Source organism: Pseudorca crassidens, chromosome 10 (assembly GCF_039906515.1).
Source record: "Pseudorca crassidens isolate mPseCra1 chromosome 10, mPseCra1.hap1, whole genome shotgun sequence".
NCBI lineage: Eukaryota > Metazoa > Chordata > Mammalia > Artiodactyla > Delphinidae > Pseudorca > Pseudorca crassidens.
Genome location: NC_090305.1, coordinates 20,565,217 through 20,709,395, shown reverse-complemented (window position 1 = coordinate 20,709,395; position 144,179 = coordinate 20,565,217). Strand labels below are relative to the sequence as shown.

The following is a 144,179-nucleotide window of genomic DNA, read 5'->3' as shown; positions in this document are numbered from 1 at the left end:
GCTCAAATTAAATGTACACCTCCCTATGGGGACTACCAAGACTTATCCCATCAGATTAAGTCTTTCTGTCCTCTGTGATGCTTACTGATAATTTCTTTTCTAGGCTGTGTTGGCATGTAATTATTTATTTCCCCTTCTCCCTCTCCACTAGATTATGAAATGACTGAGGCAAGAAATTCATTCCATATTTTTTTTATCACTTTGGTACTATCATAGTGCCTGACTTATAGCTTTATAAATAAAAGAATGGATAAATCCAGTAATTAGAGGAAATTTAAAGAACATTAGTCCACAGAGTCTTTTAACATAGAACCTCTTCAGGTGACAAATCTCAGCAATGAGACAAGTTTCTATTCTCAATATGGTTCCAGCTAGGATGGCTTTCTCATTAATGATGCTAATCCCAGGTCATTTTTGTCCACACATGTTGATCAGGTACTGTCAAGAAATATTTTTCTGGAAATCCATAATGGATGTATTGTTTGAATACAAATAACACTGTCTTTTGCAAATGTGTTGGAAAATTTTCCTTGCCACACTCATTTTATGGCAGGTTGTTTTGTATATGGATGAATACTTTTCTCTTCAATCCTGACTATTCAGATCTTCTAAAATAAGACAGTAATGTGTGTATTAAGAAGTTGTTGCTAATGACACACCACGATATATCCACTGGAGTCTGAAGAGTAACTAATCAGCTATACAGTGGTATGTTCATGCTTCTGCTCTGTTGAGAGGGCTCTGACATTGACAAATGGCACTCTACGTTTAGTCAAAAGGAGATTTGTAGATGAGTTGAGATGAAGAAGTGGGAAACTTTAGGTCATGATGGTGGAACAACCATGAATTGATATGTGTGTCTTGGGGTGATGTGTGCTACTTCAGAGGAAACTCCCTTCCCCTAGCACACAAATCTACCTGAAAACTAATTGGATCCCAGCTTCCCAGGTAGCATTGGCTGTGTCTGCTGTCTCCTGTGGTTCATGGTGATTTATGATGACCCCATGCATCACCCATGCATAAGCGTCAGGGAAAAGGACCACATCGTGTCTTCACTGGCTCAACAGGTACAGTGCAGCCCTTCTACCTGTGGGCCATGCAGAGATCTCCAGGGTAGGGTGTGGGGTTCTCAGGAGAGGCATCCTCTGTCCTGTTCTAATACCCATACTGATTAGATATTTCCTTTCAGTCCAGTTCTCCTAGACGATCTGTCCCCATAAAGGCTATGGTCAGATGCCTGCCACTTTGGGCCATTTTCACGGGTTTTTTCAGCCATTTCTGGTTATGCACCATAATCATAACTTATCTACCAACGTACATCAGTTCTGTGCTCCATGTCAACATCAGAGATGTGAGTATGCTTCCTGTACTTCTATGAACATGATAATGGCAATAAGAAGAAACAGTTCTGTGCTGCCTACTACATTCTGACTTTACACATAACCACTCATTTAACCCTCACAATGATTGAGAGACATTGTAATGATTTCCATTGCACAGGTGTAGAAATGGGGACACAGAGGGGAGATGACTTGCCCTGGATTACACAATTACTGAGTGGTAGAGCTGCTGCAGTATCTGTGTTCTTAACCACTATGCAATGCTGCCATACTAGCTGATGCTTCAATTTCCCTTAGAAATGAGTAATGCTTTTCTCTGGAGACCAGTGTAATGCAAGTTCTGGCTCTCTTACCTGAGAAAGTGTTCTCCTCATGTGGAAAAGGATGCTAATTTCCTTAAAGCAACTCCAAGTGTCAGGAGGGTGGGCTAATGGTTGCTCTGTGTAACTGATAAGTTCTGGTACCATATGCGCCTCTGTAACTACTTACTGTATACATTTCCTCCCTTCAGAGTGGTGTTCTGTCCTCCCTGCCTTTTATTGCTGCCTCAAGTTGTACGATTCTAGGAGGTCAGTTGGCAGATTTCCTGCTGTCCAGGAATCTTCTCAGATTAATCACCGTCCGAAAACTCTTTTCATCCCTAGGTAAGGATGCGGGGACTCGGTTAACCAATCCCTTTATCCACACATGGTCAGAGAAGTTTCCTGATGGTGTGTCCCCATTGCCCAGGGCTCCTCCTTCCATCACTGTGTGCTGTCGCCCTGCCTTTTGTGGCTTCCAGTTACACAACAACTATTATTTTGCTGATACTTATTCCTGGGACCAGCAACCTGTGTGATTCAGGATTCATCATCAACACCTTAGATGTCGCTCCCCGGTAAGATTTGACCTGTTTGTTCCCCTCCCCCAGGCCCTTCCGGAGGCTTAGGCCTCAGTCTTCTTGCAACTGCTTCCTGTTGTTGACATGCACAAAATGATGGCAGAGTAATAAAAAATAACTAGAAATGTCAGTATGTGGCCATGACCTAAGGTGTTTTTAGAAAAACAGTGCCAATCTTGGCCAGTAACAAGTAAATGAAACTTCCTTAGCTTCTCCACTAGAGATTAGACTGTGTGTTCTGGGAAAGGACCCACACACGTGTTTTGGAAAAGCTTCCAGAGTGTTGATGATATTAGCTACCACATATGTATACACCTGTCCTGAGCCAGATCCTATTCAAAGGACTTCTCATGTATCAACACATCTGGTCTGCATAACTACATGTCCTATTGTTATTCTTACTGGGAGATGATTGAGGCACAAGAAGTTTAAGTGACATGCCTGAGGTCACACAAAGGCAGAGCCAGGATTTGGACCCAGGCCGTCTGTCCAGTGTATGTTTGTCCAGTGTATGTTGTCTCATCCACTGCGCAAACTGCCTGCCATGCTGAGATGCTGGGGTGGGAACCTGAGCTCCTGAGAGACAGAATTGTTTCCTAGTTGTTGAGTCGGTGGATAGGTGATTTCAGGTTTGGCAAACAGACATTGCCCTAACTATTTTGAAGTGAACAGAAAAAACCTGCGTTAGGCTAAATGACTTTGCTATTAAAGCTGAACTGCATTAAAATTGAGTTGCTGAAGAGTGATAGGCAGCTTTCTATATAAAATCATCTCCCCGCAGGTATGCAAGTTTCCTCATGGGAATCTCAAGGGGATTTGGGCTCATCGCAGGAATCATCTCTTCCACTGCCACCGGATTCCTTATCAGTCAGGTTGGGCCAGTTTATTGAACATCTGCAAGTGGCAGGTATTGTTTTAGGCACTGGGGATTCACAACAGGGCCTCTGTTCGCGAGGATTGTATGGTCTGATGGGGAAAATAAGCCCGGATGCCAGCACAATTACTCTATTCTTAGGGGACTCTAATCAGAGTCTGGTAGTTCACATTTCCCAGGGAAAGAGAAGTAAAAGCTGAATTTCTAAAAATGAATAGGTATTAGATTAATGAAAATGAGCAGTTCAGGCAGAGAAAATAGCACATATGACTTCCTAGAGGAACAAAAGTATGAAACAGCTCTTAGTTATGACCAGAGTGAATGATACATGTCAAGGATAAGAGATGAAGACACAGGATCAGAAGGGGAAGGTTATGAACAGTCTGTTCAGATTAATTCCAATTTCTAAAAAAAAAATCACAAAATGGAAACCCAAAGGGTCCCAAAGCCAGCTTGAAGGGAGGTTAAATTTTGGGTGGAAAGAGAAAGGCTGTGACACAAAGCACGGAGCATAGCCCGTGAGGCTTGCTCAGTACCAAGTGTGGTCTGGTAGGGAGGATGGAAAGGCAGAACCAGGCTGGGATGGCAGGATGACATGAGCCAACTTACAGAAAAAGATTTGTTTTGTTTTCAATACATCTCTAGGTGATCTATTTTCAGGTTGATTTTGACCAAATTGCTAGGAATCCACTTTGACTATAATGCCAGAAATGAACTGTGACTTACAAGGGCTGGATGAGGGAAATCATACAGTCAGACCAAATGTAACTCACATCATATTGAGATGTCCATCCAGGGGGTTGGTGTGATGGATGTCAAGAGTCAAAAACAAAACAAATCAGAGAGAGCACAAGAGTGAAAATCTTAAAGCTGTTGTTTTAAGCATAATTTAAAATGAGTAATAATGATATTTTCAAGAATGTTGAGATCCAAATTTCTAGAAAAACATTAGTGTAGGTTAATTTACTTGGGTTTAAAGAAAAGCTCATCCAAGCCAGAACCCAGTGTTCATTTTAGCATCCTCTTGTTTCCATCAGTTTCATAAAACCTTCTTTGAGAATTCAAGGTGCTCAGTGGTTATTGCATATTGTTCCCTAGATTCTTTGTGATCAGTGTTGCAATATACAAAATGGAGGATTTCTAGAACTAGTGGAGAAGGAACTGTGAGGCTGAATTCTGTGTATTTTTTTTTTTTTCCTCCAGGATTCTGTGTCTGGATGGAGGAATGTCTTTTTCCTTGCTGCTGCTGTCAACATGTTTGGCCTGGTTTTTTACCTCACATTTGGACAAGCAGAAATCCAGCACTGGGCCAAAGAGAGGACTCTTAGCCGTCTCTGAGGATATAGTTGCAGACTTAAATGTAGTACTGACCATTAACTTTTTCAACATTTTTTACTTATCATCATTCTTTTTTCATATTCTTGGCCATAGGCTCAGCAGTTCTCAATTTCGGTTACATGTTAGATTTCCCTGGGGAGTTTCTAAAACATACAGATGAATGGGCTCTACTCAAGAGATTCTGAATGAATTGGTCTGGGATAAAGCCCAGATATCACTAATTTTTAGACACTCCCCAGGATTTCTAACATGCAGCCAGGGTTGACAAACTGCTAGACAAACTTGAAACATCAATTCCTGTTGCCTTTGAATTTTCCTTTTTGTAAGAAACTAGATAAAAAGCTGTGTGAAAGTAATCACTGATAAGTACCTTCACGAGGGCGATTATAGACACAGAGAAGATCTACTAGAACCAGAGTTGTATGTTCTATTTTAAGGCTGTAATCCACAGCATTAACATTTTTATACATTGAGAAACATGGATGTTTATTTATGTGGTTACATTCTATTAAAATTCACATGCTAAAATTAAATGGGCCATTTAAAAATTATTTACATTAGGATTATTTCCATCAGGCAAGATAGATATTTATTTATACTAGCTGATTTCCAGGAGATTAACAACCAGGAAATGACAAGGAGAAGATTAAATTAGGCTAATTGAAAATCATGGGAGAGAGAAGATAGAATTGCAAAGCTTACAATGTAAAAAGAATGGATGTGAAGGGAAGCAATATGGGCAGTTCTAGAAGAGACATTGAGATAGTTTGGTCCGTAGAATGAAAATTAGAGGAAGATGACAGAGGCATTTTCAAATGAAATGAAGACTTAAATGGAGAAGAATACTGAAGGTATAACAAGATGGAAGAAATCATGGAACAATATCACACACCAGAGAAATTCCTTTTTAGGATTGAAAAAGATCATTTGACCTTCTTCAGATTTTCCTTATTTGCCCAAGATTCTCAGATAGTCATCATCAACCCCAACAGGAATTAATTCTGTCTCCTAACCCTTAAAACACATCCTCTATGTTGTCTCTACACAGAGAGCTGATGTCAGTTTTGCTGCAACTATTCCAGAGGAGAAATTCTTAGCATGTTTAGAAGCCAAGTAGAACCACAGAGACTAAAGCCTTGAACTAATTTAGCGGATAAAGAGAATCTCCTAATGCAAATCAACAGGTATTTTTGAGCAGGTGCTTTAAGGAAAACAGATTGACAGGCTATGAGGGTGATACTGAGATAAGAACACTCTGGCTCTGTTTTCTGGGTATTCACAATTTAGAGAGGAAGGAGAGTTTGTAGTAAACAAAATGAAGAAAAAACGAGAGGAGTAGTAAAATGAATGAAATTAAATATAGGCAAATTAAATACAGGCAAAAAAAAACCCCCAACAGTCAACACAATAGGCAAATATTTTGAACAAAGACTTCATAATAGAGAAATTCTAAGTGGCCTATAAACATATAAATCGGTGCTCAACTTCCTTAGACATTAGATAAATGAACATCAAAACCACAGTGAGGGCTTCCCTGGTGGCGCAGTGGTTGAGAGTCCGCCTGCCGATGTAGGGGACACGAGTTCATGCCCCCGTCCGGGAAGATCCCGCATAACGCGGAGCGGCTGGGCCCGTGAGCCATGGCCGCTGAGCCTGCGCGTCCGGAGCCTGTGTTCCACAACGGGAGAGGCCACAACAGTGAGAGGCCCGTATACCACACACAAAAAAAACCCCACAGTGAGATACCACTACATGCTTAACAGAAAGGACAAAATAAAAGAAGATGGAAAACAGCAAACGTTGGCAAGGTGTGGAGCAACTGGAATTCTCACACCCTATGACTGTAAGTATAAATCAGAACTCGGGGATATCTTCTTAGCAATATCTCCTAAAGCTAAATTTAGACATTCCAATGACTTGGACATTTCACTTAGAAATGTACATAGATATTTGGAAAAAGATGTACAACAATGTTCATAGGAGCACTACTTATAGTAACCCAACAGCAAACAAATTGTCAAGAGAACAATGAATAAAAAGAAATTATGGTGTATTCATACAGCAATGAGAATAAATAGACCACAATACACAACACCATGGATGGATCTCATAAACACAATTTTAAATGAAAGAAGACCAAAAAACTTATTTAAGAAGTTTAAATAGTTTAAAAAAAAAACAAAAACAGACAAAACTAATCTATCCTATTAAAAATCAAGTTAGGAATTCCCCTTGAATAGGAGTGGAAGGGGCACTTCAAGGCTCCTGAGGTGCTGGTAATGACCTATTACTTGGGTGCTAGTCACATGGGTGTTTTTACTTTGTGAAAAGTGTATATTTATGATTCGTACGTTTTTGTGTATATAAACAGTAAAACATTTCCTTAAATTCAGTGTTTCATCCACTTCAAAGTTTCTCCTCTCTTTTCAGCTTAGGTCTGACAAATGGAGCAGTTGGGAAGGAGGCGTGGTCTCTACTTTCACGTGCTCCCTGATCGTCTCTCGCCTCCTCCTTTGCCCGACCCTCCAGCATCAGAGCAGGAAGGAAGGCAGCAGGACAGTCTGTGTTGCCAGCTTTTGGATTAAAGTGTAAGTTCCCAAACAGCAAAATGAATGAGCTTGGGCTTCCTAAGAAACCCAGTCCCTGGAAGCATTGGTTGTCATCGGTGGTAAAGGTAAGAATGATGACTCAGCACTTCTAGGCTTTCTGAGCACCTGCTATGATCGATTCCTGACAAATAACATGTGTGTCAGAGACGCTTCAGTTACCTTTCTCCATTTGATGGTTTGAAAAAGTTACCATTCACATTTCCTAATGGCTTCAGAATAGATGCATTCTGAGTTGATAGGAAGCATCTCTAACCCATCTCCCCCATTCTAAAGAGTTGTTTCTGATTTAACAATTCTTTTCTAACATTTATTTCTAACATTAATGTGAGTTAGTTCGCTTTTCTTGAATAGCTTATTGACATCTATTGAACAATGAGATGATCTGCTTTTTCTCTTTTGAATGTTAAATATTATGAGTTATATTAATATAGTTCTTAATGTTGAGCAGACTCTTCCTTGAGTATCCTTTCGATAAGCCAGAGGATTTGATTCACTGATAGTTTATTTAGGACTTTGGCTGCTGTATTGGTATATGACACTGGCTCTGTATGTGTGCGTGTCTAGATATCTAGATATGGGGCTTATGCTGATTTCAAAAAAAGAAAGGGAAACTTTCCTTATTCCCCAGTACTCTGAAAAAATTAACTAGAACAGAAATTTTATCATTGTTATTATTATCTGAAGGATTGAAAGCATTGGTTTGTAAAATTATGCAGGCTTAAAGCTACTTTGAGGAAAGTTCTTTGATAAGGTTCTTAATTTACTCATTGGTATGGGCCTGTTAAGGGGTTCTATATTTTCTTCCATCAGTTCTGACAACTTAAGGTATCTTGGAAGACCATCCATTTTATACACAATTTAAATTATATTTGCAAAATATAATTATCAATTATGTTTTATCAATTATCTTTTTATATATTCATTTTTTCTGTAGCTGAGGTTTGAGCTTCTTTTGTACCTCTAACATGATTCATGTGCTTTTTTTCTGCTTCTTCATTAGACCACTTATGATTTATTTATTTCTAAGAGATCTTGTCTTTTATTTTCTAATATATTAGCTTTATCTTTTGTCATTCTTACTTCCTATTTCCCTTTGTTTTACTTCCTGTAAATTTTGTTTTGAATATTGAGTTCATTTATTTTTATTTAATTATGAAAGAATTTAAAGCGTAGAGGAAGAGTTCTGCTCCAAGTCCTCTTGTGTGGGAAGATTACATTTTACTGTTTTGTGACCCCAAATTTATTGTTTTCTAAACGCATTATTTCTTAAGTTAATAACCTGTGGAGTAAAAGAGCAATTGTTGACTCCTACCTTACATACAATGAGGAAACTGGTTCACTGAGACACCCGAATATCTCACCTAAGTACAGTCCCTTGTTTTCATAGTTGTTCTCTGAAATTTTGCTCTAACTTGTTGCAGTTAATGTATTAGTGTTGCATTAAGTACTTTGCATACAAGAACTGCATTCTATCGAGCATCGTAATTGTCACTGTTACTTGGATATAATTCAAGGGTCAGTAGGGTGAGGCAAGCCAGGTGCCCAGGGAGGCACTCTTCCTCAGGCTCATTTCGTGCAAGCACAAGATTGGCACATGAGAGTGAGTATCTCCTTAATTTTGCACCATGGACACCTCTCGCTTACCTTAGCCTAGCCCTAGCCACTGACACTTCTTTTCATGAACCCCCCCTCCCACTTCTCAAAATATTTCAGTGGAGATTATTTTGGAACTTGGTACTTGGATGAATCCCATAATAGTGGAGAATTTCTTTTTTCATATGCCATATTATCATTATGGGGCCTTAATACATTAAAATATTAACTTAGCCAGTATTGACTTCCTGCAAGTCTTTTCTGGTGTCTAACATAATAAGGAAGTCTGGTTAGCCAGCTAACTTTTGTAGGAGAGATATATTTAGGCTCAGTGGTACAGGATTCGCTCTTTAACCTGGAATTCCATACTTTCCCCAAAATGTTGTAAAGTGTAAATTACTTTCAACCAATGTTGCCTTGAACATTATGAATAATTTGCTTTTCAGCTAGTGGTCTTAAGAGTTTCTTTCCTTGTATCTTTTTTTCTTTTACTTTGCTTTCTTCATGGACTTCTCAGTGCTGAAAGCACATGAACACATTTCCCAAGGTCTTCCCCAACTTCCATAAGTTCCAACTTATTTCCTAAAATTGCCTGAAAATATGCCTATGTTCGCACTATCCCTCTTTCCATTGAAAAAGAAAAAGGCATCCACACTTTATTGTGGAACAGTACCTAGAATGTAAACAAATGGTTTCCAAATATTGGTTTGGGGATTACCTATTAATGATTAATATTCATCTGGCTTTTGGTTTTCCTGCCTTTCCTTGTTTGCTGTGTGTGCTCTTATTAGAGATTGGCCAGAGTTGGAATGTTCTGAGTTCAGAACAACTGAAACAAGGCAGGTTAGGTAACTGGTTTTTTCAAATGAAGTTGGAATCTTTTCCTAAAGTACAAAGTTTCAAGATATATTCGATAAAATCTTCAGACAAAAAAGTTATGTGATTTCTTCTAGATTTGCTATAAATTATACAATAAGATGGTTAAAACTTTTTTATTAAAACCAAATCATGTCATGAAATATTTATTCTAATTGTAGTCATTCCTCATTTTATGTTTCATATTTTCTTTTATTTACAAAGCAAGTCATTTCTATTTTTGATGAAAAGTTTTAGATGTCAAGTTTAAAATATTCAAGGGAGTACCTGAAGTTTTCAAAATTCTTTTATGTGGTACACAATCAAAAGAGTTTGAAAACCACTTCTCTGTACAAATTGTCTATTTTTAAGCAGTAATCATTCTGATATTTACTATTTCCAGTTTGCTTTAAAAATTTGCCATAGCATTATTTGTTAATTAAAATCTTTCTTCAATACTATCAGTTTCTTTTTCCTCTCAGCGAGTATCATATTTTAATTTTTATAACTTGCCTCAGACAGTACATATTTGTTCTGAGTTCTTTAAAAAAGTTTTAGGAATTTCCTCTTACTTCCTTGAGAAAATCTCAAGAAAAATGTGCCCATCATCTATACCCCATGATGGTGATTTCCTTTTTCTCATATTGAGAATTTTTAAGAAATGTTTTCATCAATGAGGCTGGACTGTTTAAGCCATAGTGGATTTACTCAAAGAAATTGAAGGAGGGGCTGCTCCAAGAAACCTGAAGCGAAACCTCAAGAAGCAGGCAGCCTCAAAAGGTCTGAGCTACAGCAGCTCACTCCATTGCTAAAATATATGGTTTACCCTATGTTCTCCATTCTCCTGTCCCTCTCCTCAATAGTTAAGGTCTCAGGAGAGAATTTAATGGGTGGAATTTAGGTAAAGTGCTCACTCCTTGGCTTTAACAGAGCCTGGAAAGCTGATGAGCAGAGTCTCAACTGACCCTTTCAGCTTCCAGAAGGAGATCAGAGCACCATGATTCACTATCACAATATGGTTACACACAACGGGCAAGAGATAGTTCCCCCAAACAAAGTTGTGATGCAAGTAAGAAGGAGTAAGAAATATTGGAAATAGATTTATATAAAATCTAATTTTTTTCCTTTTTATTATTGTGGAATAGAACTAGTTCTACCTAAGCCAGCTGTTTGCCCAGCTAAAGTGGGGATGGTTTCTCCTTGGGAACCCCCCTTGCTGCTCTGACCGCCACTACGATTCTTAAGACCTGAGCTCTTTGCCAAGTGATATCAGTTTATATGATGAACAATTCATTTAAATGACTCAGTTGTGCCAAGAGAGCAGAGGCGTGGACATCCCCAGCAGGTGAATGTAACGGCTTCCCTTAGTTTGTGTTGAGACCACTTTCAGAGTGGTCATGTCCTGTTGTTTTTCTTAAACCAGGGGAGTGCCCACTCCCTGTTTATATGTGATTGTTTGGTTCCAGAAAGCACTCCCTAGTTTTAAGGGTGAATTATCCCCAATGGTCCAGCCCTACATACGCATCTCCACCTCTAACCCTGGCCCCTAGGGAACCAGAAGAGAAATTGGGTACCCTAGACATAGTCTCAGTAAAGCAGAGAGGCTGAACATTACTGAGATTAGTGGACAGTAGCCATACTTACAACTCTGTTATCACCCAGGAGCTTGAGAATTCCAGCCATTTTGGCAACTGGAGCTATAAATTTTGTTGAGGTTCTTGGAACCAATCCTGAGGATGAGCTGTTTAGCTATTTCAGGGTATGGTGTATGTTGATGCTGCCATCCAGAAGTTGTATGTAAAGGGGTCTTTGGCCTCACATACAGGTATAGGGAAGAACCAAAATGTGTCAAACACGTTCAGATTGGTGGCCTAGAATATTATTTACATGTGAGGTACAATGAAATTGAGGAACTCTTTCTTTTCATGCAGGTATCATCATTATTCATATATTTCTTCAAAGTCAATTTTTATCAGTCTTTATGAGTTCTTTAACTCTTTCAGTAATTCAACAGTTTCTTCTCAAGATTAGTCTTTAGTCTTAAGGTTGAACCTCTCCATGTTAGTTCATAAAACGATTGGTTGCTCATGATGTATCCTGGCCTCCAGATGAGATTCTCCTCTTTTGTTGTTCATTTATCTATGCTTTGAGCCACTTCTGGGTGACTGGAGGTGAGGTGCTGGAGGTACAGTGATAAGTGATGCCATTGTTGTTCTCACCACAGAAGTCAACATCCTAAATGAGGGCTTATACCCCAGTTCCAAAAATACACGTCACATGCCTGCCATGTAACCTACTTGGGTGAAAGTAGTGACAGGGACAGACACACAGTCCCTATCCATGTGAAATGGAGGAAGACATTAAATAAACTGCATATTGTATACAAGTGATAAATGCTAAGGAGGAAAACTTAAACAGGGAAGCAGGACTCATTAAAAAGGTGACATTTGGGTAAAGTCCTAAAGAGGGGAAGGGAAGGAGGGGAATTGGCTTTGGGGGAAGAGCACTCCAGGCAGAAGGTTAAACAGTGGATTCTAAATCAATCACATATTACAGTTAGGGTGAGAACTAAGGGAATGTGATGAAGAAGAATTAAAAAGATTGGAGGGAGAAGAGGGTGGCCAAGGAAGACCTCACTGAGAAAGTGATCGTTGAGTTGAGCTGAGCTCTGAAAGTTAGTGAGAATTACTAGATAAAGGAAAATGGTAAGTACGTTCCAGGTAAAAGAACCAGCATGAATAAGAAGAAAAATGATAAAAATAATAGTATAATAGCCAGCATTTTTGGAGTGCTTATTATGTGCCAGTTAATTCTTACAACAATCCAACAGGTAGGTAGGATTTTTACCCTCATTTTATAATGAGGCAACAGAGGCAAATAAGATATTACATAACGGGATTTAGAATCCTGGCAGTCAGGTTGGATCTTAATGATCAAGAAAATTTGGAAGATATGAAATGGTTCTTTTCAGAAACTGAGGATAGCAATGATTTTGAATAAGTTGACACCCTTCTGGAGGTTACTGGTTTATGATACTATGCAGGGTGCTGAGAGCCTTCTTAGTGTGTAACCAGTGTCTTAAGAGACCTTGTAGAGAAATAGCAAACAGTTGGGAGAAAATTTAATCCAACTTTAAGCCTTGCTTTAGTTAAAATGGCTCCACTTAACAAGACAGAAGGTTATTATCTGGCATTTGACTTCCAGTGAAGGCTAATAAGACTAATTAACGAAAAGCTTTCAGAACACGACAGAGCACAAAGAAACCAGAACTTTTATGGTGTGCATAATAGTTCTGCACCCCACAGTGTGCAGAACTCCACGTGTTCATGCGTGGTGTGCACAGAGGCAGCCTGAGGTTAACACCTGCTTATCTTGTAGGTTGCCCATTTCTTTCCTAAAATCAATGTTCCCAGCTGATCAGCTTATCAAGAGCCCTAACTAAACACAGCAGCAACAGTGGGAAGGGGTTGCTTTTGGTAGGCAGTTGCCTGACTATGCTGTGTGGTGAACATGCTCTACCTGGATCCATCATGTCCAGGTCTCCTGGTTCTCCAGTGTTCCTGGTGCCTGGAAGGGACCCCGGTACCCTCATAAGCTGAGTGGGTTCTCCTGTCTGCTTTACTATTGAAAACTCTTCTCTAGGTCTGGGCTTTTGTCCATTTCTATTTGATTTGTTTTCCAGCACATGATTTGGCACTGGATATGTCACTGCTGCTAGCTCAGCAATTCCAGGGTCATTGCCCCATTGCCCCATAAAAGGATTTCATAGCATCTGCCAGCCTCCTCCTTCTTTATACTTAGATTTCAGCATTGCCATTTCTCCCCTCAGGTGTTACAGCTCTCTTTTCCCCCTCCCCACGTGTTATTGGCTTTCCACTAACTCCTCCTTTCCCTAGATTTGTGTTTTCCTTGCTCGTAATCATCTCACCTATCCAGAAGCACCTGCAAACCTTAATTCTTTGGAGACATCAAACCCTAAGACTCTCCACTAGTCATAATATAGACTTCCCAATTCCCAAGCCAGCACAGTCTTTTATATATATTCTCCATTGTACATGTTTTCCCACCTGGAAAACTCTTATGCCAACACTCCTTCCCCTAGGAAGACTTTTAAAATATTCCCAAGCAGTCAGTCACCCTATTTGGTCCTTTTCATGTCTCATTTTAAAGCTCTGCACTTTTATTTGTTCTATTTGAATGAAATCTGGAGGGTGGTAATCATCTTTTTCTTTTCAGCTTTTAACAAATAGCCTGATACAAAATGGATGTGTGATAATAACATTTTGAATGGTAGGTACGTAATTGAATGAATATTTCAAGATTCCCTGGTGCTCTCAATGTTTTGTAATATAACAGAAAAAGAAACATCTTGAAGTACTCGCCTTAAATTTTATCTACACTGTGATTTCCAACCAAATGAAAAAATAAGTAGAGGTAAAAAAAAACAACAAGGAAAATACATATAACTGAAATTTAGGGGTAGGCGTGAGGAGGATGAATCTTGGGCAATTTTCCTTTTCCCAAATTTATTTGAAATAGTATTAAAGTTTTTTTAATGTATACTAACTTATTTTAAAAGAGGTAACCTGTCATCCTTTCTGTTAACAAGAAAAAAATATGTTAAAAAATTGTCTCTGGAAGGATACGAGGAAACATTACTCTGGTTTTTTTCAAGAGGGAAATGAAGGATTGGAAAACATCGCTAAGCAGAGTTTTTTAATTTGTTTTAATTTTGTTTGCTTGTTTTTTATTATCTTATTTTATAGGTTTGAATTTCAAACCACATGAATGTGTTACATGTTCAAAATAATGTTATGTTTCAGATAGAACTTTTGAGAGTTCCCTGGTGGCCTAGTGGTTGGGATTCAAAGCTTTCACTGCCGAGGCCCAGGTTCAATCCTTGGGTAGGGAACTAAGATCCTGCAAGGCACATGGTGCGGCCAAAAAAAAAAAAAAAAAACACTTTTGTTTCAAAATACGCAATATTTAGTACTAAATAATTCTGAATTTTAGAGTTAAAAGTACTTAGGGGACAGTTAATAACAATGATCTCATTTTAAATGATTTTTACTGAAGGATCATTTATAACAGGAAAGTTACACATATCAACAAGCTAAATTTTCACAAAGGACAGGCTCATATAATTAGTTCCCAGATTAAGAAGAAAACCACTACTACCATCTAATAAGACCCTTCAGGCTCCATTCCAGTCCCTAGGCCTCTCAAGGTGACCCTTATCCTGACTTAAATTAGCATACATTTTTTTATTTTGGAAATTTTAATTTTCAGAAAAGTTGCAAAGATAGTACAGAGAGTTCCCATATACTTCTCACCCAGTTTCCCCCCTCGTTAGCATTTTACACTATTGTGGTACATTTGTCAAAAATAAGAAACTAACACTAATACATTAACATTCACTAAACTCCAGAGTTTATTTAGATTTTACCACATTTTCATCAATATTTTCTTTCTGTCCCAGGGTCCAATCTAGAGTACCACATTGCATTTAGTTGTCATATTTTTTTAGCCTGTCTTGTTTTTCAGAATCTTAGCAATACTGAAGAGTCCTAGCTAGGTACCTTGTAGAATGTTCCCCAATCTGGGTTTGTTTGTTTTTCTTATGATTGGAAACAAGTTATGGATTTTTTGAAATAATACCAGGGAAGTGAAGTGCCCTTCTCATTTCATGATATCAGAGAGTAGATAATATTCACATGACATCATTGTGATGTCAACCTTCATCACCTGGTTGAGGTGATATTTGCCAGGTTTCTCCTCTGTAAAGTTATTATCTTCCTTTTCCTCACTCTATTCTTTGAAAGTGAGTCACTAAATCTAGCCCAGCCTCAGCTTATCAATTTTTTCCCCCATGGATCATGCTTTTGGTATTATAGCTAAAACTGTGTGCCAAATCTCAAACTATAGCTAAAACTGTATGCCAAATCTCAAACCATACATATTTTCTCCTATATTTTACTTTAAAAGTGTGATGTTATGTATTACATTTAAGTCTATGATCTATTTTTAGTTAGTTTTTGTGTAAAGTGTGAGGAATGTCTCTAGGTTCTTTTATTGGCATATGCACATCCAACTGTTCCAGCACCATTTGTTGGAAAGATTATCCTCTCTCCATGTCATTCCCTATGATCCTTTGTCAAAAATCAGTTGATAATATTTGTGGGGGATTATTGACTCCAAATTGCCAAAGCAGTCTTGATTTAAAAACACAAAACTGGAGGTATCATGCTCCCTGACTTCAGACTATACTACAAAGCTATAGTAATCAAAACAGCATGGCACTGGCACAAAAACAGACACATAGATCAATGGAACAGAATAGAGCGCCCAGAAATAAAGCCACGCACCTATGGTCAATTAATTTATGACAAAGGAGGCAAGAATATACAATGGAGAAAAGACAGTCTCTTCAACAAGTGGTGCTGGGAAAACTGGACAGCTACATATAAAAGAATGAGATTAGAACATTTCCTCACACCATATACAAAAATAAACTCAAAATGAATTAAAGACCTAAATGTAAGACCTAAGACCATAAAACTCGTACAAGAGAATATAGGCAGGATGCTCTTTGACATAAATCATAGCAATATTATTTTGGATCTCTATCCTAAGGCAAAAGAGATAAAAGCAAAATAAACAAATGGGACCTAATTAAACTTAAAAGCTTTTGAACAGCAAAGGAAAAGACAACCTAAGGAAAGGGGGAAAATACTTGCACATGATAAGACTGAAAAAGAGTTAATTTTCTAAGTATATTCACAACTTATACAACTCAATATTTAAAAAAAAATCAGAAAATGGGCAGAAGACCTGAACAGACATTTTTCCAAGGAAGATATACAGATGGCCAACAGGCACATGAAATTATGCTCAACATTGCTAATCATCAAAGCAATGCAAATCAAAACCAAAATGAGATATCACCTCACACTTGTCAGAATGTCTATCATCAAAAAATCTACAAATAACAAATGCAGGCAAAGATGTGGAGAAAAGGGAAACCTATTACACTGGTGGTGGGAGTATAAATTGGTGCAGCCACTATGGAAAATTGTATGGCAGTTCCTCAAAAATCTATCAACCATATGATAGAATTCAGCTAGATGGCCAAATACAATATTACAGCACAAATTATCAGTAGCGTTCCAACACAGAAAAGCAATGAAAAATATAATGGAAAAATTCTTTATTATATTTCCACCCAGATAAGTTAATTTTATATCAGATAAGGTAATAGATATTTTAAATAGAAAGGATACGAGTTTACAAAGAATGTCAACTTTACAGGACCCTGGACAATTCACAAAGAGGTAACACAGATATTTATATTAGAAATATAAATTTATTGTGATAACTATTAAATGAAAATGTTGATGGCTCTGAAAAGAGCTTTTGTCTTATGCTGTTTAAATTCTCCTAACAGCAGCTTATTTGGGTAGAACTGGTGTACTTGATGATGGCCTTGATATCATCAGATACAGCATGCTTAGTCAATTCCCTGGGCAGAAGCAGGCTCACAGACAATCGGATCTCCCTGGATGGTCCAGAACCTGTAACAAGGAGCCAGGTAGGAAGCACCTCCTACTAAGTGCTTGAAGGTATCTTTGGCAAAATACTTCTCAATACACTTGGATGAAATGCTCATGTTGGGGTATACCTGTTTCAAAAGGTTAATAAGGTAGATGGACATCTACTTGTCTCTAAGCCATCTCTCCTGCAAATCTGAGTTTTGGTAAAAGTTTTCTTAGATTCATTTTTAGAGACAGCAATTTTTCTTAGAATCATCTATGGAGATAGCAAAATCCTTAAGGGAAGACCCAGGTATAATATATCCAACCTTCCACTACTTCAAGGTAAAGAAAATGGCAGTTGGGACAAAGTGGGACCTATTTACAATTGCTGTAGTCAAATGAGGTGTTGGGGCAACCCAATCTTTGATTGGATGAAAAGTAGAAAAAAGAATACATGTAAATGAGCTGCTTGAAGTTCACCCTGATTGGATAGTATTAATACTTGGCATCAACCACTCAGGAAGCAAAGTCAACCAGACAGCCTAGTAGCTGACTGTGGCCTCTACCAAGAGCACTTTGAAATGATTCTCTCTACAGCACCTACATTTTGTAGATTTCAGTTTCAACCACTTGAGAGAGACTGACCCCCTTAATCTAAATCCATGAGGAATAATGTTGGCCTACTTTGGGTCATATATCCACCCACCCACAATCAACTGTTGTTAGACTGGACAACCCCTAGCTTTAGCAAGAACTATTTGACCTGGGGGAGGAGAATGATCTTAGAAAACATGGCACCTGGGCTGAGGCCACAGTGTCTCCAGGACTGACTGAAAACCTCAGTAAGTTGGAAATATACTAAACAATTTATAGAGAAGGAGTTGCATTAGCATATTAGGTAACATTAAATCAAGGCACCATCAAAGATTGAGAACATTATGAAGATGGTATTTAAACACTGAAGAAAAGCTTTAAACATGGCATGAAATGACATTTAAAGCCTCTAATCAAAAAGTAAAAGATAGAGGATATCATTTCATAACTGGTACATCAGAGCACATGCACACAGTACTATACCACCTTGGAAACAAGAAACTGCAAAAGACCTATTTTATTCATAAGGAAAGGTGTCAATGCTGAGAGAAAGATTAAACTGCCTTTTTTCCCTGCCGTGTTAACTTACTAGTTGACTGGGTGATTCACAACCAATGAATTATTAGCAAAAACACACGCTAACTAGAACTTTAATGTTAAAAACTAAGCTGGCTCTTAATGTCTTTGGTTTATGATATTCAAGTCTGGTTAAAAACAACTCGCCGCTGGTGTAATTGTTGATGGCTTTGGCCCCTCAGACACAGTGTGCTTGACCACTTCTCCAGACAGTAGGATTCATAAATGTCTGCACATGTGGTAGAAGTTAGTCTAAAACTTGCTTTTATTAAACCTAACGCTAGACTACCTTAAGCTTCCTTAACAACTGCCATTGTCTGACAACCAGAACGTAAGGTCAGTTCCCAGACTGGACTGTGGAATAGAGTCTGATCTGGAGTGAAGAATGAGGCACACCTGCAAACCTTTGACCTTGGAGTTCAGAGGAGAAATGGGTGTATATTGCCATTAATCTCTGTAGAGTAATGAAAAGTGATTATGTGATTAAGCAATCATTTTCTTTTCTTTTCTTTTCTTTTGGAACATCAAAAGCACAAATTGTAATTTATTATCCTAATTGTAATAGAATTTCCTGTGTTTTGGTCTTTTCTTTCCTATGACTGCTATCTTCAATAGCATAAGATTTTGCAGTTTGAGTTAGGCATTCCTATTACTGTAGTTGCAGAAGTAAGGGGCATTGAAACTAGAAAGTAGAGTAAAAGAAAGCCATATCTAAGGACAAAAGCAAAGAGTATTTGCAGTATGGCAATCTAGCACATACTTGAATGTGTTGTGTAGATAACAAAAGACATACCATTCTGATCAGCTGATGAAAGTCAGAATAATAGAGATGGTCTTCCAATATGAACTTGATGACCGGATTGACCCCATTTGTTCATAGCGATGGTGAGGCAAACAGGAGTTTGACTTGAACTTGGAGAAAAAAGGATTTGCCAGTACCATGATGTGGACTTTAGGTTCTGAGCAGACATGACACATCATTTGGGTTCATGGTTTCCGACCTTTCGAGTGTGTGTGAAAAAGCAGCCAAGCTCCAGAGAGTGACTGTTACCATTTAGTCAAGTCTTTCATTTCAGGATTCAGATTCATCCGATGTGATTTCTCGACAGCTGCCCCTGAATCGCTGCTAGACATTATGAGGGTTGGGGCAGAGTGTGCACATGAGAGGTGCTTCCTCTGCCGGAGCCTCCTAGACTAGGAACAGCAGGCTCTCTGTGATTACAACAGGACTGTACACTGGTGCCCTCTGAAACAGCAGCCAGAATCAGAGCCCACATCGTACCGAGCTGTCAAGTCTAATCATTTTTTATACCTTATTTTTTTAAAATAAATTTATTTGTTTATTTATTTTTGGCTGCATCGGGTCTTCGTTGCTGCACGTGGGCTTTCTCTAGCTGCAGTGAGCAGGGGCTACTCTTTGTTGCGGTGCATGGTCTTATTGCAGTGGCTTCTTTTGTTGCGGAGCACGGGCTTTAGGTGCACGGGCTTCAGTAGTTGTGGCACTCAGGCTCAGTAGTTGTGGTTCATGGGCTCTAGAGTGCAGGCTCAGTAGTTGTGGTGCATGGGCTTAGTTGCTCTGCAGCATGTGGGATCTTCCCGGACCAGGGCTCGAACCCACGTCCCCTGCATTGGCAGGTGCATTCTTTTTTTTTTTTTTTTTTGTGGTACGCAGGCCTCTCACTGTTGTGGCCTCTCCCGTTGCGGAGCACAGGCTCCGGACGCACAGGCTCAGCGGCCATGGCTCACGGGCCTAGCCGCTCCGTGGCATGTGGGATCCTCCCAGACCGGGGCACAAACCTGTGTCCCCTGCATCGGCAGGTGGACTCTCAACCACTGCACCACCAGGGAAGCCCGGCAGGTGCATTCTTAACCACTGTGCCACCAGGGAAGTCCCTGTGTGTCTAATTATTAATGACAGTTGTTCACAGTCTTATGAAACCAGCTCTGAGGGTAACTTCAACAGTTACCACAGGAGAAATGTGCACCCTATCCTTTCTAATAATTCTAGTGACTAAAAGAAAGCAATTTAAAAACCAACCCTTTTCAAAAGGAAAACATATAAAAATTTTAAAAGGTAGATATCACAATCTAAGTCAAGATAATATTTCTATCTGTATTCAAGTGTTTGAAAATTAATTATAGAAATGAAGCAAAGTTGGATTTTTTCCCACACAGAGACAACTTAGGTCTATTTCTACCAAATCAAAGCAAGTTGAATGCAAGAATGCTCCAAGTTGACCATTTTAAGATGAAGTTAAAAATTAAATTGCAAAACCAAGTCACATTTTCTGACTTGGATAATAATTCAGGGTTAGATGTATTTGAATTCTAATGTTGTTGATTATTTATCGCAGGGTCCAGAGTCCTTCAAAAAATGACTCAGGGAAAAATCTTTTACACAGGAAGGTGTAATTTTCATCCCTTTCTTCTATATAATGGACTTAGATTATCCATGCTTAAATTCCCAAAGTGCAGACGGAACAGATTGGTTTTTTTCTCTTCTTATCTCATAATGAATATAATAAAACTTACCTGAAAGAATTGTGAGGAGGACATATAATAAACGCTTGAAAAATAGTAGCTTGGAGGACTTCCCTGGTGGTGCAGTAGTTAAGAACCCACCTGCCAATGCAGGGGACACGGGCTTGATCCCTGGTTTAAGAAGAACCCACAGGCCACGGAGCAACTAAGCCCGTGGGCCACAACTACTGAACCCGTGTGCCACAACTACTGAAGCCCGCACATCTAGAGCCCATGCTCTGCAACAAGAGAAGCCACCACAATGAGAGGTCCAAGCACCACAACGAAGAGTAGCCCCTGCTCGCCACAACTAGAGAAAGCCCACACACAGCAATGAAGACCCAACGCAGCCAAAAAAGAAAAGAAAAATAGTAGCTTGGACTCCCCAAGACCCAGCCACCTCCTTCAGAATCCTTGATCTCAGTAATAGACTTTGCCAGGGTCCCACTCCTCCACCAGAATGCTGGGAGGGGATTTACTCTCCCATGATATAGTCCAAGTAGGTATAAAGAGTCAAACTCAAAATCAAAAGGAGATCTCCTCAGGGGCCATAAACTAAGAACTAAGAAGGAACTTAAAATCAAAGTGATGAGCCAGAGCTTAAGCCAGGAGAGCTCAAAGAAATGCAGAACCAGGTTTAATTCTCCATGGCTGGAGACTGACTCTCATGCTCACATAGGGAAAGGTGTCTGGGTTGCAAGCACAGAGCGTGCAGGGAGCTGGAAATGAACTATCTACATAAAGCTGGAGATCTGAAGACATTGCTTCATCTCTGAGACAAAGACAAGCAGAACCATGTGCAAACTTGGAAAGCAGTGAGGATGTTTTCAACTGCATAGGCACATAGTTAAAAAGAAGTCAACATAAACTGAGAGAGGTTGGCTTCCACTGTGCCCGTGTGGGTGTTCCAAATACATGTTGCTTATTCTCCAAAGTGAGTTATAGTGTGGCCCATACCGCATGATAGCATGTACACAAATTTAGAAATGATACAAAGCATTATTTTATATAGTTTGTGAACATACCTATAGATAGTAAAAATAGAAAAATGTGGAGAAACCTCACTAAATTTATGTGAGACATATTATTGTTCGTGTGTGTGTGTGTGTGTGTGTAAAAGAGAAAGGATCAGGGAAAGCAATAGAGTGAAGTTCAACTTTATCTGTTATAGTTCAATATTTCAAAGAAAAAATTAAAATTTCAAAGAGAAAAAACAACAAAGAAGGGGAAAAAGTACTAAACTGCATTTAATTATAATATTCTCTTTCTTTTTTTAACCTTTTCAAAAGAGAACTAAAGTCATCGAAGACACAGTAAAGTAAAGTAAAAACCACACGCAAATGTCTGAACTAGAGGACGCATCTGAGGTTTTGAGGAGATACACCTGAGGAGAAAGGTCGAGAATCACAGGTTGGCAGAGAAGCAGGCAGAACTGCAGAGGGGGTTCAGATTCCGAGTACTCAAGTCACACTTTTCTGAAAATTTCCCCAAAGGCCACTTGGCAAGAAGCCTTCTCATTCAACTTCTAGTTTGATGAATCTCATTAATGATTACCGAATCAAGCCCCAGGTGGCAAAGCATCTTCAGCTGCCTGCTGGCAAAGCTGTGGAGGGAGAGAGCGTGAAGGAAGAGCAGGTTCTAAGTCGAAGTCCTTCCTCAGACACTAAGTAAGTCACTTACCTTGGTGTTGCTACGAAAGCTCTCCAAGTGTCCTTTCTGTGTAACAATTGGCAATTTTTGTATACCTCCCAAGTCGCAGGTTTTCTCATATTGACTTTTTAAAAAAAGTGAATGAAGATGTTAAAGCCTTATCTCCGTAACAAGGCAGAGAGAAGAGAGGTAGAAGCAGGAAGCTGAAGTATTGTCCCCGATGAGCCATAAGCTTTGAGAAAATGCCAACTGTGGAAGACATTTCCAAGAAACAGGCGCTCTAGGGAAATGTTTAAAGGCTGAGTTTTGGGAGTTTAATTTTGGGGCTTGTGCGCAAACATCAACTCTTTCATTTGCCAACGGGATGGGCTAGCTGAAAAGGGTCAGTAATAGCTCCATCTGGGGTTGATGTAAACTGCCTGGGTTAGTAGTTAATAACAGTAGCTATCATAATTTCTGTTGCAGCAACAGCTGGTGGGAGAAGAGCTGCAGAGTGGTTGTGAAGGAACACTTCAGATAAGAAAGCCTTGGCAGTCGCAGCGCCATCTCTTACATGAAGGTTCATTGCCCCCGCGAAGGTTGTGCAGGGCTTTTCCCCTGGGCAGATTGACAGCAGCAACAGGACTAGTGCCAGTGTCCTGAGGGACTCCATCCTTTTGTAATCAAGTTCGTGGCCTTAGTTTCCCACCCGGATCAATTAGGGTCCAGGGCTTTGACACAAGACAGGGCTGGGTGTGACTCTAGTCTAAGACAGCATCTAGAAGAATGCTGAGTAGGAACCAGTGAGATGGTGTGAAATTTAACCAAACTAAAATGGCTGGGTATAGAAGAAGAAATGTCGAGATGAGGCAATGGAACAGTCACCAGGGCCACCAGAAAACGGTAGGTGGGCTGAAGACAGTTGGAAGGAGGTGATCAGGGAGAGTCCTCAAGGCAGAGATGTAGAAGTTACAACTTTTTGATGACACTTGTGCCCTCACAGATGTATATGTATTGGTTGCACACCCCCAGCCTTTAAACCCAGTGGTCTCTGCAGGAAGGTAAACCTCAGTATAATTCCTTGTGAACACTGCTTTGAACCAGAAACATCTCAGGATGCCATATAGTCTCTGACTCAGGCAACCAGCAGTGTTTTCTGGACCAATAATGGAAAATAAGGTAGCTGTTAAAAAATATGTGTGCGTGTGTGTGTGTATACACACACATATACAAAACATATATAATATATAAATATATGTATGTAGTTTCTTTTGTATAGTCCTATGCCTTGGAGGCTAGCGGGAGTGGAATTGTATTACCCTTGCAACCTCACTGCCGGGGCATCCAGCCAGAAAACTTTCTTGAGGTCACCAACCTTCCCTGGAATTCAGATGTTCCCTGGGCAGCCACCTGCTCTCTGAACTTTCCCTTATGTGGATCCCTGTTTGTTGCCTATACTCACCCACCTGTTCAGCTGTGCGAGCGAATGCTTGTAAAACCTCCTGGGAGAATGATCTCTGTGTATTGAATATATGGTCACATCTGCTGGGACTGGGCACTCAGGTTTCCGAGACAAGGCATGCCTTGTTGTCTAGAACAGAGATAATAGAAAACTGGACGTAATCTAACATTCAGAATGTTCCAGTCCAAACAGTCCCACAGCAGGGGGATGGCAAAGTCTCACAGCCACAGAGTTACATTGACTGACATCATAACAGAACGTGGAAGTGAGAATAAATATCACTCATAGGGAAAAGGTGTTAATAAAAACAACATATTCCTGTTCAGCATTGCCAGGTTGTGCAAGACAACGCAGGTGGCCACATCTTTGTCTTTAGTAAAGTATCTCCCAAGCAACCTTTGCAATTAAAATCAGGGCAATTTCCCTGGGTACAAAAGGCCTAGTTGTTTCAATTGAAGTATACTTGATTTACAATGTTGTGTTAGTTTCACATTTAAAAGGCCTATTTTTGAAATGTTCTGGCCACACCAGGGAATTAGAATGCCCAGTGCCAAGATCTGAAGAGACACCTCTCCAAAGAAGATATATTGATAGCAAATAAACACATGGAAAGATGCTCAACCTCATTAGAGAAATGCAAATTAAAACCATGATGAGATATTACTACGCATCTTTTAGAATGTCTAAAACTAAAAAGACTGACCACATCAAATTGTTGAGTATGCAGAGGATCTGGAACTCTCTCATACACTGTTAGTGAGAGTGTAAAATGGTACAACCACTTTGGAAAACAATTCATCATTTTCTCAAAAAGTTAAACATATACTTACCATATGGTATGTATCCACTCCTAGGTACCACTCGTAAGTATTTATCTAAGAGAAATGAAAGCACGTGTCTAAACAAAGACCTGTACATGAATGTTCAGAGCATCTTTATTTGTAATGGCCATGAACGGCAAACAATACAATTTTCATCAAAAGATGAATGGATAAACAAATTGTGGTATAACCGTGCAATGAAATATTACTCAGCAATAAAAAGGAATGAAGTATTAACGTACACAACATAGATGAATTTCCTAATAATTATGCTGAGTGAAATAAGCCAGAAAAAAGTGAGGACATACTATATGATTCCATTTCTATCAAATTGCTAGAAAATGCAAGCTAATCTCTTGTTTCCAGGGGTAGAAGAGCAGGATGAATGGGCAGGAGCTGGGAAATGCTTCCGAGAAGTATTACAAAAGGACAGGATGAAACTTACAGGGGATAATGTATAAGTTACTATTCTGATTGCATTGATTGTCTCATGGGTATACATCCTTCAAAACTTATGGAATTGTACACTTTAAATAAGCATAGTTCATTGTCAGTTATACCTCAATGAAGCTGTTTAAGAAAAACAATGAATAAAAATAGAGAGGAGACATCCAAAGGCCACACTCTGAACTTGACCTGCACCCAAGTAGGATAATTATAACATGAAAAGAAAATAGAATTACATAGAAATGGAATCGTTTTAAAACCATGATTCCATAATAACTCTCTAAAAAGAAGGTATTAATGTAAGAAATGCTCATATAATAGTTATAACACAAAGAAGGATAGCATTATTAGGGATATTTTAAAAGTAAAATTTCAATATGTAGAGGGGAATAGACAGAAGTTTGCCCCATTTTTTAAAGGACATATGTCTTCCTACAAGGTTCGTTTATAGAAAGGATGGTTGGATTTGGGTCCTGAAAGTAGGGCAAGCAGTTGAGGGAAAGTGGGGTCAGGAATAGGAAAGACCAATCAACCCTGGTAACCCCACACTCTCACAAAGTGAGACAGAGAAGCAACATTGCTGGCCGTGTGCCACCAGAGAGGGTCTAACTTTATATCCTAAGGGGGCAGCCTATGGCATGTGCAGTAATGAAACTTTTACTGCACTAATGAAACTTTTAATTTTTATAAATGCTAAGAAGCCATGCCTTAGTTTGCAACACTGGTTTTAGACCGAGTCTAGTTAAGTGCCAGTGTTTAAATGTTTAAGAGGATATTATTTATTGAACCAACAACTTTGATTTATTAGTGGCATAAATAGTTACATGTTTTGAAACTTTTCCTTTAAGAGGTTTAACATTAATAAATTGAGCACTAAACATAGCACAAATATTGTAATTCTACACACAGTACCATACAAGAATCCCCTGGGGTATTAAAGATCTTAATATTGTATGTAGGAAAGATGTTTTACTTCTCTTATAAGCAGAAAGGTCAAGATCTCGGTGTTAGTTTTTTTTATAACACTGTAGACCTATCATCAACTTGTGGCCAAAAATGATCAGGGTTAGAATTGTATCATCCTGTATATATACACAATGGCATATTATTCAGCTATGAGAAAAAAGGATATCCTGCCTTTTGCAACAGCATGGATGGATACTGAACACATTATGCTGAATCAGATAAGCCAGACAGAGACAGACTAATACAGCATGATATCACTTATACGTGGAATCTTTAAAATGAAACATGTAAAAAAAACACAGAGAGTAAAACAGTGGTTACCAGGGGATGGAGGGTAGGGAGTAACATTGATGGTATTTAAGGGTACAAATTTGTACCAAGTACTAAAATAGCCATAGAGATTTAATGTACAGTTTATTGAACATAGGTAATAATATTGTACTAAGTATATAATGTGATAAATATCATCACAATGGCAACCGTTTTACAATATATAAATGTATCAAAGTAACACGAGATGTACACCTTAAATTTACACATTACATGTCAAATTTATCCAATTAAAACTTGTATCATCTCATTATACAAATTTGGTCTCCAATTATCGATGACACATGTTAGCGACACTCACAGTGGGTCAAACGGGGAAGCAGTGTGGGAGTCATCAGGGGTACCAGAAGCCAGGTTCTCAGGTGCAGTAGTGGATGCCAGAAGGAGACAGCTCCGCAGTGACCCACATCTGTAGTAGCTCCAACAACGATGGCAATAAACCACATAGCAACCACTTGCTGAGCGCCCGGCACGTGCAGTCTATTGAATCCTTACAGTCCTTGATGAAGGTGCTGCTGCCGCGCTGTTGTTGTCATTGTTCTTATTAAGAGCAGATGGGAAACTGAAACACACAAATTTGTTCCTGGTAGCACTCAGCACATTAGGTAAATCACAAGCCTGGATTTCAACTTAGAAATGCCTAGCTCCAAATCCAGCGCTCTCAAATTGGCACACAGTGAGTACTCCAGATCCTACATAATAAATGGTTCCACGCCTTAGGCACGGTACACCTGTTGTATTGAGCCAGGACTAGGTAATGATCCTCCTTATACCCCATCCAGATGGAACGGCACAGCTTCTGTTTGCCTGTTGCCCACTTTTTAAATGTTTCAAAGAAGTCTCATTTCTCGTGGCTGACACCTTGGATAACATATCACCCTGTAGGTGAAAAACAGTCATCAGGAGAGAAGAACGCAACGGCCACCATGACAGAATTGAGTCCCACGGCAGGGAAGTACTCCCAAGATGTACAAGGGGATGAGAAGCTCAGTCCTGGGAAAGGTAAACTCAACCTTCACTATGTGGTTTTAGGATTTTATGGTGGATTTTTACAATATCGTAATACAAAGAAATGAATTCATGTCTTTTAAGGTGTTTAATTGTTTTTTAAAAATCAAGTGCTATTAATGTACATTTCTAAAAAAGTATTTTATTTTTGATGATTACCTCCTAATCTTAGTCCATATGCACTTGCGTTCTTGATAAATGCTACCAAATCGTCTACACATAGTATTGTGTATTCTGCTTGTTATTGCATGTAATATTGTAAGCATAATTGTATTGCTTAAGTAAAGTATAAAAAATTATTTACAGAAACCTCAAAAAATCAAGATATGAAAAAAGATGTTACTAAGCTTAATGTAACCACTGTAATTTGTTTTTATTGCCTTCGTTTACATGTATATTTTATATAGTTCTGTGCTGTATATATTATGTTGTATGTTTTGGACCACACATACTTTTCAATTTGCTTTATAATGCAATCATTATTCTTAAAGGATACATATTATTATTCAAATATATCCAATAGATAAAGTATTATTTACCTGAAAAATCCCTGTGGTTGGATATTTAAGTTGTGGAGTTTTGGGGGTTTTTGCTTACCTATCATACAGATAGATTAATTGATAGATATAGTTATATAGATATAACATATCTATCTATCTATCTATATATCTCATGATATCCTGTAACATAACACTTGTCTACAGTTGGAATTATTACTTCCTCAGGGCTTTTTCCTAAGAAAAAAATTTTAAGCAATGGTTATAAATACTTCATTTCCATTGGTCACTAAAGAGACCTTAGTTTTTAATCTGAAAAATAGTGTGGCCACATAGAGAATTTTGAGCAGAAAATGGCGTGATCAAATTTATGGTATGACTAGAGCACTCCAAATGCTGTAATGAGAGTAGACTGGAAGCAGGAAGTCAAGTTGAAGGCTATTGCAAAAATCTAGGCAAGAGATGTTGGTAGCTAGAACCACATGGAAGAGCCTTTAAACAAAAAGATAACAGTGGCCCTGGTGAGAAGTGGTTGAATTCTACATACATTTTGAGTGTAAAGAAAGCAGTATGTTCTAGATAGACTGGATGTAGACTGTGAAAGAAAGAAATCAAGGATAAATTGCAAAGTGTTTGGAAGGATGGAATTTCTATCACCTGAGTTGGGAAGGAATTTGGGTGGAGCAAGATTGGGAGGGGGAGTTTAGTTTTGGATCTATTAAGTTTGATTTGTTGATTAGTTGATCAATTGATTTTTAGTTGAGCAAAAAATGATGCATCTTAAATCAATGACAACTTCAATTTGACAAAAGGCAGTATTATTGTATTATATACTGAGCTTTTAAATTTTAAGACATGAGATGTTGTACCAACATTATTTTTCATATATTTGAACTAGACACGGGAAACAAATAACTTTTAAGAACACATGTAGTAGCCTGTAGGGAACGCTTAATATGCAGCAAGCACCAGACTAAGCCTTTTAAATACAGCCTCTAGTGGATCTTTCAGCGATCTCATGAGGCAGGTGTTCACCCCACCCATTTGTGAGCCATTAGTCTCCTGGTTTGCTGATACTTGCTTTCTGTAGCCTTTGGCCTCTAGGATCCCAAAGCAAGCTGGGGAGATCAGAGGCCAAAGAACTGATAAATTATTAGTTGATTTGATTGACATAGGAAGTCATCACCCAGCTCCAAAAAAGAAAGGAAAACCTTTACAAAGATATTATTTTTTAGCTCCTCGCTCTAATTACAGTACACTTACAAGTTTCTTCCAAATTCTTCCCTCCCCACTACATTCACTGCAAAGATCTGTGTTCTACTTAAGAAGAGAGTATGGTCTTGAGGGAAAGGCTCTTTTGTAAACCTCAAGGCACCTCTTTTCTTGAAGCTTTGAAGACTTCTTGATGATGCATGGTGTTGTTCTCCTCTCCTACACCATAGAGCCATACAAACCCCACAGATGAGTGCACTCGGATTGTGGCAAAGGTATTCTCATGGAATCATCTGGGACAAAATAAAAGCCACTGTACACATGCAGTGTTTAAGAGCATAGACACTTGAGCTATACTATTAGCTGACCTCTCTGCACCTGTAAAATTGGAATAGTAGTAGTAGCTGCTTCATAGGATTATTGTGAGGATTAAATGAGTTAATTCTCAGTCATCATGTTACATAACCTATCAGAAACATCTGACACACCTACTGACTCCCTCCTCCCTGTAGCCCTTTTCCCCTTGACTTCCAGGACACCACACTTTCCTGGTTTTCTTCCCAGTTTCCATTGACAGTTTCTTCCCATTTATCCAACCTCTAAGCATTGGAGAGCCCTAGAGTCAGTCCTTGGTTATCTTCCCTATTTATTCTCATTTCCTAAATACCATGGCTTCAAGTATCATCTTGAATGTTATTAACTCCCAACGTTTTGCCTCAGCCTCTATTCTAAACTCTAGAGTTTTATATGCAACAATATTCTCAACATCTCTTGTGTCCTTAAAAGGCATCTTTGTCTTAACTGTCCAATAATAAGCTCTTTATCATCCCACTGCCCCCAAACCTGCTTTTTCTGCAGAACTCTCTTCCTCATTGAACAGCAACTCCATTCTTCCAGCTGTTTAGAACAAGAACCTCTCTAATGCCCTTCCCTCACCCATCTGTAAAATTGAAACCAAGATTCAGTTATTCCCCTACTGCAATCTATCTGGGATCTTATCACATCTTAGTTCCTCTACTGCTACCACCCTAGTTCACGGTTCTTCACTTCTTTTCTGGATTGTTGCAATAGTTTCTTCCTGGCAATAGCCGTCTTTCCTGGAAGTACAAAAACAGATTATTTTAATTTTGTGCTCATTTCTTTTTCTGTTATTTTTTCACTTTCACTATATTTTTTCATAGTTTGTCAGTGTCAATTTTTCTCTAATGAGAAAATCTTTCTAGAGGTTTAATTTCAAAATTTAAATGAAAGTTTGCCCTCACTGACTGAGACATATGAGAAGAATAAGAAATCTATACCAATGAACAACTCCTTCAATGTTTAAAATTTACATTATATATGTATATAATATAGTACATATAATATAAATTATATAATTTAAATATGTATACTATACATATTTCATTTATACGTATATATTTACTTTTACTATATATATTCTATATATCCATATCTATATATATTTAAATATGAGTAATTTCATCAACCATAGAATACAGTAACCTAGGGATGGGAGAGACAAAATTGCAGGAAGAACAGAACACCCCAGAACAAGTCAGGGTCTATAAAGCTGTGGTATAAAACACGCTTTGACTCAACTCAGTCATTTTCTGCTTTTGGAATCTTTCTTTCCCAAAGCCGATAGAAGCGCCACTTAAATCATCAGGTGATGCCTTTCTGTATTATAACCTGTGAAAAATAAATGATGGTTCAATAAAGAAAGCACTAATATAATGTCATAATATTTCTAGCTCCAAGCTTATGTTCCACTCGCTATGGAATAGCCTTCATCACACGTCTCTGCAACTTCATAATAATGGCACAAAATATTATCATGAACATCACCATGGTAACCATGGCCAACAGCACAAACCATCAGTCCCAGTTTAACAGCTCCACTGAGGGGCTGCCTGTTGACTCATTTGATGACCCAAATAATTCCCCAAAAAGTCTTCCTGCCTTTGACCCAAATAAGTCCCCAAAAAGTCTTCCTGCCTTTGACCCAAATAAGTCCCCAAAAAGTCTTCATGTCCTTTGTGACATGACTTTTAGTTATTTTCCCCAAGTTGTCATGTGTGATTTGACTTTGCTTATAATGCTTTTTGCCATTTTTTAAAAATACATTTTTATGTAGTCAAATTGATCATTCTTTTCTTTTATGGTTTCTGGGTTTGAGTCATAGTTAGAAATGTTACAAAAGCATCCAACCTGGCTTTTAATGAATATGTATGGTTTCATTTTTTATATTTAAATTTTTGACATATTGGAGTTTATACTAGTGTTCAGTGTGAGGCATGAATCCAACTTAATTTTCTTTGGAATTGCTCTCAGTTGTCCTGAGAACTGCTTTCTGATAATGATCTGTCTGGACAGTGTACTTGGAATGAATATTCTGGAGGAAGAAAGCTTCAGTTACATTGAGTCAAAATGAAAAATGGAAAGAGTAGGGCTGACCAACTGGAAATTGCCAAAGTATGGGTGCTGGGTAAGGAGAGAAGGGTAGGAGAGCCAGGGATTCTTCAAGGCCAGAAAACGAGTCACGTGCATACACATACACACCCTGCCTGACCTTATGCCTCTCTAGAGCCCTTCACAACCCTGGACGATTAGTCTTTGTCATCTGAGCTCATATCCTCTGATAGGGGAATGGAGGCCCCAGTTTGGACTAAGGAAACTCACTTTGGTTATCAGAGCTGACTAAGGGATACCCTCAAATATAAATAAGGATTGGCTAGGCTTCCCTGGTGGCGCAGCGGTTGAGAGTCCGCCTGCCGAGGCAAGGGACACAGGTTCATGCCCCGGTCTGGGAAGATCCCACATGCCGCGGAGCGGCTGGGCCCATGAGCCATGGACGCTGAGGCTGGGCGTCCGGAGCCTGTGTTCCGCAATGGGAGAGACCACAGCAGTGAGAGGCCCGTGTACCGCAAAAAAAAAAAAAAAAGATTGGCTTTTCCAAATCGTCAAACATTTGAAGGAAATCAAGGGCATGAAAGAGAGAAACCAAACTCAAAAACTGCAAGAACTAACCCCAATGAAAAAGGAATTGAAAGCAGATTTTAAATAATTAACAAATAACATCAGAGAGATCCACGGGAATATGTGTAGATGATATTCATTTTAAAAGAACACACTGCTATAAAAAACAGTTGCTGAGACTTCCCTGGTGGCACAGTGGTTAAGAATCCACCTGCCAATGCAGGGGACACGGGTCCAAGCCCTGGTCTGATTTTTTTTTTTTTAACTGTGAGATCAGGAAAGCCCTTCTAAGCAAAGGAGTAAATCTAGAAGTCATTACAGAGGAAACTTACAGATCTGACCCCATGAAAACTCACAACTGCTAGGTTACAAAAGACACCATAAACAAAGTTTAAATCGGGAGAATAGAATTGCAGCCAGCATGACAGACAGAGGGTTATTATTCACAACACATAAAGATTCTATAAATTGAGACAAAGTTAAACAAGTGAAAGAAACAAAAAAAAAAAGATTATGAACAGTTCACAAAAGAAATAAAAATGAAAAAAATGTTCAACTGCACTATAAAAAGAAAAACTTATATACTGTTTTGCATTCATATTTGGAAAACTGGGAGCTTTGAGGATGTCCAATGTTGTCAAGAGATGAGGAAAACAATCTTTGTTGGCAGTTTAATTTAGTATGGCCTTTTAGCAGCATACTTCAGCTGTTCTGTCAAAAAAATGCACAGTCTTTGGTTTAGCAAGCCTACGTCTGTTATTTTACTGTACAGAAATAAATTATGTTTAAGTTCAGAAGTGATAATTAAGTTTATGTTCATAAGTAACAACTAGGTAGCATCTGCAGTGACATGGAAATATTTACAAGCCCAATTGTTAAATAAAAAATAAATGTCACAGGACAATAGGTACATTATGGTCCTGCTTATTTAAAATTAATAATAACTCACATACATATATATAAAAGTTGACAAGTTGATGTTAATGTTCATCTGGAAAATTTAAAAAAACATAATAGTCTAGTTTTGAAGAAGTTGTAAAAGGGATATGTGCCTCACTATATATGAGAATACTCGGTAAAGCCATGGAAATTAAAACAGTGCTATTAGCACATTAATAGACAAATCTATCTAACTTTCTGTCTACATATTACATAAATGCATTTACCAAGAGATGCATGTATGTATAGATATACATTATGTATGTGTGCAGAGAGGAAACTGTATGTGATTATACATCATATAATAAATTGTAGCTGTTGGTTAACATTCGAGTGGGGATGGATTGGGGGGCACGTGAGGGGAACCTTGGTTCTTTGCAGTAATTTACTTTTACAATAGCATATGTTATATGAATTGTGTAATTAAAAATTAAAATAACATAAAAGGAAGCATGGTTGTCATCTGCAATGTTACTAGGGAACTGCCAGAAAAATGGGTCCTCAGGAGAACATATGAACTCAATCACAAGTTTGAAGTCCATATATTCTACTATGCTTATCTCTTTATGGTGATACTGCTCTGTAACATGTCATCTGTCATTCTGTAGGCATCTATCAGGTGGCAGTCCAGAGCCCCACAGCTTATTCTCTCTTTGCAGGAATGATGCTGGGAAGCTGCATTGCCATCTTCCTGGGTGGCATCATCAGTCAAGCCCTTGGGTGGCCTTTTGTCTTCTATATCTTTGGTAAGCTGCTGTCTCCCCACTCCTAGGTTTTCATATTCAGGGAGATTCTTCTGAGTATCTATCTGTGTGTACTTTTCTGGAGGAAATGAATCGAGACAGAAAGATCCTAGTAAAAGAAAATGTCTTAATATAATAGTAGGGAAGAATTAACTTGTACCATCAAAGGATTTGGAAGTCCTCCTGCCTATGATGCTGTTAACCTGCCATGATGCATTATTAACACCAAGTGATTTGGCAGAATCTGCTGCCCTAGCAGGCAGTAGGGGACAGACTTGCAGAGGGGTGGTTTGTGAGAGACAGAAGTATCAGAGTTGAGGAGATGGAGGTAAGAGCCCTGAGAAAGTAAGGCAGGTAGAGCTCACAGGAAAGAGTGCCTAACAGGAGACAACTGCACACAGAGAAAACCCTGGCTATCTGCAGAGTCCCCCTTGATACTCACCAGAGCACTGATTAGAATACCTGTGTGGAGACATCATCTGAGGCCGGTGGGGGGCGGGGGTGTGTGTGTGCCGGAAATCATTGGAAAAATTTAAAGAATAGTGCCCAGTACTTATAGAGAATCAGGGATAGTGCCTGTTTTCACAAGACAGAATGAAAAACTGTATAATTCTTGGGCCATTGGGCAGAATCCTAATAAATGTCTTTCCTCAATAGTGAGAAATAATTAGCTCTAGAGGACACACTATTGTGCATCCCTCTAACAAATGATGATGACCAGACCCAAAGGGTCAGTGTTTCCATGTAATTTAACTGTACCCCAAACAAAGCTCAAAAATACTTATAGGAACACAAAAATATTCAGCACCCAACAAGATATAATTCGTGATGTCTGGCTCAAGGCATAGGTTACCAGGTATGGACAAAGGCAGGAAAACACAATCCATAATAGGGAGAATAATCAATCAATCAAAACCAGCCCAGAACTGACACAGATGTTAGAATTAGCACACAAGGATAGTTACTATAACTATAACTTTATTTGTTCAAAATTTAAGTAGAGACATGCAAAATATATTTTTAAAGACCCTAAGTCAAACTTCTAGAGATAAAAACTACAATATAAGGATTGAATTAATGACAGATGATACAACAGAAGGAAAGATTAATGACATTAAAAGTAGCAATAGAAACCATCCAGAATGACCTACACAGAGAAAAAAGTAATAATAAAATGAGAACATAAGTAAGGTGTGTAGTATCCAAAGGAGAGGAGTGGGATGGGGGAGCAGAAAGAAACCTTTGAAGAAATGATGGCTGAAAGTTTTCCAAGTTTGTTGGAAACTATAAACTCACAGATCCAAAAAAGTCAATGAATCTCAAGCAAAGGAAATATGAAGAAACCTGTACCAAGTTATACCATAATAAAATGGCTCAAAACCAGTGATAAAGATGAAATCTTAAAAGCAGCCAAAGTTTAAAATTAGAGAGAGAAGAACAAAGATACGATGACTGCAGCTTTCCCATCAGAAGCAATAAAAGCAAGAAGGCAGTGGAACAACATCTTTCAAATACTGCAAGAAAAAAGAAAATAAATCTGTTAACATAGAATTCTAGAGACAAAAACAACTTTTCAAAAACAAAGGCAAAATAAGGACATTTTTAGACATACAAAAGTTGAAAGAATCAGAAATTTAAATTAAAGAGAACAGTACCATTTTCAATAGCATCAAAAAATAGATAACAGTGCTAAATTTGACAAGAGATGTGAAACATGCACTGAAAACTAAATTATCATGAAAATAAAAAGATCCTAGAATAGCCAATTTTGGAAATTAATGACAACGTTGTAAGACTAACACAGCCTGATGTCAAGGTATATTATAAGATTACAGTCATCAAGACATTGTGGTATTGGCATAGAGACAAACAGATCACTGAAACAGAATACAGTCATAAATAGACTTACACATTAATGATAAACTGATTTTTGACAAAGATGCAAAAACAATTCAATGGAGAAAGGATAGTCTTTTTAACAGATGGTGCTCAAAAAAAAAAAAAGAATTTTGATCCATATCTTGCACTCTATACAAAAACTCAAAACGAATGTTGGAGGTAATTGTAAGATCTGAAATTATCATTCTTTTAAAAGAAAACATATGAGAAAATCTTTGCTCTTTATTTAGGCAAAGATTTCTTAGCTATGACACCAAAGAAAATACTTGCAAAACACATATACAATAAGGACTTTTATCCAGAGTGTGTAAATAATTCTCAAAACTCAATAACAAAGCAAAAACCCAATTTAAAAATGGGCAAAGACACCTCACTAAAGAGGATAGGGAGAGGGAAAATAAGTATGTGAAAAGGTGGTCAACTCAACATCCTTAGTCATTAGGGAAATGCAAATAAAAACAATGAGCTACCTCTGCACACCTATTAGAATGGCTAATTGTGACATAATAAGAAATATATAGATATGGTTTCTGCCACCAGTTCCTGACACAGAGCTAAAACTCTTGTAATTTTGTGGTGAGTGGTAGGGATGATAGGAGCATCTAAGCAGAGTTCCTAAATCCCTTGGAATTTCTTGAGTTATAGGAACATCTTTTGTCTAATGAGGCGACTCTTGGTATCCTCCTGGATAGCTTCAGGCTAGAGGCCACCAGAAAGACCAAGCGGTGATTAGAAGCTTGGAACTTTTAGCCCCAACTTCCATCCTCCCAGGAGGAGAGGGTGCATCAGATTGTGTTAATAATCAATTATGGCGACATGATACAGCCTCCATAAAAATCCCTAAACTATGGGGTTCTAAGAGCCTCCAGGTTGGTGAACACATCCACATGCTGGGACGGTAGCATATCCCCAACTCCACAGGGTCAGAAACTCCTGCACTCAGGACCGATCCAGACTTCACCCTATGTATCTCTTCATCTGGGTGTTCATCAGTATCCTTTATCATATTTTTGATAATAAACCAGTAAACATAAATGAATATTTCCCTGACTTTTGTGAGCTATTCCAGCAAATTAGCAGACTAAGAGGGAGTTGTGGGAACCTCTGAATTTGTAGTAGAGTTGAACAGAAGTGTGGGTAATTTGAGGACTCACTACTTGCAATTAGTATCTGAAGTAGGGGGCAGCCTGTGTGACTGAGCCCTTACTCTGTAGGGTCTGTGCTAAGGCCAGATAGTGTCAGAACTGAGCTAAACTGTAGGATGTCAGGTTGGTGTCTGTAGAGAATTAGAGAATTTCTTAGTGTGAAAACCCCACACATTTGATGTCAGAAGGGTTGTGAGCAGAGAAATCGTTTTCCTTTATTAGTATTAAAAAGGTTGAGATATCAAGTGTAGTACCATTTTTGTGTACACAAATAATCAAGAAATCTAAAGGAATGGGTTCTAGAAAGCTGTGATATTCATGTGAGTATTTTGAGAAATGGGAAGAAGATATTAAGAGCAAGAGCTTTTCCCAGGAACCACACCAGAAAATAACCCAATGTAAAAATATTCACACAGAAGTTTACCAATTTTACCTCTGCTGGCAGGAGGTGTTGGCTGTGTCTCCTGCCTTCTCTGGTTTGTTTTGATTTATGATGACCCTGTCACTCACCCATGGATAAACATCACAGAAAAAGAATACATCATATCCTCCTTGGCCCAACAGGTACACATAAAGACTCTGACCTTCTCCAGAGATCTTGTATCAGCATCTGGATTTATCAGGGTGACTAAGGACCTGTGAGCATGTCTCAGATCTTACTATTCTAATCAGTAAATTTGTTTTCAAGTCAGCTCTTCTAAGCAGCCTCTTCCCATCAAAGCTATGGTCAGATCTCTACCCCTCTGGTCCTTGTGTTTTTGCTGTTTCAGCCATCAATGGTTAATTAACATAATGGTTGTATACACACCAACTTACATCAGCTCTGTGTTCAATGTTGATATCAGAGATGTGAGTATATTTCCCTCCACCCGTTTCTCCTGTTTGCATGACTCTCGAATTACTCTGCCTTCACAAATCATCTCATCTAGAAAAATTTATCTTTTATTACCAAGAGATAATGTAACAGTCATGTGCGTAGCTTTTCTGAGGGTATGATGGAAGAGGCTGCTGATTTTCTTAGCAAAGTATGATTTCAGAGTTGTCGGTATGATTATTAGTGCTTTATCAATACAAGGTGTGATCTCACAGCCTTTATTATGATGGTTTACTCAAGTTTTTCCCCTCAGAGTGGCTTCCTGTCTGCCCTTCCTTTTATTTTTGCCTGGGTCGTTGGCATCCTGGGAGGTTACCTGGCAGATTTCCTTCTGACCAAGAATTTTAGGCTTGTTACAGTGAGGAAAATTGCCACAGTTCTAGTTAAGAATAGGACCAAAAGCTCTGATAATTCATAAGGGATACAACAGCCAAAGATGTATCTTGGTAAATTCATCTGTTCCTCGTTCCATAGGATGTCTCCCCTCTTCAGCATCCCTTGTGGTTCTGCCATACGTTGCCTCCAGCTATATCACAGCAGTGAGCCTTCTGACGCTCTCCTGTGGACTAAGCTTGTTTAGTCAGCCAGGGATCTATATCAATGCCTTAGATATTGCTCCAAGGTAGGACTATAATTTCCACTCTCATTATCATATTTCCTGAAAAAGATTTAGCCTGCAGCCTTCCGGGAGCCCCAAACTTTGTGAAATTATAAATCATGGGCAAGGACCACTGATAGCCTGTGGCCATTTTTTCAAGTATGTGGGAGGAGGGTGTTGTTGATTTGTCTCAGTACCTTTCATTGAATATACACAGAGAGAGTCCTTTTTGACATAATTACTATATGATGGATTCATATGCTAAGCAGGGCTGAAGTGTCTATGGATCTAGCCTGAAACATTCCTGTCACCTACAGGCATTCCAGCTTTCTCATGGGAGCCTCGAGGGGAGCACAGGTAACTGCTATCCTGGCACCCACTGTCAGTGGATTTCTTCTCAGTCAGGTAAAGTTTTCTTGTTAAGGATTCTTAAAACACTCTGCTGAATCCATTCATAAAGGTAATAGCATAAAAAAAAGTTTTCACATTTTGGATAATAAAATTAAATTGTGGGTAACTTTGTCATGAAGATCAACTTGGCAAAGAAAAATATAAAAGGATTTCCTTCATGACCTCAGTCTTTACTTATTCTGAAACCAAAGCACTCACTAGTGATCCACTGGTAATATCCAGTCTTTGAAATCACACAGCCACATAGATGTCCTGTGAGAAGATGATGAATCCATGCATATATGCAACTTGCCATGTCTTCTGCAACACTTGGAAATTTTCATTTGCATAACCATGCAAAAGCAAAGAGATAATAAAATCAAATATGTTTAAGTGCCTGATACATGCAGGTATTATTATAGGTATTTCATATGCAGTAATCTCATTTAATTATTGATTCTCCCACCAATTATGAAAATGAAACATTATTGTCCTCATTTCCTGATGATTAAAATCTGATAGAATATGTCTTTCCACTAAGAGGGTGTAGAATTGGAATTCTCCTAACTTAGACCTATCTAGCTCCAAAGCCCTCAATCTTCTTCTTGCAAGATTCTTCTTGCACTGCAAGAAGAAATATTATCAGCATATGTATAGTCATGATTCGCACAAAAGAGAAAATGTATGGCACTTTGATAAATAGGGACAAATACAATTCTGGAGGTTAATTGCAACGGTCCTTAAGTCCATTTTATGAAGAACATTCTGAATCCATTTTGAAATTCTTTCCATCAAACTATTAAGCTGTGTTCAGGAAATGAATTTCTACATGAAAACCCACTGGTGAACATTGTCTTCTAAACTATTAATGAGTTTCATAGAAAAAGGGATGAAAGGGGTAATATTTACTTGAAGTTTTGTCTCCTCAGGACCCTGAATTTGGGTGGAGGAATGTCTTCTCCTTGTCATTTGCCGTTAACACATTAGGACTGATCCTCTACCTTATATTTGGAAAAGCAGATGTCCAAGACCGGGCTAAAGAGAGGAAACTCACTCGTTTATGAAGGTAAAGAAAAATGATTTCATCTATGGTTATAACCAGAGAAGCACTATTTAATTTTTTTTAATTTTTATTTTATATTGGAGAATAGTTGATTTACAATTTTTTTATTTTTATTTTATGGTGGAGTATTAAATTTTTAATTCTATGCCATTTTTCCTTCTTAGTTACCCCACCTTGGATGGAAAATCATTAGGCACCTTATTTCATAAACGAGAAGCCTTCAGTGATGAAAATACCAACAGAAAAAGTTTTCTTTGCTGTAGCTCTTTTCAAATCTGAGATCAGTTCTTTATTTTACTCAGATTTCATTTTGAGAAAAATATAAGATGAATGAAAATTCAAATAAAATGATAGCCAAGAACATGTCATCTTCATAGAGTTAACAATGAATTCAGAGGAGCTGCTCTATGGGAGCCAGCAGGCTAGATTCACAGTTTTTGAATCTCTAAACAGGAAACTATGTTTTGAAACTCTTAATCGAGGGCAGTAACCTCCCTAGGGCAATGATTCCTCCTACTTGTGAAAATGAATATTAATTTATATATTTGTTGGGCTGGATATTGTCCATGTGTTCCTCCCTTTGTGTGCTCCACTCTCCTGCATCCTGCTCGGGCCCCAGGAGGCTGACCTGAGTGGTTTGCATCCCACACTTTCTTGTCCACTGCCTCCTGCTGGATTTTCAGTGGAGACAGACGAGTGAGGATAGGGAGCATTTATCTCTAAAGTTCCTCCTCGTGGGGACTGCAGGTGGCTGATCCTTCCTGTATAGTTCACAGCTCCTAGCAGACAGCCCTCTCCACATAGTCTGGTAATTTCTCTCTTCCCATGTCCCATCAAACCTTTTTTGGCCTTTATGTTGCAAGTTCTGGGATTCTCAAGAATTATCTTGTGGTTTCCTTCCCACCTTCCCAATCCTGTGTAAATTGTCTCATTTAACACTCCTCAAATTACCCAGTATGAGTCTCTTATGTTTCTCCTTCTAGGATCAAACCTAATTTCAGTAGTTAAGTCATATATAAAGCTCAAAACATGAAATGGTTCAGTATTTCTTTAAATTATAATTTGTAGGTGTCAGTGGGTCATAGCATGTTCAGAGGGGCCAAAACTATGTTCTAGGTTGCTCCCCATGGTGATCTCTACTGTGTTGAATAGAGATTATAGCCATCAAGTTATTTTGTATAGAAGTGATGTGATGGACGCTAGTTCTGAGTGTAAAATTAGGGCAAGGATATAGAAGGTCAAATTTGAATAAGCAACAACAATTACTGAGATTTTGCATAGTCTAGAATCTAGGCCCTTGGAACACTAGAGTAAATTAGACACAGTCACTATTGTCCATTCAGATGTGGAAGACACACATAATAATACATGGCAAGTGCATTGTCTTAGGTACAATAGCAGGGGGACATGCAGGTCATTACAGGAGACCAGATGAGGGGTTCCAATCCTAAGCTGAAGAGCACAGGGGAGATCTCCTTCTGCAAGTAATTCCTGAGCTAAATGTTAAAAGAGGAGTGTTATGGTAGAATTTTCCACACTGGAGCCCAACTTGTACAAAAGCATGAAAAAAAAAAAACCATTTCTGAAGGGAATCACTTGCCTACATGGTCAGTTAGGGAAGGGCAGAAGATTAAGTTAGGGAGGTGGGTGTGACCAGAACATGGAGGTCTTGTTCGCCATGTCAGTGAGCTACAAGCAATAGTGACATGGGCAGATTTTCTCTCTAGATAGGACACTCTGGCCCAATTCCAGAATCAGGAAGACTAGTTAGTGGTCCACACAGCAGCGGTGAGGACTGGACTAGGGCTGGAAGAGCTGGGATGGAAAGAAGAGAGATATGAGTAATTTAGGAGGCAGAAGTGAAAGATCATGGCATTTGGTTAGATAGATGCAGGAGAAGAGAGGAGTTAGGAGTCCTGGGCCTCTAACCTGAGATACTGAATAGAGAGTGGTATGAATAACTAAGCCAGAGAATGCAGGAAGAGTCCTTTTCAGAGGGAAGATAATGAGTTGACTTTGGACATGTGTTAGCAGTAATACTGGGATAAACAAGTGGGTGTGTGTATTAGTTTCATGGGCTGCCATAACAAAATACCATGAGCTTGTGGCTTAAGCAATAGTAATTTATTGTCTCACAATTCGAGAAGTCCAAAATCAAAATGCCAGCAGAGTTGGTTCCTTCTGGGGTTTGTGAGGGAGAATCTGTCCCATGCCTCTCTGCTGGTAGCCTCAGGCATTCTTTGGCTTATAGATAGCTTTCTCTCTGTGTCTTCGTCTCTTCTTCCCTCTCTACATATCTGTCTCTGTGTCAGAATTTCCCTGTTTTATAAAGACACAAGTCATATTTGATTAGGGCCCACCTTAATGACTTCATCTTAACTTGATCATCTGCAAAGACCATATTTCCAAGTGAGGTGACATTTGGTACTGTGGGTTAGGACTTCCGCATCTTTTTGGGAGACACAGTTCAATGCATAACAGCAAGCCCAAAAACAGCCAGACCATAAATCTGAAACTTGTAAAAAGACCTGGGATGGAGACAAAGATATAAAAGTACAGACGTTCAGTACTAAAGACATGAATAAGTAATGCTCAGGAGGAGCCTGTGAATGAAAAAATACCAAGCCAAAGACAGAATGCCAACGTTCAAGGAGTGGGCAGAATAAGAAATGCCCACACATAACAGAGCCAAAGGGTCAGGCTTGTACATGTGAGGAACAATGGGAGGACACAACGCTTATAGAAACGCATGAACATGGCCTTTAAGAAAGATGACAGATCAGCAATAAGTACACTGCAATTCAATTAGATGAGGTCAGGAAAGGAACATGGTCAACTTGTGATTAGAAGTTCACTGGTGGCTTTTTCATGACACATTTAGCAGAGATATGGGTGTGCAGGTCACTTTGCAGTTTGTTGGTGAGTGAATGAGAATGAGAGAGTAGAGAAAGCAAGAAAAATATTTTCAGGAAGGGATGGGAATATAGCCAGAGGAGAATAGAGGGAAAGGAAGAGTGACCTAAGTGGGAAAAGGACTGGCCCAGGGGATGCTTTGGGGAAGAAATAGTGGAGCGGGAGTGAAGATATGGAAGGACAGGGTGAAGAGATGGAGCAAGGTCTTTGAAGACACAATAAGGATTCAGGTACAGGTTTGCCTTGAACATATAGAAAGAAAATATGAAATCAAAAACATGAATTTTCTCTTTAAGAAAGGGAGTCCAGGAAACCAGCAACAAACGAAAAAGCAACCTACTTAATGGGAGAGAATGTTTGAAAATCATATATTTGATAAGGGGTTAATATTGAAAATACATAAAGAACTCATACAACTCAATAATAAAAAAAAAGCCAATCTGATTTAAAAATGGACAGAAGAACTGAGTAGACATTTTCCAAGAGAAGACACACAAACGGCCAACAAGTACATAAAAAGGTGCTCAACATCATTCATCATCAGCGAAATGCAAATCAAAACCACGAGATATCATTTCATACCAATTAGAATGGCCATTATCAAAAAGACAAGAGATAACAAGTGTTTAGAAGGATATGGAGAAAAGGGACTCGTACAATGTTGATGAGAAGGTAGATTGGTGCAGTCACTATGGAAAACAGTATGGCGGGTCCTCAAAAAATTAAAAATAGAACTACCTCATGATCCAGCAATCCCAGTTCTGAGAATACATCTGAAGGAAATGAAAACAGTATCTCAAAGAGATATCTACACTCCTATGTTCACTGCAGCATTATTCACAATAGCCAAGATATGGAAGCAACCCATCAATGGTAAATGAATAAAGAAGATATATATATATATACACACACACACACACACACACATACATATACATATGTTTCAGCCATGAGAATGAAAGACATTCTGCACATGGATGGACTTTGAAGGCATTATGCAAAGTGAAATAAGTCAGATAAAGACAAATACATATTACTTATATGGGAAATCTGAGAAAACCAAACTCATAGAAACAGAGATTAGAATGGGGGTTACTAGGGGGTGGAGGATAGGGGGGAAAGGGGACATGTTTGTCAAAGAGTATAAACTTGCAGTTATAAGACAGATAACTTCTGGGGATCTAATGTACAGCATAGTGATTATAGTTAATAATACTGTCTTATACACTTGAATGTTGCTAAGAGGGCAACATTTTAAATCTTAAACTTTTAAATCTTAAAAGTTCTCAACACAAAAAAGGAAATGGTAATTATGTGATGTGATGGAGGTGTTAGCTAACACTGTGGTGGTAATCATTTTGCAATATAAGTGTTTCTAATCAACACAATGTGTACCTTAAACTTATACAATGTTAAATGTCAATTATATCTCAATGAAGCCGGGGGGAAAAAAAGAAAAAGAGTCCATTTTTTTTCTCAGTAAAATGCCTGCTGACTATACAGTTGAACTAAATTAAGGAGTTCCAAAGTAGATACATTTTTGTTTGATGAACCCTCTTTGTTCCCTATAATGTTGATGTCCCCAAAGAAAAAGAAAATCCAGTTGGTGCTAATGAAACCTCTAAGCTCTCCCTGTTGGGCAGTATAACCTAAAGGCTCCACATGCTTGCATCAGCTGCAAGATCTTGATTATTAAATATATTATTAAAACATTTACCTTGAAAATGAAAGATGACTTAAAATTGAATCAGTTGATTAAAATGATTCTACCTTTAGGTGTATTATTTTTTTTAAAGTTACAGACTACACAGTGAAAGTTCCTAAAGTTTAGGATGGCTATTTTACTCTTCCTATTGCAAACAAGTTTTTAAGAGTGATTTCTGCTGTCTTTTCTGAAATCCAGAACACATACAAAAATGTTTTCCCCATCCCGTTGTTGTTTTGTTTTTTGACTCTAATCTTCCCTAAATAGAGGAAGCACACCTGTATTGCTTGACAATAAAGAAGAAGAGGTAAAAATGGGTGCAATGATGATTATGAGAGAGGGAAGACATTGGATGGGATTATGGTGCCGCTTTGCCTTTGTGAGTGAAAGGTTGATCTGGGCACATAGCAGTTCATTCATGCAAGTCCACATGTCAGTGTCGTGGTGGGTTAGATGGGAGTCCATACGACAATATATTGGGTTATACAGGCCTGAATCACAGTACAACAAGGGTTGGTAACTCCATATGAGATGATACTGGGTATTAAAAGGTCCATGAGGGAGCTTACTGATGGGTTTGTAGGTCTAGGTGACTATACATGGGGTGTTGTGTGATATTGTGATTTATAATAAGAATTTTATATTTGGTCTTTGTCCCTTCCTAGGTTCCTAGCTCCTAAAAACCTCGGAATGTCCCAAGTGGAGAGGTATCTTCTGTTATGTTAATGTGGTTACTTTTGGAATGTACCAAAAGATGGGGGCTGCTTGCCAAGGGAATCCAATCTGGATTAGGGGGTGGAATTTTCAGTCACACTCCTGTGACCTTTGGGGAGGGGAGAGGGGCTGGAAGTTGAATCAATTGCCAACGGCCAATGTTTTAACCAATCATATTTACATAACGACGCCTCCATAAAAGCTCAAAGGAGTTGAGTTCAGAGAGCTTTCGGGTTGTTGAACCAGAGCATGTCCAGAGAATTGCTTAGCAGTGTGTGAAAAAAGCCCACGTTGTACCTTGTGCATATGACAGCGTGCGAGAGGAAGTAAGCCCACTTGGAAGCATATCATGTGTTGATTTATTCATTTGTCAACACATCGGGTGTTGGTTGCATATGACAGCACATTATTTGACAGGACATTATTTCAGCACAGCCATTGTAGAATTCGTGATTTCATGAGAACTGTTCATCCTCTTCCTTGGCTCTAGATGAACCCAGAGGTGTGAGGAAAATAGTGCAAATGGGTGTGTGTGTGCTCATCTCCAGTACAGCCCAGTATTTGCGGCAGCCTCTCGGAGTCAGAGTTTTTCAAGAAAAGGGAATTGATTTTTCTTGAGTAATAACAGTAGTGGACATTTTCTAAAAGTTGCAGAATGGTTAAGTTGCTTGTCCAGGGTCACAGCAGTGAGTAGCAGAACTGAGATCCAATCTCAGGCAGTCTGACTGAAGAGTGTGTGCCTGAAACTTCTATGCTAAACTGCCCCTTAAAAGTATATTTTGGGCTTCCCTGGTGGCGCAGTGGTTGAGAGTCCGCCTGCTGATGCAGCGGACGTGGGTTCATGCCCCAGTCTGGGAGGATCCCGCATGCCGCGGAGCGGCTGGGCCCGTGAGCCATGGCCGCTGGGCCTGCGCGTCCGGAGCCTGTGCTCCGCAACGGGAGAGGCCACAACAGTGAGAGGCCCGCGTACCGCAAAAAAAAAAAAAAAAGTATATTTTACTTGGATCAGGAATAGCTACCAGCTATCAAAAAATTATAAAATTTAATATAAACTATTTTATTAAATCTTCACAACCTCATGGATTAAGAAATTATTTCCATTTCCTCACAGGGAAGAGATTGAAGGGCCGGAAGGTTAAATGGCTTCCTCAAATGCTATTTGCGTTAGGAGCAAGAATTTTACAGCGGCCAAAATTCCACTGTATAGATTGATATAAATGTTAATCAAGACTGATATTTCTGTTGCTCTTCAAATACATTGTTGAGGTTGCACTGAGCACTTCATCATTTTATCCTGCTGGGTTGCTATCAAAGACCGTTTACCATGAGCTATAAGTTTCATCTGCTGGTCCCCATTAGCTCAAGTCTCATCCCAGAACTAAGTGCCCATCCATCAACCTGCTGGTCCTTCTGCACACACATTCCATTAGTTGCTATTTCACCACCAGAGTAAACTCTGAATCAGAAAGCAGGAAGGCCACCTAAGGGTAGGTCAGCCATCGAGGTCTGACTCAACCTCACGGAGGAGGTCTCTTCTCAGACACTAGGTCTTAGAATTGTTCCAATCAAGGGCAAGAGAGTCTTACCCTTCTGCTCTTCGTATGCGCTCACCTTTATCATTTCTGAATTCTTCAATTTGGGTCATTTGGGCAGAAGTGACCAGTGTCCTCCATAAAGGCTTCAGCCATCTGGCCCCCCCATTTGAGCACAGATGTGACCAGAGATGTGCTGACTGAGGATGGATTTTTGTTTGTATTCTGTATCCTTGCCTTCAGCCTATATACTCTGATCTCCCTTCTCATCACTCTGTGTGCAAACAATTCATTACCAGGCATACACACAGCCTCTAGTACAACATCCTTCTTATAGTACTTTTAACATGAGGTTTTTTTAACATGAATTTTTAAGTAGGCATAATTTACATGATACAAGGAGCGAGCTTTTAAGTGTAAAACTACTGAGCTACTTTATTAAGATCAGAAGTTTACAGGTGATATTCAAAAAATAATGACGTGTATTGTGAAACTTTTGTTTCCCCAGGCAACACCAACCTGGGGCAGAAGTAGGGGGAAATGATTTACACTTACAGGGGAAAGATTGCACTGATCTGACTCCAGCCACAACCTGCTCCTACCAAGACTTCACCCTCCAATAAAGCTCAAATCTTTCTGAGAATCCCAATGAGGGACTTATTATCATGAGTTTTGTATTATCATTGCTATGTCAATATTTGGTGTCAAACCAACAAGAAATTTAAAACCATTTCCAATATGTTCTTTTGATTCACTCCTTTTCATTATCTGTAAATTCCATTACACACATGAGTAGTCATCGTGGACGATATACGTATCCCAGGAAGCTGTTCCTATACCAGATTAGCTAGCAGTAATTTAACTCTATCCATTTTTGACCCAAACCACACAAATGTAGCCTAATTTTTAGCCCAAATTAAGTATATTCCCACTTAAGCTTTGCCGTAGCAATATTAAACCATTCCCTCCATTACTTCATCACCCATCACTAGGGGGAGTCCAACAGAATGGTGATGGATAGTGGCCTTACACAATTGTGGTTAAAACTGGTTAAAATTTTCAAACACCTAAGACTATGTGAACACATTTCTAGTGCCCTGTCCCCCTCCACCGGAAGCTTGGAAACAGCCCATGCAAATGACAGGTTCTTAATCTTGTCACTGAGAGTACTATATGGATATGACTGACTGCTGAAGGCCCTGACATGGCTGTACCATGCTTCTTTGAGTCTTCAAAGTAAGCACATAATGAATATCCAGTGAACAGAACTGAAGCACCAGTGTACGGTCGGGCCACTCCGGATGGCTGTTCTCTTGCTCTCTGTACATCTCCTGCTTCACCTACGCCCTACTCACAGGAACGTGCTTTCCCCCTGCCCCTTAGGCCAGAATGGCTTCACCTGCTAGTTTATGAAAGGGAAACAGCTGTCCTCAAGATGGTCGTTACCCTGAGGGGCTGTGAGGGACGTGCCCCAGCTGCTGGTTTCCCTGGTAACTGATGAGCCAACCTGACGTCATTCCCCCTATAAATGGCAGCCTCTCCACGCCCGCCCCCTCCACGGCGAAGGCTGCTGCCGCGTCCTGAAGGCTGGCTGCCGCACACGGTGGGGTGCTGCTCCGGGACCTGGTTTCAGACATGTAAGATCCCCTGTCCAATAAGCCATTGACGTCTCTGTCGCTGTCTCCAAGCTATTTCTTCGGTCTTGAGGCTGGGCAACTACAAGGCTTGCAGGCCTGCGGGGTGCAGACTGGTGAGTCAGCCAGAAGGCCAGGGAAACTCCTGTGAGCGCCACGGTGTTGGGAAAAAAGGACAAGGAATGGAAAGTTGCGGGGAAAGACGTGGCTGTCCACTCGCATGTGGGGGCCTGTAGCAGCTGTCTGCCATGAGAGGTAGCTTGCTCTTTCCATTATATTGATGATATCCTGTTAACCTCCGAGTCCCTTTCTAGTTTAAAAGTAGCAGCCCTGTGCTAGTGACTCATCTGATTGCACGGAGATGGCTGGTGAATAAGCCACTGTTTGGGGTCTAGAAGAGCTATGTGTGAACTCTAGGACCCCCATGGACATCAGTAGTGACCAAGGGATCTGCTTTGTCGGCCATGAAGTTCAGGAATGGGCCGATAAGAATGGCACACACCGGCATCTCCCCCCGCCTCACAACCCCACTGCTGCTGGGCGGTGAACGAGCTGCTTCAACAACAGCTGAGACGGGAAACCCGCTCCTTCAACGTGTGGACACATCCCAGGAGCTGACGCCATGTTAACCCAGAGGCCGCTAGTCAACGCCGTTCAGGTTCAACTGTTGACCACTGAAGGACCGTTGCCAACTGCTGGCCAGGACGATAACTCACTTTTGCCCTCGCCACAGGCTCTACCCCCAGGGGAACACATAACATGGCCCTGGGACTGGCAGGTAAGTGTGGTTTGGGTTTGCTGCCTCATGGAGAAGAGGATTAGAAAGAGACTTAAGAGGTTTCACCTGTCTCCTACCCAGCCCCACCTAAGAGCACTAAGGTAATCAATCCGCGCCCCCTACTGGAGAAGGGCACCATTACACTAACCCTGCAGTCTGTTACATGGCCTCTCCAGTATTCGGCACTGGCTGTGGGGACTGAGGGTAGACAGGCCGTGGGGTCCTGCAGGCCAGGACAGAAACCATGGGCAGGGGTGGTGGTATCTCAGTGCTGTTACTGCTTGTATTTTGCTCAATGGTCGTCATCTTCCCTGTATTGTGCCTGTTAAACACCTTACATTTCACCCCTCGTCTGAGTAGAGGGAATCTGTTCACAGACTGGGCGACAACAGTGGCCTCACTGTGAAATGAGTTTGATGGCTGGGTCTACAAGGAGACGCCGTCATGGTCCTCCTCTGGCCCCTCCATGACCCGATAAGCTCCTGACTCCATAAGTTTGCCCACCTCTTGGCCTCCTGATTCTCTTTCGCTGCTGTTGTCTGTATTGCATTTGTGGTAGCTGGTTGCAGTTTGCCTCTGTGTACCTGACCCCTCGGACCCCTCACTCCTCACAGTGTGAAGGGACAATGCGGAAGGTGGGGGGGCAAGATTGTAAGGGTCATGCGGGGTGTGTAGGGGTGGAGTATATGGAGGCTGCCCAAGATGGCTGTTCTCTTGCTCTCTGCCCATCCCCTGCTCTACCACTGCCTGCTTCACCGACACCCTACTCACATGACTGACCTTCCTACGTACTTGCCCCGGCCTCAGCTAATGATTGCTCTAGCTTTAAATCAGGACGTCTCCATCGTAATAAGTTATCAAAGGGGCTGTGAGGGACATGCCCCTTTGCTGGTTCTCCTGGTAACCGATGAGCCAACCTGACATCAATTCCCCACAGGAACGTGCTTTCCCCCTGCCCCTTAGGCCAGAATGGCTCCACCTGCTAGTTTATTAAAGGGAAACATCTGCCCTCGTGATGCTGTTAACCTGAGGGGCTGTGAGGAAAGTGCCCCCACTCCTGGTTTCCCTCGGTAGCTGATGAGCCAACGTGACGTCAAATCCCCCTATAAATGGTCGCCTCCCCCTCCCCGCCCCCCCCCCCGCCCCCAGCGAAGACTGCTGTCATGTCCTGCCTGCCTTCCGCCCCACATGGTGCCACTGCAGGACCTTGCTTCGAACATGTAAGATTCCCTGTCCATTACACCATTGATGTCTCTGTCACTGACTCCAGGCTCTTTCCTCGGTCTCGAGGATGGGCAAGTACAGGGCTTGCAGGCCTGAGGGGTGCAGCCCAACCGGTGTCTTCCAAATGTCCTGTTCCACTTCATCATATGAGTTTCCAAGCAGAACTACCTTGTCCACTATGTCTTAAAGAAATTTTGGTAAAATTGCTCCTTTAGTTTTTAGCTGCAAACCCCTCGGAACCCTCTTCCCTCAAAGTCTGAGGGGCTGAACCACACTCACTTTTTCTCTCCCAGTAATCGCCTCTCTTTATTTCCTATGCAATTGTTACTGAATCAGCAATATTGAAATTGTGTGCCTCCCTGCATCAGCCCTTTGGGTAAGGTTCTTTCCCCAATTTTCCTCATTCCCAGGGGCCTTTAGTCACTTATGAAGAGGTTCCCATCGGATTCCTCCATAAACCAAGCATATTAGGATTTTACTGATTATTATCAATAAAAACAGTTTAGGTTCATCCTGAGACAATCTCTACCTTAGCTGTATGTGTGATTAAAAAAAAAATCAATGTAGAGGTTCTTTCCCATCAAAAATTAAGAAGTCTTTCAATTAGTAACTGCAGTACACATTCTCAGTTCCCTTTGCCAGAACTACCTACCAATTTGCAGTGAGCTTTCATTCCCAACACCTGGCACGTGTTTGCCTTATTGGGTTTTGGGAGCCTGTTTTGCCTGCCAGCATGAATGTGCCTGGGAGTTTATGTCCTCCTGGGAACAGGAGGCCAGTAATCCATCGCCACAGAGATATAAATACTCCAGCTCCCTTGCTCCTACTGGGGACGTCTCTGAGGCAAAACCTACACTGTCTCCCAAACTCCTAAGAATTGATCTGGACCTTACTCGATATCCCTTCTAGATCTTCTCTTCTCTGCCAGTTTTTCCTGGGAATGTGTCCTAACAGATCATTTTTACAGGAATCCTCATTTCAGGATCTGGTTCTTGAGAATTTGATCTAAGACAGTTGTTTCTGCAAGGGAACCTGGGATGCAGACTCTCAGGATAGACTTCTGGAGTTAAATCACTCACAGGCCAGATGGCACAAGGACCTTCTTGATGTTAGTAAGAGCAGTGGTAATAATCCTGGCCTACTGTAGCAGTATGATTACGAAGACCCTCTCCTGTGGGACACTTGGATGGGAAATGGGGTACTGGTGAAAGGACATGCACTGGCTTGGTTAATACTTCTAGTGTTGAGAGATATGGGGAAATAGCAATTATAACAACTTCGAAGCTGGCTTTTTGATGGTCAGTACCACTGAGGGCCTCGAGCAGGAGAATTACATCAGAGCATGACATGAAAGTCAGAAAATCTTCCTGGCAGCATTTAAAGATACACGATCTCCAATAACCAGAAGGAAGACCTGTTCTGAAGATCAGACTCAGGATTTGATGGTCAGACTAGCAGAAACACAAAGACTGGATTTAAAGGCACAAAAATTATACTAAAGACAAGTTTGGGGTAAACCTGAAACTTATCCTGCAGGAGTGGCCATACCTGGTGCTGGCAGACAACAGCCTCTTTGTCTGAAGACCACATAGAAAGCACAGTTGACACAGATGCCTTGCAAGAAAAAGCTTACTTGGTCAGTTTCTGTTATAGTTTCCTCTAATATCTGACAAATAATAAAACTAATGCTAGACAAATAACTAGGTCAGGTCTTAGTACGTCCTAACTGGTATAGTACTGGTCCCACTAAGGGAGGGAAGGGATTTTTCACCAATAAAGTGTCAGGAGTAAGGAGAGTGTGTCTGGAATATGGGACCAGGCTTTTGGGGCAGAATGGAAGACTGGATAAGGGAGACTTTGTCAATACGGGGATACAATGCTGTGACTCAGGACTTAACGTTATATAAGCCTAAATGGGATGCCTGAAATCGTCCATTCGTGGAAAATTAGTAACTCAAAAGCAATACTAGGGCTGCCCTGGTGGCGCCCATACAGAAGACACGGGTTCGTGCTCCAGTCTGGGAAGATTCCACATGCCGCAGAGCAGCTAGGCCCGTGAGCCATGGCCGCTGAGCCTGCGCGTCTGGAGCCTGTGCTCAGGAACGGGAGAGGCCACAACAGTGAGAGGCCCACGTACCGCAAAAAAAAAAAAAAAAAGCAACACTGCATGCCAGGTGGAATGGCGGAGAGTAATGCCATTTTAAAAGATTTATAGGATGCTAGGATAATGGCCTCTATCATATTCCCATTCAACTCACCATTTTGTGGCCCCAGCAAAAATGGATTGTAACAGAAGATGAAGGATTACCATAGACTTAATCCAATGGTAGTCTTAATTGCGTGTGTTGTGCCAGATGGCGTATTTTTAATAGAGCAACTTTATTTTCAGCATGTATAGAAGTCCTAGTTCCCAGAAGAGAGGAATGCTTCCAGGAACGGGCTTAGTAAGGCTTCCAATAAGCCTAAAACTATGAATGCTGACTTGTCATGTTGGGATCCTCTTGCTGGTAGACCGAGAGTGAAAGAAAGAAGTCGCCATGCTGGCCAGGAGTATTTAACCCTGATCATTATGAGACGGTTGGTTGCTACCACATAATAGGGACAGAGACAAGTATGTCCAGAGCTCAGGGAATCCCACATTTTAACTATGAAAAGATAATTACAGCACCTACATCAAAGTTATGGCATCAAACCTTCAGAGATGAATTATTGGGTTACCCCACTCTGCAGGCAACGCAAAGCAGCAAAAGTGCTGGCCAAGAGAGGAGACCTGTAATGGGTAGATGAAGTAAGATCATGAATATCAGTTACGTCCTTGGGACTGATTACGGCAGCAGGGGTGTAAATGTTTCATTAATCTTTTCTTCCTGAAGAATCAGTGCTATGAACTTAATGTGAAGGGAGAATGGAACTGAAGAGTGTGAAGGACAACAGAAGCTGTTGGTGCTCTGCCCTTATCTCCTGGGGTCCTTTGTATTTTGGAGCACACAAATTCCCCTTGTGCCTTCACTGGCAACAGCCAGCACACCCATCACTTGGTTTGAGGGCTGCCCTTGGGCTGCTGGAACCTACTTGATCTGTGCTCACTGAAAGGTAAAATTGTCTGGGGAGTTAGGACCTCCCAGAGGCAGCCCTTAGCCAGGGATTAATGGGTGCTGGCATATACATACTCCAACTTCTTTAGCTTTGGTTAGGAAAACTCTGAGGTATGGTTAAGGCTGTGCCCACTGCTCCCTTGCAGAATGAACCCAAAATTGCCTTCCTCCAGATTTAGCTTGTTACCGCACACTTGTTTGCTCTCCTTTATTTTTCTGCCCACTTCCCTCCTTCCCTGCTGGTTTTTTTTTTGTTTTTTTGTTTTTTTTTTTTTTGAACAAATTTACCATTTATTTGGGAAACATACTGTCTTGTTCAGGGCATGAATCTTATTACGTACATTTGTCTTTGTAAACATAGTGTCAGTATATCTAAGAACAAGAAATAATTTTGTGTCCACAGCCTCAGATGAATATCACCCTCTTTTTTTTTTATTGGAGTATAATTACTTTACAATGGTGTGTTAGTTTCTGCTTTATAACAAAGTGAATCAGTTATACATATGTTCCCATATCTCTTCCCTCTTGCGTCTCCTTCCCTCCCACCCTCCCTATCCCACCCCTCTAGGTGGTCACAAAGCACTGAGCTGATCTCCCTGTGCTATGCGGCTGCTTCCCACTAGCTATCTACCTTATGTTTGTTAGTGTATATATGTCCATGCCTCTCTCTCGCTTTGTCACAGCTTACCCTTCCCCCTCCCCATATCCTCAACTCCATTCTCCAGTAGGTCTGTGTCTTTATTCCTGTCTTACCCCTAGGTTCTTCATGACATTTCTTTTTCTTAAATTCCATATATATGTGTTAGCATACAGTATTTGTCTTTCTCTTTCTGACTTACTTCACTCTGTATGACAGACTCTAGGTCTATCCACCTCATTACAAATAGCTCAATTTCGTTTCTTTTTATGGCTGAGTAATATCCCATTGTATATATGTGCCACATCTTCTTTATCCATTCATCCGATGACGGGCACTTAGGTTGTTTCCATCTCAGGGCTATTGTAAATAGAGCTGCAATGAACATTTTGGTACATGACTCTTTTTGAATTATGGTTTTCTCAGGGTATATGCCCAGTAGTGGGATTGCTGGGTCATATGGTAGTTCTATTTGTAGTTTTTTAAGGAAACTCCATACCCTGCTGTTTTCATTGTTTTTCTGAAAATACTGCCTATTAAATCACTTTTACAGGAATCTTAATGTCAAGGTCTGCTTCTAGGAGAGGCAACAAATTTATTTTGGTAATAATATTAGTGTTACTTTGATGCTAATATGGGTATATTATAATAAAGCAAGAAAAGTAATTATATTAACTAAGACATTCAACATAAGGGGAAAATGCAAGAGTATAAAATTAACGAACTTTAAAAGAAATCACTCTAACATTCTATTTGAATTGGAAATATTAGAATTTATGATTTTTCTCTTAAAAACTGTTTCCAAATTCTTCCACTGAAAAGGCCTAGATGCAGTGAGCACCCCAGTGCCCAGTGTGTGGTCTCCAAATGTTATTTCTTTCTGAAAGGAACCAGCACTCCTTAAAGTCCAGGTCTGGGAAGAGAAAATATTTGGGGACGCTGGAATATAATTTGTGCTAGAAAATAAGGAAGCTAACCAAGATCATTAGGGTCATGTCATAATGACATAGAAGCCAGCTTGAAGGGACTCTTGCTGGCCAAAGAGGAGACAATCTGAGAATCAAAATAGAGTAAGGACTGTGATGGATTGAAACACATCAAATTCCATGAGGTCATAATTTTACTTGGTCATCTTTGCTAAGGCACTAAATTATTATTCTGGAATTTTATAAAGTATTTATCCTGACTTTCCTATTATTTGATTAGGTATATTTTCCAAATACTTGATTAGGTATATTTCCTGTTTTGTAGAAAATTCCAGCTCATAAATGAAGGCATGATAGAATTACAAAATCACCATTTTGCAACTTCTAATGAAATAACAGTTCTAGGTAACATTAACAACAGCTAAAATCACAGGTGAAAGGTTAAGTACTTTATTAGTGGATAAGTCAGAGAATATCTGAACCCCCTGATCAGTCTTACTAAAAGTGAGACAACCTGCTGTGGTGAAAACATCCAGCACCCCTACGAAGTATTCATGTCCTGAATCTAACCAAGTCTCTCTATATACTTAGTAGTTCCCAGGATATAAGGGGATAAAGAAATATATCAAATGACACAGGAAGCAATTAGCCAAATCAATTATGAGAGTCATTCTGCAAATGACTCTTGTATTATTGTTGTTTTAAATAACAGCAAGTAGAAAAGAGGGGGAGGAATTGTTAGGAAATTAAAGAGAGCCGAGAGCCATAACAATTAAGTGTCATATGTGGATCTTGTTTGGATCTTCATTTAAATAAATCAAGTATAAATGGATAACCTTGAAGTAATTAGGAAAATTTTCATAATGACTGGATATTAGATGATATTAAGGAGTTATTATTTATTTATTAGATATGCTGATGGCATGTTACGTTTTCAAAAGTCCTAATGAACTATGTAGTCATGCTGTACTTTTTGCAGGAGAAATGACATGATATAATACAGAAAACAACCTTTGGGTATATGGAAACTCGAATGGCCAATTATTGAAAATTGTGGAAACTGGTTAAGGGGTACATGGTTATATTAAACTGGTCTACTTTTTTTTTTTTTATGTTTGAAACTTTCCATAATAAAACATTAAACTTAAAAACTTAATAAGGAAAACAGAATCCAGATGTAGAAGCCAGAAGTAATTTCAAAGGGTATGACAGAGCAGTGTAAAGCTTTGGGGCCAGCAAACAGAATGATGGTTCCCTCCTGGGTAATCAGTACCTAGAACTGGGGATATTGACACCAGATAGGAAGGTTATTTGCTTAAAATGTGGACATTAAACAGCTGCTGACCTGGGACTTTCAATCAATAAAAGGGCCCCTTCCCAGAAAATGTCAGAAGTTGCCAGCCTTCGTGTCAGACAGGACAAACAGCACAAACATCCTGGAATAGCCAGATGAAAATCAGCAGAACCTAGACTTCAGAAAAAGAAAACAAAATCCAGCTGTATATGACAAGACATCAAAGTCTCTTGGGCAAATGGGTTAAGGTTTTCAACATTTTAAAAAACTTCTTATTGGAGTCTAGTTGATTTACAATGTTGTGTTATTTTCAGGTGTACAACAAAGTGAATCAGTTATACATATACATATATCCACTTTTTTTAGATTCTTTTCCCATACAGTTCATTACAGAGTATTGAGTAGAGCTCCCCGTGCTATACAGTAGGTCCTTATTAGATATCTATGTTATATATAGTAGCAAGTATAGGTCAATCCCAATCTCCCAATTTACCCCTCGCCCCCTTACCCCCTGGTAACCATAAGTTTGTTTTCTACATCTGTGACTCTACTTCTGTTTCAACATTTCTTGAGAGAGAAAATAACTTGTTTAATTTATAGAGCATCTTCTATGTGCCAAACATTTATTGGGCTCTTTAAAAGCACACTAAAAAAAATTTAAATGCTTAAGTATGTAAGAAACTATACTGCAAAATTTTTTATTTAAGGGTTTAGATGTCCCTATCTGCTCAGTAGTTTGCCTTCAAGGGGTTCCAAGGTAAAATGCTCCCAAGTACTGCTATAGATAGGAGGCTGAACCAGCAGAACTTACAGTCAATGCAGGAGAAGCCACAAGGGAATTCATACTCTTCAGAGGACACAACTCAATAAAATGTACCTCATTCTGAGTAGCTTGAATATTAAACAGATGTGACCTTTGGAAGAGATGACAAAAGGAGTGTGGGGGGAGGAGGGATGAGACGGAGGGAGAGGAAGGGAAGAGGAAAAGAGAGGAGAGGCAGAAGGGAAAGGAGGGAAGAAGGAAGGATGGAAAGGAGGGAGGGAAGAAGGGGGAAAAAGCCAATAGGTCATTTATAAGGCATTTAGAAAGCCATAGCATGCCTGTCAAAATAGTTCTGTACACACAGAACCATCCTCAATAGAAAAATCCTGGAAATTCTTATGGGGCAGGCAGGTTCTACTTCCTGGTAGGGACAGAGACTGGTGGTGTCTGTCTGTCATGGTCATGAAATTATTGGCAAATTTCTAGGAGGTTTCTGGTCCATTGGATGACTTTAAGACTTGCACTCCTCCCCTGAAGATTCAAGGCAAGAATGTAAGTGAAGTTAAAAATTAAGTTTTCAGCTTTGACCTAGGGAGATCAAAAGATATGAAGAACTTAAATGGCTGAAATTAGCAAATCCTGTAATTCAGTATTTTTAAAAGTTGAGAGGAAAGTCTGCACAGGGGAAGAAGGAATCGCTTTTCTGTCCTGAATCAGGTTAGTGACTATACGCTTATCTACTATTCATTAAATGAAATTTACAATTAATTCCCCAGGAGGATTAATCAGGAGGGCTCCTTTGTTAGAGATCTGATCAAAGGTATTTAGCAATCTGGGGAAATCTGGGGGGAAAATATGTATTTTCGCAAGTTTTTCACAAGGGAAAGAAAAAAAATTTGTAGGGATGAATGTGAGCTGGACAGTTATGTGGATAGACAAGGAAAGAGAAGTGTGTGTTGTGGTGGATGGTGCTTGTGTATTTGTGAGTGGTGTGTATGTGCTGGAGAGTACATGTGTGTTCATGATGTATGTGATGGTGGTGGTGGTGTGTGTGTGTACTGAAAAATACAGCAGCCAGACATTCCAATGTGTAATAATGGTAGTTGACAAACTGCTCATTTAAATACACTTTGCAAATCCAATCTTAGGAATTTTAAGTGTCTTTTGAGCATCTGCTGTCATATATGCTGATATGGTCAAAACTCTTTTGTTTGATTCACCCACTTTTCTGAGCTTCCTACCAACAAAGGCAGACCTGGCAGCAGGAGTCCTTTTGTCCAAGGTAGTAGGGAGAATGATTTGCCTCTCCTTATAAGGGTGCTATTAAAAAGCAGATCTTTAACTCTATGAAGATATAAGAAAAATAAAGGAATTTATTTTACCTTTAATTCCTTTTCTGACATCTTTCCTTTCTTTTTGTACATCCAAGTTTCTGACCTTTAGCAATCTCCTTCTGTCTGAAAAACTTCTTTTCATATTCCCTGCAGTGTAGGTTTCCTGGCAATAAATTCCCTCAGGTTTTTTGTGTTTCTTAGTCTTTATTTCTCTTTCACTTTTTTAAAAAAAATTCATTCACATTCTTGCATGTAGCTCAAGTTTCTTTTTTTTTTTCAACATCTTTATTGGAGTATAATTGCTTTACAGTGTTGTGTTAGTTTCTGCTGTATGACAAAGTGAATCAGCTATATGTATACATATATCCCCATATCCCCTCCCTCTTGCGTCTCCTTCCCAACCTCCCTATCCCACCCCTCTAGGTGGTCACACAGCACAGAGCTGATCTTCCTTTTTTCAGAACCTTTTTTTTTTAATTTTAGATTCCATATATATGTGTTAGCAGACGGTATTTTTTTTCTCTTTCTGACTTACTTCACTCTGTATGACAGACTCTAAGTCCATCCACCTCACTACAAATAATTCAATTTCATTTCTTTTTATGGCTGAGTAATATTCCATTGTATATATGTGCCACATCTTCTTCTTTTTTTAAACATCTTTATTGGAGTATAATTGCTTTACAATGGTGTGTTAGTTTCTGCGTTATAACAAAGTGAATCAGCTGTACATATACATATGTTCCCATATCTCTTCCTGCTTGCATCTCCCTCTGTCCCAACCTCCCTATCCCACCCCTCTAGGTGGTCACAAAGCACTGAACTGATCTCCCTGTGCTATGTGACTGCTTCCCACTAGCTATCTATTTTATGTTTGGTAGTGTATATATGTCCATGCCACTCTCTCACTTTGTCACAACTTACCCTTCCCCCTCCCCATATCCTCAAGTCCATTCTCTAGTAGGTCTGTGTCTTTATTCCCGTCTTGCCCCTAGATTCTTCATGACCTTTTTTCTTCTTAATTTCCTTACATATATGTGTTAGCATACGGTATTTGTTTTTCTCTTTCTGACTTACTTCACTCTGTATGACAGACTCTAGGTCCATCTACCTCACTACAAATAATTCAACTGCATTTCTTTTTATGGCTGAGTAATATTCCATTGTATATATGTGCCACATCTTCTTTATCCATTCATCTGTTGATGGACACTTAGGTTGCTTCCATGTCCTGGCTATTGTAAATAGTGCTGCAATGAACATTGTGATACATGACTCTTTTTGAATTATGGTTTTCTCAGGGTTTATGCCCAGTAGTGGGATTGCTAGGTCATATGGTAATTCTATTTTTAGTTTTTTAAGGAACCTCCATACTGTTCTCCATAGTGGCTATATCAATTTACATTCCCACCAACAGTGCAACAGGGTTCCCTTTTCTCCATAGTCTCTCCAGCATTGATTGTTTGTAGATTTTTTGATGATGGCCATTCTGACCACTGTGATGTGATACCTCACTGCAGTTTTGATTTGCATTTCTCTAATGATTAGTGATGTTGAGCATCCTTTCATGTGTTTGTTGGCAATCTGTATATCTTCTTTGGAGAAATGTCTATTTAGGTCTTCTGTCCATTTTTGGATTGAGTTGTTTGTTTTTTTGATATTGAGCTGCATGTTCTGCTTGTAAATTTTGGAGATTAATCCTTTGTCAGTTGCTTCATTTGAAAATATTTTCTCCCTTCTGAGGTTATCTTTTGTCTTGTTTACAGTTTCCTTTGCTGTGCAAAAGCTTTGAAGTTTCATTAGGTCCCATTTGTTTATTTTTGTTTTTATTTCCATTCCTCTAGGAGGTGGGTCAAAAAGGATCTTGCTGTGATTTGTCATAGAATGTTCTGCCTATGTTTTCCTCTAAGAGTTTTATAGTATCTGGCCTTATATCTAGATCTTTAATCCATTTTGAGTTTATTTTTGTGTATGGTGTTAGGGAGTGTTCTAATTTCATTCTTTTACATGTGGCTGTCCAGTTTTCCCAGCACCACTTATTGAAGAGGCTGTCTTTTCTCCACTGTATATTCTTGCCTCCTTTATCCAAGATAAGGTGACCATATATACGTGGGTTTATCTCTGGGCTTTCTATCCTGTTCCATTGATCTATATTTGTTTCTGTGCCAGTACCATATTCTCTTGATTACTGTAGCTTTGTAGTATAGTCTGAAGTCTGGAAGCCTGATTCCTCGAGCTCCGTTTTTCTTTCTCAAGATTGCTTTGGCTATTCAGGGTCTTTTGTTTCCATACAAATTGTGAAATATTTTGTTCTAGTTCTGTGAAAAATGCCATTGGTAGTTTGATAGGGATTGCATTGAATCTGTAGATTGCTTTGGGTAGTATAGTCATTTTCACAGTGTTGATTCTTCCAATCCAAGAACATGGTATATCTCTCCATCTGTTTGTATCATCTTTAATTTCTTTCATCAGTCTCTTATAGTTTTATGCATACAGGTCTTTTGTCTCCCTAGGTAGGTTTATTCCTAGGTATTTTATTGCAGTGGTAAATGGGAGTGTTTTCTTAATTTCACTTTCAGATTTTCATCATTAGTGTATAGGAATGCAAGAGATTTCTGTGCATTAATTTTGTATCCTGCTGCTTTACCAAATTCACTGATTATCTCTAGTAGTTTTCTGGTAGCAGCTTTAGGATTCTCTATGTATAGTATCATGTCATCTGCAAACAGTGACAGTTTTACTTCTTTTTCACTTTTGAGGGATATCTTCACTGGATTTAGAATTATAGTTTGGCAGGATCTGTTTGTTTTCTATAGTTTTCAGATTTTCTCTATATTTAGTAATCAACAAATATATCATAAAAATGAAATGTGAAAGCAAGAACGTGATAGAGTTGAAAGGGGTACTGGTATGACAAAGCAAATTTCCCTTGGATTAATGTTTTAAATCAGAGAGGAGTGTAGGTGGATTTTGCTCAGTTCCTCCCTGAGTTATGCTGACATCAGTGTGTTTTGCACTTGCAGTGGATAGAGAACAAACCCTTCAGCAAGAAGAGAAGCAACCGGAACACCCTTATGTAAATGGATAACCAGGTCCCTCCCAGGAAAGGTAGAAATTATTCTCTGTTTTGTCACATAGGTTTTCTCCTTCTCAAATATGACACCATAGATTCCATGTGAGAGGCTTTTGTCCATAAAAGTATGTATGGGGTCTTAGAAATGTTCAGGAAAGGAGGTGAAAGAAAAAAAAAAAAGAGTCCTGCTATGGTTTTCCATTAGAAAAACCCTAAATAAAAAAATCCTTGTATCTAGATTGTTTACACTTTGTTATTTTGATTCTTATACACTTGTCAGTTTATCACTTGGTGCAGAATATCAGAAAGAGGTTTTATCTCAAGGAGAAAGAGACAGATCCATGGATGCAAGTGAGGCAGGATGAATGTTCTTGAGTCACTGCACCCTTGTATATCAACAGGTGGATATTTACAGAATATTTTTTTAGACTAACTGTTTATCTCAAGCAGGGCAGGGGAAAAACAATAAGGAATTACTGCTATCAGATTAGTGTTAGGTCCATGTCATAGTGGACAAAATTCTAGAAGAGAGGGTGGGCAACAGATTACATACTCTTTCAATTTATATAAATGTTAGTGGGCTATTAAATTTTATATTTCTTGTATCAATTTTGATATTTTTATATTGTTCCTTTGAATTTGAATCTATATTCAAATTTATACATGAACATATAAAAGATAGAAACATGTATAAGACATAAGCATATATACATATATATATATAATTGATTCCTGCCTTTATGCTTAACATATCCTCCCTTTTAGGTTCTTTGGGTTTGTCCCTTTGTTCATTTTCCAAGTCTTTGAGTTCTCTCTTCTTTTCTGATAAATATGTTTAGGAGTGTACAATTTGCTCTAACTTTCCATGAGTTTGACATGTAGTGTCTTACCGTTACTCGGTCCCAAGCACTTTAGAACACCCCTTGTGATTTTTTTTTTTTACATCTTTATTGGAGTATAATTGCTTTACAATGGTTTGATTTTTAGATTTTTAAATTTTTTATTGAAGTGTAGTTGATTTACAATGTTGTGCTGATTTCTGCTGTACAGCAAAGTGACTCAATTATACACATATATATATTACACATAAATGTACACATATATATATTCCTTTTCTATATTATTTTCTAATTTCCTATGATTTCTTTAATTCAAGACTTATTTAGAAGTAAAGCATGTTCTTCCTGGAGCAACGTAGAGGAAAACAAAACACAAAAGTGCACCCCTAAGTGACCATGACAAGCCCTCCTCCATACATGGTGAGGATTAGGTTGTTTAGAAAGCTTTGGAGCAAGTCATCTTGGTGTATGTGTGTACATGCGTGGTTTGAGATGTTTTTCAGATGACCCAAGGCCAGTGAGTTTAAAATGAAAGGAAGGGTTCGGTAATGATTAAATTTCTGAGGCATTCTTTTCTTCCTTCTGCTCAGTTCCAAGGTTCAAACAGGGCAAAAATTTTTGCCTGTCTCCCTGGAAAGTTAGGAGGCAGTGTATTTACCCTTCACTGCCTCAGTAAGTCTTTGGCATCTAAACGTTTAGGGAAGGGGGTCTCTTACTAGACCTTCCCACTGCCGGGGCTTTGGTGTCTGACTCCTGTTGTCCCCATTCCCTGGGAATCCAGAAAAACCCCTGAGATCAAATGTCTTCAGTGTAAAATCTTCCTTCAACGATCAGTTTATGCCCTGAAGACTGTCTTCACAAAATCTTTGGCCTGAATATCTCATCTTTCCTGCCAGATCATCCACACTTTCAATGAAATGTTATTTCAAATATATTTTATCTCATATTCTTATCTGTTTACAAAGGGAATCAGTCCAGAAAACTTATTTTCCGGGCACTAATGTTTCTCTTTTCACTTAATATATCTAAATAGTAACCCACATTTGTACCTAAAGAGCTTCCTCATCATTTTTTAGAGTTGCATATGAATTTGGTATGAATATATTATAATTTATTTAACTAATTATTGATTTATCTAATTTGTTTAAAATCTTTTACTGTTGTTTCAAACAATTCTTCAAAAATGGATAATGATATAAAATTCAATTCAGTGAGATTACTGAAAAAATATTTATGCAACTAAACAAAATAGCCTCAAATATATAAAAGCAAAATTAACAGTACGTTAAAAAGATACAAAAATCCTAATAAAATATTAGCAAAACAAATTGAAGAATTTATGAAAACATTTTTAAAAATCATGAACACTAAGTCCAGCTTAACCTAGGAAAGTAGATAACTGTCATTCAACACAAATTAAAGAGAAAAACTGTATGATGATCTCAATAGATATACAAAAAATATCTTTATGAAATTAACATTCATTCCCAATGAACACTATTAGGTAACTAGGAATATGTAATGGACAGAACTCTAAGATGGCCCCTTTGCATTCTTGGGTGGAACCAAAGTGCAAAGGACAAAGCAGAGAGCTCAGAGGACAGAGCCAAGAGCCACAGGGATTATCCCCAGGCCTTGAGAAAGATCCAACATTTGTCTAGCTGAACTTCAAAACTCTTATGGATCAATGACTCCTTTTTACTCTCCATTTTTACCCTTTGGAACTAGAATGTCTGTATCAGTTATTCTGTGCCTGTCCCACCACTGTACAGTGGAAGTTTTGGGGGCATGTAACTTGTGTCCTTAGTTTCACAAGTCCACAGATAGTTACTGCACCGAGGGTGGTTTACTTTTAGAAGCCTCACCCACACCTGTTTTAGATGATTTGGATCATGAGATTTTGGAAATTTGAGCTCATGAGATTTTGATGAGGCTTTGGACTTGAGTTGATGCTATAATGAGATGAGACCTTTAGGAACCTTGGTAATGGGGTATGTTTTGCATAAGGGATGAACATGGATCTTCCGGGACCAGATGGTGAACTGAAGTAGGTAGAAATCTAAGCCTGCCCACAAGATCCTGGCCCCTGGTATACATACACCTTCCTCCAGCTTTTGAAGCAAACACTAACCTAGGTGCTACTTGAAGGGATTTTTCAGATCTAATCATGGTCCCTAATCAGCTGATCTTAAAATAGGGAAATTATCCAGGTAGGACAGATCTAATCATGAGAGCTCTTTAACTCTGGGTCTAGAGGTCAGAGAGCAGTTAGAGAGGTTCAAAACATGAGAGGAATTCAATATAAGAGAGATTTACATAGCCCAGAGATGGAAACAACCTAAGTGCCCATCATCGGATGAATGGATAAAGAAGATGTGGCACATATATACAATGGAATATTACTCAGCCATAAAAAGAAACGAAATTGAGCTATTTGTAATGAGGTGGATAGACCTAGAGTCTGTCATACAGAGTGAAGTAAGTCAGAAAGAGAAAGACAAATACTGTATGCTAACACATATATATGGAATTAAAACAATAATGTCATGAAGAACCTAGGGGTAAGACAGGAATAAAGACACAGACCTACTGGAGAACGGACTTGAGGATATGGGGAGGGGAAGGGTGAGCTGTGACAAAGCGAGAGAGAGGCATGGACGTATATACACTAACAAACATAAGGTAGATAGCTAGTGGGAAGCAGCTGCATAGCACAGGGATATCAGCTCGGTGCTTTGTGACCGCCTGGAGGGGTGGGATAGGGAGGGTGGGAGGGAGGGAGACGCAAGAGGGAAGAGATATGGGAACATATGTATATGTATAACTGATTCACTTTGTTATAAAGCAGAAACTAACACACCATTGTAAAGCAATTATACCCCAATAAAGATGTTTAAAAAAAAAAGATGTGCTGTTAGTGTAAAATGCCTATGAGATTTCAAAGACTGAGTAGTAAAATAAAAAAAATTTAAAAAAGAGAGATTCTACCCTGCTGGCTTTGGGGATGGAGTGGGCCATGTGAGAAGGAATGTACACAGCCTCTTAAAACTAGCAGCTCTTAGCTGACAGCCAGCAGGAAAATGGCAACTTTTGTACTACAACCATGGAAAACTGAATTCTTCCAATAGCCTGAATGAGCTTGGAAATAGATCCTTCCTTAGAACCCCTGTTGGCTGATACCTTGCTATTGGCCTTTGAGACCAGGAGTGGAATATCCAACCACATCATGCTAAAACTTCTGACCTACAGAACTATGAGCTAATAAATATGTGTTGTTTTAAGCCATCATGTTTGTGAAATTTTTTTGCACAGGAAAGCTAGCTGGATATAACGTCAATATTTAAAAGTCAAATTTATTTCTTTATACCAACCACAGACAATTTAAAAATATAACCTTCATCGGGTTGTAACAATGTAGGTTCACTCCTCTTTTCTTTCAAGCTGGCCAACAAATGTCCTTTTGGATCTATGCCAATCTGACATGTCATCGTAGTTTCTCTCTCTACACAAATGTTTTTTGGTGTGTGTGGGGCCGTTATTCTGCTTACCACACATCCCATAACAGTTATTTGAGTTATAACAAGTTCAACCCACAATAAAAAATTCTACTTAATTTAAGTTATAATTTTATTTCTAGAAATCTAATTGGCACAAACTTTTCTGGAACATATTTATAACTTAGACATTAAACCACATAATTTCCTACAGATATTTTTCTTTCTTCCTTCCTTTCTTCCCTCCTTCTGTCCTTTCTTATTTTGTACTTCCTTAACCCATTTTTTGTACCACCCCCCTCATCGCTGGCAACCACTAATCTGTTCTCTGTATATACGAGCTTGATTTCTTTTTTTTTAAGATCCCACATATAAAAGAGATCATACAGTATTTGTCTTTCTCTGTCTGACCTGTTTAACTTAGTGTTAATGTCCTTGAGGTCCATCCATGTTGTCCCAAATGGCAAGATTTCATTCTTTTTAAATAAAACACTAATTCAAAAAGATACATGTACCCAATGTTCATAGCAGCGTTATTTACAATCACAAAGATATGGAGGCAAACTAAGTGCCCATCAACAGATGAATGGATAAAGAAGATGTAGTATATGTGTACAATGGAATATTATTCATCCATTAAAAACTCAAATTCTGCCATTTGTAACAACATGGATGGACCTAAAGGGTATTATGCTTAGTGAAATAAGTCAGACAAAGACAAATATTCTATATTACCACTTATATATGGAATCTAAAGAATAAAACAAATTAATGAATATAACAAAACAGAAACAGACTCACAGATATAGAGAACAAACTGGTGGTTACCCAGTGGGAAGACGGAAGGGGGGAAGGGGCCAGATAGTGTTAGGAGATTAAGAGATACAAACTACCATGTATAAAATAGGCAACAAGGATATATTGTACAGTACAAGGAAGTATAGCCATTGTTTTGTAAAAACTTTAAAAGGAGTATAATTTTAAAATATTGAATTACTGTGATGTATACCTGAAACTAAAATAATATTATAAATCAACTTTACTTCAATTAAAAGAATTTTATTCTTTTTTAAGGCTTAATAATCTTCCATCATATATATAACCACATTTTCTTTATTCATCCATCAGTAGATACTTAGGTTGTTTCCATATCTTGGTTATTGTAAACAGTGCTGCAATATACATGGGGTTATAGATACATTTTCAAGTTAGTGTTTTCATTTTCCTTGAATAAGTACCCAGAAATGGAATTGCTGGATCATACAGTAGTTTGTTTTTCTTTTCTGTAATTTAATTTTAATATTTTTTAATTTAATTTTATTTTTTTAATACAGCAGTTTCTTATTAGTTATCTGTTTTATACATATTAGTGTATACATGTCAATCCCAATCTCCCAATTCATCCCACCACCACCACCACCCCACCTTCCATGTTCCCTCCTTGTGTCCATACATTAGTTCTCTACATCTTTGTCTCTATTTCTTCCTTGCAAACCAGTCCATCTGTACCATTTTTCTAGATTCCACATATATGTGTTAATATACGATATTTGTTATTCTCTTTCTGACTTCACTCTGTATGACAGTGTCTAGGTCCATCCACGTCTCTATAAATGACCAAATTTCATTCCTTTTTATGACTGAGTAATATTCCATTGTATATATGTAACACATCTTCTTTATCCATCTGTCTGTTAGTGGGCATTTAGGTTGCTTCCATGACCTGACTATTGTAAATAGTGCTGCGGTGAACATTGGGGTGCATGTGTCTTTTTGAATTGTGGTTTTCTCTGGGTATATACCCAGTAGTGGGATTGTTGGGTCCTATGGTAATTCTATTTTTAGTTTTTTAAAGAGCCTCCATACTGTTCTCCATAGTGTCTGTATCATTTACATTCCCACCGACAGTGCAACAGGGTTCCCTTTGCTCCACACCCTCCCCAGCATTTTATTGTTTGTAGAGTTTTTGTTGATGGCCATTCTGACTGGTGTGAGGTGATACCTCATTGTAGTTTTGATTTGCATTTCTCCAATAATTAGTGACGTTGAGCAGCTTTTCATGTGCCTCTTGGTCGTCTGTATGTCTTCTTTGGAGAAATGTCTATTTAGGTCTTCTGCCCATTTTTTGACTCAGTTTTTTTTTAATATTGAGCTGCATGAGCTGTTTATATATTTTGGAGGTTAATCCTTTGTCTGTTGATTTGTTTGCAAGTATTTTCTCCCATTCTGAGGGTTGTCTTTTTGTCCTGTTTCTAGTTTCCTTTGCTGTACAGTAGCTTTTAGTTTCATTAGGTCCCATTTTTAAATTTTTGTTTTTATTTCCATTACTCTAGGAGGTGGATCAAAAAAGATCTTGCTGTGATTTATGTCAAAGAGTGTTCTTCCCATGTCTTCCTCTAATTTTATAGTGTCCAGTCTTACATTTAGGTCTTTAATCCATTTTGAGTTTATTTTTGTGTACGGTGTTACGGAGTATTCTAATTTCATTCTTTTATATTTGGCTGTCCAGTTTTCCCAGCACCACTTACTGAAGAGACTATCTTTTCTCCATTGTATATCCTTGCCTCCTTTATCATAGATTAGTTGAACATAGGTGTGTGGATTTATCTCTAGGCTTTCTATCCTGTTCCATTAATCTATATTTCTGTTTTTGTGCCAGTACCATATTGTCTCGATTACTGTAGCTTTGTAGTATAGTCTGAAGTCAGGGAGTCTGATTCCTCCAGCTCCGTTTTTTCCCTGCAGGATTGCTTTGGCTATTCAGGGTCTTTTGTGTCTTCATACAAATTTTAAGATTTTTTGCTCTAGTTCTGTAAAAAAAAAAAAAAATGCCATTGGTACTTTGATAAGGATTGCGTTGAATCTTTAGATTGCTTTGGGTAGTATAATCATTTTCACAATATTGATTCTTCCAATGCAAGAACATGGTATATCTCTCCGTCTGTTTCTGTCATCTGATTTCTTTCATCAGTGTCGTATAGTTTTCAGAGTACAGGTCTTTTACCTCCTTAGGTAGGTTTTTTCCTAGGTATTTTATCCTTTTTGTTGCAGTGGTGAATGGGATTGTTTTTTGTTTATTCTTTTCTTTTTTTGTGTGTGTGTGGTACGTGGGCCTCTCACTGCCGTGGCCTCTCCTGCTGTGGAGCACAGGCTCCGGACGCACAGGCCCAGCGGCCATGGCTCACGGGCCCAGCCGCTCCGCAGCACGTGGGACCCTCCCGGACTGGGTCACGAACCTGTGTCCCCCGCATCGGCAGGCAGATTCTCAACCACTGTGCCACCAGGGAAGCCCGGGATTGTTTTCTTAATTTCACTTTCTGGTCTTTCTGTGTTAGTGTATAGGAATACAAGAGATTTCTGTGCATTAATTTTGTATCTTGCAAGTTCACCAAATTCATTGATTAGCTCTAGTAGTTTTCTGGTGGCATCTTTAGGATTATCTATGTATAGATATCCTGTCATCTGCAAACAGTGTCAGTTTTACTTCTTTTCCAATTTGTATTCCTTTTATTTATTTTTAATATCTGATTGCCTGGCTAGGACTTCTAAAACTATGTTGAATAAGGGTGGCAACAGTGCACATCCTTGTCTTTTTCCTGATCTTAGAGGAAATGCTTTCAGTTTTTCACCACTGAGAATGATGTTTGCTGTGCGTTTGTCATATATGGACTTTATTATGTTGAGGTAGCTTCCCTCTATGCCCACTTTCTGGTGTAATGTGTTGTTGGATTCTGTTTGCTTGTATTTTGTTGAGGATTTTTGCATCTATATTCGTCTCATAAGTGATATTGGCCTGTAATTTTCTTTTTTTGTAGTATCTTTGTCTGGTTTTGGTATCGGGGTGATGGTGGCCTCGTAGAATGAGTTTGGGAGTGTTCCTCCCTTTGCAATTTTTTAGAAGAGTTTGAGAAGGATGGGTGTTACCTCTTCTCTAAATGTTTGATAGAATTCACCTGTGAAGCCATCTGGTACTGGAATTCTGTTTGTTGGAAGATTTTTAATCACAGTTTCAATTTCATTACTTGTGATTGGTCTGTTCATATTTTCTATTTCTTCCTGGTTCAGTCTTGGAAGGTAATACCTTTCTAAGAATTTGTTCATTTCTTCCAGTTTGTCCATTTTACTGGCATAGAGTTGCTTGTAGTAGTCTCTTAGGATGCTTTGTACTTCTACGGTGTCTTTGTAACTTCTCCTTTTTCATTTCTAATTTTATTGATTTGAGTCCTCTCCCTCTTGATGACTCTGGCTAAAGGTTTGTCAGTTTTGTTTATCTTCTCAAAGAACCAGCTTTTAGTTTTATTGATCTTTGCTATTGTTTTCTTTGTTTCTATTTCATTTATTTCTGCTCTGATCTTTATGATTTCTTTCCTTCTGCTAACTTTGGGTTTTGTTTGTTCTTCTTTCTCTAGTTCCTTTAGGTGGAAAGTTAGATTGTTTATTTGAGATTCTTCTTGTTTCTTGAGGTAGGCTTGTATAGCTATAAACTTCCCTCTTAGAACTGCTTTTGCCACATCCCATAGGTTTTGGATCGTTGTGTTTTCATTGTCATTTTTCTCTAGGTATTTTTTGATTTCCTCTTTGATTTCTTCAGTGATCTGTTGGTTATTTAGTAACGTATTGTTTAGCCTCCACGTGGTTGTGTTTTTTTCCCTGTAATTGATTTCTAATCTCATAGCACTGTGGTCAGAAAAGATGCTTGATATGATTTCAGTTTTCTTAAATTTACTGAGGCTTGATTTTTGACCCAAGATGTGATCTATCCTGGAGAATGTTCCATGAGCACTTGAGGAGAAAGTGTAATCTGCTGTTTTTGGATGGAATGTCCTATCAATATCAATTAAATCTATCTGGTCTATTGTGTCATTTAAAGCTTCTGTTTCCTTATTTATTTTCATTTTGGATGATCTGTCCATTGGTGTAAGGTGTTAAAGTCCCCCAGTATTATTGTGTTACTGTCAATTTCCTCTTTTAGAGCTGTTAGCAGTTGCCTTATGTATTGAGGTCCTCCTATGTTGGGTGCATATATATTTATAATTGTTATATCGTCTGCTTGGACTGATCCCTTGATCACTATGTAGTGTCCTTCCTTTCCTCTTGTAACATTCTTTATTTTAAAGTCTATTTTTTCTAATATGAGTATTGCTACTCCAGCTTTCTTTTGGTTTCCATTTGCGTGGAATATCTTTTTCCATCCCCTCACTTTCAGTCTGTATGTTTCCCTAGGTCTGAAGTGGGTCTCGTGTAGACAGCATATATATGGGTCTTGTTTCTGTATCCATTCAGCCAGCCTGTGTCTTTTGGGTGGAGCATTTAATCTGTTCACATATAATGTAATTATTGATATGTATGTTCCTGTTACCATTTTCTTAATTGTTTTGGGTTTGTTTTTCTTCTCTTGTGTTTCCCACTTAGAGAAGTTCCTTTAGCATTTGTTGTAGGACTTGTTTGGTAGTGCTGAATTCTCTTAGCTTTTGCTTCTCTGTGAAACTTTTGATTTCATAACTTTAAATATATCGTGCCACTCCCTTCTGACTTGTAGAGTTTCTGCTGAGAAATCAGCTATTAACCTTATGGGAGGTCCCTTGTATGTTATTTGTTATTTTTCCCTTGTTGCTTTTAATAATTTTTCTTTGTCTTTAATTTTTGTCAGTTTGATTACTATGTGTCTTGGTGTGTTTCTCCTTGGGTTTATCCTGTATGGGACTCTCTCTGCTCCCTGGACTTAGGTGGATATTTCTCTTCCCATGTTAGGGAATTTTTCAACTATAATCTCTTCAAATATTTTCTTGGGTCCTTTCCCTCTCTCTTCTTCTGGGACCCCTACAATGCAAATATTGGTGCATTTAATGTTGTCCCAGAGGTCTCTTAGACTGTCTTCACTTCTTTTCATTTTTTTTCTTTATTCTGTTCCACAGCTGTGAATTCCACCATTGTGTCTTCCAGGTCACTGATCCATTTTTCTGCTTCAGTTATTCTGCTATTGATTCCTTCTACTGTATTTTTCATTTCAGTTATTGTATTGTTCATCTCTGTTTGTTTGTTCTTTAACTCTTCCACGTGTTTGTTCTTTAATTCTTCTAGGTCTTTGTTAAACATTTCTTGCATCTTCTCGATCTTTGCCTCCATTCATATTCTGGGGTCCTGGATCATCTTCACTATCATTATTCTGAATTCTTTTTCTGGAAGGGTGCCTATCTCCACTTCATTTAGTTGTTTTTCTGGGGTTTTATCTTGTTCCTTCATCTGGTACATAGCCCTCTGCCTTTTCATCTTGTCTACCTTTCTGTGAATGTGATTTTCATTCCACAGGCTGCAGGATTGTTGTTCTTGCTTCTGCTGTCTGCCCTCTGATGGATGAGGCTATCTTTGTACGTTACTTCTATTTTTATTTTTTTAAGGAACCGCCATATTGTTTTTCAGAGTGGCTGCCACAATTTATATACCCACCAACAGTACACAGTTCCTTTTCTTCCCTTCTTTCCAACACTTATTTCTTGCCTTTTTGATAATAGCTATTTTAACAGGTATAAGTTGCTATCCCATTATGGTTTTGATTTGCCTTTCTGTAATGATGAGTGATGTTGAACATCTTTTCATGTACCTCTTGACCATATGCATGTCTTCTTCGGAAAATGTCTATTCAGTTCTGCCCATTTCTTAATTGGATTTTTTCTTTGTTTTTCATTGTTTAATTGTATGAGTTTTTTTATATTTTGTGTGCAAACCCCTTATCAGATTTATGATTTGCAAATATCTTCTCCCATTCAGTAGGTTTCCCTTTCATTTTGTTGATGTCTGCAGAAGTCTTTTGCTCTGCAGAAGTCTTTTAGTTTGATATAGTGCTCTTTGCTCTGCAGAAGTCTTTTAGTTTGCTATAGTGCTTTTGCTCTGCAGAAGTCTTTGCTCTGCAGAAGTCTTTTAGTTTGATATAGTGCTCTTTGTTTATTTTGCTTTCATTGCTTTTGCTTTTAGTGTCATATTCAAAAAATCATCGCCAAGGCATATGTCAAGGAACTTACCACCTATATTTTCTTCTAGAAGTTTTATGTTTTCATGTCTTAAGTTTGTCTTCAATCCATTTTGAGTTAATTTTTGTATGTGGTGTAAGATAGTGATCAAGTTACATTGTTGTGCATGTGACTGTCCAGTTTTCAGAACACCATTATTGAATATTTTAATATTTATTGAGGCATAATGATATAAAATAAAATATGGATCTTAGGTGTATATATAGATGTGTTTTTTTAATTTTTGAATTTTATTTTATTTATTTTTTTATACAGCAGGTTCTTATTAGTCATCAGTTTTGTACACATTGGTGTATACATGTCAATCCAAATTGCCCAATTCAGCACACCACCATCCCCAACCCCCTGTGGCTTTCCCCGCTTGGTGTCCATACATTTGTTCTCTACATCTGTGTCTCAACTTCTGCCCTGCAAACCGGTTCATCTGTACCATTTTTCTAGGTTCCATGTACATGCGTTTATATAAGATATTTGTTTTTCTCTTTCTGACTTAATTCATTCTGTATGATAGTCTCTAGATGCATCCAGGTCTCAACAAATGACTCAATTTCGTTCCTTTTTATGGCTGAGTAATATTCCGTTGTATATATGTACCACATCTTCTTTATCCATTAATCTGTCGATGGGTGTTTAGGTTGCTTCCATGATATGGCTATTGTAAATAGTGCTGCAATGAATATTGGGGTGTATGTGTCTTTTTGAATTATGGCTTTCTCTGGGTATATGCCCAGTAGTGGGATTGCTGGATCATATGGTAATTCTATATTTAGTTTTTAAAGGAACCTCCATAATGTTCTCCATAGTGGCTGTATCAATTTACATTCCCACCAACAGTGCAACAGGGTTCCCTTTGCTCCACACTCTCTCCAACATTTGTTGTTTGTAGATTTTCTGATGATACCCATTCTAACTGGTGTGAGGTGGTACCTCATTGTAGTTTTGATTTGCATTTCTTTGATAATTAGTGATGTTGAGCAGCTTTTCATGTGCTTCTTGGCCATCTGTATGTCTTCTTTGGAGATATGTCTATTTAGGTCTTCTGCCCATTTTTGGATTGTTGTTTGTATCTTTAATATTGAGCTGCATGAGCTGTTTATATATTTTGGAGATTAATCCTTTGTCCGTTGATTCGTTTGCAAATATTTTCTCCCATTCTAAGGGTTGTCATTTCATCTTGTTTATGGTCTCCTTTGCTGTGCAAAAGCTTTTACGTTTCATTAGGTCCCATTTGTTTATTTTTGTTTTTATTTCCATTACTCTAGGAGGTGGATCAAAAAAGATCTTGCTGTGATTTATGTCAAAGAATGTTCTTCCGATGTTTTCCTCTAAGAGTTTTATAGTGTCCAGTCTTACATTTAGGTCTCGAATCCATTTTGAGTCTATTTTTGTGTGTGGTGTTAAGGAGTGTTCTAATTTCATTCTTTTACATGTAGCTGTCCAGTTTTCCCAGCACTACTTATTGAAGAGACTGTCTTTTCTCCATTGTATATCCTTGCCTCCTTAGTCATAGATTAGTTGACCATAGGTGTGTGGGTTTACCGCTGGGCTTTCTATCTTGTTCCATTGATCTATGTTTCTGTTTATGTGCCAGTACCCTATTGTCTTGGTTACTGTAGCTTTGTAGTATAGTCTGAAGTCAGGAAGTCTGATTCTTCCAGCTCCGTTTTTTTCCCTCAAGATTGCTTTGGCTATTTGGGGTCTTCTGTGTCTCCATACAAACTTTAAGATTTTTTTGTTCTAGTTCCGTAAAAAATGCCATTGGTAATTTCATAGGGATTGCAATGAATCTGTAGATTGCTTTGGGTAGTACAGTCATTTTCACAATATTGATTCTTCCAATCCAAGAACATGGTATATCTCTCCATCTGTTGGTATCATGTTTAATTTCTTTCATCAGTCTCTTATGGTTTTATGCATACAGGTCTTTTGTCTCCCTAGGTAGGTTTATTCCTAGGTATTTTATTCTTTCTGTTGCAGTGGTAAATGGGAGTGTTTCCTTAATTTCTCTTTCAGATTTTTCATCATTAGTGTATAGGAATGCAAGAGATTTCTGTGCATTAATTTTGTTTCCTGCAACTTTACCAAATTCATTGATTAGGTCTAGTAGTTTTCTGGTGGCATTTTTAGATTTCTCTATAGTATCATGTCATCTGCAAACAATGACAGTTTATCTTCTTGTTTTCCAATTTGTATTCCTTTTATTTATTTTTCTTCTCTGATTGTCGTGGCTAGGACTTCCAAAACTATGTTGAATAATAGTGGTGAGAGTGGACATCCTTGTCTTGTTCCTGATCTTAGAGGAAATGCTTTCAGTTTTTCACCACTGAAAATGATGGTTGCTGTGGGTTTGTCGTATACTGCCTTTATTATGTTGAAGTAGGTTCCCTCTATGCCCACTTTCTGGAGAGTTTTTATCATAAATGGGTGTTGAATTTTGTCAAATGTTGTTTCTGCATCTATTGAGAGGATCATATGGTTTTTCTTCTTCAATTTGTTAATATGGTGTACCACATTGATTGATTTGCGTATATTGAAGAATCCTTGCATCTCTGGAATAAATCCCACTTGATGATGGTGTATGATCCTTTTAATGTGTTGTTGGATTCTGTTTGGTAGTGTTTTGTTGAGGATTTTTGCATCTATATTCATCAGTGATATTGGTCTGTAATTTTCTTTTTTTGTAGTATCTTTGTCTGGTTTTGGTATCAGGGTAATAGTGGCCTCATAGAATGAGTTTGGAAGTGTTCCTTCCTCTGCAGTTTTATGGACGAGTTTGAGAAGGATGGGTGTTAGCTCTTCTCTAAATGTTTGATACAATTCACCTGTGAAGGCATCTGGTCCTGGACTTTTGTTTGTTGGAAGATTTTTAATCATAGTTTCAATTTCATTACTTGTGATTGGTCTGTTCATATTTTCTATTTCTTCCTGGTTCAGTCTTGGACGGTTATACCTTTCTAAGAATTTGTCCATTTTTTCCGGGTTGTCCATTTTGTTGGCATAGAGTTGCTTGTAGTAGTCTCTTAGGATGCTTTGTATTTCTGTGGTGTCTGTTGTAACTTCTCGTTTTTCATTTCTAATTTTATTGATTTGAGTCCTCTCCCTCTTTTTCTTGATGAGTCTGGCTAATGGTTTATCAGTTTTGTTTATCTTCTCAAAGAACCAGCTTTTAGTTTTATTGATCTTTGCTATTGTTTTCTTTGTTTCTATTTCATTTATTTCTGCTCTGATCTTTATTCTTTCTTTCCTTCTGGTAACTTTGGGTTTTGTTTGTTCTTCTTTCTCTAGTTCCTTTAGGTGGAAGTTTAGATTGTTTATTTGAGATTTTTCTCATTTGTTGAGGTAGGCTTGTATAGCTGTAAACTTCCCTCTTAGAAGTGCTTTTGCCACATTCCATAGGTTTTGGATCGTTGTGTTTTCATTGTCATTTTTCTCTAGGTATTTTTTGATTTCCTCTTTGATTTCTTCAGTGATCTGTTGGTTATTTAGTAACATATTTTTATCCTCCATATGGTTGTGTTTTTTCCCTGTAATTGATTTCTAATCTCATAGCGTTGTGGTAAGAAGAGATGCTTGATATGATGTCAATTTTCTTAAATTTACTGAGGCTTGATTTATGACCCAAGATGTGATCTATCCTGGGGAAATTCCATGCACACTTGAGAAGAAAGTGTAATCTGCTGTTTTTGGATGGAATGTCTTATCAATATCAATTAAATCTATCTGGTCTATTGTGTCATTTAAAGCTTCTGTTTCCTTGTTTGTTTTCATTTTGGGTGATCTGTCCATTGGTGTAAGTGAGGTGTTAAAGTCCCCCAGTATTATTGTGTTACTGTCAATTTCCTCTTTTAGAGCTGTTAGTATCTGCCTTATGTATTGAGGTCCTCCTATGTTGGGTGCATATATATTTATAATTGTTATATCGTCTTCTTGGATTGATCCCTTGATCACTATGTAGTGTCCTTCCTTTCCTCTTGTAACATTCTTTATTTTATAGTCTATTTTATCTGATATGAGTATTGCTACTCCAGCTTTCTTTTGATTTCCATTTGCATGGGAGATCTTTTTCCATCCCCCCACTTTCAGTCTGTATGTGTCCCTTAGGTCTGAAGTGGGTCTCTTTTAGACAGCTTATATATGGGTCTTCTTTTATGTCCATTCAGCAAGCCTGTGTCTTTTGTTTGGAGCATTTAATCCATTCACCTTTGAGGTAATTATTTATATGTATATCCTATGACCATTTTCTTAATTGTTTTGGGTTTGTTTTTGTAGGTCCTTTTCTTCTCTTGTGATTCCCACTTAAGTTCCTTTAGCATTTGTTGTAGAGCTGGTTTGGTGGTGCTGAATTCTCTTAGCTTTTGCTTGTCTTTAAAGCTTTTGATTTCTCCGTTGAATCTCAATGAGATCCTTGCCAAGTACAGTAATCTTGGTTGTAGCTTCTTCTTTTCATTACTTTAAGTATACCATGCCACTCCCTTCTGGCTTGTAAATTTTCTGCTGAGTAATCAGCTGTTAACCTTGTGGGAGTTCCCTTGTATGTTATTTGTTGCTTTTCCCTTGCTGCTTTCAATCATTTTTCTTTGTCTTTAATTTTTGCCAATTTGATTACTGTGTGTCTTGGAGTGTTTCTCCTTGGCTTTATCTGGTATGGGACTCTCTGTGCTTCCTGGACTTCAGTAGCTATTTCCTTTCCCATGTTAGGGAATTTTTTGACTATAATCTCTTCAAATATTTTCTCTGGTCCTTTCTCTCTCTCTTCTCCTTCTGGTACACCTATAATGCGAATGTTGTTGTGTTTATTGTTGTCCCAGTGGTCTCTTAGGCTGTCTTCATTTCTTTTTATTCTTTTTTCTTTATTCTCTTCCACAGCAGTGAATTCCACCATTCTGTCTTCCACGTCATTTATCCGTTCTTCTGCCTCAGTTATTCTGCTATTGATTTCTTCTAGTGTAGTTTTCTTTTCAGTTATTGTATTGTTCATCTCTGTTTGTTTCTTCTTTAATTCTTCCAGGTCTTTGTTAAACATTTCTTGAGTCTTCTCGATCTTTGCCTCCATTCTTTTTCTGAGGTTCTGGATCATCTTCACTGACATAATTCTGAATTCTTTTTCTGGAAGGTTGTCTATCTCCACTTCATTTAGTTGTGTTTCTGGGGTTTTATTTTGTTCCTTCGTCTGGTACATAGCCCTCTGCCTTTTCATCTTCTCTATCTTACTGTGAATGAGGTTTTTGTTCCACAGGCTGCAGGATTGTTGTTCTTCTTGCTTCTGCTGTCTGCCCTCTGGTAGATGAGGCTATCTAAGAGGCTTGTGTAAGTTTCCTGATGGGAGGGACTTGCGGTGGGTAGAGCTGGTTGTTGCTCTGGTGGGCAGAGCTCAGTAAAACTTTAATATGCTTGACTGTCGATGTGTGGGGCTGGGTTCTCTCCCTGTTGTTCTCTCCCTGTTGGTTGTTTGGCCTGAGGCAACCCAACACTGGAGCCTACCTGGGCTCTTTGGTGGGGCTAATGGCAGACTCTGGCAGGGCTCGCACAAAGGAGTACTTCCCAGAACTTCTGCTGCCAGTGTCCTTTTCCCATACGGTGAGCCACAGCCACCCCCTGCTTCTGCAGGAAACCCTCCAACACTAGCAGGTAGCTCTGGTTCATTCTTCCCTGGGGTCACTGCTACTTCCCCTGGGTCCTGAGGTGCACACTACTTTGTGTGTGCCCTCCAAGAGTGGAGTCTCTGTTTCCCCCAGTCCTGTCAAAGTCCTGCAGTCAAATCCCACTAGCCTTCAAAGTCTGATTCTCTAGGAATTCCTCCTCCCGTTGCCAGACCCCCAGGTTGGGAAGCCTGACGTGGGGCTCAGAACCTTCACTCCAGTGGGTGGACTTCTGTGGTATAAGTGTTCAGCAGTGTGTAAGTCACCCACCCGGCAGTTATTGGATTTGATTTTACCGTGATTGTGCCCCTCCTACCATCTCATTGTGGCTTCTCCTTTGTCTTTGGATGTGGGGTATTTTTTTTTTTTTTGGTGAGTTCCAGTGTCTTCCTATCAATGACTGTCCAGCAACTAGTTGTGATTCTGGTGTTCTCACAAGAGGGAGTGAGAGCATGTCCTTCTACTCCGCCATTTTGTTTCCTCTCCCAATGCCAGTTGTGGTTGTTGTTGCTGTTGGATAATCTTAGATGTGTTTTGAAAAATGTATAAACTTACAAACAAGACTCACAGAACACTACATTAAAGTCCCTTCATGTCCTTTTGCCCTCCTCACCAAGAGGTAATTGTTATTGTAATATCTAGCCACATAAATTAATTTTGCCCACTTTTGAAATTCATAGAAATAGTATGCATAAAAATAGTATGCACTCTTTGGTGTCTAGCTTCTTCAGCTGACAATATTTTTGTTGAGATTCATCCAGATTGTTGAGTGTATCAGTGTTTCCTTACTTTGTATTTCTGAGTAATATCATATTACTGAGTAATATGATATATGATAATATATCATATAATGATATATGATAATGATATATGATATATTATCATATGATATTACATATATATCATGATATATGATATATCATGATATATGATATATAATATCATATAATATATATTATATATCATATAATATATATAATATAATGATATGTGATAATATATGAATATGATAATATCTGAGTAAAATTGTATTAATTCACTATGGTATGTTCATCCATTCCAAATATCCAGCTATTTTGAATAAAGCTGCTATAAACATTTCAGTACAAGCCTTTTGTAGACACATATTTTTATTTCTCTTGATAAAGTGCCATTTGTTGAAAAGACTGTACTTGCCTCCATTGATTTGCATTAGTGTATTTATTCAAAAGCATATGGTTATTTATACTCCTCTCTTTCTGGACTCCCTACTTTCTCCTATTGATGAATTTGTTTGGCCTTTCACCAACACTACACTGATTACTCTAGCTTGAAACTACTTCAAATACATTACATTTTTTTAAGTGCTGTTTTTCTCTGCAATGTGCACATATGATTTTCTCAACCAGACTAATCATATAAGTTTTGAGAATAAAGCAGTTTACTTGAGGGAAGGTCTTTTTTGTTGTTCAGGGGACTTACTTCCAAGAGTAACTCAGGGTATTTGTAAATGGTCCCTTTAAAATAGACATGAGCCAAAGTCCTTCAAGGACTGGCTCAATTTTCTGGGACGTTCTATTAGGGATTATATTTTAGGGGGTATGAAATTATAAGATCAGTCCCACATCTTCTTATTGTGTCATGAATTCTCAAAAGCCAGTTAGTACAATAAAAATTTTAATTAATATATAGGGGTCCAAATTTCTAAGTGGCACTTCCTAAAGTTAAATTATGTTTTTACCTCAGATGTGTTAATGATGGATACTTTCTGTTCTACATTCCAGTTCCAAATTTTTGTTCCATTCGTTATGGAATTGCTCTCTTACTGCTCCTCTGTAATGTTATAGTAATGTCACAGCGTGTGTGTATGAGCCTCACAATGATAGCCATGGTGAACAGCACAGAGCCACATGGTTTGTCCAACACCTCCACAAAGGAGCCACAGGATAACATAAAGGTATATCAAAAATATTATAGACAGTCATAAGTTTAAAATCCTATCTTGCTAACTAATTTGTGGAGAGGTTGAATGTTATCATAATTGATATGACAGTAATTATTAAAGAAAGAAGCTCAAGTCTTGATCTGTCTTGCCAGTAGTAACCTAAATAAACATGTCCCACAACTAAAATATGTCTCAGTATTTGTAAAGGGCAAGAGAAGTTTGGACAAGAGAGAAAAGGAAAGCATCTTAAATGAGAAGTAGAAGTCAAGACACTTTTTCTTTCTTATTTACATTTTTAACATACAGTACATTTACATGTTTCATTAATTTCATCTATGTAATGTAATGAGTTGATACCTTTCAGAAGATGTAGTACAGAAAAAAATGAAAATAGGTGGGAAAAGTATTTTCCACTATACTCTTCCTATGTCCCTTTATGAATACACAGGCAAATAAGAAAATATTTTCTTATTATCACCCCTATTTACATTAAAAATAACACTATATGAAGTGTACTGCACCCTGATTTTTTTTAACATAAGCATCAGAACCAGGCTCAGATTTGACACATATGTAGGAATTCCTAGACAGGGAATTTAAAATAACTATAATTAATATGTCAAGGACACTAATGGGAAAAAAATGACAACATACAATACCACATAGGTAGTGTTAGCAGAGAGATGGATATTATTAGAAAATATAAAAAAGAAATAGTAGAAATCATGGCAACTGTAACAGGTACAAAGAATGCCTTGATGGGCTTATAAGTAATCTCAACACAGCTGAGGAAAGGATCAATGAACTTGAATATAGGTCAATAGGAACTTCCCAATCTGAAATGAAAGAGAATTTAATAAATAAATAAATAAATAAATAAATAAACAAACAGAACATCTCAGAACTGTGGACAATACCAAAAGTTGTAACATATGCATGACTAGAACACCAGGAAGAGTAGGAAAAAATGGGAAGAAGAAATATTTGAAAAATTAATGGCTGAGAACTTTTTGAAATTAATGGCAGACACCAAGCCACAAATCCAAGAAGCTCAGAGAACACCAAACAGGATAAATATTAAAAAGAAAAATAATCATCAACAACAAGAACAACCACCCAGACATACATATTTAAATTGCAGAAAACTAAGACAAAGAGAACTTCTTGAATGAAGCTAGAGGCAAGAATCACCTACAGAGGAAGAGGATAAGAATTACGGAAGACTTCTTATCAGACACCACTCAAACGTGAAGAGAGAAATGAACTCTTTAAAGTATTGAAAGAAAAAAAAAGACACCTGCCAAACTAGAATTCTATATCCAATGAAATTACCTCAAAAGTCAAAGAGAATAAAGACATTTTCAAGCAAAGAAAAACTGAGGGAGCTATATTAATTTCAGACAGAGCAGAATTTATATCAAGGAAGATTATCAGAGACAAAGAGGGCACTGTCTGATGATAAAGGGGTCAATTCTCCAAGGAGACATAATAATCCTAACGATGTATGTCTCTAACAGCAATCCTAAACATGTATGTCTCTAACAAAGCAGCAAAATACAGAAGGCTAAAACTGCTAGAACTAAAAGGAGAAAAGACAAATATAAAATTGGTAACTGTTTTCTATTTGTTACGTCTGTTCTTTGTTACGTTTCTTTTTTCCACTCCTTTTTTTGCCTTATCTTGGTATAATTGAGCATTTTATATGATTCAATTTTTTTTTTTTTTTTTTTTGTTATACGCAGGCCTCTCACTGTTGTGGCCTCTCCCATTGTGGAGCACAGGCTCTGGTCATGCAGGCTCAGCAGCCATGGCTCACAGGCCCAGCCACTCTGAAGCATGTGGGATCTTCCCGGACCAGGGCACGAACCCATGTCCCCTGCATCGGCGGGCGGACTCTCAACAACTGCGCCACCATATAGGGAAGCCCTATATGATTCAATTTTATTTCTTCTCTTGATGTATCATTTATACTTAAAAAAAAAACTGTTTTAATAGTTTCCCTAGGGTTTACAATATACATTTTTAAATAATAGAAATCCACCATCAAATAACACTTTACTGCTTCATGTGTAATGCAGGCACTTTGTAACAGAGTATTCTTAATTCTTCTCTCCCATCTTTTGTGACACTGCTGCTATTCATTTCCCTTATCCATATGCTATAAATGCCCAATACAGAATTACATTATTGCTTTAAACAAGTAGGTATCTTTTGCATCAATTCAAAATAATATAAATTACACCTTCATTTATTCTTTCTTCATGCTCTTCTTTTTTAAATGTAGATACAAGTTTCTGAACTATATAATTTTCCTTCTGCATAAAGAACTTCTGTTGGTTTTACCAAAACTTCTTCTGGCTTTATATCTAATAAATCTTTGCATAGCCCAAAGTAAAAATATCTGTTATGTTTTCTTCTAGAAGTTTTATAATTTCAGGTTTTACATTTAAATATTCATTTTTTCAATTTTTTTATATGTTATGTTGAAGATCCTTTTTTACATATGTGTGTACAACTGTTCTAGCATCATTTGTTGAAAAGACTTCTTTCTCCACTGAATTGTCTTTTAAGTTTGGCAAAAAATCAATAGTTACAGGAATAACGCTACCTACCTGATTTTAAGACTTTGTTATAAAGCTACAGTTATCAAGACAGTGTGTTATTAGCATAAAGACAGAAAAGTAATCATTGAAATAGAACAGAGTGTCCAGAAATAGACTCACACACCTATGAACTACTGATTTTTTTCATGATTCACAAAAGAAGAAACAAAAAAATTGGACTTCACCAAAATTCAAAAAAACACTGTTAAAAGACTGAAAAGACAAACCAGAGACAGTGGTAAATTTTTGAAAATCATATCTAGTAACGGAAGTTTATCAAAACTCAATAATAAATGAAACCAACAACGCAGCACAAAAATGGGGAAAAGATGTGAATAGACGCTTCATCAAAGATGATACATGGGCCTTCCCTGGGGGCGCAGTGGTTGAGATTCTGCCTGCCGATGCAGGGGACACGGGTTCATGCCCTGGTCCAGGAAGATCCCACATGCCATGGAGCAGCTAGGCCCGTGAGTCCTGGCCACTGAGCCTGTGCATCCAGAGCCTGTGCTCCTCAACAGGAGAGGCCACAACAGTGAAAGGCCTGATATGACTACACACCAATTCAAATGGCCAAAATTATAAAGATTGGACATAAGTGTTGTAAGAATGTGGAGGAACTGGAAGTCTTCTACACTGCTGGTGATAATTCACAATGGTACAACCAGTTTAGTTAAGCATATAGCTACCGTATGATCCAGCCATTCCACTGCTACTAAAGAGAAATGAAAGCATGTGTCCATATAGAGATGTATATATAGATTCTCATTGTAGCTTTATTTGTAATAGCAAAAAATTGGAAACAACCAACACGTTCATCAGTAGGTGAATGAATGCACAAACTATGTCCCGTCCATAAAATGGAGTACTGCTTAGTACTAAAAAGGGATGGGGGTCTTCCCTGGTGGCACAGTGGTTGAGAGTCCGCCTGCCGATGCAGGGGACGCGGGTTTGTGCCCCGGTCCGGGAGGATCCCACATGCCACGGAGCGGCTGGGCCCGTGAGCCATGGCCACTGAGCCTGCATGTCCAGAGCCTGTGCTCTGCAATGGGAGAGGCCACAACAGTGAGAGGTACGCGTACCACAAAAAAAAAAAAAGGGATGAACTATTGATACACAGGCCAACATGGATGCCACTCTTATTATGCTGAGTCAACTAAGCTAGATAAAAAGAAATAGTACATACTGTATGACTCCATTTATATATAAAACTTCTAGGAAATGATGACAAAGCAGATCATTGGCAGTGGAGGAGCAGAAGGGAGGAATTACAAGGAGTAAGAAAACTTTTGGAGGTGAATAATATGTTCATCATCTTGATTCTGATGATGGTTTCATGAGTGTACACATTTAAAAATTTAGCAAGTTGTACACTTTATGACAAAGATTAAATATACAATTTATTGTGTCAATTGTACCTCAAAAAATCTGTCAAAACCTATTCAAAATTTTTTTCTTTAATTCTTAAATATTTGTAGTATTCCATTGCCTTGGTTTAAATATCGAGAATCCCATACTCTAGAGAGATGACTACTCACAAAGGCTGTACTTCATTTCCTTCACTGTAGCAAAAGAAGAGGCAAGAGAGATGGCTACTCACAAAGGCTGTATTTTATTTCCTTTGCTGTAGCAAAAGAAGAGGCAGCTCAGGCTGTGGAGCTTGAAACATTTCTTTGGCACATTCACCCCCACCCCCACCCACCGTGGAACCTGCTGCTATAATCCAGGACATTTGATCTTCAAATATGAGTCACAGGAAAGGATTTCAGTTTGCTGCTCTACAAAGGTACTAGATGAAGAAACAGAGCACATACTTATTCTCAAGTATGAAACTCACCAGGATATCATTTTCCCAAAGCAGATCTAAAATGTAACCTGAAATTACAAATGAACCTAAAAACTAGGAAAGCAACTCTAGCTATGGAAGGAACACTACAGTGCAGCACATCCAGGAGCTCAAAGCAGAGATAGCCAGGTGGTAGCAGTCTATGTTCAGACAGAAGATGAATGGGGAAGAAAAAAGGAAATTAACAGAACTCAGAAAAGGATTATGATAAAATGAGACAGAACATTTTAGGAAAGAAGACAAAATAACAAGGAAAACAGTGAATAGGAACCACAGAGACCGCAGTAAGGGACACTGAGTATAGAAAGGAAAAGGAAGGAAGATGAGAAAAAGTGTGACACATAAATGAGGAGTATTCTCTATCAGTCTTCCCTCTGCCACAACAGCCAAGGAATATGTATAATTATTCTATTTAAAATTTACTAATCCAATAGAAATTCTGCCATAACTTTAAATTTTTTATTATTAATGAATGTGCACATTTTTATATTTCTGTGATCTATACTTATTGATCATTTCCATTTTTCTCTCATAAATTATCTATTGATACACTTAGTCCATTTTACAAGTAGATATTATCTACTTGCTCATTTATATGACTCATACAGATGTATATATATTTATTCCTAAGATTTATATAGGATAATTTAAACATTTATATATGTAGCACTTTGTTTAATGACAACTAGTTAATGCAACTTAGGTTTTATCCTTCTGGTGTGGGGAGTTTATGAGTTCAGCAGTTTTAATTCAACTATGGTGGGATTTTTTCTTTTTTTTTACATCCTGCTGTGAAGAGTGATGGCTTTATGCCATTAGAAAAACAACCCAATATTCTGAATAATCTGCACAGGGAGAGTTGAACAAATGTGTGCTGGCACCTGATGTGGGTAAGAGTGAATATTGATTTCCTTGGCGAAATTCCTGTGATTTAGAAAAAAATGGCAGAGCATCTTGTTCCATCCTCTGAGTAGCTTCCAACCAATGGAAGAGATCTGGAGCTTCCATGCTCCCTTGGCTACTCTACGGATGCCTCTCACTATTCAATATTCTCAGAGTTGTACTCCTACCAGATCTCTCATGAAAGTCCTTTCTATCAGGAAGAGACATCACTATACAGAGGCCACAGCTACAGGATGACAGAGATTTGAGAAAGGGAGGGGAAAAAAAAGGGATGAAGGGTGAAAGTAACAGTGATGAGAGAACAAACACATGGACTCCTACCTATTTCACTATTTCAGTCAGCCAAAAATTTCATTAAGAACATTCATTCTTTATTTAACAAAACTCTTCATTTCTTAATATAAAAACTAATTATGCAAGTGCAGAGAAAGTTCAGAGAAGCAGACTATCATACACATAACCAAAGAGGCTTTATCTTGTCATCACCTACTAAAATTAAGGCTTCTCCCTGTTCAGTGGATCCAAGAATAGCACAGCCTCCTCATAGCCCCAGGTATAAGTTCAATGTTCAGAATTTCTTATATCAACTTTAATAATGCAACAAATTTATGGAAGACCACCTAGCCTAAGAATTGACAGGAAACCACTCCCAAGACAGACAACAAAACATGCCACATCAGAGCCAAGCAAAAGAAGAGAAATGGTCTTTTTCCTTCACTATCCCATTCAATTATTTCCATAGTTCAGCCTGAGAACTCCTCTTCATGATTTGATATTCTCTCAATTGCTACTTTTCTCTCTGGGATCATGTGTGTGGAGGGAAAATGTTGTTTTGTGAATGAGGTTAACTGAATAGAGAAATTAGAGGGTGAGAAGGGGCAGGAGGAAATTAATGATTGCAGTAAATGTAGTATTACATGGCACTCTACAGAAGAGTTTACATGTTTTTTACAAACATTCAAGAAACAAGTATTAGAGATGTTGAAGATGGAGAGGTAGAAAAGTCTGGACTCACCTCTTCATACAGACACACCAAATATACAGCTACATATGGAACAACTTCGTCTGGAAAAAAAATTGAAAGCTGGGTAACTCCTACACATCGGGCGAACAAGAAAAAGCCCACAACCAAGAGGAAATGCTGAGACACAATCTCACTGTAAACCCCACCCCTGGCAAGGCGACCCAGCAAGGCAACCCTGAGGAGTGAAGAGTTTGAACCCCACAATGGGCATGCCAACTTTTAAGACCTGTGCCTGAGAGATACGCCACCCACATATCTAGCTCTGAAAGCCAACAGGGCTCATATACACAGGTCCCACAGGGTATAGTGAACTGAGAAATGGTTCTTAAAGGGCTTGCACATGAACTCACCTACCCCAGAGCACAGGACAGAGGCAACCATTTGAAAAGCACCAAGATGTTCTATGAAAGAGGCTTATTTGCTTACCATAAACTGTTGGCCTGAGGGGTGGGCATCTAATTTAACACACATCTAGGGCCTGCTGGAGTTCTCTTTGGGGATGGAGACCAGCAGATGCCATCCTTATGTTCTCTCTTTGCTGTGCTCTGGAGAGCCAGTATCTCCCAAAAGGGAGCTTTTACATTCATCTGGCCTCTTGTTCTGGCACCCGATTTTTTTTTCTTTTTAACAGCTGATGCCTTGATCATCTGGCTCTGGTGGCCATCAGGGTTTGACAAAATTAATATCCAAAATTCTAAACAAGTGAGTGTAGAGGGAATGTACCTCAACATAATAAAGACCATGTATAACAAGACCACAGATAACATCATACTCAATGGTGAAAATCTGAAAGCTTTTCCTCTAATATCAGGAATAAAACAGTGATTCCCACTCCCACCACTTTTATTCAACATAGTATTGGAAGTCCTCACCAGAGCAATTAGGCAAGGAAAAAAAAAAAGCATCCAAATTGAAAAGGAAGAAGTAAAATTATCACTATTTGCAGGTGACATGATATTATATATAGAAAATCCTGAAGACTCCACTAAGGAAACTGTTAGAATAAAATTGAATTCAGTAAAGTTGTAAGATACGAAATCAATATACAAAAATCTGTTGCATTTCTATACACTATTAACAAACTAGCAGAAACAAAATTAAGAAAACGATTCTAATTGCATCAAAAAGACTAAAATATACAGGAATAAATTTAACCAAGAAGGTTAAACACCTATGCACTGAAAACTGTATGACGCTGATGAAAGAAACTGAAGAAGACACAAGTAAATGGAAAGATATTTTGTGCTCATGGATTGAAAGAATTCATATTGTTAAAATGTCTACAGATTAGATGTAATCATCAAAATTCCAATTGCCTTTTTCACAGAAATAGATCAAACAGTACTACAATTTGTATGCAACTGCAAAAGGCCCAGAATAGCCAAAGAAATAATGAGAAAGAAAAACAAAGCTAGAGGCATCAAGCTTCCTGATTTCAAACTACATCCCAAAGCTATAGTAATCAAAAAAGTATGGTATTTGCATAAACTCAGACACGTCAATCAGCGAAGCAGTGTAGATAGCCCAGAAATAAACCCATACGTATTTGGGCAATTAATCTATGACAAAGGAGGCAAGAATATAAAATGATGAAAAGACAATCTCTTCAATATATAGTGTTGGGGAAACTGAGCCACTATCTTATAATGCACACAAAATTTAACTCAAAATGAATCCAACATTGGAACATTAAGACCTAAAAACATAAAACTAGAAGAAAACATAGGTGAAAAGCTCACTGACATTAGTCTTGGCTATGATTTTTTGGATTTTACATCAAAATCAATGGCAACAAAAGCAAAAATACACAAGTGAGACTACATCAAACTAAAAAGCTTCTGCACGGCAAAGGAAACCGTCAACAAAATGAAAAGGCAACCTACTGAATAAGAGAAAATATTTGCAAATCATATCTGATAAGAGATTGGTATCCAAAATATATGAAGAACTCATACAACTCTATTGCAAAAAAAAAAAAAAATCAAAAAATGGGCAGAGGGGTTTCCCTGGTGGCGCAGTGGTTGAGAGTCCGCCTGCCGATGCAGGGGACATGGGTTCGTGCCCTGGTCCGGGAAGATCCCACACGCCGTGGAGCAGCTAGGCCCATGAGCCATGGCCACTGAGCCTGTGCGTCTGGAGCCTGTGCTCTGCAATGGGAGAGGCCACAACAGTGAGAGGCCCGCGTACCAAAAAAAAAAAAAAAAAAAATGGGCAGAGGATCTGAATAGACATTTTTCCAGAAAAGACAGACAAATTGTCAACAGGCACATGAGAGGGTGCCCAACATCATCAGGGAAATGCAAATCAAACCCACAAGGTATCACCTCATACCTGTCAACATGGCTATTATCAAAAAGACAAGCAATATCAAGTGTTGACTAAGATGTGGAGAGAAGGGAACCCTAGTGCACTGATGGTATAATGTAAATTAGTGCAGTCACTATGGAAAACAGTATGAAGGTTCTTCAAAAACTTAAAAATTAAATTACCATATCCAGCAATTCTAGTTCTGGGTATTTATCCTAAGAAAATAAAAACACTAACTTGAAAAAATATCTACACCCCCATGTTCATTGCAGCATTATTTACAACAGCCTAAGGATCCATCCAAGGATGAATGGATAATGCAAATGCACTGTATATATACAATGGAATATTATTCAGTCATAAAAAGTAAGAAATCTTGCCATTTGCGACAACATGAATGGACCTTGAGTGTATTGTGCTAAGTGAAATAAATCAGACAAAGACAAATACTATACGATCTTGTTTATATGTGGAATCTAAACAAACAAATGAATCTGAGCTCCTGGTTACAGAGAACAGGCTGCTGGTTGCCAGTAGCAGGGGATCGGGGATGGGTGGTGTTGGGCAAAATGGGTAAAGAGAGTTAAAAAGTGCAAACTTCCAGCTATAAAATAAGTTATGGGGGGACCTCCCTGGTGGTCCAGTGGTTAAGACTTTGCCTTCCAGTGAGAGGGTGTGGTTTCAATCCCTGGTTGGGGAGCTAAGATCCCATGAGGCTGGCGGCCAAAAACCCAAAACAGAAGCAGTGTTGTAACAAATTCAATAAAATATTTTTAAAAATGGTCCACATCAAAATAAATCTTTAAAAAAATTTTTATGGGGGTGTAGCATATAGCATGGTGACTATAGTTAATGATACTGTATTGTATAGTTGAAAGTTGCTAAGAGAGTAGATCTTAAAAGTTTTCATCACAACTATATATATAGTGATGGATGTTAACTAGACTTATGATCATTTCTCAGTATATACAAATATCAAATCATTATGTTGTACACCTGAAACTAATATAATCTGCCAATTATATCTAAAATTTTTTTAAAAAGCAAGTATTAAACGTCTATGCTGTGACAGGTATGGGTGGTACAAATGATGCCCTTGACTGCAAAGACTTTTCGTTATAGTTGAGGGTACCAATGATAAAATGTAATTACACACAGATAATGATGTTATTAGGAATAAAGAAGTCCCATAATAGAGGGTGTTAGGCAGAGGACAGCTATTTTACGTGGGGTACGCTGGAAGACCAGTTTTCCCATATTCCTGAACATCATAGAAAATCATCTGCAGAGTGGCTAGATGTGTCTCCTTTTTCCTTTCAGAACCCTGTGTATAACTGGAGCACTGAAATCCAGGGGATCATGTTAAGTTCCATCTTCTACGGTATTCTCATCAGCCAAATTCCTGCTGGATACTTATCTGGAATATACTCCTTAAAGAAAATGGTTGGTTCCGCATTGTTCCTCAGCTCTCTGTTTACTGTGCTCATCCCACTGGCAGCTGAATTTGGAGAAGCTTTGGTCATCATATGCCGAGTAATCCAGGGACTATTCCAGGTATTAAGATGATACAAAAACTGAACCAAGAGCTTAAATTCACAGAAAGTGTCAGAGATCAAATGTTCTAATCGTTCTTCTTTCAGGGGATAGCATTAACAACTCAGCAAGTAGTATGGATCAAGTGGGCTCCTCCCTTGGAACAAGTCCGACTTACCTCTCTGAGTTTATCAGGTAATGACTAGGGGCCTAGAATGTTTAATCTCATTGTCATCTCACTGTAGCATGTGCTGCCCTAGAGCCATAAGAAACATGTATGTTTTGAACTGTCAAGGGCTTTGGAAACCATCCTCACTTTAAAGATATGGAAATTGTCTGGGCTGGAGAAGAGGCTTCCTTATCTCAAACAACAGAGAAAAGAGAGAAAAGCAAATATTTTATTATTTTCTTCTGTTCGGTGTTATACGTTATACAAATATTTCACTATAAATTGTTCACTGCTACCATGAGACTACATTATTTCTACTTCCAGATGCCTGCATTCATTGGGGGTGTTCTTTGTGCCTTCTGATTAGGACTTCTGCTAGGACCCTGTGTTGTCCTACTTATAACAGGATTCATCTGTGACTCCCTGGGATGGCCTATGGTCTTTTATATTTTTGGTGAGTCTCTTTCTATAAAAATCCCAGCCATTATTCAGAATTTTTAAAACTTAAAACTAAAAATGGAATACAGTAGTTTATATGAAGTTAGCAATATTAAAACTCATAAATCCCATTGAAGGAAAAAGAGCAGTCAACATTCATGAATTTCTTATTATAAGCAAGACATCATGCTCAGAACTCTACGTGCATTACTGTATATAATTTCACAATTCTACAACATCGATGCTACAGATATATATCCCTTACATGAAACTCTTGGGGAAAGGGATGATCAGAATAGATCAAAGATAATAGGAGTATACTATTTATACTTAACATCCCAAGCAGAATTTAGAGCATCATCTCATAATCAAACACATTAATTTCTGAAGTGAAACATGAAATTCTCATAAATTGGAATAAATGAAAAACTATAAAGGATTGAGGTTTCTAAATAAGTTAGAAAATCACTTTTGGCTTTCAAATCTTGGTTTCAGATTTGTGGATAAGGGACTGTGGATGGGTGCTATTGTGCACGTTTGATATGTAAGGAAAATTACAGAGACTTAATTCAAAAGGATCTATTACAAAGTGATTCTTTAAAGTGGTAAATAAAGATGTGGCAGAATCAAATGGATAGAGCAGTAATCAGGTGCTAGCAAAATGGAAGCTAATACCATCCCCAGGTCCAAAAGGGCAAGCAAGGGTGTAGATGATGGGAATCTACTAGGAGAGAGTCCTGTAGAGATGGCTGCCTTGAGAGGACCCATGACTTTTCATAAAAGAGCATATAGACTGAGGCAATGCTAGAGAAGGTGATAACTAGAGAAAGAGACACCTTAATCTCATTCAACTCTCTCCCTCTCATCTTCTGCTCAAGCTTTCTGCTGCCTAAATCTATCTGGAAAGCAGAGAACATAGGGGCCGGTTGATATTCATTCAAGTCAGCCATCTGTGGCCAAAGCAGAGTAAAGAAGGGTGGAGAGTGGATCTAGAGGGACAAACAGGGAACCCCCGATACCCACAGTGAGCAAATGACAGAGGCATGTCTTCCATCCTCACAATTTCATTGTTCTTCATCACTGCATTAGTCATCAGTAGTAAGTAATGGTCAGTATAGTGATATTACACAAACCCTATGTCAGGAAAGGGCTGGAAGACTTGGAACTGTCTAACCTGGTGAAATGAAAACTTGAGCAGGCATGCCTTGCAGGACTCTCATGTAAGAGAAATGCATACCTGCTCTGCATTACAAAACTAAAATTAATACGCAGGTAATTATAGGGAGGTGAAGTTTCGGCTCCATGTAAGAAAAACTTTTCAGTAATTAACGCTGCCCAACATTGCTGATCAAAAGTTGGGTGAGCTCCAATATTCATGGTGTATTCATATTTCAACATCATACACATGTATACAGCAACATTTGTCATTTGCAATTCTCATGGGTGGCTCTATGAAGCGCAAAGAAAGGGACTATGCATTATACTGTGATAACAGCTTTACCATGAATTGCCCCATCTGCTTTTTCTTATCACTTAGAATAGGGGAAGAGTGCCATCACTTAGATGGCAGCAGTATAGGGATTTAGGTGTTACTGCCACAAGTCTTACAATGAGTCATACGGTGCCCATAGATGTGAAATAACCTGCCCAAGTTAGTGGCAGAGGCAAACTAAAACCAGAATGTTTTGTGGTTCCATTTGAATGCTCTTCTCAATAAAGTTAGATAAATCTAATCAATACTATTTTAAAGAACAAAATAATACCTGCTTTTAAGCAGCTGATAATTGCTGGGGAATATTACCATACAGAACAAGTTGAACCATACACTCACATTTGCACTTAAAAGGGCTTGACTGTCCAGCCATGTTTCTCTCCATAAATACTATTTCAAACTTCTCAAAACTACTCTCTCAAATCTCTAAAATGGCTCCCTTTCCCTGCTGTCTCTTTCAAGTTACCTCCCTTTTAATAGTCAAAATTATTGAACAACCTGTCTACACCCACTGCCCCCACTTCCTAGCCACCCACTGTCTCCTCAACTTATATCTGACTATAAGTGTCTGACCTATTCTACTATCAAGAGAGCCCTTGCCGAGGTCACTTATGGCTTCCATAAGAGCTAGAGCTGCTCTGAAGCCCAGACAGGAGGGGCCTTGCCTTGGATTCTACATTGTAGTGAGCCCATTCTGGCCCCCCTCCAGCCAAGCCTTCTTCATAGGGTAGAAGTCTATGGCATCAAAATTATAGGCTCATCAGAGTCCATGACTTTCCTTCTAATGATCACTCCCAGAATTTTTTTCTCATATACGACCAAGGCTTTTTCAGAACTGGCAGGACTCTTCCCCACATTCACTGAATTGAGGCTGGGCTGGGAGGTGACAGGTAAAACTATTTGCAGAGAATGTAGATGGAGCATGATGGGGAAGCCAAGAATTTCTATACAGAGCCATTCAAAACCCCTAGTGGTGTGGGACTGGATCTGGGTGGGAACAGAAGAGGTCAAGTCCCAGATCAGTGACCAGGGATTTGTGACCAGTGGAATCTAAGAATTCTAAATTTAAACCCGACTACCTGGGTCATTTTCTTTCCTCTGGCTTCTTTCAAAATTTTCTCTTTTATTTTCTGCAGTTTGAATATGATATGCCTACGTGTAAATTGATTGATTGATATTCATCCTTTTTGTGTTCTCTGAGCTTCCTCTATCTGTGGTTTTGTGTCTACCATTACTTTTGGGAAATTCTCAGTAATTATTACTTCAAATATTTCTTCTGTTCCTTTCTCTTACTTCTCTTTCCGATATTCCCGTTACACGTATACTACACTATTGTAATTGTCCCACAATTCTTGGATATTCTGTTCTTTTTTATTCTTTTACTCTATTTGCAATTCAGGTTTGGAAGTTTCTGTGGACATTTCTTGAAGCTCAGTGATTTTTCCTCGACTGTGTCTAGTCTCTTAATGAGCTCGTTAAATGCATTCTTCATTTCTGTTACAGTGTTTTTGATTTCTATCATTTTCTTTTGATTCCTTATTAGCGTTTCCATCTCTCTACTTACATTACTCATGTTTTTGTATGTTGTCTGCTTTTTCCATAAGCATTTTAATCAAAGTTGTTTTAAATTCTTGATCTGATCATTCCAGCACCTCTGCTATGTCTCAGTCTGGATCTGATGCTTGCTCTGTCTCTTCAAACTACATTTTTTGTCTGTTAGTGTGCCTCATGTTTTTCTTGTTGAAAGCTAACAAGATATACTAGGTAAAAGGAACTGAGAAAAATAACCCTTTAGTGTGAGGTTTTATGTTTTTCTGGCTAAGGGTTAGGCTGTGCTTACTGTGTGCTATGGTTAAAAGTTTCAGAGGCTACAGCTTCCTCTGGTGTCTTTGTTTTTGTCTTTCCTTGTCTTTGAGTTTCTCTAGAGCCTTCTTAAATAAGGTTTGTGATGTGCAGTTCTTCCAGGTGGATTCCCAATAACGTGCAGGACACTTTTGACGTGGTGGTAAGATGTGTACATGAGGAGACAATGTTCTATAGTGCTGTGATTAGGTATCAGTATTTTAGTGAGCCTCTGCCCCGAACTCGACCTTCACAAGTCCTTCTCAGTTTTTTTTTCCCCTCCTTAAGTGAGCCAGGAGGAAGGGGCTGGAATTGGATATTTCCCTTAAGTTGGTTAGGCTCTGGCAAAACAGTTTCCCTTTGAGCAGTTTTTGTTAAGAACAGAATGCTCTAGACATAATTCAGAATAGCTACTTTTCCCTTCCTCTCCTGTAAGGATGGAGGGATTTTTCTCTTCTATTCACTGTGAGAACCTGGTAGGTGTTCTGGAGATAAAACTCACAAAAGTGTGAGGGGTCTTCTTAAGACTGGGCCCCCATCCCCAGACTTTTCATCTCTCAAACTTGTCTACACTGAACCTAAAGCAAGCCATCAATTACTAGGTTTTCCTACCCTAGAACTGACTGGTTCCAATGGAGTTTTCTGATTCTGGGCTTCTGTTCTGGGAAGTTGTCATTCTCTGTATCTATCTGTCTGTCTCTCTAGAGACAGGAGGGCAGTGGTTTGCCCTGTGACCTCAATTCTCTGATGGATCAAAGAAGAGTTATTGATTTCTAGTTTGTTCAACATTTTCCTTGTTGTAAGGATGGGAGTGATAACTTCTAAACTCCTTATATGCCCCCCAAATGCTGGCCAAGCTCCATGCCCATAAATCAAGTGGAAGTTTTTCAGTCCACATTTGACCTGAACTGTCAATCATATTCAACAATACCATTCTTTCCCTTGTGCCTTTGCCTCTGACTCCATGCACTGAACCTCAGTGACTGGACATTTCCTTCTCATCTCAGTCTCTCTGACCCTGTTCTTCCTACAATGGACTTTATCCTTCTGGCCATTCCCTCTCAGTCTCCTTTGCAGACTTCTCCTCTTCTACTTGCCATTAACTGTTGTCTTTCTTCCAGGCTTTTCTCCAGCCTCCTCCTCTAGGGCTATTTTCCCTCCCTAGACAATGTAATCCGTGCTTAAGTGTCAGTTACCACTTACTAATCATGTGTCCCTGGGTAAGCAAGCAGATCGTTCTGAGCATCAGTCTTCTTATTTTGAAAAAGAGCTAATAGTATCAAATGTATTTTCTGAGGGTTGAGTACAATAATATAGAGAAATATATGTATTGCCTGTGTATTTATTAGGTGCTCACTTTTCTTCATTTACATTTTGCCTTGGGTTTGGGCTCTCAGGTCACAGAATGAGGTGGAAATGGTATGTTGTCAAAGTATTCTTTTAATGTTGTCTTAAAGTGTGTTGTAAACATCTGAGATCTCACAGTGGCTCCAGGTTTCCACATGGTCTGATCTCATTACCTCTCATCCTCATCCATTTCCACCCTCACCTTGCTCCCTGCCCAGTGACACTGGCCTCATAACTCTGGGCTTTGGTACTTATTTCTCCCTCTGCCTGGAGTGTCTGTGCCCCATCCACGTCCTAGCCTTCCCTGAACATGGTACTCCTTCCTTCCTCCCCCCATAACTCTCCTCCATAGCTCTTTTCACTGACATTTACTACCTTTTATTTAATTACTTTTCATTATCTTTGTCTCATCCATTAGAAACTAAAGTCTGTGAAGGCAGGGCTTTGTCTGTTTTATTCACTGTTGTATTCCCAGGACCTAGAATGGTTCATGGTACATAATGGACATTTAACCAATATTTTTCAGATGAATGAATGCAATTCTGGAAGGCTGACTACTGGGTACTACATACTCCCTGTCCTAACAAAGGATTCCTTATGATCAGATCATTAGTATAAAAAACTGAAAAACAACAAATAATTTGGCAAACTCTTATGGGACTTGGACAATCCCTAAGGCCTGGTCTGCATCTTAGGAGCATAGCTAAGGCCTAGCTCTCAAAACTGGGTGATTGGGGCTTCCCTGGTGGCACAGTGGTTGAGAATCTGCCTGCCAATGCAGGGGACATGGGTTCGAGCCCTGGTCTGGGAAGATCCCGCATGCCGCGGAGCAGCTAGGCCCGTGAGCCACAACTACTGAGCCTGCACGTCTGGAGCCTGTGCTCCGCAACAAGAGAGGCTGCGATAGTGAGAGGCCCGCGTACCGCAATGAAGAGTGGCCCCCGCTTGCCACAACTAGAGAAAGCCCTCGCACAGAAATGAAGACCCAACACAACAAAAATTAATTAATTAATAAACTCCTACCCCCAACATCTTTAAAATAAGATTGATTTAAAAGTAAGATTTAACTTTAAAAAAAAAAAAACAACAACAACTGGGTGATTGTCAAGCCCTGTGTAGGCTCAGCTATGCCGTACTCTCACAGTAGAATACATTAGGAATCTGTAGAGATGATGGCCTAAGAGCTGGGAGGCCCAGCTGTCCTGCGTGGAGAAAAATAGAGGCTAGGAGATCAGGAGAGGCCAGAGGGTTTACCACCATTTCTGTAAAATTCATTCTGTTGAGAGAGGCAGCTATGGATACAGAGAAAACGATCAAAATGTGAGCTTTGTTGCAAAGTTCCAAAAAAGAAAACAGGAGTCTAGGTTCTCAGACCAATAATGAAAAATGCCAGTTTGGAAAAGAAACTCACTATAGACAGAAACAATTCCAATTCTAACTTGCCCTGTTCCAATAGGTGCTTGTGGTTGTGCCTTAAGTCTTCTCTGGTTCGTTCTGTTTTATGAGGACCCAAAGGACCACCCGTGTATAAGCAAAAGTGAGAAGGAATACATCACGTCCGCCCTCGCCCAGCAGGTAGAACACGCATGCTCCACTTTGGTATCTCCCAGATTCTGTGCCAAATAAAATGTGTTCCATCTTGTCCTAATGTGCTAACGATTAATGGGTTCCTTTCCAGGTCAGTTCAAGTGCACCATCTCTGCCCATCAAGGCTGTGCTTAAGTCTCCTCCACTCTGGGTCATTTCCCTCTGTAATTTTGCTTTTTTCTGGGCAAATAGCTTCCTGAGTCTGTATACACCAATGTTTATCAACTCCAAGTTTCATATTAATGTAAAAGAGGTAAGTACACCTTCTGTTCTTCACTTTATGAAGGACTTTGCACCCATTTCCTTTTCTCCCATGACTCTAGTCCTAGCTCTTGCCCACCCCTATACTACTTAGCTGGTGTTCTTTACCTGGAGATGTCACTGTTTCCAATTATTAGGTCAACGTTGCCCAGAATAAAAGGTGTAGACATGATGTCTAGCACTCCCACAACAATACACACTCACCCACATTCCCACAGATTCCCTATCTCCCATTCCCTGTATAATCACCCTTATGTATTCCTTAAGGCTCAACACCATTGTTCCCTGCAGGGTCAGATCCTTTCCTGAAAGTCAGTTGGCCAGGCTCTACCACCCTTTCCAGCTCATACCAATCCTCTCCCCTGGGGAAAGGCAAAGAGTCCTGGGTTGTGAACCCATGACTCACAGCTTGCTCTGAAAGGACCGACACTTTCATTGGTTGTCTGACTTGGAGAATTACTGATGCCTGGAAACTTCTGTTGTATGACGCCATAACCAGAAAAGACTCCTTTAGAAATGGAGTCTGGGCTTGCCATTTTGAGACATTCTATAATGAACTTTCAGTAACCCAGCTTAGTGACCGGTGTAACAGTGAGGTCACCTAAGCTCTCTAAGATTCAATTTTATCTTCCATGAGATCATGGATTTGCTGCAAGGATTAACAGCAGCTGGTCCACAATAAGCACCATATACATGTTTTCAGTTGTTATCATTATCATCTCTATCACTTTCCCCACAGACAGCATTTCCCATTCCCAACATAGTTTTCCTCTCTACCATCTAGGGCTTTCAGGTCCCAACAGAAAACTAGGCAGATTGTGATGACTGTTTCTGACGTCCAAACGATTTTTCTCCTTCCCAGAAGTAACTCTGGGATTGTACGTTGATGGTTTCCTATATGACAATACAAACTTTAGATACTGAATTTCAGTGTAGGGCTTATCCTGTTTCTCATACTCACTCACAATAACATTCCTTCCTCAGAATGGGCTGCTGTCTTCCCTCCCCCATTTGTTTGCCTGGATTTTTGCTATCCTAGCAGGTCATATGGCAGACGTCTTCCTGTCCAGGAATATTCTCAGCCTACTCACCATCCGGAAACTCTTCACCTTGCTAGGTAAGAAGCCAGGACATTCAAGCACTTTGGGGCATTTCACCCCCATCTTTGGGATACACCTGACTGTTGTCTGAATCACTCCCCAGGACTTCTCCTGCCCGCCCTCTTCAGCCTGTGCCTGCTTTACCTGAGTTCCAGCTTCCATGGCACTATGATTTTCCTGATACTTGCTAATGCAACAGGAAGCTTTTGTATGGGTGGAATATTAATAAATGTCTTGGATATTGCTCCCAGGTAGGGTTTTAAAAATCTCTTTCTTTCTTGTATCCAAGTTCTCAAAGTTTTAAGATTTCAAGTATTTTGGAACTGGTGGTCAGCAGGCCAAAAGTTCTGAAGAAGCATCTATATAGGTCAGACATATAACTTAAATAATATTTATATACCAAATGATATATGCAAATGTATGCAACTCTCACATGTGTATGAAGAAGTATAGTCCAGTGATCAGGAGAACAGATTCTAGAGTCAGACTATTGGGTTTCATGACCATTTTCCTCAAGCCAATTACTTACTTTCTCAACACCTGTTTCTCATCTATAAAATGGGAGTAATAAGAAAATGCTTACCTCATAAAGTTATCCTCACAAGAGGATTAAACAAGTTAATACAGTCAAGTACATAGAATAGTGCCTGGAACATAGCAAACATGTATAAGGGTTAACTGATCCATTAAAATTATTATACCATGCTTATATATTATTACTCATGAAGAAAAGCCATCAGTTAGTAATATTTATTTTGTAACTAAGAAAACTGAGTTTCAGATACTTAACGTTCACCCTAAGATCTCATCACTGGCTTGGATATTAGCTAGAACTTTAATCAAGATCTCTGTGACAAAGAACTTTTCCTCTTTTTACTATGTTATGCCTTTTTTTAGATATAATAAGTGTGACTAATGGAAGCAGTTCTGTCATTTGCACAACTCCAGGGGACACTCTTCACATTGTACTTTATGGGGCTAGCAGTCTCTGGAGAACATAGATCCAATATGAACAGAATTATTTGAAGTTTTGTAAAGCAGTAGCCTGAGGTAGAGAGGCAAAAAGAAACCAAGAATAATCTACTTTGTCACAGTTCTGTAAAGAATCTTGCCCATCAGATCTACACTAGGTGAAGGCCAGAGTAATGAAGACATGTATCCATTTGATTTATTGAGTTCTGAGACCCTCCTTAAAAATGCCTGCAGGTATTCTGATTACTTGGAATTATATAAAGACATAAACAGATTATTTGATATAGAATACACAATGCCACCTGAGCCATATGCACTCTGAAAAACAGGTAAATTAAGAATGTATACACAAATAGATAAAGGAAATTATAAATAGCTACCATTTATTGAGTATTTTTTATGTGCCTGTTATGCCCCAGTGTGAGATAATAGTGTCCACATAGTGTGGGTAAGGAAACAAAAGACCAGGGAAATGAATGTATATAAAGTCACATGATTAGTAATAAGTAGAGGGAAGGTTCATACCTAGAATGTCTGCCTCCAGAGCCGTCTAGATGTAGTCAATGCCTCACTAGTGTTATTTACCAGTACCTGGTCACTAAGATGGAAAATATCTCAGCCAGCAATGGCTTGGATAACATAGAACTTGACCTGAGTTGCATCATTCTAATGGGCCCAAATACCATATTAGTCAGGTAATTTTGTACCATCAGAGAAGATATACTAATAGACAATTTGGGAATATTCTTAGTCTCTTAAGCTAATTCATCCTCAATATTTAGGGCATATGTGCATTATGTCACAAACATATTAATTTATAATGCTTAAACTTTTTTTTTAACATCTTTATTGGGGTATAATTGCTTTACAATGGTGTGTTAGTTTCTGCTTTATAACAAAGTGAATCAGTTATACATATACATATGTTCCCATATGTCTTCCCTCTTGCATCTCCCTCCCTCCCACCCTCCCTATCGCACCCCTCCAGGCTGTCACAAAGCACCGAGCCAATATCCCTGTGCCATGCGGCTGCTTCCAACTAGCTATCTACCTTACTACATTTGTTAGTGTGTATATGTCCATGACTCTCTCTCGCCCTGTCACAGCTCACCCTTCCCCCTCCCCATATCCTCAAGTCTGTTCTCCAGTAGGTCTGCGTCTATATTCCTGTCTTACCCCTAGGTTCTTCATAACATTTTTTTTTCTTAAATTCCATATATATGTGTTAGCATACGGTATTTGTCTTTTTCTTTCTGACTTACTTCACTCTGTATGACAGACTCTAGGTCTATCCACCTCATTACATATAGCTCAATTTCGTTTCTTTTTATGGCTGAGTAATATTCCATTGTATATATGTGCCACATCTTCTTTATCCATTCATCCGATGATGGGCACTTAGGTTGTTTCCGTCTCTGGGCTATTGTAAATAGAGCTGCAATGAACATTTTGGTACATGACTCTTTTTGAATTTTGGTTTTCTCAGGGTATATGCCCAGTAGTGGGATTGCTGGGTCATATGGTAGTTTTAGTTGTAGTTTTTTAAGGAACCTTCATACTGTTCTCCATAGTGGCTGAATCAATTCACATTCCCACCAGCAGTGCAAGAGTGTTCCCTTTTCTCCACACCCTCTCCAGCATTTATTGTTTCTAGATTTTTTGATGATGGCCATTCTGACTGGTGTGAGATGATATCTCATTGTAGTTTTGATTTGCATTTCTCTAATGATTAATGATGTTGAGCATTCTTTCATGTGTTTGTTGGCAGTCTGTATATCTTCTGTGGAGAAATGTCTATTTAGGTCTTCTGCCCATTTTTGGATTGGGTTGTTTTTTTGTTATTGAGCTGCATGAGCTGCTTGTAAAATTTGGAGATTAATCCTTTGTCAGTTGCTTCATTTGCAAATATTTTCTCCCATTCTGAGGGTCTTTTGGTCTTGTTTATGGTTTCCTTTGCTGTGCAAAAGCTTTGAAGTTTCATTAGGTCCCATTTGTTTATTTTTGTTTTTATTTCCATTACTCTAGGAGGTGGGTCAGAAAGGATCTTGCTGTGATTTATGTCATAGAGTGTTCTGCCTATGTTTTCCTCTAAGAGTTTGATAGTTTCTGGCCTTACATTTAGGTCTTTAATCCACCTTGAGCTTATTTTTGTGTATGGTGTTAGGGAGTGACCTAATCTCATACTTTTACATGTACCTGTCCAGTTTTCCCAGCACCACTTATTGAAGAGGCTGTCCTTTCTCCACTGTACATTCCTGCTACCTTTATCAAAGATAAGGTGTCCATATGTGCGTGGGTTTATCTCTGGGCTTTCTATCCTGTTCCATTGATCTATCTTTCTGTTTTTGTGCCAGTACCATACTGTCTTGATTATTGTAGCTTTGTAGTATAGTCTGAAGTCAGGGAGCCTGATTCCTCCAGCTCCTTTTTTCGTTCTCAAGATTGCTTTGGCTATTCGGGGTCTTTTGTGTTTCCATACAAATTGAGAAATTTTTTGTTCTAGTTCTGTGAAAAATGCCAGTGGTAGTTTGATAGGGATTGCATTGAATCTATAGATTGCTTTGGGTAGTAGAGTCATTTTCACAATGTTGATTCTTCCAATCCAAGAACATGGTATATCTCTCCAACTATTTGTATCATCTTTAATTTCTTTCATCAGTGTCTTATAATTTTCTGCATACAGGTCTTTTGTCTCCTTAGGTAGGTTTATTCCTAGATATTTTATTCTTTTTGTTGCAATAGTAAATGGGAGTGTTTTTTTGATTTCACTTTCAGATTTTTCATCATTAGTATATAGGAATGCCAGAGATTTCTGTGCATTAATTTTGTATCCTGCTACTTTACCAAATTCATTGATTAGCTCTAGTAGTTTTCTGGTAGCAACTTTAGGATTCTCTATGTATAGTATCATGTCATCTGCAAACAGTGACAGCTTTACTTCTTCTTTTCCAATTTGAATTCCTTTTATTTCCTTTTCTTCTCTGATTGCTGTGGCTAAAACTTCCAAAACTATGTTGAATAACAGTGGTGAGAGTGGGCAACCTTGTCTTGTTCCTGATCTTAGTGGAAATGCTTTCAGTTTTTCACCATTGAGCACGATGTTGGCTGTGGGTTTGTCATATATGGCCTTTATTATGTTGACGAAAGTTCCCTCTATGCCTACTTTCTGCAGGGTTTTTATCATAAATGGGTGTTGAATTTTGTCAAAAGCTTTCTCTGCATCTATTGAGATGATCATATGGTTTTTCTCCTTTAATTTGTTAATATGGTTTATCACATTGATAGATTTGCGTATATTGAAGAATCCTTACATTCCTGGAATAAACCCCACTTGATCATGGTGTATGATCCTTTTAATGTGCTGTTGGATTCTGTTTGCTAGTATTTTGTTGAGGATTTTTGCATCTATGTTCATCAGTGATATTGGCCTGTAGTTTTCTTTCTTTGTGACATCCTTGTCTGGTTTTGGTATCAAGGTGATGGTGGCCTCGTAGAAGGAATTTGGGAGTGTTCCTCCCTCTGCTATATTTTGGAAGAGTTTGAGAAGGATCAGTGTTAGCTCTTCTTAAATGTTTGATAGAATTCTCCTGTGAAGCCATCTGGTCCTGGGCTTTTGTTTGTTGGAAGACTTTTAATCACAGTTTCAATTTCAGTGCTTGTGATTGGTCTGTTCATATTTTCTATTTCTTCCTGATTCAGTCTTGGCAGGTTGTGCATTTCTAAGAATTTGTCCATTTCTTCCAGATTGTCCATTTTATTGGCATAGAGTTGCTTGTAGTAATCTCTCATGATCTCTTTTATTTCTGCAGTGTCAGTTGTTACTTCTCCTTTTTCATTTCTAATTCTATTGATTTGAGTCTTCTCCCTTTTTTTCTTGATGAGTCTGGCTAGTGGTTTATCTATTTTGTTTATCTTCTCAAAGAACCAGCTTTTAGTTTTATTGATCTTTGCTATTGTTTCCTTCATTTCTTTTTCATTTATTTCTGATCTGATTTTTATGATTTCTTTCCTTCTGCTAGCTTTGGGGTATTTTTGTTCTTCTTTCTCTAATTGCTTGAGGTGCAAGGTTAGGTTGTTTATTCTAGATGTTTCCTGCTTCTTAAGGTGGGCTTGTATTGCTATAAACTTCCCCCTTAGAACTGCTTTTGCTGCATCCCATAGGTTTTGGGTCGTTGTGTCTCCATTGTCATTTGTTTCTAGGTATTTTTTTATTTCCTCTTTGATTTCTTCAGTGATCACTTCATTATTAAGTAGTGTATTGTTTAGCCTTCACGTGTTTATATTTTTTACAGATCTTTTCCTGTAATTGATATCTAGTCTCATGGCATTGTGATCAGAAAAGATACTTGATACAATTTCAATTTTCTTAAATTTACCAAGGCTTGATTTGTGACCCAAGATATGATCTATCCTGGAGAATGTTCCATGAGCACTTGAGAAAAATGTGTATTCTGTTGTTTTTGGCTGGAGTGTCCTATAAATATCAATTAAGTCCATCTTGTTTAATGTATCATTTAAAGCTTGTGTTTCCTTATTTATTTTCATTTTGGATGATCTGTCCATGGGTGAAAGTGGGGTGTTAAAGTCCCCTACTATGAATGTGTTACTGTCGATTTCCCCTTTTATGGCTGTTAGTATTTGCCTTATGTATTGAGGTGCTCCTGTGTTGGGTGCATAAATATTTACAATTGTTATGTCTTCTTCTTGGATCGATCCCTTGATCATTATGTAGTGTCCTTCTTTGTCTCTTTTAATAGTCCTTATTTTAAAGTCTATTTTGTCTGATATGAGAATTGCTACTCCAGCTTTCTTTTGGTTTCCTTTTGCATGGAATATCTTTTTCCATCCCCTTACTTTCAGTCTGTATGTGTCTCTAGGTCTGAAGTGGGTCTCTTGTAGACAGCATATATAGGGTCTTGTTTTTGTATCCATTCAGCCAATCTGTGTCTTTTGGTGGGAGCATTTAGTCCATTTACATTTACGGTAATTATCGATATGTATGTTCCTATTCCCATTTTCTAAATTGTTTTGGGTTCGTTATTATAGGTCTTTTCCTTCTCTTGTGTTTCTTATCTAGAGAAGTTCCTTTAGCATTTGCTGCAAAGCTGGTTTGGTGGTGCTGAACTCTCTCAGCTTTTGCTTGTCTGTAAAGGTTTTAATTTCTCCTTCAAATCTGAATGAGATCCTTGGTGGGTAGAGTAGTCTTTGTTGCAGGTTTTTCTCCTTCATCACTTTCAGTATGTCCTGCCACTCCCTTCTGGCTTGTAGGGTTTCTGCTGAGAGATCAGCTGTTAACCTTATGGGGATTCCCTTGTGTGTTATTTGTTGTTTTTCCCTTGCTGCTTTTAATATGCTTTCTTTGTATTTAATTTTGGACAGTTTGATTAATATGTGTCTTGGCGTATTTCTCCTTGTATTTATCCTGTATGGGACTCTCTGTGCTTCCTGAACTTGATTAACTATTTCCCCATATTAGGGAAGTTTTCAACTATAATCTCTTCAAATATTTTCTCAGTCCCTTTCTTTTTCTCTTCTTCTTCTGGAACCCCTATAATTCGAATGTTGGTGCGTTTAATGTTGTCCCAGAGGTCTCTGAGACTGTCCTCAGTTCTTTTCATTCTCTTTCCTTTATTCTTCTCTGCAGTAGTTATTTCCACTATTTTATCTTCCAGGTCACTTATCCATTCTTCTGCCTCAGTTATTCTGCTATTGATCCCATCTAGAGTACTTTTAATTTCATTTATTGTGTTGTTCATCGTTGCTTGTTTTATCTTTATTTCTTCTAGGTCCTTGTTAACTGTTTCTTGCATTTTGTCCATTCTATTTCCAAGATTTCGGATCATCCTTACTATCATTATTCTGAATTCTTTTTCAGGTAGACTGCCTATTTCCTCTTCATTTGTTAGGTCTGGTGCATTTTTATCTTGCTCCTTTATCTGATGTGTGTTTTTCTGTCTTCTCATTTTGCTTATCTTACTGTGTTTGGGGTCTCCTTTTTGCAGACTGCAGGTTCGTAGTTCCCGTTGTTTTTGGTGTCTGTCTCCAGTGACTAAGGTTGGTTCAGTGGGTTGTGTAGGCTTCCTGGTGGAGGGGACTAGTGCCCGTGTTGTGGTGGATGAGGCTGGATCTTGTCTCTCTAGTGGGCAGGTCCACATCTGGTGGTGTGTTTTGGGGTGTCTGTGGACTTATTATGATTTTAGGCAGCCTCTCTGCTAATGGGTGGGGTTGTGTTCCTGTTTTGCTAGTTGTTTGGCATAGGTTGTCCAGCACTGTAGCTTGCTGGTCGTTGCGTGAAGCTGGGTGCTGGTGTTAAGATGGAGGTCTCTGGGAGATTTTCGCCGTTTGATATTATGTGGAGCCTGGAGGTCTCTTGTTGACCAGTGTCCTGAAGTTGGCTCTCCTACCTCAGAGGCAGAGCCCTGACTCCTGGCTGGAGCACCAAGAGCCTTTCATCCACACGGCTCAGAATAAAAGGAAGAAAAAGTAGAGAGAATTAGTAGAAGTATGAGGAAAGAAAGAAGGAAAGGAGGGAAGGAAGGAAGGAAGAAAGAAAGAAAGAAGCAAAGAAGGAAAGAAGGCAAGAAGGAAAGAAAGGAGGGAGGGAGGGAGGAAGGAAGGAAGGAAGGAGGGAAAGAAGGATAAAAGAAAGAAAGAAGATACAGTAAAAATAAAATAAAGTATAATAAAGTTACTGAGTTAAAAAATACTTATTTAGGAAAAAAAAGGGACGGATAGAACCTTAGGACAAATGTTGGAAGCAAAGCTATACAGACAAAATCTTACACAGAAGCATACACATACACCCTCACAAAAAGAGGTAAAGGGGGAAAAATCATAAATCTTGCTCTCAGAGACCACCTCCTCAAGTTGGGATGATTCGTTGTCTAAAGGAGGGAAGGAAGGAAGGAAGGAAGGAAGGAAAGAAAGAAAGAAAGGAAGGAAGGAAGGAAGGAAGGAAAGTATAATAAAGTTATTAAAATTAAAATTAATTATTAAGAAAAAGAATTTTAAAAAAAACATGGGCGGATAGAACCCTAGGACAAATGGTGGAAGCAAGACTATACAGACAAGATCTCACACAGAAGCATACACAACCACATTCAAAAAGAGGAAAAGGGAAAAAAATCATAGATCTTGCTCCTAAAGTCCACCTCCTCAATTTGGGATCATTCCTTGTCTATTGACGTATTCCACAGATGCAGGGTATATCAAGTTGATTGTGGAGCTTTAATCCGCTGCTTCTGAGGCTGCTGGGAGAGATTTCCCTTTCTCTTCTTTGTTCTCACAGCTCACAGGGGCTCAGCTTTGGATTTGGCCCTGCCTCTGCGTGTAGGTCGCTGGAGGGCGTCTGTTTTTTGCTCAGACAGGACGGGGTTAAAGGAGCCGCTGATTCGGGGCCTCTGGCTCACTCAGGCCGGTGGGAGGGAGGGGCACGGAGTGCGGGGCGGGCCTGCGGCGGCAGAGGCCGGCGTGACGTTGCACCAGCCTGAGGCCCGCCGTGCGTTCTCCCGGGGAAGTTGTCCCTGGATCCCGGGAACCTGGCAGTGGCGGGCTGCACAGGCTCCGCGGAAGAGGGGTGTGGAGAGTGACCTGTGCTCGCACACAGGCCCCTTGGTGGCGGCAGCAGCAGCCTTAGCCGTCTCCCACCCGTCTCTAGGGTCCGTGCTTTTAGCCGCGGCTCGCGCCCATCTCTGGAGCTCCTTTAAGCAGCGCTCTTAATCCCCTCTCCTCGCGCACCAGGAAACAAAGAGGTAAGAAAAAGTCTCTTGCCTCTTTGGCAGGTGCAGACTTTCCCCAGGACTCCCTCCCGGCTAGCGGTGGCGCACTAACCCCTTCAGGCTATGTTCACGCCGCCAACCCCAGGCCTCTCCCTGCGCTCTGTCCGAAACCGAAACCCAAGCCTCAGCTCGCAGCCCCGCCCGCCCCGGCGGGTGAGCAGACAGGCCTCTCGGGCTGGTGAGTGCCGGTCGGCACCGATCCTCTGTGCGGGAATCTCCCCGCTTTGTCCTCCGCACCCCTGTGGCTGCGCTCTCCTCTGCGGCTCCGAAGCTCCCCCCTCCGCCTCCCGCAGTCTCCGCCCGCGAAGGGGCTTCCTAGTGTGTGGAAACTTTTCCTCCTTCACAGCTCCCTCCCACTGGTGCAGGTGCCGTCCCTATTCTTTTGTCTCTGTTTTTTCTTTTTTTCTTTTGCCCTACCCAGGTACGTGGGGAGTTTCTTGCCTTTTGGGAGGTCTGAGATCTTCTGCCAGCCTTCAGTAGGTGTTCTGTAGGAGTTGTTCCACGTGTAGATGTATTTGTGGTGTATGTGTGGGGAGGAAGGTGATCTCCGCGTCTTACTCTTCCGCCATCTTCAAGGTTCCCTATAATGCTTAAACTTTTTAATGGTTGGGAATAAAACTTATTCCTAATATTCCTAACCATATACTTCCCTTGCCTATTAAAAAGAGTCCCCTTAGAGGATAAATTACTCAACTGTCCTTTTAGGGAAATTTGGTCTTTGCTAGAACTGAGGAATAGGGCAAGTGATTATATTTTTTTAGCATAACGAAGGCGTCAAGGAAGAAGAGGAGGCACAGGTGTGGTTCTGTGAGAATATTGTTTGGGAAATGAAATTGAGTGAGACAGAGAAAACCTGGGAATGTAGTGACCATCTCTCTGGTGGGTAGCATGAGTAGAAAAGCACAGAGGATTCTAAAGATGCTGTGTGATGCATTAAGCAGGCACTGTCATCCCCTTGACATTCTTAAAGGGAGGCTCCAAACTTTTTTTAATTGCTTTTAATTATTTTTGACTGATGGATGGGTCATGCACCCTTGAATTTCCCCCCATGTGGGACTGAAGTATAGTTCAGGTATCTGAATCTTATTTAGGTTTTACTAAATCATTATTACACCAAAATATAAAATCAATTAAATTGAAAGTCAACTTCAGCAGCTATTTACCCTTCCAAAATGCTTTTACCATGGGTTATTGCAGCTGAAGAATAAACAATTTTAGAGCTAATAGCTTTCCAGGAAACTGTCCGGCATTAAAATAATCTCAAGGTTGTTTTCATTCCCCATATCAAATACCTATTGTTTGGGGTTTGGGTGGCATGAGGTATGGAGCACATAAAGCTCTCACCTTGCTACTCTCAGATTAGTGAACTGCTCCATACTGTGGATGTGTAATGATTTTCAGAGTAATTGTCCTGGCACTCAGGACTCTTGACACTGGGGATTTTGTTTATATCTCTAATAATGGAATGAAAGCACCTCTTTCAGTAAAAATAGGTTAAATCCTTTCCCACCACCACAGCACGCCAAAGACTTCTGAATCTGAAAAGAGAGCATAGTCATTAAAGGTGCTATAGTTACTGAATATATAATAGGATAAATAAAAAGAAAGCCACGCCTAGACTTGTTATTGCAAAACTGTGAAAAAAGAGAGAACTCTTAAAAACAGCTGTATACAAAAGACACATTACTTTCAAAGGAGCAATAGTAATACTGACAACTGTCTTCTCAACAGAAACTATGAAAGCTAGAAGCCAATTCCTAACATGTTACAAAAAAAAAAAAAAATCATTGTTAACCTAGAAGTCTTTGTCCAGCAAACACTTCCTTCAAGAATTAAGGTAGGGGCTCCCCTAGTGGCACAGTGGTTAAGAATCCGCCTGCCAATGCAGGGGACACGGGTTCAAGCCCTGGGCTGGGATGATCCCACATGCCGTGGAGCAACTAGGCCCGTGATCCACAACTACTGAGCTTGCGCGTCTGGAGCCTGTGCTCCACAACAAGAGAGGCCGCGATAGTGAGAGGCCCGCGCACCGTGATGAAGAGTGGCACCCGCTCGCCGCAACTAGAGAAAGCCCTCGCACAGAAACGAAGACCCAACACAGCCATAAATAAATAAATAAATAAATTTATTTAAAAAAAAAGAAGGTAATATAAAAACATTTTTCAGACAAACTGGGAATTCATCAGCAACAGACCTCCAGTGAAAGAATTATTAAATGGGAATTCTTCAGGCAGAAGTAAAATAATCACAGATGAAACAGAGGTATAGAAACGAAGAGAGATGGAGAGGAAAAATATTAGAGTAAATCCAGTAATTACTGAATTCACAAAACAAAAACAATAATACCCTATAGGGTATAAAATATATAAATTAAAATGCATAACAATAAATAGCACATAAGATGAGAGGGTATAAGTGAATTGAAGTGTCCCAAGGTGCTTTCATTAATGGGAATTTTTTTTTTTACTTTTTTTTTTAAAGTTTTTTTTTTTTTTATAATAGTGTTTATTTATTTTTACTTGTGGACAGTTTGCTTTATTTATTTATTTATGGCTGTGTTGGGTCTTCGTTTCCGTGCGAGGGCTTTCTCTAGTTGTGGCAAGCGGGGGCCACTCTTCATCGCGGTGCGCGGGCCTCTCACTATCGCGGCCTCTCTTGTTGCGGAGCACAGGCTCCAGACGCGCAGGCTCAGCAATTGTGGTTCACGGGCCCAGTTGCTCCGCGGCATGCGGGATCCTCCCAGACCAGGGCTTGAACCCGTGTCCCCTGCATTGGCAGGCAGATTCTCAACCACTGCGCCACCAGGGAAGCCCTAATGGGAATTTTTTAACATTAATTTATATTAGAGCATAATAAGTTGAGGATACATGTTTTACTCTCTAAGGTAACTACTGAGGGATAATAAAAGTGTAAAGGGAATGATATTTAAAAAAACAATTAATGAAAAAGAAATCAAGTGAAATTATAAAGGAAGATAGGATAGAAGGGAAAAAAATAGAATGATGATCATTTTAAGTCAAATGTGTCAGAAAAACATGAAATATAAAAGAACCAATTCTTCCAAATTTTAAGTTAACCTTGATTGAAATAAAAGCAAAAACAAAATTAAAGTAGATTAAAAGTAAAATAAAGGAAACTAGATCAGCCAATGTAGATTTTAAGACAAGATACATTACTAGAGATAAAGAAGGATATTTTATAATTATGTTAATCCACTAGAAGATATTTCTATGCATCTAACATTTTACAACCATAAAGCAAAATTTGAGAAAACTCGTAAACCTCCTCATGGGATTGAGCAGCTTGTGTATGACTGATATTCTGGCTGGGAAAAACTGGAGAAGTCCAGATAAAATACCATGAGTATTCACTAAAAGGTATCAGACAGCAGCAGAAGCCAGTGGGACCAAAGACATCAGAGGCTAGCACCTCTGAGAGGTGAGCTGACAATCCCCACCATTTTTTCCTTGGGGCTACTTGCCAATTCAGGAGATTGGCAAAAGGCTGCTAATCCAGCTTTGGCCCTGGTAGAAGCCTGCAGCTCTGGACGTAGAAATTAGCCAAGCATTTGTCAGTTGCACAGGGCTAGAGTGGCAAAATTGGAAATTAAGGGAACTTAAACACAAAGTCAGTTTCTCTCCTTGAGATGTTTTTTGAATTCTGAAGTTTAATAGGGTAAGGGGCAAAAAAAAGTCTAAGCTAAAAATCAATAAGAAACATGGCAGAATTTCCCATACCATCTGTGCTAAGGAGACAAGCTGTACCACGGCCTGGTGGGACCCAGCTGAGTATGCCAAGCTCTCTATTTAACACCATGGAGGGCTATATTCAAGGAACGGGGGGTACCAGAGGTAAACTGAGTCTTATCAAAATTGAAGCCTAGCCTCATCTCATTTCATTCCCTACTTAGGTTAGAGTGTTCGATTTCCTCCCCTCCAAATCTATCTATTAGAGAAAAGAGTAAATCTTTTCTGGCAAAATACAATATATTCTAAAGTCTATAGCTTCTTTATTTAGTGTCCATCATTAAATAAAAATTACTAGGCATGCCAAGGGACAGGGCCATTTGATTAATAACCATAAAATGCCATTAGAAATAGTCATACAAATGATACAGATATTAAAGTTATCAGGTAAGGGCCTCCCTGGTGGTGCAGTGGTTAAGAATCTGCCTTCCAATGTAGGGGACACAGGTTCGATCCCTGGTCCAGGGAGATCCCACACACTGTGGAGCAACTAAGCCTGTGTGCCACAACTACTGAGCCCACATGCCAAAACTACTGAAGCCCACGAGCCTAGAACCCATGCTCTGCAACAAGAGAAGCCACCGCAATGAGAAGCTCCCACTTGCTGCAACTAGAGAAAGCCTGCACACAGCAGTGAAGACCCAATGCAGCCAAAAATAAGTAAATTAAAAAAAAGAAACTCTCAGATCTTTATTAAAAATAAATAACTAAATAAAAATAAAGTTATCAGGCAAAATGAATTTCAAAATATCTATGAAAGCTGAAGAAAATAGATGAAAAGATAAACAATTGACCAGCACTGGAATCTATAAAAACAATCAAATGGAAATTCTAGAACTGAAAAATAAAATGTCTGAAATTAAGATCTTCATAGATAGGTTTAAAAACAGATTAGCCACAAGAGAATATAGATTGGTAAACTGGAAAACATTAAGAAAATCCAAATTGAAACATATAGAGAAAAGAATAGAAAATAAAGAAATAAGCAGAAATGTGGAATTAAGTGAAAAGGCTAACAAATCTGTACTTAAGTCTCAGAAGGAAAAAACAGATAAAATGTGACGTAAGCAGTATTTTAACAGAAAACAGCCCCAAATAGCTCAAAAGTAATAAAAGACCATAAGCCACACATGCACAAAGCTCTGCAAATTTAAATCATGACACAATGTAAATTTGTATATATATATAATATATATATAGTAAGAATGCTGAAAGTCAAAGACAAAAGTCTTAAAAGGAACTAGAGAGAAAAGACATGCTACTTTCAAGTAGCAAGAATAAGCCTGACATCTGACTTTTCAACAGAAACTATGAAAGCCAGAAGATAATGAAATGAGTTCTATAAAATGCTGAAACATAAATGCCAACCTAGAATTTTATGCCTAGTGAAAATATTCTTCAAAAATGAAAACAGGGCTTCCCTGGTGGCGCAGTGGTTGAGAGTCTGCCTGCCGATGCATGGGACACGGGTTGGTGCCCCGGTCCGGGAAGATCCCACATGCCGCAGAGCGACTGGGTCCGTGAGCCATGGCCGCTGAGCCTGCGTGTCCGGAGCCTGTGCTCCACAACGGGAGAGACCGCGACAGTGAGAGGCCCGTGTACAGCAAAAAAAAAAAAAAAAAAAGCAAAATAAAAATGTTTTCAGACAGGCAAACAGAGAAATTTTCATCAGCAGATTTTCACTAAAAGAAATATTAAAAGCGATTTTTCAGTCAGAAAGAAATTATCCCTGATGAAACCTGAAAATGCAAGACAGACTGAGGAGCAACAGGGGGGTAAATATGAGTGTAATTAGGAGACCATTGATCTTTAAAACAACAGAGTATCTTATGAGTTGAAATGCATATAGAAATAAAATACACTAAAGAATGAAAATACAGGATGAACTAATGCAAAGAACTAAAAATTCTAATATTCTGGCATTATGAAAATAGTAAAAGTATAATTCATAATAAACTTAAGTAAAGTGCATGTTATATCTTCAGTGCTGAAAAGAATAGTGAAATGTCATAGAAGGAAAAATGAAATGAAAATGGATTAATCTAAAAGAAAAAAGTGCAATGAGAAAAAGGATAGGTCAAATAGAAAATAAATAGCAGATAATCACAAATACATCAGTAATTATATTAAATTAATATGGATGAAATACTCCAAGTAAGTATCAAGATTTTCAAGCTCAATAAAAAAGGAGATGCAGCTCTATGCTGCAAATAAAAGACAAATTAAACATGAGGATACAGAAAGGATGAAATAAAAGGATGGGTAAAGACATGCCAAACAAATATTAACCCAAAGAAACCTGGAATAACTATGTTAATATCAAATAAAATAGACTTTAATTCATGAAACATTACTAGAAATAATGATATTTCATAATGGTAAAGAGAAAAATATAGAATTCTACTTCTTTTGGAACCCAATCATACAGCTTTAATTTATACTCATCATGAATTGAGCAAACTCAAAGAACTAGACAGATTTACAATGAAAGAAGAGACTTTCACATACTTGTTTCAATAGCTTATACCAAAAAAGAGGTAGACAAAAAAGATATGGATGATTAAACAACAACAATGAACAGAGTTGACCTAATTGACATATGTAGAACACTGCACTCAATAAGGAGAGAATTCACATTCTTTTCAGTTGCCCATGGGACATTTTTCCTGAAATTAACAATATGCTGGATCATAAAGCAAGCTGCAATTCATTTTAAATGACTAAAATCATTCAGAATACATTCTTTAATCACTGTGAAATTAAGGTTGCTATCAAAAGCAAAAGATAAGTAACTCCCATTGCTTTGAAACTAATGTTTAGGTCAAAGAAGAAATCGCATTTGAAATTAGAAAATAGTTTAAATTACAATGAAATATGACATATCAAAGCATGTGGGATGCATTTAACATCCTGCCCAGAGAAATGTATAGCTTTAAACATATATACTGAAAGACAATTAAGTCTTAATATCAATAATCATGTTTGTATCTCAGGTATTATGGGTAGGGAAAAAAAGCAGCAAATTAAACCCAAAGAAAGTAGAAGGAAAGAAATTATGAAGAGTAGGACAAAAAAATGATATGTAAAGCCAACAATATCAAAAGTTGCTTCTTTGAAAATTAATAAAATTAGTGAAATAAAGATTGATCAAGAAAAAGGAAAACATTATCAATATAAGCAATGAAAATGGCTGCATTGTAATAACTCTTAGCACATAATAAAGAAAATAACAATATTATAAACAAGTTCATACCAATAAATCTGACAATTTAGATGAAATTGAAAAGTTCCACAACACATAGAGTCATAAAATTGTAAGTATTTTTTGTGGTGGAAGGTGATTATGAAGGCAAAAGTAACAAGGGCTCCCAAAGGCATAAGTGACCCTATTACCACTGAAAACTCAGGAGTTCTATTGCTAAAATGAAAAAGGAAACAATGAATACTGGAAATAAGTGATGGTTTCTGCCCCAATCTGCACCTGTGGCTGCTCATAACCATAAATCTTCTTCACACATTAAAAGACACTTTCCATCTCCCCCAAAAAAGAGCCAACTCAAATTTCCACCATGTGACTGCATACAGCTCCACAATCCAAGGACTCTAGGTCCAGATGTGATGCTTCTCTGACCCAGGACCCATAAACTAATAAACTATACACTCCCTCCCATATTCAACAGGTAAAGGCAGAGTAAGAATGGAAAAGACCCAAGGAAATAAAATAAGAGACAGAGCAAAACAAACAAAAAGCCCTCACTCTCATAAAAGGCAAGAATTGAAAACAGAGAACATTTTATGGTGAAATCTGTTGGGCAGGAAAGGCACAGACTCCCTGTCCTGGAGTGAACTAATTTCTTGATTAGACACGTGTTCTGTTCTGCAAGAGGCATTTCCTTGTTCTTTATGGCTGGTGGATTTGAGCCCTACTTTATCTATCATTCTCTGTGGCTTCCCTGCTTTTGTAGCTCCACTTTCTGCTGAAGTTGGTTTTGGCGCTTAGGAATGGCCAATCACAGTTGCTTGTAAAGAAGTTTCTGGTTTCCTTGCCTGAATAATGGGAGCAATCATAGCGGCCAGTAGTTCTGGGACTGTGAGAATAGGTCAGGTGAACAGAGCCCTTCAATTTTGTATTAATCCCAAACCTGTTCCTATTACCAACACACATCACCTTTGGAATTTCTCAACTGTATTTATAGATTTCCTAACTCTGCTGGCTTTTACTCTAATATGGCCTCATTTTCTCAATATATTAATATTCTTTACTGCTAAAGCCAACCTTTCTGGCTCTGCAGTGCAACCAGAAAGTTACTTATATCCATATACTTTTTCAGACATTTTTAATGGAATTTGAATAGTGGAAATGGGAAATTTAGGAAGTTAACAGTTATCTCTCTTAAATCTCATTTCATTAGGTTTTTCCTGCAGCACTTGTATTACTTTACATCTGTGTATTTTCATTCATTTTTATATAGATATTATGGATTTCTTAAAGGATTTACAAATGTAATTGGACTAACAGGAGGACTAGTTGCTTCCACTGTGACTGGAGTGATCCTTAGTCAGGTAAGGAACACCCAGACATGGGTAGTTATTTTTCTCATATTAACTGTACAGAAAAAGAAAGTGTAAGGCATAAAAAAGTTGCAGAGGAGACAACAGCAAGAGGTGAGTTATGAGTTTTTGTGTCATATTAAACTTGGCATTCCCTCCAAACTTACAGAGGATACAAGTTCTTTCTTGCTATATGTCAATTAGTTGTGCTGGTAACTCTTTAATCATTGGTTATTGAAACAGAAGTGGACCTCTGTGATTTTTAACAATTAATGTGTGCCTTTATCAAAACAGGTAGTTGACTGGGTGAATGGTAATATAAGTAAGAAGTTATAGTTTTGTCAGGGAAGGAATGAAAAATCAGGAACAAATACAATTTTAGAATGACCAAAAGAAACAATTCTATGAAGGCTGGCTTCTGTTCCTATGGACGAGGTTACCTGAAATTCTCCTCTTAAAAATACTTAAAATGCCTTATGTGGTGCTGAAGGAAAATAACTGCTAGTCTAGAATTCTACAATCCATCAAAAAAAATCCATCATAAAAAATGAAGTTTAAATTCATCCATTTTCAAACAGAAACAGAATTCATCAGAAGTAGGCTAGCACTGAGAAAAAAAGCTAGTTTTTTAGGGAGAAATAAAATTAACCCAGATGGTAGATTGGAGATACAAAAAGGAAAAGAGGCAACAGAAATGATCAATACATGGATGATTCTACAGGAATATTGTATAAATTGATACTATTATGTAAAAAACCCCAGTTCTCAAAGCTGGTTACCGAGTGGAGGCAAAACCACTATCATCACCCAGGTGATAACTGGAAACACGTGCACGTTCCTCAACCATCACATTTATTCTGACTTTTCTTCTTAAGCCACAGATAATTTACCTGCTAACCATTAATACTAAGTTTCTTTATTATTTGTTACATTAGTTCATCTTTGACCAGGATTTATTGATCTGTTACGATGACTCTGTTCTCATACACCTGAACATGCTTTCTCCAACACACTATATTGCAAATGGCTGTACAATCTTTGCCAACACATTTTCATGAATTCTGTGGTCCCAGAGTCTAATAATATATATTCAAAAAATTTTAAATGCCTTATAATGCATGCCTGATCTTGAGAAAAAAAAAATAAGGGAAAATTTCAGAGATTGAACATGAAGGAAGAGCTTGATTCCAGAGAGGTAAATGACCATCAAAGCCACTGGCTGCCTTGGAGAAATTGCCCATCCTGGGTGTTATAATGGACACCCAGTTATAATGGACAAACAGAGCATAAGAGATAATATCCCAAAACCACTCATAAAAGAAGAGTCAGAATGAAAATGCTGATATATATCTGTAACCGCTAAGGACTACAACCTCACACCACTACTACCATGTAGCTCATATATAAACTTGGAGGAAAGTTTTGGAGGAAAATCTCCAAGCTGAGAGGTAGCAGTGTTCAGGCAAATACTCCAATTGCTCCTTGTCCCACAACTTTGGCCAAGGAGAGACAATTTGTACTCACCATGGCCAAATTTCCCATAGAGAGGAGCCTCCCGACCATCATGTGCTAGGACTTATGGTATCAGAAAGGCTAGAAACATCACTATAACCATGGAAGCTCCCTGATCAGAGAGGCAGCCTTATTAAAAAAGAACTCCAGGAGACCAGGGTGTGTTTTCTCCCCCTGAGCATGGAGCCCACTCAGCCTGTTCTTCTAATGAACTCATTCAGACCTGCTGAGCTGACTTACCCCAAAGGTGGCAGGAAACATGGCCCCAGAACTGTCCGAAGTTGTCTCTGCCTAGTGAGGAAACTTATCTACTTCAGCCTCAGCTACAAAGGGAGAGGAAAAGCTGAATAAAGACTCTTCTGAACGTTTGAAACAATAAACCAATCTTCACAATGGTTTGAGGCCCTAATTCAAATTCTATTGTGTCCAAATGCCATAAGCCAAGAATTGAATTTCTAGTAGTCCACAGATGCCTAGGAAATGTAAATAATTTTTTTTTTCTGGAGAAAGTCTAAATTCATACTCCAGAATTTCCTTATGCATAAAGTTTTGGTGAATATGCTTGAGGAAATAATGTGTTATGTGAGAGATGAATAAAAACCACCGAATCAGATCCTCAGAGATATTGGACATATATGTATATATTTAAAGAAGTAAAAGAGAGGATTGAAAATATAAATAAAATATAAATAAGAAAAAATATATAAATATAAACTTAAGAAACATAAGTTTAGGGCTTCCCTGGTGGGGCAGTGGTTAAGAATCTGCCTGCCAATGTAGGGGACGCGGGTTCGAGCCCTAGTCTGGGAAGATCCCACGTGCCACGGAGCAACTAGGCCCATGAGCCACAACTACTGAGCCTGCGCATCTGGAGCTTGTGCTCTGCAGCAAGAGAGGCCACGGCAGTGAGAGGCCCACACACCACGATGAAGAGTGACCCCCTCTCACCGCAACTAGTGAAAGCCCTTGCACAGAAACAAAGACCCAACACAGCCAAAAATAAATAAATAAATAAATAGCGTTCCCTTTAAAAAAAGAAAAAAAGAAAGAAATATAAGTTTAGACAAAGAACTAAATCTAACCTCTGGCATTTAAAAATATAAAAATTAAAAATTCAGATTAAGTACAGCTAATAAGAGAATTAGTGAGGCTTCTGCCTCCATTAATGGGAGGGTTAGTAATTTGGACCAATTCTCTTAAGAAAGACAATTTAAAAGCCTGAAAAAATGTATAAACCTACATGCACAACAATTTTACTCCTTCCATAAGGGAGTCAACAGACATCCAAAGTCCCACCTAGTTAGGGCATCAAGTTCAAAGTGCAGAATGTATCACCCTTTACTGGGGGATAATGCATAATGGCCCTCTATATCAGGAATTATGTGCTCCATCATGCTGTATACAATGGTAGCATAGCAATCCAACAGCTGCGATAAATACTTCCTTTCAGAAAAGGAGGATTGGAAAGGAAACAGCAATCATTTGTCCTTAGTAATGCTGACACACTGCTAGGCAGACATTTTGAGAGTCACATCCTGATGAATGTTTGAATGTTCTTCAATCAGGCTCTGAAACAGATGAAGGTAGGGACTGGAGGGTCTTTGGAGTGGTCTCTCTTGATTAGTGTGTTTGGCATAGAGGAAGGTGAGTGAATCCAATGTTTGTGGAGCAGAGGGCAGGCTGGAAAGTAACTATTGCAGATACAATGATTTTTTGGTTCTCCTCTTAGGCATTTCCCCACTTCCTTGAAGTTAGATATATTTATATAACTTATTTTGGCCAATGACACATGAGAGAATGTGATATGCATTCATTCTGAAGAGAAGCACTGAGAACTAAGAGGCCACTCTCTTGGATATAGCAACTGGCAACAATCAGAATGTCAACTGCAACTCCGTTGACCAGGATCCAGGAATGAAGAGATGTGGAGCATAACCTCCAGCCAACTTGCTATGGACATTTAGTTTAAACAAAAACCAAATCTCTGCCATTAAAAGCCACTAGGAATTGCGGGGGGTGGGGGGCAGTGGGTATTGGTTACTGTAGTATAACCTACTCTATATTGACTGGTCAGGAGGATCTATCCTCCTGACCACATGAATCACCACATGAATGAATCACTTTAAGAAAAAAATTATAGAAAATACAACATATGTGGACTCAGTGAGAAGGCCCAACATACATTTAACTAGAGTTCCAGAAAACAGAATAGGGCAGAAGTTAAATTTGAAGAGAAAATGATTGTTTTCTAATTTTTCAGAAATATAGCAATTCACATCTTTAAGAAGTCCATTAATGACAAGTAGGATAAACCCACAGTTGCACACCTCATAGAGAATTTACAGAAAAGTAAAGACAAAAAGAAAGTCATACAAGCAGTGAGAGAAATAAGAAAGGTTGCCTTCAAATGAACAACAGTTAAACTAATCTCTGACTCCTCATCCACAAAAAAAGAAGCCCAGAAGACAGTAGAATGATATCTTCAGTATACTAAATGAAAATAACTGCCAACTTAAATTTGTAAACTCAATGAAAATATTTTTTTAAAGGAGATAACATATTTCAAACAAACAAAAATCAAGGAAGTTCAATTCATTAATGGGCATTTAAAGAATGTTTTTAAGCCTAAGAAAGTTGGAGGTACAAACAGGAATGAAGAACAGTAAAAGTGGTGTGTGCAAATCCACTTATTTACTTATTTGTTTTATTGTACAAAATAATAAAAGTGTCTTGTGGAGTTTTAAAAAAAACTACGTGTATAGAATGAATGAAGTAGAGTAGACAGTAACAATAGTAAATTAATCAGGAGAGGATAAATAGAATAAATTATTCCAAAGACTTCATGTTCTCTTGCCATAGGATAAAAGTATTAATAGAGTTTTGTGCACCAAGGATACATGTTGTAATTTCTAGGGTAATAATTTTTAAAATACAGAAAAATGTGTATAAATTTCAAAGTAACTGGAAAATGAAATAAAAAGCACTTTCTTTAATAAAAGAGGGCAAGACACAAGAGAAAAAGCAATATAGACCAGGAGTTGTCAATGTAAAGCCAACAAAATAAGTAGGTAAATTAAGATACATCACTATTTATTCACAGACTACAGAATTATTCTCCAGCTTTCGTTTTTAAATTGCATAAGTGTGTGTGTTAAAGTAAAAACCACATAACATAAATTTACCCTCTTAACAAATTTTGAGTGTATATTACAATATTGTATAGTTAGTATTGATAACTATATGCACATCGTTGTATAATAGATCTTTAGAATTTTGTCATCTTGCATGATTGAAGCTCTATACCCACTGAACAAGAACTCCCTGTTTCCCCTCCTCCTGGACCCTCTAATTTTTTAATACATAAAGATTAGTATTAAATTTGGGGGGTATGTGTATTAAAATTCCAAGACATAGAGTGTGGAACTTTCAAACCAGGAGAGAGGTGAAAACATGGAATAAATTTTTTTTTAAATAGGAAGCAAAAGCCCCTCAATATGAAAGAAGGTAAGAAATGGTGTGAGGGTTGGGGGTAGGACTATAGGTAGAAGACAGGACAAATTGAAAGCACAAAGACAGATGGTAGAAATAAATCCAAATATACCAAAGATCGCAATAAATATAGATGGACTAAACTCTGCAATTAAGGGACACATTTTGTAAGACTAAAAACAAAAGCCATTCATATGCTATTTATATATAAAATACATACCTAAAATAAAGACATAGAAACATTGAAAGTTGTAAGGACAGTATAAAAAATGAAGTAAACATTAACCAACAAAAGATGATATTATTATATTATCAGGAAAAAAGTTTTTCTTTAAGCAAAAATACTAGAAACAATGAGAATCAGCTACTTAGTGGTTTACAGTGTATATTTCCCCAGCAAAACTATCTTGTTCAAGTCTTAGCTCACCTACTTATAAGATATGTGACCTGGAAACGTTTCTTAATGTTTCTTAACGTTTCTTCTTCTAAGATGACATAGAAACCTCATGGTGTAAGGTAATTACCAAATCAGATCATGTATGCAAGTATCAGATGTTTATGTGTTCAATGCATAACAGCTATAAGTATTTTTAGTCTCATATACTTTTAAATCAGGAAAAATAAAAGTGTGTTTGCTATCCTATTGTTTAGCATTCTGAAAATGTTAGCAAACACAATTGTCAAGAAAACTTAATTACGGATATATACAATGTAAGTGTAGAGGAAAAATATAACATTATGTACAGAGAATGCAATTGTCTTCCTGGGGGAAAAAAAAATTAAAGTTAGGTAGCATACTGTGGAAAAATCTAAAGCACAGTATCGACCAATATTGCAAAATACCTATGGGTATTTTGAAAATTGTACAAAGTCCACAAGAAGTCCTAATTGTACAAAGTCCAAAAAGTTGCTGCACACCTATTGAGCAACATCAGTGAAAATATTAGATGGGAGAGGCACGTCAAGTTTCTAGGTTGGAACTGTATAATATCACTTATATGTGGAATCTAGAAAAATGGCAGAGATTAACTTATTTGCAAAAGAGAAATAGATCTACAGATGTAGAAGACAAACTTATGGTTACCAAGGGGGAAGGGGGGGTAGGATGAATTGGGCTATCGGGATTAACATATATACACTACTATATATAAAATAGATAACTAATGAGAACCTACTGTATAGCACAGGGAACTCTACTCAGTGCTCTGTGGTGACCTAAATGGCAAGGAAATCTAAAAAAGAGTGGATATATGATTCACTTTGCTGTATAGCAGAAACTAACACAACATTGTAAAGCAACTATACTCCAATAAAAATTAATTTTAAAAAATTTCTAGGTTGGACTTCAATTCCAAATCGCAATAGATTCTATTAACTTAAAATTACCACAAGCTTTATTATTTATCATTAAATTTCTAAGCACATCTTGGTTTTTTCCTCCACTTTCTGTTTGCCTACTACCTGTCAAATTTGGCATGTTTGATTATAGAAATCACTATGATTAAATATATATGTAATGTCTAGTTTGTCAGGAAACATTGTTTTATTTTTTTCAGTGTCTACTCTTAATTATATTTTAAATGAAATTGATGATGATTTAATAATGGTCAAGTTCTGAAAAGAATACATTCTATATAATAAAGTTTCATTTCAAACCAGAAGGAATGGATTGATTTTTTAAAAAACATAGTGGCAAGCCCACCTGAAAAATACAATTACACTCTGTTCTCATATTTACCCCCAGGTTAATTCTAGGTGATTAAAAAATGTAAATGAAGAAAGGAAATAATAAAGATACTAAAGTAAAATAGGAGTTAATAATTATTTAAGCTTTAGGCAGGACATCCTTGAAAAGCATGGCACCAGAGACCAAAACCCAATCACAATGCATTTTACGTTTAACTACATAAAATTTAACCTCAGCTGATGAAAAAGTAAAGGGCAAAGTGGTAAAGAAAATCTGAAACATAACTGAAATTTAATGTCATCTTTGAATATGGATTCCAAAAATAAATTACCTGTGCACAGAATCCACCAACATATTAAAATATATATGACACCATGATTAAGTAGGCCATTTTCTGTGAAAGTAAAAGTGACTCTATCTATTAATAAAATCTGTTAATGAAACTGATCATATTAATAGGCTGAAAGAGAAAATGTGTCAACAATTTTTATAAATAAGGAAAGCATATTTGACAAATCTTATTCAAAAGCATTGCTGTATATGTAATTAACCACCAATATATTCAAATTTATATCAACAAAAAGTGAAAAACAACTTTAAAGAAATAAGGGATGCTTTTGTAAATTTTATAAATCTAAACTCTGGATTACTAATCAGTCAGTAACAGTTATGATATAGTCAAATATTTCCTGATATGCAAACATGTTTATGAGATATTTCTAAATGAAAAACCATATGCATTCTTGGCTTTAGCACTATATACATACAATGTCCTTTTTGTACATGAAAAATTATATATAATAGATCTAAATCAAAACATGGAAAGATAAATAATGATTATCTTTGTAGAGTGAAATGGCTTTTTTTGTTCCTTATGATAGTGTTTTGCTGTGTTTTAGTGACCTGCATTGAGCCTATATTAATTTTAATATTACATTTTAAATGTTACAAAACACAATTTATAATTTTTTGCACTTTAATTCCTCAGGATCAAGATTCTCCCTGGCTTAAAATCTTCTTCATGATGGTAGCCAATAATGTGATAAGCCTAATCTTCTACCTTATATTTGCTAAAGCAGAAATTCAAGACTGGGCTAAAGAAACACAAAACACTTATCTCTGAAGGTAAGAAGTGATCCGATTAAGGGCAGATTTTGAAGCTGGGGATGCAGGAAATAGAGGAGCTAAAGATGGCCCCTGAGCAAACTGTGGTGTTGCTGACTGAGATGGGAAAAAATATGGGGTGCAGGTTTGGGGGAGAAGAGGGAACCATGTAAAGTCTGAAACTATTTGACATCCTGATGAGATGGCATGCAGCCCAGCGGATATACCAGTCTAGAATTCTTGAGAGATACTGGGGCTAGAGATATAAATTTGTGAGTCTGGGCCTCTCTAACATCTAAAGGTGAGGAAGAGAGGGGGATGCTTGCAAGGGAAACTGGGAAGGGCCTTTGGTGAAGTAGGAAAGACAGTTGAAGAATGTGGTGTCTAAGAAGAAAAGTGAAAAAGGTGGGAATGAGTACCCGTGGTAAATGCTATCAAGGGGTCAAATTATATAAGGTCTGTGAATTTATTAATGGGTCTAGCAAGAGTTACTTTAAAGGTGATCCTGACTAGAGTAGTTTTCAAATGAATGATGGAGACAAAGCGTCCATTAAAGTTCAAAGGAGAATCTGATATTGTGCCTTTCTTCTCTAAACTCTGTCAGTGGTAAATAAATAAATAGGAAAAATGTATTTTTGTAGAATTAGTTCAGCTAGTACACAAATAAGAATTGATAGATGTAGAAAATCCCCATTTTGCAAACCCCAGTGAATTAAGGGATCTAGGGTTGAGCATCAGTGGCTGATATCACAAAGAGAGACATAGAGACATTGTGTACATCCTGGTGAAAAAACGCACCACCATCAAGGTCTTGCTAAAAAGATCAAACTGAATGTGATCAAGCCTCAGGATACAGCTACTGTTTTCTAATAAATACAGAAAATAGAGAATATGTTGAACTAAATCCTAAGGATATCATCAGCAAATCTAAACTGTCTTATAATTGTCTTTAACAAATGAATTATAAGGAAAAAGAAGAGTGATGGAGGGGGAGTCTCTGATTCAAAGAGACTTAAAAGACATACAAAATGGGGCTTCCCTGGTGGCGCAGTGGTTGAGAGTCCGCCTGCCGATGCAGGGGACACGGATTCATGCCCCGGTCCAGGAAGATCCCACATGCCGCAGAGTGGCTGGGCCCGTGAGCCATGGCCACTGAGCCTGCGCGTCCAGAGCCTGTGCTCCGCAATGGGAGAGGCCACAGCAGTAAGAGGCCCGCGTACTGCAAAAAAAAAAGAAAAAAAAAGACATACAAAATGTTTAAAAACTGGCAAAACTAAAGTTTACAGTGATACATATGTGGGTAATAAGTCTATAAAGACATGCACAGAAGACATTACACTAAATGTCAGGATAGTCATTACCTGTAGGGGGAGGGAGAGGTTGTGATTAAGAGAGACCACATGGAAAACTGCTGGGATCCTGGTGATAGTCTGTTTTTCATATCCAAAGTTATGATTAAATGAGTGTTCATTGGGTGGAGACTTTAGGGTTCTCTATATAGAGTACCATGTCATCTTCAAATGATGACAGTTTTACCTCTTCCCTTCTGATTTGGATACCTTTTATTTCTTTTTCTTGTTTGATTGCTATGGCTAAGGAAGTGGAGACAGCAAGAATAGATAGCCCTATAAAGGAGAGCTGAGAAACGTTATGGTACAGTGGGGAGTTTTTTATATGTTTGTTGTTTTAGAATTAGATGTAATAGTATATAAACTGATGGTATAATCTAATAGTGAGGTTTCACAATATTGGAGAGAAAATGCACATGCAGAATTAAACTACTTGATTTACCAGGACTCGTTCATACTATGAGACTCAGGTTGAAGCAGCAGCTGAGGCCCTGTCCATAGGGAACTTAGAGAGCATGGCACAGAGGATGGAGGTGTGCCTCAGTGGGCACTTGCAGTATAGCTCTCCTTGAAGACTGTGAGCTTCTGCAAGGTACAGCCTAATGGCTTCACCACTGAAAATCATCCCAGGTCTTCACCCAGGTCCCCTCTTCCTCTCCCTAAAAAACCATCATGATAGAGAGAGAGTCAGGCTGGTGAAGGGGCTCTGACCACCATGCACATGTGTACATCCACAGAAAATAAAAGGGGAGCAATGCACCAGGCTGTAGAAGTCTGGAGAGTTCTGCCTTTCTTGGTCAGGAAGTGCTGCTGCTACTGATAACAGCAATTTTATAGGCTAAGAAAGTATTTGTGCTCAAGTAAACTTTTATTACACAAATTATGTACATATTAAAAAATGGTGTGTATGATTCCTCGTTTAAAAAAAAAAAAAAGTCCAGAGGGGATGAAATCCAAGCACAGTGCAGAGGCTGGCCTTGGATACAAACCCAGAGTTTACCCATAGTAGCTGAGAGAAAGTAGGTTTATGGACACAGACTTGGTAGGTCAACACATAGTTTGGCATTTTGTCTGTGCAATAAACAGTGAGGTTTTCACTTAAACTGTCCTCACTTCTTTTCATTCTTTTTTCTTTTTTTTTCTGTTCAGTGGCAGTGATTTCTCCTACTCTGTTTTCCAGCTCACTGATCTGTTCCTCTGTATCATTTAGTCTACTATTGATTCCTTCTATTATATTCTTCATTTCAGTTATTGTATTCTTCATCTCTGTTTGGTTGTTCTTTTATATTTTCTAACTCTTTGTTGAAAACTTCTAATTTCTCATTCTGTGCATCCATTCTTCTCCCGAGTTCTTTCATCATCTTTACGATCATTACTCTGAACTCTTTCTCGGGTAGATTGCCTATCTCCACTTCACTTAGTTCTTCTTCTGGGGTTTTATCTTGTTCCTTCATCTGGGACATGTTCTTCTGCCACTTCATTTTGTCTCAGTTGCTATTACTATTTTTATGTATGTAGTTGGTTAGTTATATTTCTCAACCTTGGAGAAGTGGCCTTCTGTAGGAGAAGTCCTATGCATTCTTGCAGCATACTCCTCTCTTGTCACCCAAGGTATAAGCTTTAGGGATTCCCCCTAAAAGGGCTGTGTGTTGTGGTCCTTCTGTTGTGGCAGTCTGCCTATGTGGGTGGTCTGGTAGGCTTGGCTGGCCCCTGGCCCTGTTGGTTGCCAGGCCTTGCCTTGTGTGGCTGCTGTTGCCTAGTAGGGCCTGGTCACAGGTGGCTGACTGCAGAGCCCCTCCCAGGGCCCCAGGGTTAGTGCTGGCTCACTGGTGGGTGGAGTCAGGGTCCTGAAGAGTCTGGGGCTGTTGCCCACCCACGGGCAGGTGAAGCCAGGTCCTAGTGTTAGTGATGGACTGCTGGCAGGCAGAGCCAGGTCCTGGAGTCTGGCTGCGGGGCCCAGGGATCCCAGAGCTGCTTTCAGATTGCTGGGGGAAGGGGTGGGGTTCCTGACACAGTTGCATATGAGGTCCTTCATGTCCCTGTGTTGTCCTGCTAGTGGGCAGGGCTGCGGCCCAGCTGGTCCCAGGGTAGGGTGTGGCCTGCTATGAGTGTGCTGTGTGGTGCTCAGGCTGTGGGACTGTGGTTTTCCTGTGTCTGGTGTCTGCCTCCTGGTGGGTGAGGCTGGTCTGGAAGCGAGTGCAGGCTTCCTGGAGGGCAGGGTCAGTGCCTGCCCACTGGTGGGAGGAGCTGGGTTTTGGTCTTCTGGTGGGCAGGGCTGTGTGTAGACGCCATGTCTAGAGGCAGCTGTGGGCTCAGGAAGTTTTTAGGCAGCCTGTCTGCGGATGGATGGGGTTGTGTCACCACCCAGTTAGATGTTTGGTCTGAGGCATCCCAGCATTCCAGACTGTTGGGTGGGGCCAGGTCTTGGTGCTAACAGGCCAGAGAGAGGGTCCCACACAGTGGCACCCACCAGCATCAGTGGCTCCCAAATATGTATGCCACCAGTGTCTGCGTCCCCAGGGTGAGCCGCAGCTGCCCCTCACCTCTCCAGGAGACTCTCCAAGACCAGCAGGTAAGTCTGGCCCGGGCTTGTATCAAATTACTGCTTGTGCACTGGGTCCTGGTACATGTGAAGTTTTGTGTGCACCCCTTAAGAGTGAAGCCATGAAGCCTCTATTTCCTGCAGTCCACTGGGACTCCTGAAATTAAGACCCACAGGCCTTCAAAGCCAAATGCTCTGGGGGCTTGTCTTCCTGGTGTAGGACCCCCAGGCTGGGGAGCCTGATGTGGGGCTCAGAACTCTTCTATGGGGAAACTTCTGTACTATAATTATTCTCCAGTTTGGTTGCCCACCTGAGCATATAGGACTTGATTATATTGTGAGTCCTCCCCTCCTACCCATCTCATTGTGGTTCTTCTTTCTGCCTTTAGTTGTAGATCTTTTTCTGATAGGTTTCAGTCATTTTCATAGATGATTATTCTGCAAGTAGCGATTCTGATGTGTTTGTGAGAGGAGGTGAGCTCAGGGTCTTTCTGCTCCCACATCTTGACCAATCTCCAAGGTTTTTACTTAAGAGACAGGAGTTGAGAGAAATGGAAAGAAAAGGAATCCACACTGGAAAAGGGTAAAATTACCATTATGAGTAGATGATATGATTGTTTACCTAGAAAATATAACTGGGTTGGCTGGAAAGCTACAGAAACAATAAGTGCACACAGTAAGTTCCCTGACTAACCTATTAATACAGAAAATTTTTTTCATGTTAAACAATAACTAGTTAGCAAATTTATTGAAAGAAATGATCCAAATGATGGTTGCAGGGAAATCTGATATGATCAGTCAAAACTTTATTTGACTCAGTTTGCCAGCACCAAGAACTTTCCAAAATGGTGCACTCACAAAACTTCACCAGGATGCATTTATGCTCAAGATTGCTGATTAGAAATGACAAAGATCTGGATCTGGAATTAAACATGTCTATCAATGGTGTCTTCGTTAATAAATTTTGCAAGTGAATGGAATATAACCGGCAGCTGAAAAATATGGGATCTCATACAAATATTTTAATATAGATATTACTGAGGCCATTGTTATGAATAAGCACATAACAACACTAGGAAATATTCCATAGGTGTTAGCAAAAGTTCATCTTCTATTTCCAAGGTACAGAGTTGGGCACAGCTATGGAAGCAATCACACTACTTTATTCAGACCCTATAAATCTTACCTGTTTCTATATATTTGACCTATTTAAATACTAAAAGTTTTTAGTTTAGTTTTCAGTTTAGTTTTATACTAAAGTTTTCCATGATTGTTATTTCTATTCATTTCTGTTTATGTCCAAGCAGTCATTATTGAATATTCTGATGTTATATTACAATTTCAAAAAGATTTTGACAAGTATATCTTAATTGAAAATTTAATTTTGATTTTGTAAAGTTATCAGCCTTTTCCATTTGTTGAGTTTTACTCATTTGACTTTCTGATATTGCATCCTCAAATTTTATGTGTGTGCGTGCTCGTTTTAGATTCCCAGGAATACTTTTTCATAGCCTTTAAATTCCGCCTTTCTGAGTCATTTCATTTAGTATGTGTTCCTTACAAAGTGTATATATTTGGGTTCAATAATTTCACCCATTCCGAGAGTTGTCTCCTATGTTAGCTGAGTTTAACCCAACTGCATTCATTGTGTTTACAAATATACTTCATTTTTTGTCATTTTATTTTATATTCCCTTAAAACAAAGTCCTCCTCCTCCTGCCCCCTTGCCTGCCTCTAGTAATTTGGAAGGTTTATGGAATATTGTAAGTTTGGGTTGTGCTTACACTCTAATGAAATCTTTGAAAATGTGTTCATTTTCCATTACCATGCTACGTTCTTTTCCTGCCAAAATATTTAACATATTCGACTTTTCTAATTACTTTTCTCTGGCTAGGACCAATTCTCTCTGAACTTGTAATTCCCCAAGCATGGTGTGGGTAGAATTTCCTCAGTTCTCCTGTTTACCTGGCCGCTGTTTCCATCTTCCCATCAGTCTGCAGCTGGAGGTCTGAGAGTTTGAATCCACTTTTCAGACCCTAGGCAAGAGGACAGCTCAGGGAACACCAGCCCGGGTAATGGGGTAGTTCCGGAGACGTTTTCCTTAGCTTTGCTTTTTGTTTTGATGTGCTGATGGTTGTTTCTTCAGTCATCTGCGTCTTCAGTGCTGTCAGCCATAATCAGCGGTATTTTTCCCTGTCAGTCAAACTGACACACTGTTGCAACGGTGATCAATCCCAACTTCCTATCTTTATTTAAGAAATTGGGGGAAAACAAGAAAGGGCTGAGTTACAGCCACGTGTTTCTCCTACAGCCCAGAAGTCATTGCCAAAGGGCCTGAGACGCCAGAATTGCAAGTGTCCACCTGGTTCCCAGATGCCCTGGCCCTGGGGCATTACCCTCTCTTACTTCCAGAGGAATGTACCAAACTTTTGAGTCTGGTAGGCATCGTGAGTTGATTTCCAATGTCGCTTTTTCATTTGATCCCCATTGTTTTGAATTTAGCAAATAGTCCTTGTTGTTTTTGGCATGGTGTAGTGCTCCAGTCTTTGTAATTTTCTGATTTTGCTTCTTTGAATTTATTTCAGTAGTTGTGTAAAGGGACATACATTCTGCCTGTGAAAGTTTGTTTAGAGCAAGGCTTCTCAGCCTTTTTGTGATGGACCTCAATTCACAATATAATGCCCAGAACTCCAAAGGAGAAAGATTATAGTGAAATAGTTATCAAGATATTTTAAAAACATGTTTATGATCATATATATGCTCCTTTATTAATTAATTAAATAATGAGAACTAATTACAGGTCTAATAGATCCATTGTAATTTCAAAACAGTGTTGAGCAAAACAGCATATTTTGCGATATTGGTAATAACTGTAATGACACAAGAAGATATCTGTGATTTCTTATGCTGTCAGTCATCAGTACTGCTAATATTACTGTGGTTTGTTGCCTACATTCATAATAGATAGAAATGTTAAATTTCAGCCAGAGGTTGGGGATATAAAGATGTATTTTTTTTCTATAAAGTTTGCAGATCCCAGATTAAGAACCGCTGCTTTCTAATATTCAACCAGATTAAAAAAAAATACTTTTAAAGCATTTTTATAAGTGCTGAGAAGAGAGCTACATCGTCAGGACTTCTATTCCTAAAGGAGATTTATGTTTTGTTGTGTGCGGTAGGGTGTGTGGGGAGGCGGGTATAGGGAGAGAAGATGAATGATATCTATAGTTTAAAACTTAAGATAATTCCAGGTTCTAATAGCTCATAAAGAACATGAAAGAGGGTAACGTGATATAGAGAGTCCAGGAGAGCTGCTTTAGTTGCAGATACAGGACGTGACATTTGTGTTGAGACTTCAGTGATGAGAAGGAGAGCCTCATGACAATCAGGGGAAAGGGTGCTCCGAGCATCAAAAATAACCAAGGGAAGGACCTAGAGATGGGAATGAGCTCAGTCTACCTAATGAGCTCAGTCTACCTAAGAGCAGAGGGCAGTGTGGTTGGAATCTAGTGAGTGACGGAAAGTGAGATTGGGAACTAGTTAAGGGCCAGATCCTGTAGAGCTTGAAGATCATGGTAAGAGCTTGGTCTGAATTTAATTCTATTTATAATTGGGTCAATTAAATGCTTTTGAGGAGGGAGGTGACTTGCCTAATTAATGCTGTATAGAGATCCTCTGGCTACCTTCTAGAAAAGGGTCTCTAGGAAAACAAGGGTGGAGGCAGGGAGACCAGACTGACGCTGTTTCAGAAGTTCATGTCAAAGATGTTTGTGGAGTGGGCTAAGATGGAGGCAGAAGGAATGGTGAGAAGCAGTTAGATGTAGACTCTGCAGGTAGAGCTGGGCAGACATGGCAGGGAGATTATGGATTGTGCAGGAGAGAGAAGAAACAAGGATGGGACCCAGATTTTGGTTTTAACAACTAAGTGAATAAGGAAGTACATTACACAGAACTCTCAGCATTTCATTCATGGTGTGTTGTCATACTTGCCTTTGCCACCTAACTGTTTTCCATAGCGGCAGTACCATTTTACATTTCCACAAAAAATGTGTGAGGGTTCCAATTCTCTGCATCCTTGCATTTGTTATTTCCTGTTTTGTTGTTTTATTATAGCCATCTATTGCGTTTGAAGTGGTTTTGATTTGTGTTTCTCTAATGATTTCTTTTAACATCTTTATTGGAGTATAATTGCTTTACAATGTTGTGTTAGTTTCTGCTGTATCACAAAGTGAATCAGCTATATACATATATCCCAATATCCCCTCTGTCTTGTGTCTCCCTCCCACCCTCCCTATCCCACCCCTCTAGGTGGTCACAAAGCACCAAGCTGATCTCCCTGTGCTATGTGGCTGCTTCCCACTAGCTATCTCTTATACATTTGGGAGTGTATATATGAAATTGCCACTCTCTCACTTCGTCCCAGCTTACCTTTCCCCGCCTGATGTCCTCAAGTCCATTCTCTATGTCTGTGTCCTTATTCCTCTCCTGCCCCTAGGTTCTTCAAACCATTTTTACTTTTAGACTCCATATAAATGTATTAGCATATGGTATTTGTTTTTCTCTTTCTGACTTACTTCACTCTGTATGACAGACTCTAGGTCCATCCACCTCACTACAAATAACTCAATTTCATTTCTTTTTATGACTGAGTAATATTCCATTGTATATGTGTGCCACATCTTCTTTATCCATTCATCTGTTGATGGACACTTAGGTTGCTTCCATACCCTGGCTATTGTAAATAGAGCTGCAATGAACATTGTGGTACATGACACTTTTTGAATTACGGTTTTCTCAGGGTTTATGCCCAGTAGTGGGATTGCTGGGCCATATGGTAGTTCTAGTTTTAGTTTTTTAAGAAACCTCCATTCTGTTCTCCATAGTTGCTGTATCAATTCACATTCCCACCAACAGTGCAAGAAGGGACCCTTTTCTCCACACCCTCTCCAGCATTTATTGTTTGTAGATTTTTCGATGATGGTCGCTCTGACTGGTGTGAGGTGACACCTTATTGTAGTTTTGATTTGCATTTCTCCCGTGATTAGTGATGTTGAGCATCCTTTCGTGTGTTTGATGGCAATCCGTATATCTTCTTTGGAGAAATGTCTATTTAAGTTTTCTGCCCATTTTTTGATTGGGTTGCTTGTTCTTTTGGTATTGAGCTGCATGAGCTGCTTGTAGATTTTGGAGATTAATCCTTTGTCAGTTGCTTCATTTGCACATATTTTCTCCCATTCTGAGAGTTGTCTTTCTGTCTTGTTTATGATTTCCTTTGCTGTGCAAAAGATTTTAAGTTTCATTAGGTCCCATTTGTTTATTTTTGTTTGTATTTCCATTTCTCTAGGAGGTGGGTCTAGAGGATCTTGCTGTGTTCTACCTATGTTTTCTTCTAAGAGTTTGATAGTGTCTGGCCTTACATTTAGGTCTTTAATCCATTTTGAGTTTATTTTTGGGTATGGTGTTAGGGAGTGTTCTAATTTCATTCTTTTACATGTAGCTGTCCAGTTTTCCCAGCACCACTTATTGAAGAGGCTGTCTTTCCTCCATTGTATATTCAGGCCTCCTTTATTAAAAATAAGGTGATCATAGGTGCATGGGTTTATCTCTGGGCTTTCTATCCTCTTCCATTGATCTATATTTCTGTTTTTGTGCCAGTATCATACTGTCCTGATTACTGTAGCTTTGTAGTATAGTCTGAAGTCTGGGAGTCTGATTCCTCGAGCTCCGTTTTTCTTTCTCAAGATTGCTTTGGCTATTCAGGGCCTTTTGTGTTTCCATACAAATTGTGGAATTTTTGTTCTAGTTCTGTGAAAAATGCCATTGGTAGTTTGATAAGGATTGCATTGAATCTGTAGATTGCTTTGGGTAGTATAGTCATTTTCACAGTGTTGATTCTTCCAATCCAAGAATATGGTATATCTCTCCATCTGTTTGTATCATCTTTAATTTCTTTCATCAGTGTCTTATAGTTTTCTGCATACAGGTCTTTTGTTTCCCTAGGTAGGTTTATTCCTAGGTATTTTATTCTTTTTTTCCCAATGTAAATGGGAATGTTTCCTTAATTTCTCTTTCTGATTTTTCATCATTAATGTATAGGAATGCAAGAGATTTCTGTGCATTAATTTTGCATCCTGCTACTTTACCAAATTCATTAATTAGTTCTAGTAGTTTTCTGGTGGCATCATTAGGGTTCACTATTTATAGTATCAGTTCATCTGTAAACAGTGACAGCTTTACTTCTTTTCTGATTTGGATTCCTTTTATTTCTTTTTCTTCTCTGACTGCAGTTGCTAAAACTTTCAAAATTATGTTGAATAATAGTGATGAGAGTGCACAACCTTGTCTTCTTCCTGATCTTAGTGGAAATGGTTTCAATTTTTCACCATTGAGAATGATGTTGGCTGTGGGCTTGCAATATATGGACTTTATTATGTTGAGGTAAGTTCCCTCCAAGCCTAGTTTCTGGAGGGTTTTTTTTTTATCATAAGTGGGTGTTGGATTTTGTTGCAAGCTTTTTCTGCATCTATTGAGATGATCACATGGTTTTTCTCCTTCACTTTGTTAATATGGTTTATCACATTGATTGATTTTCATATATTGAAGAATCCTTGCATTCCTGGGATAAATCCCATTTGATCCTGGTGTGTGATCCTTTTAATGTGCTGTTGGATTCTGCTTGCTAGTATTTTGTTGAGGATTTTTGCATCTATGTTCATCAGTGATATTGGCCTGTAGTTTTCTTTCTTCGTGATATCTTTGTCTGGTTTTGGTATCAGGGTTATGGTGGCCTCGTAGAATGAGTTTGGGAGTGTTCCTCCCTCTGCTATATTTTGGAAGAGTTTGAGAAGGACAGTTGTTGTCTCTTCTTTAAATGTTTGATAGAATTCAACTGTGAAGCCATCTGGTCCTGGGCTTTTGTTTGTTGGAAGATTTTTAATCACAATCTCAATTTCAGTGCTTGTGATTCGTCTGTTTATATTTACTATTTCTTCCTGGTTCAGTCTCAGAAGGTTGTGCTTTTCTAAGAATTTTCCCATTTCTCCCAGGTTGTCCAATTTATTGGCATATAGTTGCTTGTAGTAATCTCTCATGATCCTTTGTATATCTGCAGTGTCAGTTGTTACTTCTCCATTTTCATTTTTAATTCTACTGATTTGCATCTTCTCCCTTTTTTTCTTGATGAGTCTGGCTAATGGTTTATCAGGGTTTTTTTTATCTTCTCAAAGAACCAGCTTTTAGTTTTATTGATCTTTGCTATTGTTTCATTCAAGTCTTTTTCATTTATTTCTGATCTGATCTTTATGATTTCTTTCCTTCTGCTAACTTTGGAATTTTTTTGTTCTTCTTTCTCTGATTGCTTTAGGTGTAAGGTTAGGTTGTTTGAGATGTTTCTTGTTTCTTGAGGTAGGATTGTATTGCTGTAAACTTCCATCTTAGAACTGCTTTTGCTGCATCCCGTTGGTTTTGGGTCTTTGTGCTTTCGTTGTCATTTGTTTCTAGGTACTTTTTGATTTCCTCTTTGATTTCTTCAGTGATCTCTTGGTTATTTAGTAGTGTATTGTTTAACGTCCATGTGTTTGTATTTTTTACAGATTTTTTTCCTGTAATTGATATCTAGTCTCATAGCATTGTGATTGGAAAAGACTTGATATGATTTCAGTTTTCTTAAATTTACCAAGGCTTGATTTGTGACCTAAGATATGATCCATCCTGGAGAATGTTCCATGAGCACTTGAGAAGAAAGTGTATTCTGTTGTTTTTGGATGGAATGTCCTATGAATATCAATTAAATCCATCTTGTTTAATGTATCATTTAAAGCTTGTGTTTCCTTATTTATTTTCATTTTGGATGATCTGTCCATTGGTGAAAGTGGGGTGTTAAAGTCCCCTACTATGAATGTGTTACTGTCGATTTCCCTTTTTATGGCTGTTAGCATTTGCCTTATGTATTGAGGTGCTCCTATGTTGGGTGCATAAATATTTACAATTGTTATATCATCTTCTTGGATTGATCCCTTGATCATTATGTAGTGTCTTTCTTTGTCTCTTGTAATAGTCTTTATTTTAAAGTCTATTTTGTCTGATATGAGAATTGCTGCTCCAGCTTTCTTCTGATTTCCATTTGCATAGAATATCTTTTTCCATCCCCTCACTTTTAGTCTGTATGTGTCCCTAGGTCTGAACTGGTTCTCTTGTAAACAGCATATATACGGGTCTTGTTTTTGTATCCATTCAGCCAGTCTATGTCTTTTGGTTGGAGCATTTTATCCATTTACATTTAAGGTAATTATTGATATGTACATTCCTATGACCATTTTCTTAATTGTTTTGGGTTTGTTATTATAGGTCTTTTTCTTCTCTTGTGTTTCCTGCCTAGAGAAGTTCCTTTAGCGTTTGTTGTAAAGCTGGTTTGGTGGTGCTGAATTCTCTTAGCTTTTGCTTGTCTGTAAAGGTTTTATTTTCTCCACCAAATCTGAATGAGATCCTTGCTGGGTAGAGTAATCTTGCTTGTAGGTTTTCCCCTTTCATCACTTTAAATACGTCCTGCCACTCCCTTCTGGCTTGTAGAGTTTCTGCTGAAAGATCAGCTGTTAACCTTGTGGGGATTCCCTCATATGTTATTTGTTGTTTTTCCCTTGCTGCTTTTAATATTTTTTTCTTTGTATTTTATTTTTCATAGTTTGATTAATATGTGTCTTGGCGTGTTTCTCCTTGGATTTATCCTGTATGGGACACACTGTGTTTCCTGGACTTGATTAACTATTTTCTTTCCCATATTAGGGAAGTTTTCGACTATAATCTCTTCAAATATTTTCTCAGTCCCTTTCTTTTTCTCTTCTTCTTCTGGGACCCCTATAATTCGAATGTTGGTGTGTTTAATGTTGTCCCAGAGATCTCTGAGACTGCCCTCAATTCTTTTCTATCTTTTTTCTTTATTCTGCTCTGTGGTAGTTATTTCCACTCTTTTATCTTCCAGGTCACTTATCCATTCTTCTGCCTCAGTTATTCTGCTATTGATTCCTACTAGAGAATTTTTAATTTCATTTATTGTGTTGTTCACCATTGTTTGTTTGCTCTTTAGTTCTTCTAGGTCCTTGTTAAAAGTTTCTTGTATTTTCTCTGTTCTATTTCCAAGATTTTGGATCATCTTTACCATCATTACTCTGAATTCATTTTTAGGTAGACTTCCTATTTCCTCTTTATTTGTTTGGTCTGGTGGGTTTTTACTTTGCTCCTTCATCTGCTGTGCATTTCTCTGTCTTCTCATTTTGTTTAACTTACTATCTTTGGGATCTCCTTTTCACAGGCTGCAGGTTCGTACTTTCCATTGTTTTCGGTGTCTGCCCCCAGTGGGTGAGGTTGGTTCAGTGGGTTTTGTAGGTTTTCTGGTGGAGTGGACTGGTGCCTGTGTTCTGGTGGATGAGGCTGGATCTTGTCTTTCTGGTGGGCAGGACCACGTCTGGTTGTGTGTTTTGGGGTGTCTGTGAACTTATTATGATTTTAGGCAGCGTCTCTGCTAATGGGTTGGGTTTTGTTCCTGTCTTGCTAGTTGTTTGGCATAGGGTGTCCAGCACTGGAGGTTGCTGGTCGTTGAGTGGAGCTGGGTCTTAGCATTGAGATGGAGATCTCTGGGAGAGCTCCCACTGATTGATATTACATGGGGCCAGGAGGTCTCTGGTGGTCCAATGTTCTGAACTCTGCTCTCCTACTTCAAGGTTCAGGCCTGATACCCAGCCAGAGCACCAAGACCCTGTCAGCCACACAACATACCTCCTCACTGAGCCCAGGAATAGTTGATCTCTGCTAAGTGACCTGATGTGAGTTGTCCTGATGCCTCTCTTACCCAAACTCAGAGGCAGAGCACCACTTGGATGAGCATGGGATGGAAAGTCATGCAGACCAAGCCCTGACCTTTGCTGCAGCCTTCACAGCAAGGCCTGGCGCCTGGGCACTGCTGGTTCAGAAGTGGCTCATTTTAATACACTCTGGCCTAAAGTTACAGCTGGTTTCTAGAAAGGGGACAAAAAACACCACCTCCCTAATGATGGTGAGCGTCTTTTCATTGCATATTGGTCATATTTATATCTTCTTCAAAAAAATGTTTATTCAAGTTTTGCCCATTTTTTAATTGGGTTGTTTGTCTTTTTGTTGTTGAGTTTATATATTCTATATATAAGACCCTTATCAGATATGTGACTTGCACATAGTTTCTCCCATTCGGAGGTTTTCTTTTCACTTTCTTGATAGTGTTCTTTGCCACACAAAAGTTTTTAATATTTATGAAGTCTACTTTATCAGTTTTTTTTGTTGCTTATGCTTTTGGTGTTATATCTAAGAAACCGTTGCCAAGTCTGAGGTTGTGAAGGATTTACCCCTATGTTCTCTTCAAAGAATTTTATTATTTTAGCTCTTACATTTAGATCTTTGATCTATTTTTATCTAGTTTAATTTTTGTAAATGGTGTGAACTAAAGGTCCAGATTCATTCTTTAGAATGTAGCTATCCAGTTATCCCAGGACAATTTGTTAAAAAGACTATTATTTCCCCATTGAATGGTCTTGGCATGTTTGTCAAAAATCAGTTGACCATAGACACTTTGGTTTATTTCTGGACTCAGTTCGATACCACTGATCTATATATTTATCCTTATGCTAGTACAACTCTGTCTTGATTACTGTTGCTTTGTAGAGAGCTTTGAAGTGTGAGTCCTCGAACTTGGTTCTTCTTTTTCAAGAATGTTTTGGCTATTCTGGGTCCCTTACAATTCTGTATTAATTTTGGAATCAGCTTGTCAATTTCCACAGAGAAATTGCTTGGATTCTGATAGAAATTTCATTAAATCTATGGCTCAATTTCAGGAGTTTTGCCATTTTAACAGTACTGAAGTCTTCCACTCCATGAACGTCGATTCTTTTCATTCATTTAGATCTTCTCTCATTTCTTTCAACAATGTTTTATACTTTTCAGAGTATAAGTCTTACATTTCTATTGTTAATTTTATTCCTAAATATATTCTTTTTTATGCTACTTTAAATGAAATTAGTTTAATTTTTGGATTGTCCATTGCAAGTATATAGAAATATAACTGATTTATGTATATCAATCTTGTATCCTGAAACCTTGCTGAACTCATTTATTATTCAAATAGTTTTTCAGTGGTTCTTTACAATTTCTATATAGAAGATTATGCCATCTGTGAATATACTTTTATTTCTTCTCTTCCAGCCTAAGTGACTTTTATTTCTTTTTCTTGCCTAGATGCCCTGCCTAGAACCTCTACTAGGATGTTGAATAGAAATGGCAAGAGTGGACATCCTTGTCTTATTCTTGATCTTATAGGGAAAACACACATTTAAAATTTTTTTCAAAGCCTTTCTCTAACTCCACTCTCCTGAGGCTTTTACTTTTATGTAATCCTAAATTGTTTTAGAACCATATGACTTTTTAAAAATCACATCCTGAGCAATATCTGTGAGGTACCCTAACACCGCACATTGGAATTTCATGTCTGTTATATATGGCCACCTACAGCAAGTCTTCAATGTAACATCATCATACACCCTGTTACAGAATTAGTCACCGTAAATTTGGCCGGATACAGGCCATCCTAGAAAAGAGGAAACAGATATATCTTATTTCTTCCCATGGACTATGTGCACTTAAAGCAGTGACATGTTGGTGAGAGATGTCAACTTTTTTCTCAGTCTTGGGTGAAATACCTGTGTTGCATAGTATTTTCCCTCCTGTGGATAAAACTCATCATGGTTGCTTACGTTAAAGGAATGTTTATATTCAGCTAACACATAGAAACACATGTGGGGGTACTTACTGGTAGTTATTAGGCAACGTAAGTAACTGTTTCTACTGGGAAACCCAGAAAATGTCTGTTTGTATGAATGGCATGTTTTAGTGTGTCTTCCTCATCACTGCCCCAGATAGGCTCCTGTACTGATACCCAAATTAAGCACCTTGGCCACTTCCCCTTTTTAGGTTTTGGAGAACATTACATCAGATGAATTGATCTGGACACCTGCTAACCAGGTGAAGCTGGGTTTCAGTCCAGTTTGCCAGATAGCACTGTCCCAATTGCCACAGGTTTTGGTAGCTTGTTCTTTGAAAGGACTGGGAATGTTTCTGAGCAGAACCAGAGTGTGTGGTTGGTGGAGGATCACAAAAAGAAGTTTCATTTTCATTTTCTTAGTAACAAATATTTACAAAGAATGGGAATTTGGTCAAGTACAAAAAGTGTGCCTTGTGAATGCTGCGGATAAAATGTATTCCTATTAGGGAGCGCAGCAATATCAAACTACCTGAGTCCCAAACCCCAGGAGTGTGCAGTGTTTTTATTTTCAGGATACAGCATAGGTATAGAGCAAATGGTGGATGGTTTCATACCACGTGCTTGGACCTAGCAAGATATTGGAATTGTTCAGACCTCTCACTCAGAGACTTTTGAGAGTAAGAACGAGTAAGGAGGATAAAATTGCACCGTTTTTATGTCAAGAGATGAGAAGTGTAACAAATGCCTAGGATAAACTAATTGGGACAAAGAAAACAACTTGAAAAAATATACTAAGCCAGACTATTCCTCCGAACTGTTGTAAAGCTTTCTTATATCCACTGGGTATCAGGACTCAGTGACATTTATGTGTGCTTTTTTCTTTCTCTACAAAACTTAGTGTAAAACAGAGCACTAGGAGAGCCTGGGTCTGAACTCCTTATTGAGGGGGAGAGGGACCAGCACACAAGCTGGGACTGAGGGGCAGTCACCAGCCCAAGGAAGAAGATGGCATGGAGATTCCTAGGAGGCCAGCCCCTGCCACCATGCACACCCTGTGGGCATCTCTTTTGTCCATGTATTGTTTGTAAAAAGTAACACATCTGAATTTTAAATTTGGGTTTATTTGTCTTCCACTCTGCATTAGTTGCCTTATAAATGATTGTTAAATAAACCGAACGCAAGCACAAGAAGATAAAATTTTATTCTAAGACTTTACGAAAGAGCCTTTCCATAATTTGCAACTCTCACTCCTCCATGTCCTAGGTGTATGGGCCAGTGGAAAATCTGAGATTTCTGTACTTTAAGGACAGCCCATTTTGGGGTAGAACTGTAAGTCAGGGGAATGTCCATGAGGGCAAACAGTGAACAACTAAGCACCGGCATCTAATTCGTCACTCGGTTTGCTCAGAAGCGGGTGAACCTCTACCTTTAGCCCAGTCCTGCACCTCTGCTTGGCCAAAGATGAGGTAGAGAAACAGGCCTGCTATGTTCACAGCAGCTGAAAGCAAGAAGACATTCCTCAACTGAACTCTGAGTCCCGGAGGCAGGAAACTACAAGTTATTAACAGTCTCCTAGTTCTTGTCCCTCCTGGTTCAGAAAGGCTTTGGCACCATATTCTACCGCCCTCATCCCCAGCTCTGCCCCCCATTACATGTTCCTGGTTGCTCTTAGAATATGCAGGTACATTTCCGGTGCCATGGCCTTTCCCTCTGCTGGAATATTCCTCCCCTCAAGTAGTCATTTCTCTCACCCATGTACTTGCTTCCCATAAATATTACTTTTTCAATGAGACTTCCTCGGCCACCCTACTTAAAACTGAAATCCCACCCCTCTCATGTGCCCTATTCTCCTCTCCGGCTCTACTCTTTTCTTAGCGCTTACAACCAATCACTATACCATGTTTTGGTTTAGTTTGTTAGTTTTCTATCGGTTTCTTTCCTACTGACTTCACAAGGGCAGGGACTTCTGTTGGTTTTATTCACTTAAACAGTGCATTGCACATGCTAATGTTCATTGCATATATGTCGAATGAATGAAGAGATAAATGAGTGAGTGAGTAATAAGGGAAACAAGAGCAGTTTGAGAATTTCCGTTGTAAACAGTGTTAGTCAGTGGCTGGAAGAGAACTGAAGCTTCAAAAAAAAAAGGACTTGGTGTCAAAAAGAATACCCTTTCTTTGTTATTCTCCATTCATTTTCCTGGCTTACTGGTGGAAACCACAGGAAACTTAAAGAATGATAGTCATGTGAATGTCATATGTATGTTTCTTCACATAAAGTCTGTATCAGTCCGATTCTTATGAAATTGTCATCAGATGAATTTGTTTATTCTGACAACTTTAAATGCATCTCCCAGGATGGAAGACTGTATGAATGTAAAAACACTATGTAAGCAATACTGGGCAGAGGAATTTCTGTACTAACCACTGATGAGCATACCTGTACTGTACAGGTTGCTCCTTCGCTCTTTCATTCACTCATCCACTCAGCATCTCGTTCATTTGTTCTATAAATATTTGTTGGGTTCCTACATAGGGTGACCAACTCTTTCCAGATTGCCTGGAACTTTCAAGATTTTAGTGTTGAAAGTCCCACATCCCAGGATACCCCTCAGCCCCAGCCAATCAGAATGGTTGGCCGTTCTATACTTCACAAGAAGGGTCATGATTATTGCTAGAAAATGTGATGATTAGCACGAGAAACTCATTCTAAGAACTCATAAAGCATAAACTCATACAATAGAGCATTCTCCTTCACTCCATACCCTGAACATGTGGTAATTTTTCTGCATGAGCTGAGCCTAGGGTCAGAATGAGAGGCTGGATGATCTTTTGAGGTGACTCTTGTGAATATCATAATCATCAGAACATTTGACCTTACATGACTGATGAAAAATCCGGCAACTGTGGGAGAGATGGCTCCCGCTATGTAAGAAAAGATCTGTGATAGTCCCCTGAGTAAGGCACTGTACCTGCGAGAGAGAAAGTGTGAGAAAACAATATTCCTCTTTAAGCAAAGGGTTAATCTCAGCTGATCTGTTGCAACTCTATGATTATCTCTGGGGATTGCTGGAGTTGTGCTGACCCTTAGTCAAACCTGAATGAAATGTACTGACTAGTGATGAGTATAATCCAGTGCTAGGATCTGGGATTTCCAAGGTGTCACCTGCACTAACTTGTCAACGTTCATTATACAAAAGGTACAGATTGATGGTTGGCAGCTGGTTTATATGTTCTCTTGTCTTCTGCTGTGGAGCCTGATCTTTCAGCCTTGCTTTTAGGTATAAAAGACCTCCCATTGGATGAGACATTGGCTTCCCTGAGACCAAGGTGTCTCCCATGTAATTTGGTGGTTCATTACCTGAAGATGAAATGTGTCCTATTGACTGTGAACGGTCCATGGATGGTCCCTGGGAGCTATATTTGGAAGTCTCAGTCATCTGGTATTTACCTATATCAGAGGTGAATGTTTCTCCTGCTATCCTGTATCCTCTACTTTTATTAAAGCCTTACATGAGCACGCCCTCTGAAGTTTACGAGTCCTTTCAGTGATCCAGCCCTGTGTAACTGCTGCATTCCCCAACAGAAAGAAATTGGTGTGAGTCTCCCACAGTTGAACTGTGAGTGTGGCCACTGACTTCTGTTTTCATCTGGAAAAACTAAGTTCGCAGAGGTTGGCTAGCTTTGGGTCCCTTCCAGGAATTATTTGGATGTACGACTGGTGCTGAAATTTCCTGTGACCCATTGCATGTGTCACATTTTACCCACGTGTCAGAGCAGGTTTAGGGATGATCACAGGTCCCTACCGAGGAGCAATATCCATGAAGTTGACAAGGGCTTCTGATTGGCTGAGGCTTTTGGTAGCAGAAGACAGTATCAAGAAGACCATGGTGGCACTGAAGCTGGATCTGACCCAGAAAAGGGACACGAAGAACGCAGATGGGAGGAGAACCCCTGGGGCAGAAGAACAAACACAGTGAATAGGAAGCTTCCCAGAGCATCCCACATCCACCCACCACCCCATGTCTACCTTGGTTCTTACCTATGGCAGTGAAGTTTCCTGATGGTATTGAGTCTGAGGATTTTTCTGGAGAGGAGAAAATCTGCCAGTAGACCTCCAGGGACAATGCAGATACAGGCAGAAACAAACGGCAGGGCTGACAGCATCCCACTCTGAGAACCAGAGCTGAGATGAGGTGCATGCCTCACTATACCCACCATGACACAGATTGATCCCTGGGTGGATTGTCTACATCTATAGCTTTTCTTTTATATACACATCACCTTTAATATGAATTTCTGGAATGAGCCAATATAATTTTAGTGCCTGAGGAAAAATATGCATACAGTTCAATTTGAAAAAAAAATGGACCAATGCTGTCTTCATATATAAGGATCATGTAGAAATAGATATTAAAAGGAACAAAAGTCAGTAGAAAAATAGTCAAAGGATATGAATGGACCATTTATAGAAAAAGAAAGTGATTTCTAACATATTAAAAGGTATCCACCCTCATAATAGTAAAACTACTGTGAGATACCATTTTATCAAACTGCCGAAAGTGCAACAGTTTTGTGACGTGATCTGTGGTGATGCCAGGGGTATCAGGTACTTCCAAATATTATCAATGCCCAATGGAGGGCAATTTGACAATAAATATAAAAGTTTATAGAGGAGATAGATCAAGATAGTGGAGTAAGAGGACGCGGAGCTCACCTCACCCCATGAAACATCAAAAATACATCTACATGTGGAGCAATTCTCACTGAAAACAAACTGGAGACTGGCAGAAAGACTCTTATACAACCAAGTCTGTAAGAAAGTTTCGCATGTAATTGGGTAGAAGGGAGAGAAGTGATCAGATCGAGACCTACACCCCTGGGAGGGTACACAGAAGAGGAGGGGGAATTACACAGGCTCAGAGATCCTCCCTGGGGAGTGAGTGGTGAGAACCACTGA

General features: G+C 38.7%; 3 protein-coding genes and 1 pseudogene across 5 annotated transcripts in view; 3 read left to right on the top strand and 1 right to left on the bottom strand.

Moving 5' to 3' along the window:
- SLC17A2 (solute carrier family 17 member 2) overlaps window positions 1-4,562 on the top strand; it is a 17,425-nt gene extending 12,863 nt beyond the window's left edge. Inside the window, exons 6-11 of the mRNA XM_067752181.1 lie at window positions 949-1,067; window positions 1,190-1,351; window positions 1,852-1,984; window positions 2,070-2,217; window positions 3,002-3,092; window positions 4,298-4,562. Of these exons, the coding sequence (XP_067608282.1) occupies window positions 949-1,067; window positions 1,190-1,351; window positions 1,852-1,984; window positions 2,070-2,217; window positions 3,002-3,092; window positions 4,298-4,432 (788 nt within the window). The 3' untranslated portion in view covers window positions 4,433-4,562. The remainder of the gene's footprint in view (window positions 1-948; window positions 1,068-1,189; window positions 1,352-1,851; window positions 1,985-2,069; window positions 2,218-3,001; window positions 3,093-4,297) is intronic.
- Window positions 4,563-26,928: 22,366 nt separating this feature from the next.
- Window positions 26,929-40,694, top strand: SLC17A3 (solute carrier family 17 member 3). Its single transcript, XM_067755464.1, is given in 10 exon segments — window positions 26,929-27,368; window positions 30,835-31,068; window positions 33,607-33,744; window positions 37,231-37,349; window positions 37,458-37,634; window positions 37,913-38,039; window positions 38,131-38,281; window positions 38,575-38,662; window positions 39,577-39,713; window positions 39,875-40,694. Coding segments are annotated over 9 exon segments (1,389 nt in total). The 5' UTR covers window positions 26,929-27,148; the 3' UTR covers window positions 39,712-39,713; window positions 39,875-40,694.
- A 16,438-nt stretch (window positions 40,695-57,132) lies between these two features.
- Window positions 57,133-142,746, top strand: SLC17A1 (solute carrier family 17 member 1). 3 transcript variants are annotated; one of them, XM_067755791.1, is made up of 13 exons: window positions 57,133-57,642; window positions 61,283-61,367; window positions 80,096-80,268; window positions 90,260-90,493; window positions 90,580-90,667; window positions 91,009-91,095; window positions 97,217-97,335; window positions 97,439-97,600; window positions 98,593-98,725; window positions 98,812-98,959; window positions 115,677-115,767; window positions 123,432-123,568; window positions 142,501-142,746. In XM_067755791.1, exons 2-12 carry the CDS (start codon window positions 61,340-61,342, stop codon window positions 123,564-123,566), a joined length of 1,398 nt encoding a protein of 465 aa, XP_067611892.1. In that variant the 5' UTR covers window positions 57,133-57,642; window positions 61,283-61,339; the 3' UTR covers window positions 123,567-123,568; window positions 142,501-142,746. The 3 variants fall into 3 exon arrangements, with proteins under 3 accessions (XP_067611892.1, XP_067611893.1, XP_067611894.1); XM_067755792.1 differs by having other exon boundaries at window positions 142,489-142,746; XM_067755793.1 differs by lacking the exon at window positions 97,439-97,600.
- On the bottom strand, window positions 140,612-143,440 carry LOC137232703 (probable small intestine urate exporter; annotated as a pseudogene).
- Between the last annotated feature and the right edge of the window lie 739 nt (window positions 143,441-144,179).

Excerpts from the sequence above, each read along its gene's own strand:
- SLC17A1 (XM_067755791.1), top strand. The coding sequence starts at position 61,340 with ATGGATAACCAGGTCCCTCCCAGGAAAG. Across the intron at positions 90,494-90,579 it reads TAATCCAGGGACTATTCCAG|GGGATAGCATTAACAACTCA; the intron begins GTATTAAGATGA and ends TTCTTCTTTCAG. Across the intron at positions 97,336-97,438 it reads CGTCCGCCCTCGCCCAGCAG|GTCAGTTCAAGTGCACCATC; the intron begins GTAGAACACGCA and ends GTTCCTTTCCAG.